The sequence below is a fragment of the Tachypleus tridentatus genome, chromosome 3, assembly GCF_004210375.1.
Source record: "Tachypleus tridentatus isolate NWPU-2018 chromosome 3, ASM421037v1, whole genome shotgun sequence".
NCBI lineage: Eukaryota > Metazoa > Arthropoda > Merostomata > Xiphosura > Limulidae > Tachypleus > Tachypleus tridentatus.
Genome location: NC_134827.1, coordinates 55,243,820 through 55,387,998, shown reverse-complemented (window position 1 = coordinate 55,387,998; position 144,179 = coordinate 55,243,820). Strand labels below are relative to the sequence as shown.

The 144,179-nt window shown below is 34.5% G+C and overlaps 3 protein-coding genes and 1 long non-coding RNA gene across 4 annotated transcripts; 1 reads left to right on the top strand and 3 right to left on the bottom strand.

Annotated features, from left to right (window-relative positions):
* Positions 1–28,039: 28,039 nt before the first annotated feature.
* LOC143246900 (la-related protein 6-like) lies at positions 28,040–29,907 on the bottom strand. Its single transcript, XM_076494160.1, has one exon. It carries the CDS (start codon positions 29,770–29,772, stop codon positions 28,297–28,299), a length of 1,476 nt encoding a protein of 491 aa, XP_076350275.1. The 5' UTR covers positions 29,773–29,907; the 3' UTR covers positions 28,040–28,296.
* Positions 29,908–32,886: 2,979 nt separating this feature from the next.
* Positions 32,887–108,640, top strand: LOC143246904 (uncharacterized). Its single transcript, XR_013026227.1, has 5 exons — positions 32,887–33,395; positions 34,977–35,029; positions 91,255–91,440; positions 107,148–107,241; positions 107,626–108,640. It is a non-coding gene; the product is annotated as an uncharacterized LOC143246904 (long non-coding RNA).
* On the bottom strand, positions 78,071–92,521 carry ERp60 (disulfide-isomerase A3). The gene is made up of 12 exons (XM_076494161.1): positions 91,920–92,521; positions 90,827–90,914; positions 89,540–89,663; positions 88,755–88,862; positions 87,055–87,178; positions 86,072–86,185; positions 84,634–84,734; positions 83,290–83,482; positions 81,777–82,008; positions 79,724–79,803; positions 79,131–79,188; positions 78,071–78,888 (listed from the first exon to the last, which is right to left on the bottom strand). The coding sequence occupies exons 1-12, from the start codon at positions 92,057–92,059 to the stop codon at positions 78,784–78,786; spliced, it is 1,467 nt and encodes a 488-aa protein (XP_076350276.1). The 5' UTR covers positions 92,060–92,521; the 3' UTR covers positions 78,071–78,783.
* LOC143246903 (repulsive guidance molecule B-like) lies at positions 108,634–118,672 on the bottom strand. Its single transcript, XM_076494162.1, has 2 exons — positions 118,121–118,672; positions 108,634–111,980 (listed from the first exon to the last, which is right to left on the bottom strand). Exons 1-2 carry the CDS (start codon positions 118,427–118,429, stop codon positions 111,327–111,329), a joined length of 963 nt encoding a protein of 320 aa, XP_076350277.1. The 5' UTR covers positions 118,430–118,672; the 3' UTR covers positions 108,634–111,326.
* Positions 118,673–144,179: the final 25,507 nt, after the last annotated feature.

Here is a 144,179-nt window from a genome sequence, read left to right as displayed (position 1 = left end):
GCCCATGTTGTTTTTTGTCTTAATTTGATAATGTAACTAGTGTCTCAGACACGCCCATGTCTGTTTTTGTCTTAATTTGATAATGTAACTAGTGTCTCAGACACGCCCATGTCTGTCTTAATTTTTGTCTTAATTTGATAATGTAACTAGTGTCTCAGACACGCCCATGTCTGTTTTTGTCTTAATTTGATAATGTAACTAGTGTCTCAGACACGCCCATGTCTGTTTTTGTCTTAATTTGATATATGTAACTAGTGTCTCAGACACGCCCATGTCTGTTTTTGTCTTAATTTGATAATATGTAACTAGTGTCTCAGACACGCCCATGTCTGTTTTGTCTTAGTTTGATAATATGTAACTAGTGTCTCAGACACGCCCATGTCTGTCTTTTTGTCTTAATTTGATAATGTAACTAGTGTCTCAGACACGCCCATGTCTGTTTTTTTTTGTCTTAATTTGATAATGTAACTAGTGTCTCAGACACGCCCATGTCTGTTTTTGTCTTAATTTGATAATGTAACTAGTGTCTCAGACACGCCCATGTCTGTTTTTGTCTTAATTTGATAATGTAACTAGTGTCTCAGACACGCCCATGTCTGTTTTTGTCTTAATTTGATATATCTCAGACACGCCCATGTCTGTTTTTGTCTTAATTTGATAATGTAACTAGTGTCTCAGACACGCCCATGTCTGTTTTTGTCTTAATTTGATAATGTAACTAGTGTCTCAGACACGCCCATGTCTGTTTTTGTCTTAATTTGATAATGTAACTAGTGTCTCAGACACGCCCATGTCTGTTTTTTTTTCTTAATTTGATAATGTAACTAGTGTCTCAGACACGCCCATGTCTGTTTTTGTCTTAATTTGATAATATGTAACTAGTGTCTCAGACACGCCCATGTCTGTTTTTGTCTTAATTTGATAATGTAACTAGTGTCTCAGACACGCCCATGTCTGTTTTTGTCTTAATTTGATAATGTAACTAGTGTCTCAGACACGCCCATGTCTGTTTTTGTCTTAATTTGATAATGTAACTAGTGTCTCAGACACGCCCATGTCTGTTTTTGTCTTAATTTGATAATGTAACTAGTGTCTCAGACACGCCCATGTCTGTTTTTGTCTTAATTTGATAATGTAACTAGTGTCTCAGACACGCCCATGTCTGTTTTTGTCTTAATTTGATAATGTAACTAGTGTCTCAGACACGCCCATGTCTGTTTTTGTCTTAATTTGATAATGTAACTAGTGTCTCAGACACGCCCATGTCTGTTTTTGTCTTAATTTGATAATGTAACTAGTGTCTCAGACACGCCCATGTCTGTTTTTTGTCTTAATTTGATAATGTAACTAGTGTCTCAGACACGCCCATGTCTGTTTTTGTCTTAATTTGATAATGTAACTAGTGTCTCAGACACGCCCATGTCTGTTTTTGTCTTAATTTGATAATGTAACTAGTGTCTCAGACACGCCCATGTCTGTTTTTGTCTTTTTGTCTTAATTTGATACGCCCATATGTAACTAGTGTCTCAGACACGCCCATGTCTGTTTTTGTCTTAATTTGATAAATGTAACTAGTGTCTCAGACACGCCCATGTCTGTTTTTGTCTTAATTTGATAATATGTAACTAGTGTCTCAGACACGCCCATGTCTGTTTTTTGTCTTAATTTGATAACTATGTAACTAGTGTCTCAGACACGCCCATGTCTGTTTTTGTCTTAATTTGATAATGTAACTAGTGTCTCAGACACGCCCATGTCTGTTTTTGTCTTAATTTGATAATGTAACTAGTGTCTCAGACACGCCCATGTCTGTTTTTGTCTTAATTTGATAATGTAACTAGTGTCTCAGACACGCCCATGTCTGTTTTTGTCTTAATTTGATAATGTAACTAGTGTCTCAGACACGCCCATGTCTGTTTTTTGTCTTAATTTGATAATGTAACTAGTGTCTCAGACACGCCCATGTCTGTTTTTGTCTTAATTTGATAATGTAACTAGTGTCTCAGACACGCCCATGTCTGTTTTTGTCTTAATTTGATAATGTAACTAGTGTCTCAGACACGCCCATGTCTGTTTTTGTCTTAATTTGATAAATGTAACTAGTGTCTCAGACACGCCCATGTCTGTTTTTTTGTCTTTTTGTCTTAATTTGATAATGTAACTAGTGTCTCAGACACGCCCATGTCTGTTTTTGTCTTAATTTGATAATGTAACTAGTGTCTCAGACACGCCCATGTCTGTTTTTGTCTTAATTTGATAATGTAACTAGTGTCTCAGACACGCCCATGTCTGTTTTTGTTTTAATTTGATATATCTCAGACACGCCCATGTCTGTTTTTGTCTTAATTTGATAATCTAACTAGTGTCTCAGACACGCCGATGTCTGTTTTTGTTTTAATTTGATATGTCTCAGACACGCCCATGTCTGTCTTTTTTTGTCTTAATTTGATAATGTAACTAGTGTCTCAGACACGCCCATGTCTGTTTTTGTCTTAATTTGATAATGTAACTAGTGTCTCAGACACGCCCATGTCTGTTTTTGTCTTAATTTGATAATGTAACTAGTGTCTCAGACACGCCCATGTCTGTTTTTGTCTTAATTTGATATATGTAACTAGTGTCTCAGACACGCCCATGTCTGTTTTTTGTCTTAATTTGATATATGTAACTAGTGTCTCAGACACGCCCATGTGTTTTTGTCTTAATTTTTTGTCTAGTGTTAATTTTTTAATGTTGATACGCCCATTTAACTAGTGTCTCAGACACGCCCATGTCTGTTTTTGTCTTAATTTGATAATGTAACTAGTGTCTCAGACACGCCCATGTCTGTTTTTGTCTTAATTTGATAATGTAACTAGTGTCTCAGACACGCCCATGTCTGTTTTTGTCTTAATTTGATAATGTAACTAGTGTCTCAGACACGCCCATGTCTGTTTTTGTCTTAATTTGATAATGTAACTAGTGTCTCAGACACGCCCATGTCTGTTTTTGTCTTAATTTGATAATGTAACTAGTGTCTCAGACACGCCCATGTCTGTTTTTGTCTTAATTTGATAATGTAACTAGTGTCTCAGACACGCCCATGTCTGTTTTTGTTTTAATTTGATATGTCTCAGACACGCCTATGTCTAGTGTCTCAGACACGCCCATGTCTTTTTGTCTTAATTTGATAATGTAACTAGTGTCTCAGACACGCCCATGTCTGTTTTTGTCTTAATTTGATAATGTAACTAGTGTCTCAGACACGCCCATGTCTGTTTTTGTCTTAATTTGATAATGTAACTAGTGTCTCAGACACGCCCATGTCTGTTTTTGTCTTAATTTGATAATATGTAACTAGTGTCTCAGACACGCCCATGTCTGTTTTTGTCTTAATTTGATAATGTAACTAGTGTCTCAGACACGCCCATGTCTGTTTTTGTCTTAATTTGATAATGTAACTAGTGTCTCAGACACGCCCATGTCTGTTTTTGTCTTAATTTGATAATGTAACTAGTGTCTCAGACACGCCCATGTCTTTTTGTCTTAATTTGATAATGTAACTAGTGTCTCAGACACGCCCATGTCTGTTTTTGTCTTAATTTGATAATGTAACTAGTGTCTCAGACACGCCCATGTCTCTTAATTTTTTTGTAGTGTTAATTTGATAATGTAACTAGTGTCTCAGACACGCCCATGTCTGTTTTTGTCTTAATTTTGATAATGTAACTAGTGTCTCAGACACGCCCATGTCTGTTTTTGTCTTAATTTGAATTGTAACTAGTGTCTCAGACACGCCCATGTCTGTTTTTGTCTTAATTTGATAATGTAACTAGTGTCTCAGACACGCCCATGTCTGTTTTTGTCTTAATTTGATAATGTAACTAGTGTCTCAGACACGCCCATGTCTGTTTTTGTCTTAATTTGATAATATGTAACTAGTGTCTCAGACACGCCCATGTCTGTTTTTGTCTTAATTTGATAATATGTAACTAGTGTCTCAGACACGCCCATGTCTGTTTTTGTCTTAATTTGATAATATGTAACTAGTGTCTCAGACACGCCCATGTCTGTTTTTGTCTTAATTTGATAATGTAACTAGTGTCTCAGACACGCCCATGTCTGTTTTTGTCTTAATTTGATAATATGTAACTAGTGTCTCAGACACGCCCATGTCTGTTTTTGTCTTAATTTGATATGTATCTAGTGTCTCAGACACGCCCATGTCTGTCTTTTTGTCTTAATTTGATAATGTAACTAGTGTCTCAGACACGCCCATGTCTGTTTTTGTCTTAATTTGATAATGTAACTAGTGTCTCAGACACGCCCATGTCATGTAACTAGTGTCTCCATGTCTGTTTTTGTCTTAATTTGATAATGTAACTAGTGTCTCAGACACGCCCATGTCTGTTTTTGTCTTAATTTGATAATATGTAACTAGTGTCTCAGACACGCCCATGTCTGTTTTTGTCTTAATTTGATAATGTAACTAGTGTCTCAGACACGCCCATGTCTGTTTTTTTGTCTTAATTTGATAATGTAACTAGTGTCTCAGACACGCCCATGTCTGTTTTTGTCTTAATTTGATAATGTAACTAGTGTCTCAGACACGCCCATGTCTGTTTTTGTCTTAATTTGATAATGTAACTAGTGTCTCAGACACGCCCATGTCTGTTTTTGTCTTAATTTGATAATGTAACTAGTGTCTCAGACACGCCCATGTCCATGTTGTAACTTTTTTGTCTTAATAATGTAACTAGTGTCTCAGACACGCCCATGTCTGTTTTTTTTTGTCTTAATTTGATAATGTAACTAGTGTCTCAGACACGCCCATGTCTGTTTTTTTGTCTTAATTTGATAATATGTAACTAGTGTCTCAGACACGCCCATGTCTGTCTCAGACACGCCCATGTCTGTTTTTTGTCTTAATTTGATAATGTAACTAGTGTCTCAGACACGCCCATGTCTGTTTTTGTCTTAATTTGATAATGTAACTAGTGTCTCAGACACGCCCATGTCTGTTTTTGTCTTAATTTGATAATGTAACTAGTGTCTCAGACACGCCCATGTCTGTTTTTGTCTTAATTTGATAACTATGTAACTAGTGTCTCAGACACGCCCATGTCTGTTTTTGTCTTAATTTGATAAATGTAACTAGTGTCTCAGACACGCCCATGTCTCTGTTTTTGTCTTAATTTGATAATGTAACTAGTGTCTCAGACACGCCCATGTCTGTTTTTGTCTTAATTTGATAATGTAACTAGTGTCTCAGACACGCCCATGTCTGTTTTTGTCTTAATTTGATAAATTAACTAGTGTCTCAGACACGCCCATGTCTGTTTTTGTCTTAATTTGATAATGTAACTAGTGTCTCAGACACGCCCATGTCTGTTTTTTTGTCTTAATTTGTAACTAGTGTCTCAGACACGCCCATGTCTGTTTTTGTCTTAATTTGATAATGTAACTAGTGTCTCAGACACGCCCATGTCTGTTTTTGTCTTAATTTGATAATGTAACTAGTGTCTCAGACACGCCCATGTCTGTTTTTTGTCTTAATTTGATAATGTAACTAGTGTCTCAGACACGCCCATGTCTGTTTTTGTCTTAATTTGATAATGTAACTAGTGTCTCAGACACGCCCATGTCTGTTTTTGTCTTAATTTGATAATATGTAACTAGTGTCTCAGACACGCCCATGTCTGTTTTTGTCTTAATTTGATAATGTAACTAGTGTCTCAGACACGCCCATGTCTGACACGCCCATGTCTTTTTTTGTCTTAATTTGATAATGTAACTAGTGTCTCAGACACGCCCATGTCTGTTTTTGTCTTAATTTGATAATGTAACTAGTGTCTCAGACACGCCCATGTCTGTTTTTGTCTTAATTTGATAACTATGTAACTTAGTGTCTCAGACACGCCCATGTCTGTTTTTGTCTTAATTTGATAATGTAACTAGTGTCTCAGACACGCCCATGTCTGTTTTTGTCTTAATTTGATAATTTAACTAGTGTCTCAGACACGCCCATGTCTGTTTTTGTCTTAATTTGATAATGTAACTAGTGTCTCAGACACGCCCATGTCTGTTTTTGTCTTAATTTGATATGTCTCAGACACGCCCATGTCTGTTTTTGTCTTAATTTGATAATGTAACTAGTGTCTCAGACACGCCCATGTCTGTTTTTTTTGTCTTAATTTGATAATGTAACTAGTGTCTCAGACACGCCCATGTCTGTTTTTGTCTTAATTTGATAATGTAACTAGTGTCTCAGACACGCCCATGTCTGTTTTTGTCTTAATTTGATAATATGTAACTAGTGTCTCAGACACGCCCATGTCTGTGTCTCAGACACGCCCATGTCTTTTTGTCTTAATTTGATAATATGTAACTAGTGTCTCAGACACGCCCATGTCTGTTTTTGTCTTAATTTGATATGTCTCAGACACGCCCATGTCTGTTTTTGTCTTAATTTGATAACTTAACTAGTGTCTCAGACACGCCCATGTCTGTTTTTGTCTTAATTTGATAATATGTAACTAGTGTCTCAGACACGCCCATGTCTGTTTTTGTCTGTTTTTGTCTTAATTTGATAATGTAACTAGTGTCTCAGACACGCCCATGTCTGTTTTTTGTCTTAATTTGATAATGTAACTAGTGTCTCAGACACGCCCATGTCTGTTTTTGTCTTAATTTGATAATGTAACTAGTGTCTCAGACACGCCCATGTCTGTTTTTGTCTTAATTTGATAACTATGTCTAACTAGTGTCTCAGACACGCCCATGTCTGTTTTTTTGTCTTAATTTGATAATGTAACTAGTGTCTCAGACACGCCCATGTCTGTTTTTGTCTTAATTTGATAATGTAACTAGTGTCTCAGACACGCCCATGTCTGTTTTTGTCTTAATTTGATAATGTAACTAGTGTCTCAGACACGCCCATGTCTGTTTTTTGTCTTAATTTGATAATGTAACTAGTGTCTCAGACACGCCCATGTCTCTGTTTTTGTCTTAATTTGATAATGTAACTAGTGTCTCAGACACGCCCATGTCTGTTTTTGTCTTAATTTGATAATGTAACTAGTGTCTCAGACACGCCATGTCTGTTTTTGTCTTAATTTGATAATGTAACTAGTGTCTCAGACACGCCCATGTCTGTTTTTGTCTTAATTTGATAATGTAACTAGTGTCTCAGACACGCCCATGTCTGTTTTTGTCTTAATTTGATAAATGTAACTAGTGTCTCAGACACGCCCATGTCTGTTTTTGTCTTAATTTTTGTCTTAATTTGATAATGTAACTAGTGTCTCAGACACGCCCATGTCTGTTTTTTGTCTTAATTTGATAATGTAACTAGTGTCTCAGACACGCCCATGTCTGTTTTTTGTCTTAATTTGATAATGTAACTAGTGTCTCAGACACGCCCATGTCTGTTTTTGTCTTAATTTGATAAATGTAACTAGTGTCTCAGACACGCCCATGTCTGTTTTTGTCTTAATTTGATAATGTAACTAGTGTCTCAGACACGCCCATGTCTGTTTTTGTCTTAATTTGATAATGTAACTAGTGTCTCAGACACGCCCATGTCTGTTTTTTGTCTTAATTTGATAATGTAACTAGTGTCTCAGACACGCCCATGTCTGTTTTTTGTCTTAATTTGATAATGTAACTAGTGTCTCAGACACGCCCATGTCTGTTTTTGTCTTAATTTGATAAACTATGTCTAACTAGTGTCTCAGACACGCCGATGTCTGTTTTTGTTTTAATTTGATATGTCTCAGACACGCCCATGTCTGTTTTTGTCTTAATTTGATAATGTAACTAGTGTCTCAGACACGCCCATGTCTGTTTTTTGTCTTAATTTGATAATATGTAACTAGTGTCTCAGACACGCCCATGTCTGTTTTTGTCTTAATTTTGTAACTAGTGTCTCAGACACGCCCATGTCTGTTTTTGTCTTAATTTGATAATGTAACTAGTGTCTCAGACACGCCCATGTCTAATTTGATTTTTTGTCTTAATTTGATAATGTAACTAGTGTCTCAGACACGCCCATGTCTGTTTTTGTCTTAATTTGATAATGTAACTAGTGTCTCAGACACGCCCATGTCTGTTTTTGTCTTAATTTGATAATGTAACTAGTGTCTCAGACACGCCCATGTCTGTTTTTGTCTTAATTTGATATGTCTCAGACACGCCCATGTCTCTTTTTGTCTTAATTTGATAATGTAACTAGTGTCTCAGACACGCCCATGTCTGTTTTTTTTTTTGTCTTAATTTGATAATGTAACTAGTGTCTCAGACACGCCCATGTCTGTTTTTGTCTTAATTTGATAATGTAACTAGTGTCTCAGACACGCCCATGTCTGTTTTAACTGTAAGTGTCTCAGACACGCCCATGTCTGTTTTTGTCTTAATTTGATAATGTAACTAGTGTCTCAGACACGCCCATGTCTGTTTTTGTCTTAATTTGATAATGTAACTAGTGTCTCAGACACGCCCATGTCTGTTTTTGTCTTAATTTGATCACTAGTGACAGTGTCCAGACATGCCCATGTCTTTTTGTCTTAATTTGATAATGTAACTAGTGTCTCAGACACGCCCATGTCTGTTTTTTTTTTGTCTTAATTTGATAATGTAACTAGTGTCTCAGACACGCCCATGTCTGTTTTTGTCTTAATTTGATAATGTAACTAGTGTCTCAGACACGCCCATGTCTGTTTTTGTCTTAATTTGATATATCTCAGACACGCCCATGTCTGTTTTTGTCTTAATTTGATAATGTAACTAGTGTCTCAGACACGCCCATGTCTGTTTTTTGTCTTAATTTGATAATGTAACTAGTGTCTCAGACACGCCCATGTCTGTTTTTGTCTTAATTTGATAACTATGTCTCAGACTAGTTTTTGTTTTAATTTGATATATCTCAGACACGCCCATGTCTGTTTTTGTCTTAATTTGATAATGTAACTAGTGTCTCAGACACGCCCATGTCTGTTTTTGTCTTAATTTGATAATGTAACTAGTGTCTCAGACACGCCCATGTCTGTTTTTGTCTTAATTTGATAATGTAACTAGTGTCTCAGACACGCCCATGTCTGTTTATGTAACTAGTGTCTCAGACACGCCCATGTCTGTTTTTTGTCTTAATTTGATAATGTAACTAGTGTCTCAGACACGCCCATGTCTGTTTTTGTCTTAATTTGATAATATGTAACTAGTGTCTCAGACACGCCCATGTCTGTTTTTGTCTTAATTTGATAATGTAACTAGTGTCTCAGACACGCCCATGTCTGTTTTTGTCTTAATTTGATAATGTAACTAGTGTCTCAGACACGCCCATGTCTGTTTTTGTCTTAATTTGATAATGTAACTAGTGTCTCAGACACGCCCATGTCTGTTTTTGTCTTAATTTGATAATGTAACTAGTGTCTCAGACACGCCCATGTCTGTTTTTGTCTTAATTTGATAATGTAACTAGTGTCTCAGACACGCCCATGTCTGTTTTTGTCTTAATTTGATAATATGTAACTAGTGTCTCAGACACGCCCATGTCTGTTTTTGTCTTAATTTGATATGTCTCAGACACGCCCATGTCTGTTTTTGTTTTAATTTGATATGTCTCAGACACGCCCATGTCTGTTTTTGTCTTAATTTGATAATGTAACTAGTGTCTCAGACACGCCCATGTCTGTTTTTGTCTTAATTTTTGTGTTTTGTTTTAATTTGTTTAATTTGATAATGTAACTAGTGTCTCAGACACGCCCATGTCTGTTTTTGTCTTAATTTGATAATGTAACTAGTGTCTCAGACACGCCCATGTCTGTTTTTTTGTCTTAATTTGATAATAACTATGTAACTAGTGTCTCAGACACGCCCATGTCTGTTTTTGTCTTAATTTGATAATGTAACTAGTGTCTCAGACACGCCCATGTCTGTGATTTTGTCTCAGACAATTTGTCTTAATTTGATAATGTAACTAGTGTCTCAGACACGCCCATGTCATTTTGTCTTAATTTGATAATGTAACTAGTGTCTCAGACACGCCCATGTCTGTTTTTGTCTTAATTTGATAATGTAACTAGTGTCTCAGACACGCCCATGTCTGTTTTTGTCTTAATTTGATAATGTAACTAGTGTCTCAGACACGCCCATGTCTGTTTTTTGTCTTAATTTGATAATGTAACTAGTGTCTCAGACACGCCCATGTCTGTTTTTTGTCTTAATTTGATAATGTAACTAGTGTCTCAGACACGCCCATGTCTGTTTTTGTCTTAATTTGATAATATGTAACTAGTGTCTCAGACACGCCCATGTCTGTTTTTTTGTCTTTATTTGATTTGTCTTAATTTGATAATGTAACTAGTGTCTCAGACACGCCCATGTCTGTTTTTGTCTTAATTTGATAATATGTAACTAGTGTCTCAGACACGCCCATGTCTGTTTTTGTCTTAATTTGATAATGTAACTAGTGTCTCAGACACGCCCATGTCTGTTTTTTGTCTTAATTTGATAATGTAACTAGTGTCTCAGACACGCCCATGTCTGTTTTTGTCTTAATTTGATAATGTAACTAGTGTCTCAGACACGCCCATGTCTGTTTTTGTCTTAATTTGATAATGTAACTAGTGTCTCAGACACGCCCATGTCTGTTTTTGTCTTAATTTGATAATGTAACTAGTGTCTCAGACACGCCCATGTCTGTTTTTGTCTTAATTTGATAATGTAACTAGTGTCTCAGACACGCCCATGTTGTTTTTTGTCTTAATTTGATAATGTAACTAGTGTCTCAGACACGCCCATGTCTGTTTTTGTCTTAATTTGATAATGTAACTAGTGTCTCAGACACGCCCATGTCTGTTTTTGTCTTAATTTGATAATGTAACTAGTGTCTCAGACACGCCCATGTCTGTTTTTGTCTTAATTTGATATGTCTCAGACACGCCCATGTCTGTTTTTGTCTTAATTTGATAATGTAACTAGTGTCTCAGACACGCCCATGTCTGTCTTAATTTTTTGTCTTAATTTGATAATGTAACTAGTGTCTCAGACACGCCCATGTCTGTTTTTGTCTTAATTTGATAATATGTAACTAGTGTCTCAGACACGCCCATGTCTGTTTTTGTCTTAATTTGATAATGTAACTAGTGTCTCAGACACGCCCATGTCTGTTTTTTGTCTTAATTTGATAATGTAACTAGTGTCTCAGACACGCCCATGTCTGTTTTTGTCTTAATTTGATAATGTAACTAGTGTCTCAGACACGCCCATGTCTGTTTTTTGTCTTTAATTTGATAATGTAACTAGTGTCTCAGACACGCCCATGTCTGTTTTTGTCTTAATTTGATAATGTAACTAGTGTCTCAGACACGCCCATGTCTGTTTTTGTCTTAATTTGATAATATGTAACTAGTGTCTCAGACACGCCCATGTCTGTTTTTGTCTTAATTTGATAATATGTAACTAGTGTCTCAGACACGCCCATGTCTGTTTTTGTCTTAATTTGATAATGTAACTAGTGTCTCAGACACGCCCATGTCTGTTTTTGTCTTAATTTGATAATGTAACTAGTGTCTCAGACACGCCCATGTCTGTCTTTTTGATCTTACTATGTCTGATATATATCTAGTGTCTCAGACACGCCCATGTCTGTTTTTGTCTTAATTTGATAATGTAACTAGTGTCTCAGACACGCCCATGTCTGTTTTTGTCTTAATTTGATAATGTAACTAGTGTCTCAGACACGCCCATGTCTGTCTTTTTTGTCTTAATTTGATAATGTAACTAGTGTCTCAGACACGCCCATGTCTGTTTTTTTGTCTTAATTTGATAATGTAACTAGTGTCTCAGACACGCCCATGTCTAATTTTTTTGTCTTAATTTGATAATGTAACTAGTGTCTCAGACACGCCCATGTCTGTTTTTTGTCTTAATTTGATAAATGTAACTAGTGTCTCAGACACGCCCATGTCTGTTTTTGTCTTAATTTGATAATGTAACTAGTGTCTCAGACACGCCCATGTCTGTTTTTTGTCTTTTTGTCTTAATTTGATAATATGTAACTAGTGTCTCAGACACGCCCATGTCTGTTTTTGTCTTAATTCTTAATTTAATAATGTAACTAGTGTCTCAGACACGCCCATGTCTAATTTTTTTTTGTTTTTAATGATAATGTACTAGTGTCTCAGACACGCCCATGTCTGTTTTTGTCTTAATTTGATAATGTAACTAGTGTCTCAGACACGCCCATGTCTGTTTTTGTCTTAATTTGATAATATGTAACTAGTGTCTCAGACACGCCCATGTCTGTTTTTTGTCTTAATTTGATAATGTAACTAGTGTCTCAGACACGCCCATGTCTGTTTTTGTCTTAATTTGATAATGTAACTAGTGTCTCAGACACGCCCATGTCTGTTTTTGTCTTAATTTGATAATGTAACTAGTGTCTCAGACACGCCCATGTCTGTTTTTGTCTTAATTTGATAATGTAACTTTTGTCTTAATTTGATAATGTAACTAGTGTCTCAGACACGCCCATGTCTGTTTTTTTGTCTTAATTTGATAATGTAACTAGTGTCTCAGACACGCCCATGTCTGTTTTTTTTTCTTAATTTGACACGCCCATGTCTGTTTTTGTCTTAATTAACTAGTGTCTCAGACACGCCCATGTCTGTTTTTTGTCTTAATTTGATAATGTAACTAGTGTCTCAGACACGCCCATGTCTGTTTTTTGTCTTAATTTGATAATGTAACTAGTGTCTCAGACACGCCCATGTCTGTTTTTGTCTTAATTTGATAATGTAACTAGTGTCTCAGACACGCCCATGTCTGTTTTTGTCTTAATTTGATAATGTAACTAGTGTCTCAGACACGCCCATGTCTGTTTTTGTCTTAATTTGATAATGTAACTAGTGTCTCTATATGTAACTAGTGTCTCAGACACGCCCATGTCTGTTTTTGTCTTAATTTGATAATGTAACTAGTGTCTCAGACACGCCCAGTGTCTGCCCATGTCTTTTTGTCTTAATTTGATAATATGTAACTAGTGTCTCAGACACGCCCATGTCTCTTTTTTTGTTTTAATTTGATATGTCTCAGACACGCCCATGTCTGTTTTTGTCTTAATTTGATAATTTAACTAGTGTCTCAGACACGCCCATGTCTGTTTTTGTCTTAATTTGATATGTCTCAGACACGCCCATGTCTGTTTTTGTCTTAATTTGATAATGTAACTAGTGTCTCAGACACGCCCATGTCTGTTTTTGTCTTAATTTGATAATGTAACTAGTGTCTCAGACACGCCCATGTCTGTTTTTGTCTTAATTTGATAATGTAACTAGTGTCTCAGACACGCCCATGTCTGTTTTTGTCTTAATTTGATAATGTAACTAGTGTCTCAGACACGCCCATGTCTGTTTTTGTCTTAATTTGATAATGTAACTAGTGTCTCAGACACGCCCATGTCTGTTTTTTTGTCTTAATTTGATAATGTAACTAGTGTCTCAGACACGCCCATGTCTGTTTTTGTCTTAATTTGATAATGTAACTAGTGTCTCAGACACGCCCATGTCTGTTTTTGTCTTAATTTGATAATGTAACTAGTGTCTCAGACACGCCCATGTCTGTTTTTGTCTTAATTTGATAATGTAACTAGTGTCTCAGACACGCCCATGTCTGTTTTTGTCTTAATTTGATAATGTAACTAGTGTCTCAGACACGCCCATGTCTGTTTTTGTCTTAATTTGATAATGTAACTAGTGTCTCAGACACGCCCATGTCTGTTTTTTTTTTGTCTTAATTTGATAATGTAACTAGTGTCTCAGACACGCCCATGTCTGTTTTTTTTTGTCTTAATTTGATAATGTAACTAGTGTCTCAGACACGCCCATGTCTGTTTTTGTCTTAATTTGATATGTCTCAGACACGCCCATGTCTGTTTTTGTCTTAATTTGATAATATGTAACTAGTGTCTCAGACACGCCCATGTCTGTTTTTGTCTTAATTTGATAATGTAACTAGTGTCTCAGACACGCCCATGTCTGTTTTTGTCTTAATTTGATAATGTAACTAGTGTCTCAGACACGCCCATGTCTGTTTTTGTCTTAATTTGATAATGTAACTAGTGTCTCAGACACGCCCATGTCTGTTTTTGTCTTAATTTGATAATGTAACTAGTGTCTCAGACACGCCCATGTCTGTTTTTGTCTTAATTTGATAATATGTAACTAGTGTCTCAGACACGCCCATGTCTGTTTTTGTCTTAATTTGATAAAATGTAACTAGTGTCTCAGACTCGCCCATGTCTGTTTTTTGTCTTAATTTGATAATAACTATGTAACTAGTGTCTCAGACACGCCCATGTCTGTTTTTGTCTTAATTTGATAATGTAACTAGTGTCTCAGACACGCCCATGTCTGTTTTTTGTCTTAATTTGATAATATGTAACTAGTGTCTCAGACACGCCCATGTCTGTTTTTGTCTTAATTTGATAATGTAACTAGTGTTTTGTCTTGTTTTTTGTCTTAATTTTAACTAGTGTCTCAGACACGCCCATGTCTGTTTTTGTCTTAATTTTGATAATGTAACTAGTGTCTCAGACACGCCCATGTCTCTTTTTTTGTCTTAATTTGATAATGTAACTAGTGTCTCAGACACGCCCATGTCTGTTTTTGTCTTAATTTGATAATGTAACTAGTGTCTCAGACACGCCCATGTCTGTTTTTGTCTTAATTTGATAATGTAACTAGTGTCTCAGACACGCCCATGTCTGTTTTTGTCTTAATTTGATAATGTAACTAGTGTCTCAGACACGCCCATGTCTGTTTTTTGTCTTAATTTGATAATGTAACTAGTGTCTCAGACACGCCCATGTCTGTTTTTGTCTTAATTTGATAATGTAACTAGTGTCTCAGACACGCCCATGTCTGTTTTTGTCTTAATTTGATAATGTAACTAGTGTCTCAGACACGCCCATGTCTGTTTTTTGTCTTAATTTGATAATATGTAACTAGTGTCTCAGACACGCCCATGTCTGCCCATGTTTTTGTCTTAATTTGATAATGTAACTAGTGTCTCAGACACGCCCATGTCTGTTTTTGTCTTAATTTGATAATGTAACTAGTGTCTCAGACACGCCCCATGTCTGTTTTTGTCTTAATTTGATAATGTAACTAGTGTCTCAGACACGCCCATGTCTGTTTTTGTCTTAATTTGATAATGTAACTAGTGTCTCAGACACGCCCATGTCTGTTTTTGTCTTAATTTGATAATGTAACTAGTGTCTCAGACACGCCCATGTCTGTCTGTTTTTTGTCTTAATTTGATAATGTAACTAGTGTCTCAGACACGCCCATGTCTGTTTTTGTCTTAATTTGATAAATGTAACTAGTGTCTCAGACACGCCCATGTCTGTTTTTGTCTTAATTTGATAATATGTAACTAGTGTCTCAGACACGCCCATGTCTGTTTTTGTCTTAATTTGATAATGTAACTAGTGTCTCAGACACGCCCATGTCTTTTTTTTTGTCTTAATTTGATAATGTAACTAGTGTCTCAGACACGCCCATGTCTGTTTTTGTCTTAATTTGATAATGTAACTAGTGTCTCAGACACGCCCATGTCTGTTTTTGTCTTAATTTGATAATGTAACTAGTGTCTCAGACACGCCCATGTCTGCCCATGTCTGTTTTGTCTTAATTTGATAATGTTTTGTCTTAATTTGATAATATGTTTTTGTCTTAACTAGTGTCTCAGACACGCCCATGTCTGTTTTTGTCTTAATTTGATAATATGTAACTAGTGTCTCAGACACGCCCATGTCTGTTTTTTTTGTCTTAATTTGATAATGTAACTAGTGTCTCAGACACGCCCATGTCTGTTTTTGTCTTAATTTGATAATGTAACTAGTGTCTCAGACACGCCCATGTCTGTTTTTGTCTTAATTTGATAATATGTAACTAGTGTCTCAGACACGCCCATGTCTGTTTTTGTCTTAATTTTAATTTAACTAGTGTCTCAGACATATGTAACTAGTGTCTCAGACACGCCCATGTCTGCCCATGTTTTTTGTCTTAATTTGATAATGTAACTAGTGTCTCAGACACGCCCATGTCTGTTTTTGTCTTAATTTGATAATATGTAACTAGTGTCTCAGACACGCCCATGTCTGTTTTTGTCTTAATTTGATAATGTAACTAGTGTCTCAGACACGCCCATGTCTGTTTTTGTCTTAATTTTTTTTGTCTTAATTTGATAATGTAACTAGTGTCTCAGACACGCCCATGTCTGTTTTTGTCTTAATTTGATAATGTAACTAGTGTCTCAGACACGCCCATGTCTGTTTTTGTCTTAATTTGATAATGTAACTAGTGTCTCAGACACGCCCATGTCTGTTTTTGTCTTAATTTGATAATGTAACTAGTGTCTAGTGTCTCAGACACGCCCATGTCTGTTTTTTGTCTTAATTTGATAATGTAACTAGTGTCTCAGACACGCCCATGTCTGTTTTTGTCTTAATTTGATAATATGTAACTAGTGTCTCAGACACGCCCATGTCTGTTTTTGTCTTAATTTGATAATGTAACTAGTGTCTCAGACACGCCCATGTCTGTTTTTGTTTAATTTGATAATGTAACTAGTGTCTCAGACACGCCCATGTCTGTTTTTGTCTTAATTTGATAATGTAACTAGTGTCTCAGACACGCCCATGTCTGTTTTTTTTTCTTAATTTGATAATGTAACTAGTGTCTCAGACACGCCCATGTCTGTTTTTGTCTTAATTTGATAATGTAACTAGTGTCTCAGACACGCCCATGTTGTTTTTTGTCTTAATTTGATATGTATCTAGTGTCTCAGACACGCCCATGTCTGTTTTGTCTTAATTTGATAATGTAACTAGTGTCTCAGACACGCCCATGTCTGTTTTTGTCTTAATTTGATAATGTAACTAGTGTCTCAGACACGCCCATGTCTGTTTTTGTCTTAATTTGATAATATGTAACTAGTGTCTCAGACACGCCCATGTCTGTTTTTGTCTTAATTTGATAATGTAACTAGTGTCTCAGACACGCCCATGTCTGTTTTTTTTTGTCTTAATTTGATAATGTAACTAGTGTCTCAGACACGCCCATGTCTGTTTTTGTCTTAATTTGATAATGTAACTAGTGTCTCAGACACGCCCATGTCTGTTTTTGTCTTAATTTGATAATGTAACTAGTGTCTCAGACACGCCCATGTCTGTTTTTGTTTTTGTCTTAATTTGATAATGTAACTAGTGTCTCAGACACGCCCATGTCTGTTTTTGTTTTAATTTGATATGTCTCAGACACGCCCATGTCTGTTTTTGTCTTATTTGTGTCTCAGACACGCCCATGTCTGTCTCAGACACGCCCATGTTTTTTGTCTTAATTTGATAATATGTAACTAGTGTCTCAGACACGCCCATGTCTGTTTTTGTCTTAATTTGATAATGTAACTAGTGTCTCAGACACGCCCATGTCTGTTTTTGTCTTAATTTGATATGTATCTAGTGTCTCAGACACGCCCATGTCTGTTTTTGTCTTAATTTGATAATGTAACTAGTGTCTCAGACACGCCCATGTCTGTTTTTGTCTTAATTTGATAATGTAACTAGTGTCTCAGACACGCCCATGTTGTTTTTTGTCTTAATTTGATATGTATCTAGTGTCTCAGATACGCCCATGTCTGATAATTTTTGTCTTAATTTGATAATGTAACTAGTGTCTCAGACACGCCCATGTCTGTTTTTTTGTCTTAATTTGATATATGTAACTAGTGTCTCAGACACGCCCATGTCTGTTTTTGTCTTAATTTGATAATGTAACTAGTGTCTCAGACACGCCCATGTCTGTTTTTTGTCTTAATTTGATAATGTAACTAGTGTCTCAGACACGCCCATGTCTGTTTTTGTCTTAATTTGATAATGTAACTAGTGTCTCAGACACGCCCATGTCTGTTTTTGTCTTAATTTGATAATGTAACTAGTGTCTCAGACACGCCCATGTCTGTTTTTGTCTTAATTTGATAATGTAACTAGTGTCTCAGACACGCCCATGTCTGTTTTTGTCTTAATTTGATAATATGTAACTAGTGTCTCAGACACGCCCATGTCTGTTTTGTCTTAATTTGATAATGTAACTAGTGTCTCAGACACGCCCATGTCTGTTTTTGTCTTAATTTGATAATGTAACTAGTGTCTCAGACACGCCCATGTCTGTTTTTGTCTTAATTTGATAATGTAACTAGTGTCTCAGACACGTTTTTGTCTTAATTTGATAATGTAACTAGTGTCTGCCCATGTCTTTTTGTCTTAATTTGATAATGTAACTAGTGTCTCAGACACGCCCATGTCTGTTTTTGTCTTAATTTGATAATAATGTAACTAGTGTCTCAGACACGCCCATGTCTGTTTTTTGTCTTAATTTGATAAATGTAACTAGTGTCTCAGACACGCCCATGTCTGTCTTAATTTTTGTCTTCTTTTTGATAATGTAACTAGTGTCTCAGACACGCCCATGTCTGTTTTTGTCTTAATTTGATAATGTAACTAGTGTCTCAGACACGCCCATGTCTGTCTTTTTGTCTTAATTTGATAATGTAACTAGTGTCTCAGACACGCCCATGTCTGTTTTTTGTCTTAATTTGATAATATGTAACTAGTGTCTCAGACACGCCCATGTCTGTTTTTTGTCTTAATTTGATAATATGTAACTAGTGTCTCAGACACGCCCATGTCTGTTTTTTTTTGTCTTAATTTGATAATGTAACTAGTGTCTCAGACACGCCCATGTCTGTTTTTGTCTTAATTTGATAATGTAACTAGTGTCTCAGACACGCCCATGTCTGTTTTTGTCTTAATTTGATAATGTAACTAGTGTCTCAGACACGCCCATGTCTGTTTTTGTCTTAATTTGATAATGTAACTAGTGTCTCAGACACGCCCATGTCTGTTTTTGTCTTAATTTGATAATGTAACTAGTGTCTCAGACACGCCCATGTCTTTTTTGTGTTAATTTGATATTGTAACTAGTGTCTCAGACACGCCCATGTCTGTTTTTTGTTTTTGTCTTAATTTGATAATGTAACTAGTGTCTCAGACACGCCCATGTCTGTTTTTGTCTTAATTTGATAATGTAACTAGTGTCTCAGACACGCCCATGTCTGTTTTTGTCTTAATTTGATAATGTAACTAGTGTCTCAGACACGCCCATGTCTGTTTTTTGTCTTAATTTGTCTTACTATTTGACACGCCCATGTCTGTTTTTGTTTTAATTTAGTGTCTCAGACACGCCCATGTCTGTTTTTGTCTTAATTTGATAATATGTAACTAGTGTCTCAGACACGCCCATGTCTGTTTTTTGTCTTAATTTGATAATGTAACTAGTGTCTCAGACACGCCCATGTCTGTTTTTGTCTTAATTTGATAATGTAACTAGTGTCTCAGACACGCCCATGTCTGTTTTTGTCTTAATTTGATAATGTAACTAGTGTCTCAGACACGCCCATGTCTGTTTTTGTCTTATTTGATAATGTAACTAGTGTCTCAGACACGCCCATGTCTGTTTTTGTCTTAATTTGATAATGTAACTAGTGTCTCAGACACGCCCATGTCTTTTTGTCTTAATTTGATAATATGTAACTAGTGTCTCAGACACGCCCATGTCTGTTTTTGTCTTAATTTGATAATATGTAACTAGTGTCTCAGACACGCCCATGTCTGTTTTTGTCTTAATTTGATAATGTAACTAGTGTCTCAGACACGCCCATGTCTGTCTTAATTTTTGTCTTAATTTGATAATATGTAACTAGTGTCTCAGACACGCCCATGTCTGTTTTTGTCTTAATTTGATAACTATGTCTACGCCCATGTCTAGTGTCTCAGACACGCCCATGTCTGTTTTTGTCTTAATTTGATAATATGTAATATGTCTCAGAACTAGTGTCTCAGACACGCCCATGTCTGTTTTTGTCTTTTTGTCTTAATTTGATAAATGTAACTAGTGTCTCAGACACGCCCATGTCTGTTTTTTGTCTTAATTTGATAATGTAACTAGTGTCTCAGACACGCCCATGTCTGTTTTTGTCTTAATTTGATAATGTAACTAGTGTCTCAGACACGCCCATGTCTGTTTTTGTCTTAATTTGATAATGTAACTAGTGTCTCAGACACGCCCATGTCTGTTTTTGTCTTAATTTGATAATGTAACTAGTGTCTCAGACACGCCCATGTCTGTTTTTGTCTTAATTTGATAATATGTAACTAGTGTCTCAGACACGCCCATGTCTGTTTTTTGTCTTAATTTGATAATGTAACTAGTGTCTCAGACACGCCCATGTCTGTTTTTGTCTTAATTTGATAATGTAACTAGTGTCTCAGACACGCCCATGTCTGTTTTTGTCTTAATTTGATAATGTAACTAGTGTCTCAGACACGCCCATGTCTGTTTTTGTCTTAATTTGATAATGTAACTAGTGTCTCAGACACGCCCATGTCTGTTTTTGTCTTAATTTGATAAATGTAACTAGTGTCTCAGACACGCCCATGTCTGTTTTTGTCTTAATTTGATAATGTAACTAGTGTCTCAGACACGCCCATGTCTGTCTTTTTTGTCTTAATTTGATAATGTAACTAGTGTCTCAGACACGCCCATGTCTGTTTTTGTCTTAATTTGATAATGTAACTAGTGTCTCAGACACGCCCATGTCTGTTTTTTGTCTTAATTTGATAATGTAACTAGTGTCTCAGACACGCCCATGTCTGTTTTTGTCCATGTAACTAGTGTCTCAGACACGCCCATGTCTGTCTTTTTGTCTTAATTTGATGATATGTAACTAGTGTCTCAGACACGCCCATGTCTGTTTTTGTCTTAATTTGATAATGTAACTAGTGTCTCAGACACGCCCATGTCTGTTTTTGTCTTAATTTGATAATGTAACTAGTGTCTCAGACACGCCCATGTCTGTTTTTGTCTTAATTTGATAATGTAACTAGTGTCTCAGACACGCCCATGTCTGTTTTTGTTTTAATTTGATGTGTCTCAGACACGCCCATGTCTGTTTTTTGTCTTAATTTGATAATATGTAACTAGTGTCTCAGACACGCCCATGTCTGTTTTTGTCTTAATTTGATAATGTAACTAGTGTCTCAGACACGCCCATGTCTGTTTTTGTCTTAATTTGATAATGTAACTAGTGTCTCAGACACGCCCATGTCTGTTTTTGTCTTAATTTGATAATATGTAACTAGTGTCTCAGACACGCCCATGTCTGTTTTTGTCTTAATTTGATAATGTAACTAGTGTCTCAGACACGCCCATGTCTGTTTTGTTTTAATTTGATATGTCTCAGACACGCCCATGTCTGTTTTTGTCTTAATTTGAATGTAACTAGTGTCTCAGACACGCCCATGTCTGTTTTTGTCTTAATTTGATAATGTAACTAGTGTCTCAGACACGCCCATGTCTGTTTTTGTCTTAATTTGATAATGTAACTAGTGTCTCAGACACGCCCATGTCTGTTTTTGTCTTAATTTGATAATGTAACTAGTGTCTCAGACACGCCCATGTCTGTTTTTGTCTTAATTTGATAATGTAACTAGTGTCTCAGACACGCCCATGTCTGTTTTTGTCTTAATTTGATAATGTAACTAGTGTCTCAGACACGCCCATGTCTGTTTTTGTCTTAATTTGATAATGTAACTAGTGTCTCAGACACGCCCATGTCTGTTTTTGTCTTAATTTGATAATGTAACTAGTGTCTCAGACACGCCCATGTCTGTTTTTTTTGTCTTAATTTGATAATGTAACTAGTGTCTCAGACACGCCCATGTCTGTCTTAATTTTTTGTCTTAATGTCTGTTTTTGTCTTAAGTTGATAACTATGTAACTAGTGTCTCAGACACGCCCATGTCTGTTTTTTGTCTTAATTTGATAATATGTAACTAGTGTCTCAGACACGCCCATGTCTGTTTTTTGTCTTAATTTGATAATGTAACTAGTGTCTCAGACACGCCCATGTCTGTTTTTTGTCTTAATTTGATAATGTAACTAGTGTCTCAGACACGCCCATGTCTGTTTTTGTCTTAATTTGATAATGTAACTAGTGTCTCAGACACACATGTCTGTTTTTGTCTTAATTTGATAATGTAACTAGTGTCTCAGACACGCCCATGTCTGTTTTTGTCTTAATTTGATAATGTAACTAGTGTCTCAGACACGCCCATGTCTGTTTTTTGTCTTAATTTGATAATGTAACTAGTGTCTCAGACACGCCCATGTCTGTTTTTGTCTTAATTTGATAATGTAACTAGTGTCTCAGACACGCCCATGTCTGTTTTTGTCTTAATTTGATAATGTAACTAGTGTCTCAGACACGCCCATGTCTGTTTTTGTCTTAATTTGATAATGTAACTAGTGTCTCAGACACGCCCATGTCTGTTTTTTTTGTCTTAATTTGATAATATGTAACTAGTGTCTCAGACACGCCCATGTCTGTTTTTTGTCTTAATTTGATAACTAGTGTAACTAGTGTCTCAGACACGCCCATGTCTGTTTTTTTGTCTTAATTTGATAATGTAACTAGTGTCTCAGACACGCCCATGTTTTTTGTCTTAATTTGATAATGTAACTAGTGTCTCAGACACGCCCATGTCTGTTTTTGTCTTAATTTGATAATGTAACTAGTGTGTCTGTTTTTGTCTTAATTTGATAAATGTAACTAGTGTCTCAGACACGCCCATGTCTGTTTTTTGTCTTAATTTGATAATATGTAACTAGTGTCTCAGACACGCCCATGTCTGTTTTTGTCTTAATTTGATAATGTAACTAGTGTCTCAGACACGCCCATGTCTGTTTTTGTCTTAATTTGATAATGTAACTAGTGTCTCAGTCTGTTTTTGTCTTAATTTGATATGTGTAACTAGTGTCTCAGACACGCCCATGTCTGTTTTTGTCTTAATTTGATAATGTAACTAGTGTCTCAGACACGCCCATGTCTGTTTTTGTCTTAATTTGATAATGTAACTAGTGTCTCAGACACGCCCATGTCTGTTTTTGTCTTAATTTGATAATGTAACTAGTGTCTCAGACACGCCCATGTCTGTTTTTGTCTTAATTTGATAATGTAACTAGTGTCTCAGACACGCCCATGTCTGTTTTTGTCTTAATTTGATAATGTAACTAGTGTCTCAGACACGCCCATGTCTGTTTTTGTCTTAATTTGATAAATGTAACTAGTGTCTCAGACACGCCCATGTCTGTTTTTGTCTTAATTTGATAATGTAACTAGTGTCTCAGACACGCCCATGTCTGTTTTTGTCTTAATTTGATAATGTAACTAGTGTCTCAGACACGCCCATGTTGTTTTTTGTCTTAATTTGATAAATGTAACTAGTGTCTCAGACACGCCCATGTCTGTCTTTTTTTGTCTTAATTTGATAATGTAACTAGTGTCATTTAACTAGTGTCTCAGACACGCCCATGTCTGTTTTTGTCTTAATTTGATAATATGTAACTAGTGTCTCAGACACGCCCATGTCTGTTTTTGTCTTAATTTGATAATATGTAACTAGTGTCTCAGACACGCCCATGTCTGTTTTTGTCTTAATTTGATAATGTAACTAGTGTCTCAGACACGCCCATGTCTGTTTTTTGTCTTAATTTGATAATGTAACTATGTCTCATGTCTTTTTTGTCTTAATTTGATAATTGTAACTAGTGTCTCAGACACGCCCATGTCTGTTTTTGTCTTAATTTGATAATGTAACTAGTGTCTCAGACACGCCCATGTCTGTTTTTGTCTTAATTTGACACTCATGTAATCTAGTGTCTCAGACACGCCCATGTCTGTTTTTTGTCTTAATTTGATAATGTTACTAGTGTCTCAGACACGCCCATGTCTGTTTTGTCTTAATTTGGTGGGTGGTGATGAATATGTCCCTCTGGTCTTATGCTGCTAGTGTCTCAGACACCCCGCCCATGTCTGTCTGGTTTTGTCTTAATTTGATAATGTAACTAGTGTCTCAGACACGCCCATGTCTGTTTTTGTCTTAATTTGATAATCGTAACTAGTGTCTCAGACACGCTGTCCCATGTCTGTTATTGTCTTAATTTGATAAATGACCGTCTAGAAACAAAATAAAAACAAAATATTTTTTGTTAAATGTCAAATGTTATGATCGAAACACCCAAAGACCACAAGAGATTCACATACGGCATATTGTGAAACAAGTGCAGCTTTAACTTTACATCGATAATGTAACTAGTGTCTCAGACACGCAAAATCACATCTGGGTCTTTGTTTTTAAAGGTCAAGAACGCTCCGGTTGTATTAAATATGTATGAAATAATATGTCTCAGACACGCCCATGTCTGTATTTATATTCATTTTATTTTAAAAGTGTACATTTTACTGTACATTTTACTGCATTTACAGAGTTTGTATGTGTTTTTCTTATAGCAAAGCCACATCGAGCTATCTGCTGTGTCTACCCTAGGGAATTCAACCCATGAATTTAGTGTTGTAAATCCTTACAGTTGCCGCTGTCCCAGTGGGGGAGTGAAGAGTTTGTATTAGCGCAAAACCACACGGTAGATTACCTGCATTCTGTTCACCGAGGAAAATCGAACTTCGGATTTAGGGCTACAAATCCGTAAACTTAGAACGGAGTCACTGAAGGACATGTATAGGAAGAATTTGGTTTACAAATTGGTCGTCATATTTAATTGTTGTGGGTAGAAAGTATGTTAATAGCTGTAGATGAAAGTGGTTGTAATTTGTTTGGTATTTTTATCTTCAAAGATTAAACATCTCACATTGTATAGCTAACTGCATACTTTCCTTATTAAAATTTTCCTAAAGTGTTCCAGGCATGTTTTGGATGGATTCTAGAAGAGGCTGCCTTATGCCTAGTTCTGAATTTATATGGTCCAGCACGAAACTCCAGCAAGCACTTGAATGAGAAGCACTGGTAGAAAGTCGTTAATGAGTTTTAGTCTGGTGGAAAACAGAGCAGTCGAAGCATTATGACACAATCACACTGTTATCCAGTTTGAGGGCGGCGCTGTTCCAGTCTTCCGATCTGCTACAAACTATGGCGCTGATGCATCAAGGATGTTACCTTTGAAGAAAAGAATGGATCATTTGTTTTTCTTCTGAAAGTTTAGGTCTATTTCGAATGAACCATATCCTGTCAAGCAGCATGGTTGAAAAGGCTATGAGTTTCAACCGATGGTGTAAAAAGTGTAGGTGACACAACAGCAACCAATAAACGCTGCTGATATGGCTGTGAAAGAATCAGAACTGGTCACCATGTGGTAGGAGTCCAATGAACAGCTTTCACTGAAAGTGTGGTGATCAGACCAGAGTTCTCAAAGTTGAAGGGTCTTGGCATGTGCCTGTTGAAGTACAAGTTGAGAGATAGAGCTGCTACCAGAATGGCCAGAACTCTGATAGATCTCACACTTTAAACAAAACCATCAATTGGTTCAATTGACATGAACTTCTTTCTGACAAATGGAGGTAAACAGGAAGCAAATAAGGTTGTAATTATCTGAATATCTCAGAAGGTTTTACTTGCGGATTTAAAGTAGCTGTGAGTGACCTAGGTTCTGGTATCAATGGTTGCTGTGGAGCTTATTGGTTTTACTTGCCTTTGTAAATGACAAACTGACGTTTCATGGTAGATGTTCTATTGTCAGCCATATCGAATCCAGGAACAATGGACTGCATGAATGTACGTTGAAGAGTAAGGCACGGTAGTTCCATACTCTGTGGTTTACGAAAGACAATGTCAACCGATTTTATACAGCTCATTCGTGAAGTAGTAACAAGCTAGTTAACTATGTTCATACGTAACTGATAAATCTTTGATAAAGGTGAGAGTACGTAACTGACTGTTAAAGAGGAGGTAATATTGGATCTAGAGGTGAGACATAGATCTGATGGTCCACAGAACCACCAGCGACGACCAACCAACCAATATGATTAGAATTAGACTGGATAAGTAAAAGTTAGAACACTTACTGATTGCAGAGTCCTTGCTTTCTAAGATGCCCACGGATGTATGCCATATATATGGACTATATGGTGTTCTTTTCATTTGACGCCTGGTGTCGCTAGATATAAAACCTAGTGCATTACCAGTTTACACACTGGATAAGATGATGGCTATGAGTTAGATTGTTTGTTTTTAGAATTTCGCGCAAAGCTACTCAAGGGCTATCTGCGCTAGCCGTCCCTAATTTAGCAGTGTAAGACTGGAGAGAAGTCAGCTAGTCACCACAACCCACCGCCAACTCTTGGGCTACTCTTTTACCAACGAAGAGTGGGATTGACCGTCACGTTATAACGCCCCCACGGCTGGGAGGTCGAGCGTGTTTGGTGCGACGGGGATGCGAACCAGCGACCCTCGGATTACGTGTCGAGTGCCACATCAGAGACAGGAATAAAATAAGTAGTCTATACGGTAAATTGTTGTTTTGTTTCTTGTAAGTTTTAACAGAAATAATATTCATTATTGGCCACCAGGTGTATCTATAGTTTGAATGAAATACTATGAGAAATAAAGTGAAGAAGTTTCCCCATTATTTTAACCCCAAACCGAGAGAAATAAAGTGAAGTAGTTTCCCCATTATTTTAACCCCAAACCGAGAGAAATAAAGTGAAGCAGTTTCCCCATTATTTTAACCCCAAACCGAGAGAAATAAAGTGAAGCAGTTTCCCCATTATTTTAACCCCAAACCGTGAGAAATAAAGTGAAGCAGTTTCCCCATTATTTTAACCCCAAACCGAGAGAAATAAAGTGAAGCAGTTTCCCCATTATTTTAACCCCAAACCGTGAGAAATAAAGTGAAGCAGTTTCCCCATTATTTTAACCCCAAACCGAGAGTCGACTTGTCTCTTTTCACGTTGATTTCAACAAAATTTCGTATTTTTATCAAACATCGTTTAAAAACTGTTGAATGTGAACAACTTTACAAATATTCTAAACATGGGTCTGTTGTACTATCCGAATTTGGGTTTAAAGATTAGCACTAATTAGTTAATCATACAAAAACCAGGAATAGAAGGAAGTTCGTCGTTGGAAAAAACTATGTAAGAGAAAAAGACAACCAAAGGAGTGATATAATATTTGCTTGTTGAATTGTATAGCGCAAACCTATACGAGGGCTATCTGTCCTTAATTTAGCAGCTTGAGACTAGAGGGAAGTCAGCTAGTCATCACCACCCACTCTTTTACTGACGAATAGTGGGATTGGCTGTAACTTTATAACGCCCTCACGGTTCAAATGACGAGCATATCTGGTGTAATGGAGATTCTAACCCACCACCATCAGATTACGAGTGGAGCGTCCTAACCACTTGGCCTTATTTGCTGAGCAAGAATATAATTTTTTATTTTAGAACGGTTTTGAGGTCAAACAAGTTTGTAATTAACTATTTATCATAAAATAATCGTATTAGATATGGTAGATATGCGAATGAAATACCATTATAGTCCGCAAAGTGGTTATATTTTTGTTGAAAATATAAATGGTATCCACAAGTAGTCATTTATTAATTAAAATTATGAAATCTTTGTGTACTTTTAGGAACTCCCAGTTTATCCCTCGAGAAGAAAGGTCCACCTTTTGAAAGCGCTCGGGTTATATGGTTTTTATTAATTTCTATTAAGACTTTTTGAGTGTTTCTTATTATTTGTACTTTTAAATATTTTTATAATTATTTTATTCAAGAGATGTCGCCACAGGCTAATAATTCTAAAGCTGAATGTTCGTCGTTGTTGAAAAACTTAGTCTATTGAACAAATTGCAGTTAATAACGCACCAATCAGACATTTTTCTTTAGATCCAATGGAAGTGAGTTGCTAAGGTAACTGTTACTGGAAATTATTATAAACGTATAGAAAAAGTAGATTTCCTAAACTGCAAGTCATCGTCACGTCCTGTTTCACTCTTTCAACAACAACCAAATTCAACCACAGCCCGATGGCTTATAACAGATAACCCATAGTGTAACTTTGCTTTTAACAACAAAATCAATCACAAAACTTGAGATGTGTTTAATAAACAGATTTATACATACAAAGCAAATAATATACATTGTCACATTTTACTAAACATAAACATTTTTTTTAATTTAACTGTATAAAACCTATTTACATATTAAACCAATGAACAATAACATAATTTAAGAAAAAAACAAAAGAATGTGAAGAAACCTTAACGCCCATATGATACATTACACCGAGGGTAACGTCTTTGTTTGTTTTTTTTCAGATATTTATGAAATATCAATCGTAAATTACACTGGAGCAGACTGAGTTCGAAGCTTCAATAGGCTCCAGTTGAAGCCAGTCGTGCCGTCTGGACCCTTAGGAAACCTAATTACACCAGCAGGGATCAGTAGCCGAGAATTATGGGTAGGAATAGAGTATCCCCTTTCTCTGCCTTGCGTCAGTCGCCGTTGGACCCAAGGGTTACTCATGGGTTTTAATGAATCAGAATGGCTGTTGGACGTTGGGCAGTCTAAGGGATTGCTGGTATTTTGAGAAGTTATGGGTCTCTTAGAAACCCTAGGATTTCTAGTAAAACTGTTGCAACAAGAGTTTGGTCCTTGGTTCCATTTTTCGCAAGTTGAAGGAGGCTTTGGGCTTGCAGATAATCTGTTTGATTCTATACGCGATTGTCCTTCGATTGAGCAGCCATTACCTATAGGAGTTCCTCCTTTTCTGAGCTGACCCACATGAGCCTGTCGTTTTCCCTTCTTCCTTTTCTTTAGTTCGTTTTCTTTGTTTTTATTTTCATCTGCTGAAACAAGTGGAATGACCTGCATTGACCTCCAGTCACTACTTTTGGAAAAAAATTCATTTGATGCACGACATGCGCTCTCACGGTTCTCGAACTCGACCAGGGCACAAACACTAGAACCTATTTCTGAATGTTTATAAAGAAATGTCTTTATATCCGACGGTATAGCTTTACTCGGATGAAGAATTCTGATAAGGGTAATAATTCCATATTCAGAAAATAGTTCTGCAATTTTTTCTACTGTTGGCTTTTCAAAAGGGAATTTAAATGCAATTACAGTTCTAGATGGCGGTGTCTCGTCGTAATGTGGTAATGGATCTTTTCGCCGAACTTTGGTGCCTTCTTCGTTTATTTCTAAATCTTTTGAATACCTTAAACTGTGAGCAACGACTCTCCAGTTCTTCGTGAAACTCTTAACTTTTCGAAAAGAGGCAATAAGCTTCAAACTTACATATCCCTGTTTGTTACGTCGGACATGTTTCAACAGAAAGGGATCTTTCAGAAGGTTTGCATTAGAAAAGTAGTACTCTACTTGTCGTATGATGTTTTCCACCACGACTTTGTCGGGTTGGAGGAAATCATCTTCATTCGTTGGACATTCTATTCTAAAATCCAAATTACTCACGTTAGTTGGACATTCTATTGCAGAATCCAAATCATCCACATTTGTTGGACATTCTATTCCAGAGTCCAAATCATCCACATTCGTTGGACATTCTATTCCAGAATCCTTTTCCCAGTCGCTGTCAGTACCCCCTTTGCAACAGTTCGGAGAATTCCTGTTTTGTTCATTACTTGAAGACCTACAGCCATAGCCTTCGACATCTCGGTCGTTGAGCAGGTCTTCGGGTAAAAAATAGCCTTCACTTTCCGAATCTTTTGCTTGGTCACAAACCAGCAGTGTAAAAAAACATTTCTGCGTGGCCGCTGTATTTAACATATTTACACCAGTACGGGCGTTTAAAATCATAATTTAAAGTTTTAACCTTCGGACGCTATCTTCTACCTCTCGTATTCACAGAGGACAAGTAAAAACGTATTCGCTTGCTAGTTTCTGGACGTTATTTATAATCACACACGTCCTATGGAATTTCACGGTGTCGCGTGGTGTTACTGTCTTTGGTGATTGGCCCAAAGTCTTGTGGCATCACGTGTGTGAGAGGCTGGTCTAGGATATGAGCTGTTACCTAAAACGGATGTGGAAATCGACCAAAATATTACTGAAGACGGTAAGCTATGTTCAGCTCGGTATTATCTCTTAATGAATAAAAACAACAACAAACTACATACAGTTTACTGAACAACATTTACTATGAAGATAGGTCACACTGAAGATGCGCCTAATCCAGTTTCTACGTCACAGGAGGAAAAGGGTTGGTGGTATGATTGTCCCGTGACACTAGAGTAATAGGATGAACAAGTGGCGAAAGTTCGATAACAAATAACAGTAAAGGTGGTTATTATAAACAGAACCTTAAACAGACACACGATTAATTATTTTTACATAAATTTACCTATATTTGTATGCTCGAGAAGAAATACTTGTTTGTGTATTAAATTAAACGAACCAACAATAATTTCTGTATTACATTCGTGGCAGTAATATCTGTGTGTTAAACTGAGGGAAAACAACAACTGTTTGTATATTAAACTCAAGGCAGAAACAGCTGTTTGTGTATTAGAAGCTTGATTAGACCTCTGTGACGTGTGGCAACAAATGTGATAATACATTAACATCTGGTTACAAATTTGTTAGTAAATTAACGTTTGTTTGTTTATGTGTTATCCGTCCCTAATTTAGCAGTGTGAAACTAGAGGGAAGGCAGCTAGTTTTCACCACCCACCGCCAACTCTTTTGGGCTACTCTTTTATTAACGAATAGTGGGATTGACTAAACATTATAACGCCACCGCGGCTGAAAGAGTGAGCATGTTTGGTGGAACGAGGATTCGAACCCGCGACCCTCAGATTGCGAATCGAGTGCCACCTGGCTATGCCGCGCCGTAAATTAACGTCTGTTTACAAATGTATTAATATATTAACGTTTGGCTACAGATTGCTAATATATTAACGCCTGGTTATAAATTGTTAATGTATTATCGCCTGGTCACAAATGTGTTAATAAATTACCACTTTTACCAAGAAATCATTTCAAAACGAGATTAAGTGATAGAAATACTCTTTAATGAATGATTTATTCTTTAGTTCAGTTCTCTCTGTGTGTAAATTATATACGTCCATGTTGTGCAGAATTTTTTCTTCGCCGTGTCACGTCACTGATCTCAAAGGAATAATATCTTAAGTATGTGTTGAGAGTGTTTTTCAATCTACTGTTCTATATCACAGCCGGTCCTGATATCTGAATCTACGTTTATTGCATTAGGTACGACGAAAAGTAATGCCTGATTGACGAAATAAACCGACTTGACTTCAGGTAAATGTTTTTGTTTGTTTTGAATTTCGCGCAAAGCTACACGAGGGCTATCTGCGCTAGCCGTCCCTAATTTAGCAGTGTAAGACTGGAGGGAAGGCAGCTAATCATCACCAGCCACTGCTAACTCCTGGGCTACTCTTTTACCAACGAATAGTGGGGTTAACCGTCACATTATAACGCCCTCACGGCTGAAAGGACGACTTCAGGTAAATACTGATAACAGTCGAAACATCCATCAAGTGGAAACACAACAGTAATTCACTGATTACTTAAATTTGGAAAATGAGATAATGACTACAATATATGTAACAAACATCTTTCTGTCACCATCAGAGTGTTGTTAATACAAATACAATTACACATTGATTTATTCTCTACGAACTATGACACTGTCTCCTCCTTTACCTATTCATGCATGAATAATAATACTCATTAACATTTGACAGAAACAAGCAACATTTTGGTAAAAATATAAGAAAAAACGAATTTTGCGCTTCAGATATGTGTATATATCATACTGTAATGAAACTATTACTTATATGATACTAGAAAAAAAAACCTTTTACTATGCGACATGCAACCCCCAACTTTGCGAAATTTTCCTCTGTGTACATGCAGATTTGCAATATGGGTCACGATTTTCCCGTTTCGTCTCCGTTTCCCCTCACAGAGAGCGTTATTTTTCTCCATCCTCAGAGTGCATACATGACGTCAAAAATTCGTCACACGCGGATCTAATGCACTAACGCCTTGATTAGTCAGCCAGTATATTTAAACAACGTTTCGCCTTTGTACCTTTCTCTGGTTTAATATACGCAACTGTTTGGTATAAGAACAGTCGTTAGATAAACGTCATATGAACGCTAAAGAAGTCGCAAAGGCGAAATATTAGTTAAAATAATTTTATATATGTATGTATATCTGGAATGTAAACAAAGTTTTTCTGAACTTTTCTACCAAATTACAAATTAAGTAATTGCAAATTTTTATGGACAACAAAAGAAGCTACCTATACAGATCAGAACTAAAAATTAACCCAGTAATTAATACACTGAAGTCTGTGCTGTAAAACTGCGACCCTTTAGTTGGTGTTGTAGGTACGGTATACGAGTGACGGTCCAATTTGACTATTTTATTAGAGTAGTTCAAGAATTGGCGGAGGGTGCTTATCGAATCCTTCAATGTCAGGGACAGCAAGCCCTCATTTAGTTTTATTTGATTATCCGAAACAAAGAGATCTTATTGTTATTCAAAAGGAATGTTTAAAACAGAATATTATTGAACTGAAGTTCTAGAATGATGTGTTTGTTGTCGTGTTTTCGCCATATTCAACGCACACTTAACCTGTTGCTATTATTGGTAAATATATAGAGTAATCGTTATATGCATGCGACATTTTTGTTCTATTGTGCATAACTGGTGCAGCGTGTAGTTAATTATAACTGACAAGGTTATATTTAATACGTTTATTCTATCTCTGACGCAGAAGGTATTTACAAAAATCATTCTATGTTAACTTTGAATTTACATTTCTCGTTATCACTCGCATGACTGCAGTGTCAAACATAAACAAAAATCACGCCACGTTCGTTTTATCAGCTAGTACCTGTAATTATTTTCACATGAGATCATTCTTCTCAGTGTCTTATCAGGGTGGTATGACCTTTTACAAACCAATCGTATTTCAAATAAGCGAAGAACTTTCATTGTCTCGTACAGTTGAGTTCAAGTGTCATTTATGTCCTTCAGTGATTAAGAATTGTTTTCTGGATAAAATGTGAAACACGAGATCTCCGAGTTAACTTGAAAAGAAATAACTGAACTAAATGTTGGGAGTGCTTGCAAATGAGAACATATGCACCATTCATACGTTCATCTGAGTAAATGTGTCGAGTCAGGCTTCCATTACTGTTTCTGGTGGATAGGACAACTAAGGATGCACATAAACATGTTTCTTAGCATGACAATAGCGTGCGGGTGGTCAGCTTTGGTAGGATAAAAACGTCTTAACGACTACTAGGTTCAAAGAGATCAGCAGGGAAAAATCATTCCTGATTCATGTCCTACACAACCCCTCGCCTCACCCTTAAACTTCCTGATCTGATACGTGTACCACAACAACTGCCGATATTTTCTGCCGTTGGATCAGTAACTATTTGGTAAATCACGAGTTATTTGACAATTTACATGAGAAATTATAACCTTAAAACTACAAACCCCATTGAAACTTGTGAGCACATTTTTATATTCACCATTAATATGAAAATAAAACTTACAGGCTCAAGTGTGTGTGTGTTTGTTTTATAGCCAAGCCACATCGAGCTATCTGCTGAGCCCACAGAGGGGAATCGAACCCCTGATTTTAGCGTTGCAAATCCGTAGACTTACCGATGAACTGGCGGGGGGCACAGCCTGAAGTACAAATATTCTAGCAATCCGTGTCTTGATTAACTTTCAAATGATTCTTGGAAGTACGGCTCATTTCCGTTCTACAGTGTGACAAGAACGGGAAATTTAGATTAAAAAGGAGTTTTAAGATTTCAAGGAAAGCAACGTTCGGTATTGATAAATTAAACATAAGATACGAAGATAGGTCGATTAACAACAACAACAACAAAAAAGTTAAATGGATGGAATTGAAAACTGAAAACACAAAAATCTATTTAGATAATAACCATTAAGAAAGGTTTCGGGTAAAAATATATAATTTAAAACACATATGAGAATATAATATATATTTCTAAAACGAATTAATTTATGGCCTACAATCACTGATTCCAGAATCTAATCTTTCCACAAGATGGAACAGTATTTGAAGTATCAATCAAGTAGACATCTTTCCTTTCATTTGTTAATAAAAGGATTTTAATTTTGTGAGAATCAAAATATTTAATATAACATTAATGCTGTTTGAAGTGTTGGCCAATAAAATGTTTTTAAACGCTAATAGAAAATATGTTATATATATGTACGTTTGTGAGTACCTACCACTACTAAGGAACCAACCTATAGGTGTTGCAGTCGTCGTTTAGACTATTAGGCGTTATTAGTATTTTAAAACTTAGGCCTACGCAGGTAAGATAGTAAAATCAGTCATAAGTTATTCATTGAGATAATTTTAATATCTTTATTCAAACAAAATAAGATTTAAGTTACTGAGCAGCTTAAGTTGCATAGCATGAAGAAGAAAAATAAGTGTATTACAATACGCTGTTTTCTCCAAACCTAACAAACAGAAGCACTGAAAACCCTAAACGCAACAGAGTGATCAAAGTTAAGCCTAATCTAAGTTAGGCTTATATTTTTGTGTGAAAATAGGATCGAAAATGTAAATAAGACTATGTAACAAAAGTAGAAACAAGTACAATATTAGTTGACAAATTAATAAAAATTAACAATAAATAAATGTGATTGTTGCTATCAAATACTAAAACTGCATTTTTAATATAAGCCTATGGTCTATGTATGATATTGCATTCTTAGCTTTAGGCTAACAAATAATGTATAGCGACTATTTTTGACTGAGTGAAACGTTCGACTATTTGAATTAGTTTCACTTTAGTTTAGTAATGATAAGTCGTACCTAAAACCCATGTCGATCATTGGTATGCCTATCTTTAAACCTTATTAATTAAATGTATTTATTGTATACAATAATTCTATTTTTACCCTGTGTTTAACATTGCGTGACATGTAACCTTCTTTGAGTTTTATTGATATAAACTGATTATTGTTTTCAGACTTTGATCCTTCCACGTGGAAAATTGCACAGTTATTACTTCACAGAGTTCAGGTAGGAAAAACATGGAAATATTACAGATATTTTATCTCTGTCTTAAAATTATATATACACACATGTAAGGTTAAATCTAACTAAACATTGACCCAACCGAAAAATATTATTTTTATCTATTAACCTTAGACATAACCTTATATATATGTATATATATGATTAGATTGACACATAGTAGTAAGAATTATATTATGAGAATGTGTTTTAAGTAATGAACTAAAATGGTTTCTGTTTATTTGATGTTTATATATAATATTTAATTTTGGTTACTTTTGAAAGTAATTACCCTTACCAACACGTAGGTCTCTAATTCTTTTGTTCTGTTTACAAAAGTGTTCATGCTACTTTAACAGTATTCTTACTTAGGCCCTGCTATTAAATATTAACGTTTATTCCAACCTTCTGCATTAATTAGCTTAAACGAAGGTTCCTAAATGCACATGGTTATCAATACAGATAGAATGTTTAAACTTACGAACACTCAAGAAGTGGCACGTGCTAGTGTGTCGAGCTGAACAAATTCCGCGCGTTCAGCTGGGAGGTGCTGTAATAGTGAATATTACTCCAAACTTTGGGTTATTTTCACTATCATAAGCACTTTTATGTACATATTATATGACATGGCCTGTCAGACTGGTATAATAAGATACCATTACAATAGAAGCATTATACTGAAATATATTTAGGCGCCTCAAATTACTTGTGTTTAATTTACGTTAGGTTTTACTAGAACCTTGTCTTATTATACTGTTAATTTTTTATTCGTCTTGTAGATATTACAATATAGGAAAAACATTTTTTAAAATGTTGTATCAAGAGGTTTAAGGAAATAGTATTGTGATTACAGCTCAAATTCATCCACAAAATGCATTGTACTAACTTGCTTCTAAATAATACTTCTGAGCGAGTATGTCCTAGACATACATAGAGGACGCTCGCAGCGCGTAACCGAGCTACAATTTTTTTTCTTTTTGAAACGTTTTTTATTCTTGATACACTACTGGCCAAAATCTTAAGGGCAATGAACGTAAAGAAAAAAATTGCATTTTGCGTTGTTAGATTCAACCATTTATTTGAGTGGAGCTTCGAAAGATGAAAATAAGAAAAGGGAAAATAAAAATAAAAAAACGTTTTTAGTATTTAATAGGGAAAATGTGAACACTATGAAATTAGTCTAAATACTAGCTGGTCAAACATTTAAGACCATACCAAACAGAAGTCCTAAACAGGGTAGGAAATGCCCAATAAGAGGTCTCAGTAGTGAGTTGCACGGCCGTCAATGCGAATAGCTGCAAACATTCGTTTTGGCATGGTCGATATAAACGTTTGCAGAAGGCTGGCTGGAATGTTATTCCAAGTGGTGAAGATGGCTTCACGAAGATCATGTACTGTTTGGAATTGACGTCTATTTCAGGGTCTTTAAATAAATCTGCAACAGCAGTTTTACTACGCCCAATCTCCCCAGCGATGGAACGTTGAGAGAGACCTTGCTTTTGCAGCTTGACGATTCTGCCAGATTGAAACTCTGTCAACTTTTAAACCTTTGCCATGTTTTTACCCAATGCAACACAGAAGATGTCAGTGGGAGATGTTGACAACACTAATGCTTGAACACAAATGACTAAATTTCGTTACGTGTTCACCGATTAACGCTTCGTTTCAGTACGGTCTTAAACTTTTGACCAGCTGGTATTTAGACTAATTTCAGTGTTCACATTTTCCCTATTAAATGCTAATAAAGTTTTTTATTTTTATTTTCCCTTTTCTTATTTTTATCTTTCGAAGCTCTACTCAAATAAGTGGTTGAATCTAACAACGCAAAATGCATATTTTTTCTTTATGTTCATTGACCTAAAGATTTTGGCCATCAGTGTGTGTATTTATAATATGATTATGACACTGACCCAACTGTTTAGTCCATTCGTACAAAATAACTTATGTAACTAGGATAAACACATTTAGAGAAATGCAGCGCTTGTATCCATGAATATTAGTTAAGGTTTGGTTTAAAACACTCGGCTATTTCTGACATCATAGTTTTCAACGATCTCATAACTGAAAATAGTAAGGATTGCTAAACAGTTTTATAAAACTCAAGAATTTTTTTTAAATTATGTTCTCTATGAAATTACTTTCCCCATTTACAATATCCTTTTTGACTCTATACATCTTACTAGTCTTCAGTATATATCACTAAAGTTACGAGAGGTACAGAAAAAACAAGCAGGTGTGCAGATATTGTGTGTGGTGATGTGAACCATTCCTCACCACAATGAGTCCGTAAGTTAGGCGTGCGACTCGTAATCCGAGGGTCGTGGGTTCGCATCCCGGTCGCGCCATACATGCTCGCCCTTTCAGCCGTGGGGGCGTTATAATGTGATGGTCAATCACATTATTCGTTGGTAAAAGAGTAGCCCCAGAGTTGGCGGTGGGTGGTGATGACTAGCTGCCTTCCCTCTAGTCTTACACTGCTAAATTAGGGGCGGCTACCACAGATAGCCCTCGAGTAGCTTTGTGCGAAATTCAAAAACAAACCGTAAATCAGTCTACTTTATTGATGACTTGATACTGTGTGTTGAAGCATTATAATAATTAGAAACAGAATTTCCCTGCTGTAAAAGTTTATTTACACTTATTACTCTGAAACAAACAGTTTTCTTTGTAATATTCACTCTAATACCAATTGTAGAGTGAATCTTCTCTCACCATAGTATGTACCTAATAAAAAAACATCTTAGGAATGAAAAAACGACACGGGAAAAATAGGTTCCAGGGTGCGAGTTAAAAATATTAAATCAAATCGGTTGTCAAACTTGTAGCTGGAAATACAGCATTGATAATAATTTGACAGAAAATATCCATTTATTTAGCCAGGAACTCGTATGTTTTTTATTCAACTTGGGGCATAATGGTGGGTAAAACAAGATATGTTGCCTAGTTAATAAAGTAATGAATGAATATTTTCTGTCACATTTTACTGATTCATCTTAAAATGTACTTGCTCTTTATTCACGGAACTCAAGTTTATATATTCCTCAGGTTATGTTAATGTAAACCATTTTAGTGTTACTACCGCTGTAGTAAGTCATGTTTATTTTTAATAAATACAAAAAAGAAACTACCCAATATTTAAACTCAAAATACAAACATAAAATAAAATGTTTTAAATTTTAAGGTCTGTTTACAAGATCATTAAATGCGTACTGTATTAAAAAATCCCGAATTTTTTCGGCTTTCTCTACGATATATCAAAAACCGTTTTAACTGAGATTGATTGTACACTTAAGATTGGCGCGACATCTAGTGAACATTTTGATATCTAACGCATATTTCATTGAAAATATTTAAAAATTAAACAAACCTGATTGTGTTTTCTGAACAAACTTCGAACAGGAAGTAATTAAAATGGTGTTTTATTCCAGCTGAACGTATAATGGGAAAGCACGTATACTTTAACGTTCATCCGAAGTTTTAACTTTTAAATCCTTTTAAAAGTTACATTTCTTCTTTCTGATAAATGTTTTTGGTAATTCTAACTTTATATAGTTTGCAGATTGTGGATTCAGTTTTGCTATATTATTAGTAATTCAATTATACAGAACAATTACATTAACCTTTACTACCAATACCAATTAAAACTTATCACTTCCTGAACAATAGTTCAGTTTACGAGTATTTGCTCTTGGACAGAGATTGTTATATTTTGATGCAGAGTGCCTTTTGTATGTTCATTTTTTTTTTTAATTTTGCGCAGAGCTACATGAGGGTTATCAGAGCTAGCCATCCCTAACTTAACAGTGCAAGACTAGAGGAAAAGCAGTTAGTTATCACCACCCACTCTTGGTCCACTCGTTTTCCAATGAATGATGAGATTGACTGTCACATTATAATGCTTGCACAGCTGAAAGGACAAATGTGTTAGTGTGATGGGGATTTGAACCTGTGACCCTTGGATTACAAATCGAGCATCCTTAACCACCTGGCTGTGTCAGGTCAATTACCTTTTATTTCACATTTTTTGTCAACAAATTGACTTCTACTTTTATTATAGAAATTTTAACAAATGCATTGTATATAACACTAGCATATCTACAAACAATTTTCACTCTTGGAGAAATTAGAAGGTATTCCTCTGCACAATTCCTGATACCTGAGTGTTAATGGTCAATGTTTGATGGAATAATATAAAACAAAGTGTCTTTAATACTGGGAAGTACACAGTTCTTTTCTCATACAGTTACATAAAGCAATTACTGTATGTGGATGAAGATTGTGAAATGCAAGTTTATACTCTCAACAGGGTGAAATCTGCAAAGCAGTTTGTCAGTGTATCCCATGTAATCAGTTTGGTAATAACTTGTTTTTTGTTTCGTAAATATAAAATGAAGTGTTCCAACAATAAGCCCCAAGATGATAGAAATAAAGGTTTGCACTAATATGTACAATTATGCAAGTGTGATTAAAATTTACCCATAAAAATGAAATACATACTTTAACTGCGAAACATCACACCTTAGTTTTTAACAAATCTCTCTTACACTTGTATGTGTGTTCTCATCTTCCACACATCTCCATTAATTTACGTTCAATACTACAATATTTGCCATGGTTCATCCAGTAACAAACGTGGTACTCACCACGAGGTTATTACTCAGTCCTCTTTGATTGAGGAGCCAGAATTTTCTATGCATGGAGGTACAGATGTCTTTCAAGAACTTACACAATGAGGCCATATGTGCACCCAGTTCAACAGAAGTTCCTTGATACATATTGTGTTGTTCATTAAAATTATTCAGTCTTCTTTGATATTTTAGTACTCAACACTTCTTTCACAAAAACTGGATCATATTTCACTGAAATACTGATGCCATTACTTGACTGTTGTACACAATCTAGTTCTTGTTACACTGAAATACTAATACCATTAGTTGACTGTTGTACACAATCTAGTTCTTGTTACAGTGAAATACTAATACCATTATTTGACTGTTGTACACAATCTAGTTCTTGTAACAGTGAAATACTAATACCATTACTTGACTGTTGTACACAATCTAGTTCTTGTTACAGTGAAATACTAATACCATTACTTGACTGTTGTACACAATCTAGTCCTTCTTACAGTGAAATACTAATACCATTACTTGACTGTTGTACACAATCTAGTCCTTGTTACAGTGAAATACTAATACCATTACTTGACTGTTGTACACAATCTAGTCCTTGTTACAGTGAAATACTAATACCATCACTTGACTGTTGTACACAATCTAGTCCTTGTTACAGTGAAATACTAATACCATTACTTGACTGTTGTACACAATCTAGTCCTTGTTACAGTGAAATACTAATACCATTACTTGACTGTTGTACACAATCTAGTCCTTGTTACAGTGAAATACTAATACCATTACTTGACTGTTGTACACAATCTAGTTCTTGTTACAATGAAATACTAATACCATTACTTGACTGTTGTACACAATCTAGTTCTTGTTACAATGAAATACTAATACCATTACTTGACTGTTGTACACAATCTAGTTCTTGTTACAATGAAATACTAATACCATTACTTGACTGTTGTACACAATCTAGTTCTTGTTACAATGAAATACTAATACCATTACTTGACTGTTGTACACAATCTAGTTCTTGTTACAGTGAAATACTAATACCATTACTTGACTGTTGTACACAATCTAGTTCTTGTTACAGTGAAATACTAATACCATTACTTGACTGTTGTACACAATCTAGTTCTTGTTACAGTGAAATACTAATACCATTACTTGACTGTTGTACACAATCTAGTTCTTGTTACAGTGAAATACTAATACCATTACTTGACTGTTGTACACAATCTAGTTCTTGTTACAATGAAATACTAATACCATTACTTGACTGTTGTACACAATCTAGTTCTTGTTACAATGAAATACTAATACCATTACTTGACTGTTGTACACAATCTAGTTCTTGTTACAATGAAATACTAATACCATTACTTGACTGTTGTACACAATCTAGTCCTTGTTACAATGAAATACTAATACCATTACTTGACTGTTGTACACTATCTAGTTCTTGTTACAGTGAAATACTAATACCATTACTTGACTGTTGTACACAATCTAGTTCTTGTTACAATGAAATACTAATACCATTACTTGACTGTTGTACACAATCTAGTTCTTGTTACACTGAAATACTAATACCATTACTTGACTGTTGTACACAATCTAGTTCTTGTTACACTGAAATACTAATACCATTATTTGACTGTTGTACACAATCTAGTTCTTGTAACAGTGAAATACTAATACCATTACTTGACTGTTGTACACAATCTAGTTCTTGTTACAGTGAAATACTAATACCATTACTTGACTGTTGTACACAATCTAGTCCTTGTTACACTGAAATACTAATACCATTATTTGACTGTTGTACACAATCTAGTACTTGTAACAGTGAAATACTAATACCATTACTTGACTGTTGTACACAATCTAGTTCTTGTTACAGTGAAATACTAATACCATTACTTGACTGTTGTACACAATCTAGTTCTTGTTACACTGAAATACTAATACCATTATTTGACTGTTGTACACAATCTAGTTCTTGTAACAGTGAAATACTAATACCATTACTTGACTGTTGTACACAATCTAGTTCTTGTTACAATGAAATACTAATACCATTACTTGACTGTTGTACACAATCTAGTTCTTGTTACAATGAAATACTAATACCATTACTTGACTGTTGTACACAATCTAGTCCTTGTTACAATGAAATACTAATACCATTACTTGACTGTTGTACACAATCTAGTTCTTGTTACAGTGAAATACTAATACCATTACTTGACTGTTGTACACAATCTAGTTCTTGTTACAATGAAATACTAATACCATTACTTGACTGTTGTACACAATCTAGTCCTTGTTACAGTGAAATACTAATACCATTACTTGACTGTTGTACACAATCTAGTCCTTGTTACAGTGAAATACTAATACCATTACTTGACTGTTGTACACAATCTAGTCCTTGTTACAGTGAAATACTAATACCATTACTTGACTGTTGTACACAATCTAGTCCTTGTTACAGTGAAATACTAATACCATTACTTGACTGTTGTACACAATCTAGTCCTTGTTACAGTGAAATACTAATACCATTACTTGACTGTTGTACACAATCTAGTTCTTGTTACAGTGAAATACTAATACCATTACTTGACTGTTGTACACAATCTAGTTCTTGTTACAGTGAAATACTAATACCATTACTTGACTGTTGTACACAATCTAGTTCTTGTTACAGTGAAATACTAATACCATTACTTGACTGTTGTACACAATCTAGTTCTTGTTACAGTGAAATACTATACTAATACCATTACTTGACTGTTGTACACAATCTAGTTCTTGTTACAGTGAAATACTAATACCATTACTTGACTGTTGTACACAATCTAGTTCTTGTTACAGTGAAATACTAATACCATTACTTGACTGTTGTACACAATCTAGTTCTTGTTACAGTGAAATACTAATACCATTACTTGACTGTTGTACACAATCTAGTTCTTGTTACAGTGAAATACTAATACCATTACTTGACTGTTGTACACAATCTAGTTCTTGTTACAGTGAAATACTAATACCATTACTTGACTGTTGTACACAATCTAGTTCTTGTTACAGTGAAATACTAATACCATTACTTGACTGTTGTACACAATCTAGTTCTTGTTACAGTGAAATACTAATACCATTACTTGACTGTTGTACACAATCTAGTCCTTGTTACAGTGAAATACTAATACCATTACTTGACTGTTGTACACAATCTAGTCCTTGTTACAGTGAAATACTAATACCATTACTTGACTGTTGTACACAATCTAGTCCTTGTTACAGTGAAATACTAATACCAACTTGACTGTTGTACACAATCTACTTGTTACAGTGAAATACTAATACCATTACTTGACTGTTGTACACAATCTAGTCCTTGTTACAGTGAAATACTAATACCATTACTTGACTGTTGTACACAATCTAGTCTTGTTACAGTGAAATACTAATACCATTACTTGACTGTTGTACACAATCTAGTTCTTGTTACAATGAAATACTAATACCATTACTTGACTGTTGTACACAATCTAGTTCTTGTTACAGTGAAATACTAATACCATTACTTGACTGTTGTACACAATCTAGTTCTTGTTACAGTGAAATACTAATACCATTACTTGACTGTTGTACACAATCTAGTCCTTGTTACAGTGAAATACTAATACCATTACTTGACTGTTGTACACAATCTAGTTACTTGTTACAGTTCTTGTGAAATACTAATACCATTACTTGACTGTTGTACACAATCTAGTTCTTGTTACAGTGAAATACTAATACCATTACTTGACTGTTGTACACAATCTAGTTCTTGTTACAGTGAAATACTAATACCATTACTTGACTGTTGTACACAATCTAGTTCTTGTTACAGTGAAATACTAATACCATTACTTGACTGTTGTACACAATCTAGTTCTTGTTACAGTGAAATACTAATACCATTACTTGACTGTTGTACACAATCTAGTTCTTGTTACAGTGAAATACTAATACCATTACTTGACTGTTTGAAATACACATTACTAGTGTACACTTGTTACAGTGAAATACTAATACCATTACTTGACTGTTGTACACAATCTAGTTCTTGTTACAGTGAAATACTAATACCATTACTTGACTGTTGTACACAATCTAGTTCTTGTTACAGTGAAATACTAATACCATTACTTGACTGTTGTACACAATCTAGTCCTTGTTACAGTGAAATACTAATACCATTACTTGACTGTTGTACACAATCTAGTCTTGTTAGTGAAATACTAATACCATTACTTGACTGTTCTTGTTACAGTGAAATACTAATACCATTACTTGACTGTTGTACACAATCTAGTTCTTGTTACAGTGAAATACTAATACCATTACTTGACTGTTGTACACAATCTAGTTCTTGTTACAGTGAAATACTAATACCATTACTTGACTGTTGTACACAATCTAGTTCTTGTTACAGTGAAATACTAATACCATTACTTGACTGTTGTACACAATCTAGTTCTTGTTACAGTGAAATACTAATACCATTACTTGACTGTTGTCTTGTTACAGTGAAATACTAATACCATTACTTGACTGTTGTACACAATCTACTTGTTACAGTGAAATACTAATACCATTACTTGACTGTTACATCTAGTTCTTGTTACAATACTAATACCATTACTTGACTGTTGTACACAATCTAGTTCTTGTTACAGTGAAATACTAATACCATTACTTGACTGTTGTACACAATCTAGTCCTTGTTACAGTGAAATACTAATACCATTACTTGACTGTTGTACACAATCTAGTTCTTGTTACAGTGAAATACTAATACCATTACTTGACTGTTGTACACAATCTAGTTCTTGTTACAGTGAAATACTAATACCATTACTTGACTGTTGTACACAATCTAGTTCTTGTTACAGTGAAATACTAATACCATTACTTGACTGTTGTACTGTTGTACACAATCTAGTCCTTGTTACAGTGAAATACTAATACCATTACTTGACTGTTGTACACAATCTAGTCCTTGTTACAGTGAAATACTAATACCATTACTTGACTGTTGTACACAATCTAGTCCTTGTTACAGTGAAATACTAATACCATTACTTGACTGTTGTACACAATCTAGTTCTTGTTACAGTGAAATACTAATACCATTACTTGACTGTTGTACACAATCTAGTCCTTGTTACAGTGAAATACTAATACCATTACTTGACTGTTGTACACAATCTAGTTCTTGTTACAGTGAAATACTAATACCATTACTTGACTGTTGTACACAATCTAGTTCTTGTTACAGTGAAATACTAATACCATTACTTGACTGTTGTACACAATCTAGTTCTTGTTACAGTGAAATACTAATACCATTACTTGACTGTTGTACACAATCTAGTTCTTGTTACAGTGAAATACTAATACCATTACTTGACTGTTGTACACAATCTAGTTCTTGTTACAGTGAAATACTAATACCATTACTTGACTGTTGTACACAATCTAGTCCTTGTTACAGTGAAATACTAATACCATTACTTGACTGTTGTACACAATCTAGTCTTGTTACAGTGAAATACTAATACCATTACTTGACTGTTGTACACAATCTACTGTTGAAATACTAATACCATTCTTGACTGTTGTACACAATCTAGTTCTTGTTACAGTGAAATACTAATACCATTACTTGACTGTTGTACACAATCTAGTTCTTGTTACAGTGAAATACTAATACCATTACTTGACTGTTGTACACATCTATCTAGTTCTTGTTTACAGTTCTTGTGAAATACTAATACCATTACTTGACTGTTGTACACAATCTAGTTCTTGTTACAGTGAAATACTAATACCATTACTTGACTGTTGTACACAATCTAGTTCTTGTTACAGTGAAATACTAATACCATTACTTGACTGTTGTACACAATCTAGTTCTTGTTACAGTGAAATACTAATACCATTACTTGACTGTTGTACACAATCTAGTTCTTGTTACAGTGAAATACTAATACCATTACTTGACTGTTGTACACAATCTAGTTCTTGTTACAGTGAAATACTAATACCATTACTTGACTGTTGTACACAATCTAGTTCTTGTTACAGTGAAATACTAATACCATTAGTTGACTGTTGTACACAATCTACTTGTTACAGTGAAATACTAATACCATTACTTGACTGTTGTACACAATCTAGTTCTTGTTACAGTGAAATACTAATACCATTACTTGACTGTTGTACACAATCTAGTTCTTGTTACAGTGAAATACTAATACCATTACTTGACTGTTGTACACAATCTAGTTCTTGTTACAGTGAAATACTAATACCATTACTTGACTGTTGTACACAATCTAGTTCTTGTTACAGTGAAATACTAATACCATTACTTGACTGTTGTACACAATCTAGTTCTTGTTACAGTGAAATACTAATACCATTACTTGACTGTTGTACACAATCTAGTTCTTGTTACAATGAAATACTAATACCATTACTTGACTGTTGTACACAATCTAGTTCTTGTTACAATGAAATACTAATACCATTACTTGACTGTTGTACACAATCTAGTTCTTGTTACAGTGAAATACTAATACCATTACTTGACTGTTGTACACAATCTAGTTCTTGTTACAGTGAAATACTAATACCATTACTTGACTGTTGTACACAATCTAGTTCTTGTTACAGTGAAATACTAATACCATTACTTGACTGTTGTACACAATCTAGTCCTTGTTACAGTGAAATACTAATACCATTACTTGACTGTTGTACACAATCTAGTTCTTGTTACAGTGAAATACTAATACCATTACTTACTGTTGTACACAATCTAGTTGTTACAGTGAAATACTAATCATTACTTGACTGTTGTACACTCTAGTTACAGTGAAATACTAATACCATTACTTGACTGTTGTACACAATCTAGTTCTTGTTACAGTGAAATACTAATACCATTACTTGACTGTTGTACACAATCTAGTTCTTGTTACAGTGAAATACTAATACCATTACTTGACTGTTGTACACAATCTAGTTCTTGTTACAGTGAAATACTAATACCATTACTTGACTGTTGTACACAATCTAGTTCTTGTTACAGTGAAATACTAATACCATTACTTGACTGTTGTACACAATCTAGTCCTTGTTACAGTGAAATACTAATACCATTACTTGACTGTTGTACACAATCTAGTTCTTGTTACAATGAAATACTAATACCATTACTTGACTGTTGTACACAATCTAGTTCTTGTTACTGAAATACTAATACCATTACTTGACTGTTGTACACAATCTAGTTCTTGTTACAGTGAAATACTAATACCATTCTTACTGTTGTTCTTGTTACAGTGAAATACTAATACCATTACTTGACTGTTGTACACAATCTAGTTCTTGTTACAGTGAAATACTAATACCATTACTTGACTGTTGTACACAATCTAGTCCTTGTTACAGTGAAATACTAATACCATTACTTGACTGTTGTACACAATCTAGTTCTTGTTACAGTGAAATACTAATACCATTACTTGACTGTTGTACACAATCTAGTTCTTGTTACAGTGAAATACTAATACCATTACTTGACTGTTGTACACAATCTAGTTCTTGTTACAGTGAAATACTAATACCATTACTTGACTGTTGTACACAATCTAGTTCTTGTTACAGTGAAATACTAATACCATTACTTGACTGTTGTACACAATCTAGTTCTTGTTACAGTGAAATACTAATACCATTACTTGACTGTTGTACACAATCTAGTTCTTGTTACAGTGAAATACTAATACCATTACTTGACTGTTGTACACAATCTAGTTCTTGTTACAGTGAAATACTAATACCATTACTTGACTGTTGTACACAATCTAGTCCTTGTTACAGTGAAATACTAATACCATTACTTGACTGTTGTACACAATCTTGTTAGAAATACTAATACCATTACTTGACTGTTACACAATCTAGTTCTTGTGAAATACTAATACCATTACTTGACTGTTGTACACAATCTAGTAATACCTTGTTACAGTGAAATACTAATACCATTACTTGACTGTTGTACACAATCTAGTTCTTGTTACAGTGAAATACTAATACCATTACTTGACTGTTGTACACAATCTAGTTCTTGTTACAGTGAAATACTAATACCATTACTTGACTGTTGTACACAATCTAGTTCTTGTTACAGTGAAATACTAATACCATTACTTGACTGTTGTACACAATCTAGTTCTTGTTACAGTGAAATACTAATACCATTACTTGACTGTTGTACACAATCTAGTTCTTGTTACAGTGAAATACTAATACCATTACTTGACTGTTGTACACAATCTAGTTCTTGTTACAGTGAAATACTAATACCATTACTTGACTGTTGTACACAATCTAGTTCTTGTTACAGTGAAATACTAATACCATTACTTGACTGTTGTACACAATCTAGTTCTTGTTACAGTGAAATACTAATACCATTACTTGACTGTTGTACACAATCTAGTTCTTGTTACAGTGAAATACTAATACCATTACTTGACTGTTGTACACAATCTAGTTCTTGTTACAGTGAAATACTAATACCATTACTTGACTGTTGTACACAATCTAGTTCTTGTTACAGTGAAATACTAATACCATTACTTGACTGTTGTACATCTAATCTAGTGAAATACTTACCATTACACTGTTGTGAAATACTAATACCATTACTTGACTGTTGTACACAATCTAGTTCTTGTTACAGTGAAATACTAATACCATTACTTGACTGTTGTACACAATCTAGTTCTTGTTACAGTGAAATACTAATACCATTACTTGACTGTTGTACACAATCTAGTTCTTGTTACAGTGAAATACTAATACCATTACTTGACTGTTGTACACAATCTAGTTCTTGTTACAGTGAAATACTAATACCATTACTTGACTGTTGTACACAATCTATCTTGTTACAGTGAAATACTAATACCATTACTTGACTGTTGTACACAATCTAGTTCTTGTTACAGTGAAATACTAATACCATTACTTGACTGTTGATCTAGTTCTTGTACAGTGAAATACACCATTACTTGACTGTTGTACACAATCTAGTTCTTGTTACAGTGAAATACTAATACCATTACTTGACTGTTGTACACAATCTACTTGTTACAGTGAAATACTAATACCATTACTTGACTGTTGTACACAATCTAGTTCTTGTTACAGTGAAATACTAATACCATTACTTGACTGTTGTACACAATCTAGTTCTTGTTACAGTGAAATACTAATACCATTACTTGACTGTTGTACACAATCTAGTTCTTGTTACAGTGAAATACTAATACCATTACTTGACTGTTGTACACAATCTAGTTCTTGTTACAGTGAAATACTAATACCATTACTTGACTGTTGTACACAATCTAGTTCTTGTTACAGTGAAATACTAATACCATTACTTGACTGTTGTACACAATCTAGTTCTTGTTACAGTGAAATACTAATACCATTACTTGACTGTTGTACACAATCTAGTTCTTGTTACAGTGAAATACTAATACCATTACTTGACTGTTGTACACAATCTAGTTCTTGTTACAGTGAAATACTAATACCATTACTTGACTGTTGTACACAATCTAGTTCTTGTTACAGTGAAATACTAATACCATTACTTGACTGTTGTACACAATCTAGTTCTTGTTACAGTGAAATACTAATACCATTACTTGACTGTTGTACACAATCTAGTTCTTGTTACAGTGAAATACTAATACCATTACTTGACTGTTGTACACAATCTAGTTCTTGTTACAGTGAAATACTAATACCATTACTTGACTGTTGTACACAATCTAGTTCTTGTTACAGTGAAATACTAATACCATTACTTGACTGTTGTACACAATCTAGTTCTTGTTACAGTGAAATACTAATACCATTACTTGACTGTTGTACACAATCTAGTTCTTGTTACAGTGAAATACTAATACCATTACTTGACTGTTGTACACAATCTAGTTCTTGTTACAGTGAAATACTAATACCATTACTTGACTGTTGTACACAATCTAGTTCTTGTTACAGTGAAATACTAATACCATTACTTGACTGTTGTACACAATCTAGTTCTTGTTACAGTGAAATACTAATACCATTACTTGACTGTTGTACACAATCTAGTTCTTGTTACAGTGAAATACTAATACCATTACTTGACTGTTGTACACAATCTAGTTCTTGTTACAGTGAAATACTAATACCATTACTTGACTGTTGTACACAATCTAGTTCTTGTTACAGTGAAATACTAATACCATTACTTGACTGTTGTACACAATCTAGTTCTTGTTACAGTGAAATACTAATACCATTACTTGACTGTTGTACACAATCTAGTTCTTGTTACAGTGAAATACTAATACCATTACTTGACTGTTGTACACAATCTTGTTAGTTCAATCTAGTTACAGTGAAATACTAATACCATTACTTGACTGTTGTACACAATCTAGTTCTTGTTACAGTGAAATACTAATACCATTACTTGACTGTTGTACACAATCTAGTTCTTGTTACAGTGAAATACTAATACCATTACTTGACTGTTGTACACAATCTAGTTCTTGTTACAGTGAAATACTAATACCATTACTTGACTGTTGTACACAATCTAGTTCTTGTTACAGTGAAATACTAATACCATTACTTGACTGTTGTACACAATCTAGTTCTTGTTACAGTGAAATACTAATACCATTACTTGACTGTTGTACACAATCTAGTTCTTGTTACAGTGAAATACTAATACCATTACTTGACTGTTGTACACAATCTAGTTCTTGTTACAGTGAAATACTAATACCATTACTTGACTGTTGTACACAATCTAGTTCTTGTTACAGTGAAATACTAATACCATTACTTGACTGTTGTACACAATCTAGTTCCTTGTTACAGTGAAATACTAATACCATTACTTGACTGTTGTACACAATCTAGTTCTTGTTACAGTGAAATACTAATACCATTACTTGACTGTTGTACACAATCTAGTTCTTGTTACAGTGAAATACTAATACCATTACTTGACTGTTGTACACAATCTAGTTCTTGTTACAGTGAAATACTAATACCATTACTTGACTGTTGTACACAATCTAGTTCTTGTTACAGTGAAATACTAATACCATTACTTGACTGTTGTACACAATCTAGTTCTTGTTACAGTGAAATACTAATACCATTACTTGACTGTTGTACACAATCTAGTTCTTGTTACAGTGAAATACTAATACCATTACTTGACTGTTGTACACAATCTAGTTCTTGTTACAGTGAAATACTAATACCATTACTTGACTGTTGTACACAATCTAGTTCTTGTTACAGTGAAATACTAATACCATTACTTGACTGTTGTACACAATCTAGTTCTTGTTACAGTGAAATACTAATACCATTACTTGACTGTTGTACACAATCTAGTTCTTGTTACAGTGAAATACTAATACCATTACTTGACTGTTGTACACAATCTAGTTCTTGTTACAGTGAAATACTAATACCATTACTTGACTGTTGTACACAATCTAGTCCTTGTTACAGTGAAATACTAATACCATTACTTGACTGTTGTACACAATCTAGTCCTTGTTACAGTGAAATACTAATACCATTACTTGACTGTTGTACACAATCTAGTTCTTGTTACAGTGAAATACTAATACCATTACTTGACTGTTGTACACAATCTAGTTCTTGTTACAGTGAAATACTAATACCATTACTTGACTGTTGTACACAATCTAGTTCTTGTTACAGTGAAATACTAATACCATTACTTGACTGTTGTACACAATCTAGTTCTTGTTACAGTGAAATACTAATACCATTACTTGACTGTTGTACACAATCTAGTTCTTGTTACAGTGAAATACTAATACCATTACTTGACTGTTGTACACAATCTAGTTCTTGTTACAGTGAAATACTAATACCATTACTTGACTGTTGTACACAATCTAGTTCTTGTTACAGTGAAATACTAATACCATTACTTGACTGTTGTACACAATCTAGTTCTTGTTACAGTGAAATACTAATACCATTACTTGACTGTTGTACACAATCTAGTTCTTGTTACAGTGAAATACTAATACCATTACTTGACTGTTGTACACAATCTAGTTCTTGTTACAGTGAAATACTAATACCATTACTTGACTGTTGTACACAATCTAGTTCTTGTTACAGTGAAATACTAATACCATTACTTGACTGTTGTACACAATCTAGTTCTTGTTACAGTGAAATACTAATACCATTACTTGACTGTTGTACACAATCTAGTTCTTGTTACAGTGAAATACTAATACCATTACTTGACTGTTGTACACAATCTAGTTCTTGTTACAGTGAAATACTAATACCATTACTTGACTGTTGTACACAATCTAGTTCTTGTTACAGTGAAATACTAATACCATTACTTGACTGTTGTACACAATCTAGTTCTTGTTACAGTGAAATACTAATACCATTACTTGACTGTTGTACACAATCTAGTTCTTGTTACAGTGAAATACTAATACCATTACTTGACTTGACTGTTGTACACAATCTAGTTCTTGTTACAGTGAAATACTAATACCATTACTTGACTGTTGTACACAATCTAGTTCTTGTTACAGTGAAATACTAATACCATTACTTGACTGTTGTACACAATCTAGTTCTTGTTACAGTGAAATACTAATACCATTACTTGACTGTTGTACACAATCTAGTTCTTGTTACAGTGAAATACTAATACCATTACTTGACTGTTGTACACATCTATCTTGTTACAGTGAAATACTAATACCATTACTTGACTGTTTATCTAGTTCTTGTTACAGTGAAATACTAATACCATTACTTGACTGTTGTACACAATCTAGTTCTTGTTACAGTGAAATACTAATACCATTACTTGACTGTTGTACACAATCTAGTTCTTGTTACAGTGAAATACTAATACCATTACTTGACTGTTGTACACAATCTAGTTCTTGTTACAGTGAAATACTAATACCATTACTTGACTGTTGTACACAATCTAGTTCTTGTTACAGTGAAATACTAATACCATTACTTGACTGTTGTACACAATCTAGTTCTTGTTACAGTGAAATACTAATACCATTACTTGACTGTTGTACACAATCTAGTTCTTGTTACAGTGAAATACTAATACCATTACTTGACTGTTGTACACAATCTAGTTCTTGTTACAGTGAAATACTAATACCATTACTTGACTGTTGTACACAATCTAGTTCTTGTTACAGTGAAATACTAATACCATTACTTGACTGTTGTACACAATCTAGTTCTTGTTACAGTGAAATACTAATACCATTACTTGACTGTTGTACACAATCTAGTTCTTGTTACAGTGAAATACTAATACCATTACTTGACTGTTGTACACAATCTAGTTCTTGTTACAGTGAAATACTAATACCATTACTTGACTGTTGTACACAATCTAGTTACCATTACTTGTTACAGTTCTTGTGAAATACTAATACCATTACTTGACTGTTGTACACAATCTAGTTCTTGTTACAGTGAAATACTAATACCATTACTTGACTGTTGTACACAATCTAGTTCTTGTTACAGTGAAATACTAATACCATTACTTGACTGTTGTACACAATCTAGTTCTTGTTACAGTGAAATACTAATACCATTACTTGACTGTTGTACACTAATAATCTAGTTCTTGTTACAGTGAAATACTAATACCATTACTTGACTGTTGTACACAATCTAGTTCTTGTTACAGTGAAATACTAATACCATTACTTGACTGTTGTACACAATCTAGTAGTCTTGTTACAGTGAAATACTAATACCATTACTTGACTGTTGTACACAATCTAGTTCTTGTTACAGTGAAATACTAATACCATTACTTGACTGTTGTACACAATCTAGTTCTTGTTACAGTGAAATACTAATACCATTACTTGACTGTTGTACACAATCTAGTTCTTGTTACAGTGAAATACTAATACCATTACTTGACTGTTGTACACAATCTAGTTCTTGTTACAGTGAAATACTAATACCATTACTTGACTGTTGTACACAATCTAGTTCTTGTTACAGTGAAATACTAATACCATTACTTGACTGTTGTACACAATCTAGTTCTTGTTACAGTGAAATACTAATACCATTACTTGACTGTTGTACACAATCTAGTTCTTGTTACAGTGAAATACTAATACCATTACTTGACTGTTGTACACAATCTAGTTCTTGTTACAGTGAAATACTAATACCATTACTTGACTGTTGTACACAATCTAGTTCTTGTTACTGAAATACTAATACCATTACTTGACTGTTGTACACAATCTAGTTCTTGTTACAGTGAAATACTAATACCATTACTTGACTGTTGTACACAATCTAGTTCTTGTTACAGTGAAATACTAATACCATTACTTGACTGTTGTACACAATCTAGTTCTTGTTACAGTGAAATACTAATACCATTACTTGACTGTTGTACACAATCTAGTTCTTGTTACAGTGAAATACTAATACCATTACTTGACTGTTGTACACAATCTAGTTCTTGTTACAGTGAAATACTAATACCATTACTTGACTGTTGTACACAATCTAGTTCTTGTTACAGTGAAATACTAATACCATTACTTGACTGTTGTACACAATCTAGTTCTTGTTACAGTGAAATACTAATACCATTACTTGACTGTTGTACACAATCTAGTTCTTGTTACAGTGAAATACTAATACCATTACTTGACTGTTGTACACAATCTAGTTCTTGTTACAGTGAAATACTAATACCATTACTTGACTGTTGTACACAATCTAGTTCTTGTTACAGTGAAATACTAATACCATTACTTGACTGTTGTACACAATCTAGTTCTTGTTACAGTGAAATACTAATACCATTACTTGACTGTTGTACACAATCTAGTTCTTGTTACAGTGAAATACTAATACCATTACTTGACTGTTGTACACAATCTAGTTCTTGTTACAGTGAAATACTAATACCATTACTTGACTGTTGTACACAATCTAGTTCTTGTTACAGTGAAATACTAATACCATTACTTGACTGTTGTACACAATCTAGTTCTTGTTACAGTGAAATACTAATACCATTACTTGACTGTTGTACACAATCTAGTTCTTGTTACAGTGAAATACTAATACCATTACTTGACTGTTGTACACAATCTAGTTCTTGTTACAGTGAAATACTAATACCATTACTTGACTGTTGTACACAATCTAGTTCTTGTTACAGTGAAATACTAATACCATTACTTGACTGTTGTACACAATCTAGTTCTTGTTACAGTGAAATACTAATACCATTACTTGACTGTTGTACACAATCTAGTTCTTGTTACAGTGAAATACTAATACCATTACTTGACTGTTGTACACATCTATCTACAATGAAATACTAATACCATTACTTGACTGTTGTTATCTAGTTCTTGTGAAATACTAATACCATTACTTGACTGTTGTACACAATCTAGTTCTTGTTACAGTGAAATACTAATACCATTACTTGACTGTTGTACACAATCTAGTTCTTGTTACAGTGAAATACTAATACCATTACTTGACTGTTGTACACAATCTAGTTCTTGTTACAGTGAAATACTAATACCATTACTTGACTGTTGTACACAATCTAGTTCTTGTTACAGTGAAATACTAATACCATTACTTGACTGTTGTACACAATCTAGTTCTTGTTACAGTGAAATACTAATACCATTACTTGACTGTTGTACACAATCTAGTTCTTGTTACAGTGAAATACTAATACCATTACTTGACTGTTGTACACAATCTAGTTCTTGTTACAGTGAAATACTAATACCATTACTTGACTGTTGTACACAATCTAGTTCTTGTTACAGTGAAATACTAATACCATTACTTGACTGTTGTACACAATCTAGTTCTTGTTACAGTGAAATACTAATACCATTACTTGACTGTTGTACACAATCTAGTTCTTGTTACAGTGAAATACTAATACCATTACTTGACTGTTGTACACAATTCTAGTTGTACACAATCTAGTTCTTGTTACAGTGAAATACTAATACCATTACTTGACTGTTGTACACAATCTAGTTCTTGTTACAGTGAAATACTAATACCATTACTTGACTGTTGTACACAATCTAGTTCTTGTTACAGTGAAATACTAATACCATTACTTGACTGTTGTACACAATCTAGTTCTTGTTACAGTGAAATACTAATACCATTACTTGACTGTTGTACACAATCTAGTTCTTGTTACAGTGAAATACTAATACCATTACTTGACTGTTGTACACAATCTAGTTCTTGTTACAGTGAAATACTAATACCATTACTTGACTGTTGTACACAATCTAGTCTTGTTACAGTGAAATACTAATACCATTACTTGACTGTTGTACACAATCTAGTTCTTGTTACAGTGAAATACTAATACCATTACTTGACTGTTGTACACAATCTAGTTCTTGTTACAGTGAAATACTAATACCATTACTTGACTGTTGTACACAATCTAGTTACTTGTTACAGTGAAATACTAATACCATTACTTGACTGTTGTACACATCTATCTTGTTACAGTGAAATACTAATACCATTACTTGACTGTTGTACACAATCAGTGAAATACTAATACCATTACTTGACTGTTGTACACAATCTAGTTCTTGTTACAGTGAAATACTAATACCATTACTTGACTGTTGTACACAATCTAGTTCTTGTTACAGTGAAATACTAATACCATTACTTGACTGTTGTACACAATCTAGTTCTTGTTACAGTGAAATACTAATACCATTACTTGACTGTTGTACACAATCTAGTTCTTGTTACAGTGAAATACTAATACCATTACTTGACTGTTGTACACAATCTAGTCCTTGTTACAGTGAAATACTAATACCATTACTTGACTGTTGTACACAATCTAGTCCTTGTTACAGTGAAATACTAATACCATTACTTGACTGTTGTACACAATCTAGTTCCTTGTTACAGTGAAATACTAATACCATTACTTGACTGTTGTACACAATCTAGTTCTTGTTACAGTGAAATACTAATACCATTACTTGACTGTTGTACACAATCTAGTTCTTGTTACAGTGAAATACTAATACCATTACTTGACTGTTGTACACAATCTAGTTCTTGTTACAGTGAAATACTAATACCATTACTTGACTGTTGTACACAATCTAGTTCTTGTTACAGTGAAATACTAATACCATTACTTGACTGTTGTACACAATCTAGTTCTTGTTACAGTGAAATACTAATACCATTACTTGACTGTTGTACACAATCTAGTTCTTGTTACAGTGAAATACTAATACCATTACTTGACTGTTGTACACAATCTAGTTCTTGTTACAGTGAAATACTAATACCATTACTTGACTGTTGTACACATCTATCTTGTTACAGTGAAATACTAATACCATTACTTGACTGTTGTACACAATCTAGTTCTTGTTGAAATACTAATACCATTACTTGACTGTTGTACACAATCTAGTTCTTGTTACAGTGAAATACTAATACCATTACTTGACTGTTGTACACAATCTAGTTCTTGTTACAGTGAAATACTAATACCATTACTTGACTGTTGTACACAATCTAGTTCTTGTTACAGTGAAATACTAATACCATTACTTGACTGTTGTACACAATCTAGTTCTTGTTACAGTGAAATACTAATACCATTACTTGACTGTTGTACACAATCTAGTTCTTGTTACAGTGAAATACTAATACCATTACTTGACTGTTGTACACAATCTAGTTCTTGTTACAGTGAAATACTAATACCATTACTTGACTGTTGTACACAATCTAGTTACTTGTTACAATCTAGTTCTTGTGAAATACTAATACCATTACTTGACTGTTGTACACAATCTAGTTCTTGTTACAGTGAAATACTAATACCATTACTTGACTGTTGTACACAATCTAGTTCTTGTTACAGTGAAATACTAATACCATTACTTGACTGTTGTACACAATCTAGTTCTTGTTACAGTGAAATACTAATACCATTACTTGACTGTTGTACACAATCTAGTCCTTGTTACAGTTGAAATACTAATACCATTACTTGACTGTTGTACACAATCTAGTTCTTGTTACAGTGAAATACTAATACCATTACTTGACTGTTGTACACAATCTAGTTCTTGTTACAGTGAAATACTAATACCATTACTTGACTGTTGTTGTACAATGAAATACTAATACCATTACTTGACTGTTGTACACAATCTAGTTCTTGTTACAGTGAAATACTAATACCATTACTTGACTGTTGTACACAATCTAGTTCTTGTTACAGTGAAATACTAATACCATTACTTGACTGTTGTACACAATCTAGTTCTTGTTACAGTGAAATACTAATACCATTACTTGACTGTTGTACACAATCTAGTTCTTGTTACAGTGAAATACTAATACCATTACTTGACTGTTGTACACAATCTAGTTCTTGTTACAGTGAAATACTAATACCATTACTTGACTGTTGTACACAATCTAGTAGTCTTGTTACAGTGAAATACTAATACCATTACTTGACTGTTGTACACAATCTAGTTCTTGTTACAGTGAAATACTAATACCATTACTTGACTGTTGTACACAATCTAGTTCTTGTTACAGTGAAATACTAATACCATTACTTGACTGTTGTACACAATCTAGTTCTTGTGAAATACTAATACCATTACTTGACTGTTGTACACAATCTAGTTCTTGTTACTGAAATACTAATACCATTACTTGACTGTTGTACACAATCTAGTTCTTGTTACAGTGAAATACTAATACCATTACTTGACTGTTGTACACAATCTAGTTCTTGTTACAGTGAAATACTAATACCATTACTTGACTGTTGTACACAATCTAGTTCTTGTTACAGTGAAATACTAATACCATTACTTGACTGTTGTACACAATCTAGTTCTTGTTACAGTGAAATACTAATACCATTACTTGACTGTTGTACACAATCTAGTTCTTGTTACAGTGAAATACTAATACCATTACTTGACTGTTGTACACAATCTAGTTCTTGTTACAGTGAAATACTAATACCATTACTTGACTGTTGTACACAATCTAGTTCTTGTTACAGTGAAATACTAATACCATTACTTGACTGTTGTACACAATCTAGTTCTTGTTACAGTGAAATACTAATACCATTACTTGACTGTTGTACACAATCTAGTTCTTGTTACAGTGAAATACTAATACCATTACTTGACTGTTGTACACAATCTAGTCCTTGTTACAGTGAAATACTAATACCATTACTTGACTGTTGTACACAATCTAGTTCTTGTTACAGTGAAATACTAATACCATTACTTGACTGTTGTACACAATCTAGTTCTTGTTACAGTGAAATACTAATACCATTACTTGACTGTTGTACACAATCTAGTCCTTGTTACAGTGAAATACTAATACCATTACTTGACTGTTGTACACAATCTAGTCTTGTTACAGTGAAATACTAATACCATTACTTGACTGTTGTACACAATCTAGTTCTTGTTACAGTGAAATACTAATACCATTACTTGACTGTTGTACACAATCTAGTTCTTGTTACAGTGAAATACTAATACCATTACTTGACTGTTGTACACAATCTAGTTCTTGTTACAGTGAAATACTAATACCATTACTTGACTGTTGTACACAATCTAGTTCTTGTTACAGTGAAATACTAATACCATTACTTGACTGTTGTACACAATCTAGTTCTTGTTACAGTGAAATACTAATACCATTACTTGACTGTTGTACACAATCTAGTTCTTGTTACAGTGAAATACTAATACCATTACTTGACTGTTGTACACAATCTAGTTCTTGTTACAGTGAAATACTAATACCATTACTTGACTGTTGTACACAATCTAGTTCTTGTTACAGTGAAATACTAATACCATTACTTGACTGTTGTACACAATCTAGTTCTTGTTACAGTGAAATACTAATACCATTACTTGACTGTTGTACACAATCTAGTTCTTGTTACAGTGAAATACTAATACCATTACTTGACTGTTGTACACAATCTAGTTCTTGTTACAGTGAAATACTAATACCATTACTTGACTGTTGTACACAATCTAGTTCTTGTTACAGTGAAATACTAATACCATTACTTGACTGTTGTACACAATCTAGTTCTTGTTACAGTGAAATACTAATACCATTACTTGACTGTTGTACACAATCTAGTTCTTGTTACAGTGAAATACTAATACCATTACTTGACTGTTGTACACAATCTAGTTCTTGTTACAGTGAAATACTAATACCATTACTTGACTGTTGTACACAATCTAGTTCTTGTTACAGTGAAATACTAATACCATTACTTGACTGTTGTACACAATCTAGTTCTTGTTACAGTGAAATACTAATACCATTACTTGACTGTTGTACACAATCTAGTTCTTGTTACAGTGAAATACTAATACCATTACTTGACTGTTGTACACAATCTAGTTCTTGTTACAGTGAAATACTAATACCATTACTTGACTGTTGTACACAATCTAGTTCTTGTTACAGTGAAATACTAATACCATTACTTGACTGTTGTACACAATCTAGTTCTTGTTACAGTGAAATACTAATACCATTACTTGACTGTTGTACACAATCTAGTTCTTGTTACAGTGAAATACTAATACCATTACTTGACTGTTGTACACAATCTAGTTCTTGTTACAGTGAAATACTAATACCATTACTTGACTGTTGTACACAATCTAGTTCTTGTTACAGTGAAATACTAATACCATTACTTGACTGTTGTACACAATCTAGTTCTTGTTACAATCTGAAATACTAATACCATTACTTGACTGTTGTACACAATCTAGTTCTTGTTACAGTGAAATACTAATACCATTACTTGACTGTTGTACACAATCTAGTTCTTGTTACAGTGAAATACTAATACCATTACTTGACTGTTGTACACAATCTAGTTCTTGTTACAGTGAAATACTAATACCATTACTTGACTGTTGTACACAATCTAGTTCTTGTTACAGTGAAATACTAATACCATTACTTGACTGTTGTACACAATCTAGTCCTTGTTACAGTGAAATACTAATACCATTACTTGACTGTTGTACACAATCTAGTCCTTGTTACAGTGAAATACTAATACCATTACTTGACTGTTGTACACAATCTAGTTCTTGTTACAGTGAAATACTAATACCATTACTTGACTGTTGTACACAATCTAGTTCTTGTTACAGTGAAATACTAATACCATTACTTGACTGTTGTACACAATCTAGTTCTTGTTACAGTGAAATACTAATACCATTACTTGACTGTTGTACACAATCTAGTTCTTGTTACAGTGAAATACTAATACCATTACTTGACTGTTGTACACAATCTAGTTCTTGTTACAGTGAAATACTAATACCATTACTTGACTGTTGTACACAATCTAGTTCTTGTTACAGTGAAATACTAATACCATTACTTGACTGTTGTACACAATCTAGTTCTTGTTACAGTGAAATACTAATACCATTACTTGACTGTTGTACACAATCTAGTTCTTGTTACAGTGAAATACTAATACCATTACTTGACTGTTGTACACAATCTAGAAATACTAATACCATTACTTGTTACAGTGAAATACTAATACCATTACTTGACTGTTGTACACAATCTAGTTCTTGTTACAGTGAAATACTAATACCATTACTTGACTGTTGTACACAATCTAGTTCTTGTTACAGTGAAATACTAATACCATTACTTGACTGTTGTACACAATCTAGTCCTTGTTACAGTGAAATACTAATACCATTACTTGACTGTTGTACACAATCTAGTTCTTGTTACAGTGAAATACTAATACCATTACTTGACTGTTGTACACAATCTAGTTCTTGTTACAATGAAATACTAATACCATTACTTGACTGTTGTACACAATCTAGTTCTTGTTACAGTGAAATACTAATACCATTACTTGACTGTTGTACACAATCTAGTTCTTGTTACAGTGAAATACTAATACCATTACTTGACTGTTGTACACAATCTAGTTCTTGTTACAGTGAAATACTAATACCATTACTTGACTGTTGTACACAATCTAGTTCTTGTTACAGTGAAATACTAATACCATTACTTGACTGTTGTACACAATCTAGTTCTTGTTACAGTGAAATACTAATACCATTACTTGACTGTTGTACACAATCTAGTTCTTGTTACAGTGAAATACTAATACCATTACTTGACTGTTGTACACAATCTAGTTCTTGTTACAGTGAAATACTAATACCATTACTTGACTGTTGTACACAATCTAGTTCTTGTTACAGTGAAATACTAATACCATTACTTGACTGTTGTACACAATCTAGTTCTTGTTACAGTGAAATACTAATACCATTACTTGACTGTTGTACACAATCTAGTTCTTGTTACAGTGAAATACTAATACCATTACTTGACTGTTGTACACAATCTAGTCCTTGTTACAGTGAAATACTAATACCATTACTTGACTGTTGTACACAATCTAGTTCTTGTTACAGTGAAATACTAATACCATTACTTGACTGTTGTACACAATCTAGTTCTTGTTACAGTGAAATACTAATACCATTACTTGACTGTTGTACACAATCTAGTTCTTGTTACAGTGAAATACTAATACCATTACTTGACTGTTGTACACAATCTAGTTCTTGTTACAGTGAAATACTAATACCATTACTTGACTGTTGTACACAATCTAGTTCTTGTTACAGTGAAATACTAATACCATTACTTGACTGTTGTACACAATCTAGTTCTTGTTACAGTGAAATACTAATACCATTACTTGACTGTTGTACACAATCTATCTTGTTACAGTGAAATACTAATACCATTACTTGACTGTTTACACAATCTAGTTCTTGTTACAGTGAAATACTAATACCATTACTTGACTGTTGTACACAATCTAGTTCTTGTTACAGTGAAATACTAATACCATTACTTGACTGTTGTACACAATCTAGTTCTTGTTACAGTGAAATACTAATACCATTACTTGACTGTTGTACACAATCTAGTGTCTTGTTACAGTGAAATACTAATACCATTACTTGACTGTTGTACACATCTATCTAGAAATACTAATACCATTACTTGACTGTTGTTACAGTGAAATACTAATACCATTACTTGACTGTTGTACACAATCTAGTCCTTGTTACAGTGAAATACTAATACCATTACTTGACTGTTGTACACAATCTAGACTTGTTTGAAATACTAATACCATTACTTGACTGTTGTTATCTAGTTCTTGTGAAATACTAATACCATTACTTGACTGTTGTACACAATCTAGTTCTTGTTACAGTGAAATACTAATACCATTACTTGACTGTTGTACACAATCTAGTTCTTGTTACAGTGAAATACTAATACCATTACTTGACTGTTGTACACAATCTAGTTCTTGTTACAGTGAAATACTAATACCATTACTTGACTGTTGTACACAATCTAGTTCTTGTTACAGTGAAATACTAATACCATTACTTGACTGTTGTACACAATCTAGTTCTTGTTACAGTGAAATACTAATACCATTACTTGACTGTTGTACACAATCTAGTTCTTGTTACAATGAAATACTAATACCATTACTTGACTGTTGTACACAATCTAGTTCTTGTTACAGTGAAATACTAATACCATTACTTGACTGTTGTACACAATCTAGTTCTTGTTACAGTGAAATACTAATACCATTACTTGACTGTTGTACACAATCTAGTTCTTGTTACAGTGAAATACTAATACCATTACTTGACTGTTGTACACAATCTAGTTCTTGTTACAATGAAATACTAATACCATTACTTGACTGTTGTACACAATCTAGTCCTTGTTACAGTGAAATACTAATACCATTACTTGACTGTTGTACACAATCTAGTTCTTGTTACAGTGAAATACTAATACCATTACTTGACTGTTGTACACAATCTAGTTCTTGTTACAGTGAAATACTAATACCATTACTTGACTGTTGTACACAATCTAGTTCTTGTTACAGTGAAATACTAATACCATTACTTGACTGTTGTACACAATCTAGTTCTTGTTACAGTGAAATACTAATACCATTACTTGACTGTTGTACACAATCTAGTTCTTGTTACAGTGAAATACTAATACCATTACTTGACTGTTGTACACAATCTAGTTCTTGTTACAGTGAAATACTAATACCATTACTTGACTGTTGTACACAATCTAGTTCTTGTTACAGTGAAATACTAATACCATTACTTGACTGTTGTACACAATCTAGTTCTTGTTACAGTGAAATACTAATACCATTACTTGACTGTTGTACACAATCTAGTCCTTGTTACAGTGAAATACTAATACCATTACTTGACTGTTGTACACAATCTAGTTCTTGTTACAGTGAAATACTAATACCATTACTTGACTGTTGTACACAATCTAGTTCTTGTTACAGTGAAATACTAATACCATTACTTGACTGTTGTACACAATCTAGTTCTTGTTACAGTGAAATACTAATACCACTTGACTTGTACACAATCTACTTGTTTGAAATACTAATACCATTACTTGACTGTTGTACAATCTAGTTCTTGTTACAGTGAAATACTAATACCATTACTTGACTGTTGTACACAATCTAGTTCTTGTTACAGTGAAATACTAATACCATTACTTGACTGTTGTACACAATCTAGTTCTTGTTACAGTGAAATACTAATACCATTACTTGACTGTTGTACACAATCTAGTTCTTGTTACAGTGAAATACTAATACCATTACTTGACTGTTGTACACAATCTAGTTCTTGTTACAGTGAAATACTAATACCATTACTTGACTGTTGTACACAATCTAGTTCTTGTTACATGAAATACTAATACCATTACTTGACTGTTGTACACAATCTAGTTCTTGTTACAGTGAAATACTAATACCATTACTTGACTGTTGTACACAATCTAGTTCTTGTTACAGTGAAATACTAATACCATTACTTGACTGTTGTACACAATCTAGTTCTTGTTACAGTGAAATACTAATACCATTACTTGACTGTTGTACACAATCTAGTTCTTGTTACAGTGAAATACTAATACCATTACTTGACTGTTGTACACAATCTATCTTGTTAGAAATACTAATACCATTACTTGACTGTTGTACACAATCTAGTTCTTGTGAAATACTAATACCATTACTTGACTGTTGTACACAATCTAGTTCTTGTTACAGTGAAATACTAATACCATTACTTGACTGTTGTACACATCTATCTTGTAGTGAAATACTAATACCATTACTTGACTGTTGTACACAATCTAGTTCTTGTTACAGTGAAATACTAATACCATTACTTGACTGTTGTACACAATCTAGTTCTTGTTACAGTGAAATACTAATACCATTACTTGACTGTTGTACACAATCTAGTTCTTGTTACAGTGAAATACTAATACCATTACTTGACTGTTGTACACAATCTAGTTCTTGTTACAGTGAAATACTAATACCATTACTTGACTGTTGTACACAATCTAGTTCTTGTTACAGTGAAATACTAATACCATTACTTGACTGTTGTACACAATCTAGTTCTTGTTACAGTGAAATACTAATACCATTACTTGACTGTTGTACACAATCTAGTTCTTGTTACAGTGAAATACTAATACCATTACTTGACTGTTACACAATCTAGTTCTTGTTACAGTGAAATACTAATACCATTACTTGACTGTTGTACACAATCTAGTTACCTTGTTACAGTGAAATACTAATACCATTACTTGACTGTTGTACACAATCTAGTTCTTGTTACAGTGAAATACTAATACCATTACTTGACTGTTGTACACAATCTAGTTCTTGTTACAGTGAAATACTAATACCATTACTTGACTGTTGTACACAATCTAGTTCTTGTTACAATGAAATACTAATACCATTACTTGACTGTTGTACACAATCTAGTTCTTGTTACAGTGAAATACTAATACCATTACTTGACTGTTGTACACAATCTAGTTCTTGTTACAGTGAAATACTAATACCATTACTTGACTGTTGTACACAATCTAGTCTAGTTCTTGTTACAGTGAAATACTAATACCATTACTTGACTGTTGTACACAATCTAGTTCTTGTTACAGTGAAATACTAATACCATTACTTGACTGTTGTACACAATCTAGTTCTTGTTACAGTGAAATACTAATACCATTACTTGACTGTTGTACACAATCTAGTTCTTGTTACAGTGAAATACTAATACCATTACTTGACTGTTGTACACAATCTAGTCCTTGTTACAGTGAAATACTAATACCATTACTTGACTGTTGTACACAATCTAGTTACAGTGAAATACTAATACCATTACTTGACTGTTGTACACAATCCTTGTTACAGTGAAATACTAATACCATTACTTGACTGTTGTACACAATCTAGTTCTTGTTACAGTGAAATACTAATACCATTACTTGACTGTTGTACACAATTCTAGTCTAGTTCTTGTTACAGTGAAATACTAATACCATTACTTGACTGTTGTACACAATCTAGTTCTTGTTACAGTGAAATACTAATACCATTACTTGACTGTTGTACACAATCTAGTTCTTGTTACAGTGAAATACTAATACCATTACTTGACTGTTGTACACAATCTAGTTCTTGTTACAGTGAAATACTAATACCATTACTTGACTGTTGTACACAATCTAGTTCTTGTTACAGTGAAATACTAATACCATTACTTGACTGTTGTACACAATCTAGTTCTTGTTACATTACTTGACTGTTGAAATACTAATACCATTACTTGACTGTTGTACACAATCTAGTTCTTGTTACAGTGAAATACTAATACCATTACTTGACTGTTGTACACAATCTAGTTCTTGTTACAGTGAAATACTAATACCATTACTTGACTGTTGTACACAATCTAGTTCTTGTTACAGTGAAATACTAATACCATTATTGACTGTTGTACACAATCTAGTTCTTGTTACAGTGAAATACTAATATTACTTGACTGTTGTACAATCTAGACCTTGTGTACAGTGAAATACTAATACCATTAGTTGACTGTTGTTACAGTGAAATACTAATACCATTACTTGACTGTTGTACACAATCTAGTTCTTGTTACAGTGAAATACTAATACCATTACTTGACTGTTGTACACAATCTAGTTCTTGTTACAGTGAAATACTAATACCATTACTTGACTGTTGTACACAATCTAGTTCTTGTTACAGTGAAATACTAATACCATTACTTGACTGTTGTACACAATCTAGTTCTTGTTACAGTGAAATACTAATACCATTACTTGACTGTTGTACACAATCTAGTTCTTGTTACAGTGAAATACTAATACCATTACTTGACTGTTGTACACAATCTAGTTCTTGTTACAGTGAAATACTAATACCATTACTTGACTGTTGTACACAATCTAGTTCTTGTTACAGTGAAATACTAATACCATTACTTGACTGTTGTACACAATCTAGTTCTTGTTACAGTGAAATACTAATACCATTACTTGACTGTTGTACACAATCTAGTTCTTGTTACAGTGAAATACTAATACCATTACTTGACTGTTGTACACAATCTAGTTCTTGTTACAGTGAAATACTAATACCATTACTTGACTGTTGTACACAATCTAGTTCTTGTTACAGTGAAATACTAATACCATTACTTGACTGTTGTACACAATCTAGTCCTTGTTACAGTGAAATACTAATACCATTACTTGACTGTTGTACACAATCTAGTTCTTGTTACAGTGAAATACTAATACCATTACTTGACTGTTGTACACAATCTAGTCCTTGTTACAGTGAAATACTAATACCATTACTTGACTGTTGTACACAATCTAGTCCTTGTTACAGTGAAATACTAATACCATTACTTGACTGTTGTACACAATCTAGTTCTTGTTACAGTGAAATACTAATACCATTACTTGACTGTTGTACACAATCTAGTTCTTGTTACAGTGAAATACTAATACCATTACTTGACTGTTGTACACAATCTAGTCCTTGTTACAGTGAAATACTAATACCATTACTTGACTGTTGTACACAATCTAGTTCTTGTTACAGTGAAATACTAATACCATTACTTGACTGTTGTACACAATCTAGTTCTTGTTACAGTGAAATACTAATACCATTACTTGACTGTTGTACACAATCTAGTTACTTGTTACAGTTCTTGAAATACTAATACCATTACTTGACTGTTGTTACAATGAAATACAATCTAGTACACAATCTAGTCCTTGTTACAGTGAAATACTAATACCATTACTTGACTGTTGTACACAATCTAGTTCTTGTTACAGTGAAATACTAATACCATTACTTGACTGTTGTACACAATCTAGTTCTTGTTACAGTGAAATACTAATACCATTACTTGACTGTTGTACACAATCTAGTCCTTGTTACAGTGAAATACTAATACCATTACTTGACTGTTGTACACAATCTAGTTACTTGTTACAGTTCTTGTTACAGTGAAATACTAATACCATTACTTGACTGTTGTACACAATCTAGTTCTTGTTACAGTGAAATACTAATACCATTACTTGACTGTTGTACACAATCTAGTTCTTGTTACAGTGAAATACTAATACCATTACTTGACTGTTGTACACAATCTAGTTGTTACAATGAAATACTAATACCATCTGACTGTTGTACACAATCTAGTCCTTGTTACAGTGAAATACTAATACCATTACTTGACTGTTGTACACAATCTAGTCCTTGTTACAGTGAAATACTAATACCATTACTTGACTGTTGTACACATCTATCTAGTTACTTGTTACTAGTTCTTGTGAAATACTAATACCATTACTTGACTGTTGTACACAATCTAGTTCTTGTTACAGTGAAATACTAATACCATTACTTGACTGTTGTACACAATCTAGTTCTTGTTACAATGAAATACTAATACCATTACTTGACTGTTGTACACAATCTAGTTCTTGTTACAGTGAAATACTAATACCATTACTTGACTGTTGTACACAATCTAGTCCTTGTTACAGTGAAATACTAATACCATTACTTGACTGTTGTACACAATCTAGTCCTTGTTACAGTGAAATACTAATACCATTACTTGACTGTTGTACACAATCTACTGTTGTACACAATTCTTGTTACAGTGAAATACTAATACCATTACTTGACTGTTGTACACAATCTAGTTCTTGTTACAGTGAAATACTAATACCATTACTTGACTGTTGTACACAATCTAGAAATACTAATACCATTACTTGTTACAATCTAGTTCTTGTGAAATACTAATACCATTACTTGACTGTTGTACACAATCTAGTTCTTGTTACAGTGAAATACTAATACCATTACTTGACTGTTGTACACAATCTAGTTCTTGTTACAGTGAAATACTAATACCATTACTTGACTGTTGTACACAATCTAGTTCTTGTTACAGTGAAATACTAATACCATTACTTGACTGTTGTACACAATCTAGTTCTTGTTACAGTGAAATACTAATACCATTACTTGACTGTTGTACACAATCTAGTTCTTGTTACAGTGAAATACTAATACCATTACTTGACTGTTGTACACAATCTAGTTCTTGTTACAGTGAAATACTAATACCATTACTTGACTGTTGTACACAATCTAGTTCTTGTTACAGTGAAATACTAATACCATTACTTGACTGTTGTACACAATCTAGTTCTTGTTACAGTGAAATACTAATACCATTACTTGACTGTTGTACACAATCTAGTTCTTGTTACAGTGAAATACTAATACCATTACTTGACTGTTGTACACAATCTAGTTCTTGTTACAGTGAAATACTAATACCATTACTTGACTGTTGTACACAATCTAGTTCTTGTTACAATGAAATACTAATACCATTACTTGACTGTTGTACACAATCTAGTCCTTGTTACAGTGAAATACTAATACCATTACTTGACTGTTGTACACAATCTACTTTGAAATACTAATACCATTACTTGTTGTACACAATCTAGTTCTTGTTACAGTGAAATACTAATACCATTACTTGACTGTTGTACACAATCTAGTTCTTGTTACAGTGAAATACTAATACCATTACTTGACTGTTGTACACAATCTAGTTCTTGTTACAGTGAAATACTAATACCATTACTTGACTGTTGTACACAATCTAGTTCTTGTTACAGTGAAATACTAATACCATTACTTGACTGTTGTACACAATCTAGTCCTTGTTACAGTGAAATACTAATACCATTACTTGACTGTTGTACACAATCTAGTTCTTGTTACAGTGAAATACTAATACCATTACTTGACTGTTGTACACAATCTAGTTCTTGTTACAGTGAAATACTAATACCATTACTTGACTGTTGTACACAATCTAGTTACTTGTTACAGTGAAATACTAATACCATTACTTGACTGTTGTACACAATCTAGTTCTTGTTACAGTGAAATACTAATACCATTACTTGACTGTTGTACACAATCTAGTTCTTGTTACAGTGAAATACTAATACCATTACTTGACTGTTGTACACAATCTAGTTACTTGTTACAATCTAGTTCTTGTGAAATACTAATACCATTACTTGACTGTTGTACACAATCTAGTTCTTGTTACAGTGAAATACTAATACCATTACTTGACTGTTGTACACAATCTAGTTCTTGTTACAGTGAAATACTAATACCATTACTTGACTGTTGTACACAATCTAGTTCTTGTTACAGTGAAATACTAATACCATTACTTGACTGTTGTACACAATCTAGTTCTTGTTACAGTGAAATACTAATACCATTACTTGACTGTTGTACACAATCTAGTTCTTGTTACAGTGAAATACTAATACCATTACTTGACTGTTGTACACAATCTAGTTCTTGTTACAGTGAAATACTAATACCATTACTTGACTGTTGTACACAATCTAGTTCTTGTTACAATGAAATACTAATACCATTACTTGACTGTTGTACACAATCTAGTTCTTGTTACAGTGAAATACTAATACCATTACTTGACTGTTGTACACAATCTAGTTCTTGTTACAGTGAAATACTAATACCATTACTTGACTGTTGTACACAATCTAGTTCTTGTTACAGTGAAATACTAATACCATTACTTGACTGTTGTACACAATCTAGTCCTTGTTACAGTGAAATACTAATACCATTACTTGACTGTTGTACACAATCTAGTTCTTGTTACAGTGAAATACTAATACCATTACTTGACTGTTGTACACAATCTAGTTCTTGTTACAGTGAAATACTAATACCATTACTTGACTGTTGTACACAATCTAGTTCTTGTTACAGTGAAATACTAATACCATTACTTGACTGTTGTACACAATCTAGTTCTTGTTACAGTGAAATACTAATACCATTACTTGACTGTTGTACACAATCTAGTTCTTGTTACAGTGAAATACTAATACCATTACTTGACTGTTGTACACAATCTAGTTCTTGTTACAGTGAAATACTAATACCATTACTGTTGACTGTTGAAATACTAATACCATTACTTGACACAATCTAGTTCTTGTTACAGTGAAATACTAATACCATTACTTGACTGTTGTACACAATCTAGTTCTTGTTACAGTGAAATACTAATACCATTACTTGACTGTTGTACACAATCTAGTTCTTGTTACAGTGAAATACTAATACCATTACTTGACTGTTGTACACAATCTAGTTCTTGTTACAGTGAAATACTAATACCATTACTTGACTGTTGTACACAATCTAGTTCTTGTTACAGTGAAATACTAATACCATTACTTGACTGTTGTACACAATCTAGTTCTTGTTACAGTGAAATACTAATACCATTACTTGACTGTTGTACACAATCTAGTTCTTGTTACAGTGAAATACTAATACCATTACTTGACTGTTGTACACAATCTAGTTCTTGTTACAGTGAAATACTAATACCATTACTTGACTGTTGTACACAATCTAGTTCTTGTTACAGTGAAATACTAATACCATTACTTGACTGTTGTACACAATCTAGTTCTTGTTACAGTGAAATACTAATACCATTACTTGACTGTTACTAGTTCTTGTTTGAAATACTAATACCATTACTTGACTGTTGTACACTTGTTACAGTGAAATACTAATACCATTACTTGACTGTTGTACACAATCTAGTTCTTGTTACAGTGAAATACTAATACCATTACTTGACTGTTGTACACAATCTAGTTCTTGTTACAATGAAATACTAATACCATTACTTGACTGTTGTACACAATCTAGTTCTTGTTACAGTGAAATACTAATACCATTACTTGACTGTTGTACACAATCTAGTTCTTGTTACAGTGAAATACTAATACCATTACTTGACTGTTGTACACAATCTAGTTCTTGTTACAATGAAATACTAATACCATTACTTGACTGTTGTACACAATCTAGTTCTTGTGAAATACTAATACCATTACTTGACTGTTGTACACAATCTAGTCTTGTTAGTTACTTGACTGTTGTACACAATCTAGTCCTTGTGAAATACTAATACCATTACTTGACTGTTGTACACAATCTAGTTCTTGTTACAGTGAAATACTAATACCATTACTTGACTGTTGTACACAATCTAGTTCTTGTTACAGTGAAATACTAATACCATTATTGACTTGACTGTTGTACAGTGAAATACTAATCATTACTTAGTGTACACAATCTAGTTCTTGTTACAGTGAAATACTAATACCATTACTTGACTGTTGTACACAATCTAGTTCTTGTTACAGTGAAATACTAATACCATTACTTGACTGTTGTACACAATCTAGTCCTTGTTACAGTGAAATACTAATACCATTACTTGACTGTTGTACACAATCTAGTTCTTGTTACAGTGAAATACTAATACCATTACTTGACTGTTGTACACAATCTAGTTCTTGTTACAGTGAAATACTAATACCATTACAATCTAGTTCTGTGAAATACTAATACCATTACACTGTTGTACAATCTAGTTCTTGTTACAGTGAAATACTAATACCATTACTTGACTGTTGTACACAATCTAGTTCTTGTTACAGTGAAATACTAATACCATTACTTGACTGTTGTACACAATCTAGTTCTTGTTACAGTGAAATACTAATACCATTACTTGACTGTTGTACACAATCTAGTTCTTGTTACAGTGAAATACTAATACCATTACTTGACTGTTGTACACAATCTAGTTCTTGTTACAGTGAAATACTAATACCATTACTTGACTGTTGTACACAATCTAGTACTTGTTACAGTGAAATACTAATACCATTACTTGACTGTTGTACACAATCTAGTTCTTGTTACACTGAAATACTAATACCATTACTTGACTGTTGTACACAATCTAGTTCTTGTTACAGTGAAATACTAATACCATTACTTGACTGTTGTACACAATCTAGTTCTTGTTACAGTGAAATACTAATACCATTACTTGACTGTTGTACACAATCTAGTTCTTGTTACAGTGAAATACTAATACCATTACTTGACTGTTGTACACAATCTAGTTCTTGTTACAGTGAAATACTAATACCATTACTTGACTGTTGTACACAATCTAGTTCTTGTTACAGTGAAATACTAATACCATTACTTGACTGTTGTACACAATCTAGTTCTTGTTACAGTGAAATACTAATACCATTACTTGACTGTTGTACACAATCTAGTTCTTGTTACAATGAAATACTAATACCATTACTTGACTGTTGTACACAATCTAGTTCTTGTTACAATGAAATACTAATACCATTACTTGACTGTTGTACACAATCTAGTTCTTGTTACAGTGAAATACTAATACCATTACTTGACTGTTGTACACAATCTAGTTCTTGTTACAGTGAAATACTAATACCATTACTTGACTGTTGTACACAATCTAGTTCTTGTTACAGTGAAATACTAATACCATTACTTGACTGTTGTACACAATCTAGTTCTTGTTACAGTGAAATACTAATACCATTACTTGACTGTTGTACACAATCTAGTTCTTGTTACAGTGAAATACTAATACCATTACTTGACTGTTGTACACAATCTAGTTCTTGTTACAGTGAAATACTAATACCATTACTTGACTGTTGTACACAATCTAGTTCTTGTTACAATGAAATACTAATACCATTACTTGACTGTTGTACACAATCTAGTCCTTGTTACAGTGAAATACTAATACCATTACTTGACTGTTGTACACAATCTAGTCCTTGTTACAGTGAAATACTAATACCATTACTTGACTGTTGTACACAATCTAGTTCTTGTTACAGTGAAATACTAATACCATTACTTGACTGTTGTACACAATCTAGTTCTTGTTACAGTGAAATACTAATACCATTACTTGACTGTTGTACACAATCTAGTTCTTGTTACAATGAAATACTAATACCATTACTTGACTGTTGTACACAATCTAGTTCTTGTTACAGTGAAATACTAATACCATTACTTGACTGTTGTACACAATCTAGTCCTTGTTACAGTGAAATACTAATACCATTACTTGACTGTTGTACACAATCTAGTTCTTGTTACAGTGAAATACTAATACCATTACTTGACTGTTGTACACAATCTAGTTCTTGTTACAGTGAAATACTAATACCATTACTTGACTGTTGTACACAATCTAGTTCTTGTTACAGTGAAATACTAATACCATTACTTGACTGTTGTACACAATCTAGTCCTTGTTACAGTGAAATACTAATACCATTACTTGACTGTTGTACACAATCTAGTTCTTGTTACAGTGAAATACTAATACCATTACTTGACTGTTGTACACAATCTAGTCCTTGTTACAATGAAATACTAATACCATTACTTGACTGTTGTACACAATCTAGTTCTTGTTACAGTGAAATACTAATACCATTACTTGACTGTTGTACACAATCTAGTCCTTGTTACAGTGAAATACTAATACCATTACTTGACTGTTGTACACAATCTAGTCCTTGTTACAGTGAAATACTAATACCATTACTTGACTGTTGTACACAATCTAGTCCTTGTTACAGTGAAATACTAATACCATTACTTGACTTGTACACTAGTTCTTGTTACAGTGAAATACTAATACCATTACTTGACTGTTGTACACAATCTAGTCCTTGTTACAGTGAAATACTAATACCATTACTTGACTGTTGTACACAATCTAGTCCTTGTTACAGTGAAATACTAATACCATTACTTGACTGTTGTACACAATCTAGTTCTTGTTACAGTGAAATACTAATACCATTACTTGACTGTTGTACACAATCTAGTCCTTGTTACAGTGAAATACTAATACCATTACTTGACTGTTGTACACAATCTAGTCCTTGTTACAGTGAAATACTAATACCATTACTTGACTGTTGTACACAATCTAGTCCTTGTTACAGTGAAATACTAATACCATTACTTGACTGTTGAAATACTAATACCATTACTTACTGTTGTACAACAATCTAGTCCTTGTTACAGTGAAATACTAATACCATTACTTGACTGTTGTACACAATCTAGTCCTTGTTACAGTGAAATACTAATACCATTACTTGACTGTTGTACACAATCTAGTCCTTGTTACAGTGAAATACTAATACCATTACTTGACTGTTGTACACAATCTAGTCCTTGTTACAGTGAAATACTAATACCATTACTTGACTGTTGTACACAATCTAGTCCTTGTTACAGTGAAATACTAATACCATTACTTGACTGTTGTACACAATCTAGTCCTTGTTACAGTGAAATACTAATACCATTACTTGACTGTTGTACACAATCTAGTCCTTGTTACAGTGAAATACTAATACCATTACTTGACTGTTGTACACAATCTAGTCCTTGTTACAGTGAAATACTAATACCATTACTTGACTGTTGTACACAATCTAGTCCTTGTTACAGTGAAATACTAATACCATTACTTGACTGTTGTACACAATCTAGTCCTTGTTACAATGAAATACTAATACCATTACTTGACTGTTGTACACAATCTAGTTCTTGTTACAGTGAAATACTAATACCATTACTTGACTGTTGTACACAATCTAGTCCTTGTTACAGTGAAATACTAATACCATTACTTGACTGTTGTACACAATCTAGTTCTTGTTACAATGAAATACTAATACCATTACTTGACTGTTGTACACAATCTAGTCCTTGTTACAGTGAAATACTAATACCATTACTTGACTGTTGTACACAATCTAGTACCATTACTTGTTACATCTAGTTCTTGAAATACTAATACCATTACTTGACTGTTGTACACAATCTAGTCCTTGTTACAATGAAATACTAATACCATTACTTGACTGTTGTACACAATCTAGTCCTTGTTACAATGAAATACTAATACCATTACTTGACTGTTGTACACAATCTAGTCCTTGTTACAATGAAATACTAATACCATTACTTGACTGTTGTACACAATCTAGTCCTTGTTACAGTGAAATACTAATACCATTACTTGACTGTTGTACACAATCTAGTCCTTGTTACAGTGAAATACTAATACCATTACTTGACTGTTGTACACAATCTAGTCCTTGTTACAGTGAAATACTAATACCATTACTTGACTGTTGTACACAATCTAGTCCTTGTTACAGTGAAATACTAATACCATTACTTGACTGTTGTACACAATCTAGTCCTTGTTACAGTGAAATACTAATACCATTACTTGACTGTTGTACACAATCTAGTCCTTGTTACAGTGAAATACTAATACCATTACTTGACTGTTGTACACAATCTAGTTCTTGTTACAGTGAAATACTAATACCATTACTTGACTGTTGTACACAATCTAGTCCTTGTTACAGTGAAATACTAATACCATTACTTGACTGTTGTACACAATCTAGTTCTTGTTACAGTGAAATACTAATACCATTACTTGACTGTTGTACACAATCTAGTCCTTGTTACAGTGAAATACTAATACCATTACTTGACTGTTGTACACAATCTAGTTCTTGTTACAGTGAAATACTAATACCATTACTTGACTGTTGTACACAATCTAGTCCTTGTTACAATGAAATACTAATACCATTACTTGACTGTTGTACACAATCTAGTCCTTGTTACAATGAAATACTAATACCATTACTTGACTGTTGTACACAAATCTTGTTACAGTGTCCTTGTTACACAATCTAGTGAAATACTAATACCATTACTTGACTGTTGTACACAATCTAGTCCTTGTTACAGTGAAATACTAATACCATTACTTGACTGTTGTACACAATCTAGTCCTTGTTACAGTGAAATACTAATACCATTACTTGACTGTTGTACACAATCTAGTCCTTGTTACAGTGAAATACTAATACCATTACTTGACTGTTGTACACAATCTAGTACCTTGCTTGTTACAGTGAAATACTAATACCATTACTTGACTAATACAGTGAAATACATACCATTACTTGACTGTTGTACACAATATAGACCTTGTTACAATGAAATACTAATACCATTACAGAAATGAATTCTTAGAATGTGCAGTGTAAAAATATAATAGGACTGAGTTTTTCACACTTCGTGACAATGTTTTTCTTTTTTTTACTGGAATCATCTGTTTAGTGCTAAATATTTAGAAAATTTCAACAAGTATGTCACTGTTTGTCAATGTGTTGTTAAGAATTTATTGTATTTTGAAATTATTTAATCATGAATGAGTTTATTTATAAAAGTTGTCTAAAATGGAACATTATTTTTTTTGCCAGACACTGAAATACTCAGGTACACACACAATAGAGCTATGTTGTAGAGTTTAATACATTGATTTCACTTAGTATAAATTGTCTTTCCATGTGTTTACTATTAACTTTTTAATTTGAATTGAAATAAATTGTGATGAAATATGGATATATTTTTTTTATAGACTTATTATGATTGAACTATAGCACATGAGATATTAAAACCAGAACAGTTTGAAGTGGGTAAAACAAAATAAAAAAAACGTTATTCAACATTGAATCATTGAGATTTATTGACAGTAAAATAAAGTTGAAAACATTCTAGAAAACGAAAACTGTGGAATGCGTGTGGAAATATTTGATGTAACTCATCTAAAGAACATAAAGAACTGTGTACAAGAAATACTTTAATAACCAAAGATAAAATGAACTGTGGTACGTGTGGTAGTACAGAATACGTCATTAACTCTACAGAACAAGTTCAAGCGACCATGCAGATGAGGCATGCACACGTAACATAATTCTTGACATCCATCTTGTATCACGTAACTTTTGAAGTCTAGTTTTGTTTTTATACATTTTAATGTTTGTAGAGAGAACGTTTTGTAAAGTACCTTTTTGGTACAATAGTAATTATACAAGTCATGTTAGATCATAAAACACAGTGAGCTTAAGTTATTGTCATTTTCACATTATTTAAAGCATAATATCTTCATTCTCAATGTGTTAATTGACAACAAAGATTTAGTACATACACATACAATTGAGATTTTTTTTATTTTTGAAATACACTTTAAAATCAAGCACTTAACTGGCCCCCCCAAATCAGAACGTCTGAATAAACACAAGTACATCACTGCAGCCAGTATTATTCACCAAAACATGAAAGAAAAAAAATGATGCGTGTTCACCAAGGAATGAAGATGGAACCCACTATATAGAACAATGATTTCTTGTTCAAACAGCTCACTGAACAAAGGTTTAAAGTTCAGTTTTTCTCTTGTTCCCCTTTCTGTCCCATCCTTTGAGCTCATCAGTAGCATGTTTAGAAATGTATTTAATGAAGTCCTCCAATTCACGGCCACCCTGTGAGACAAAACATTACTCATAATTTAAGAACATCTTTTAGTGGATCATGATATCAACTTCACTTGTTAAGCTCTAATTTTTGAGATCTTGGGAACAAAAGTTTTAGATTTTCTTCAGATTTGTTAATCAGTATTACAATAATCAGAATGAAAGAAGTAGAGTGCTGTTACATTTGTAAATCTTATGGTTTAAAATCACAGTTATTCACTATGAATTATTTAAATCAGAGACAAAATTACCTCATATTTTCTAGGCTTGTCCTTTTGATTTTTTGGCACCCAGTATAGTGTTGGAAATCTGTATAATTAAGAAGTTTGAAATGTCTTAGCTAAATTTATTACATCTGGCAAAGGTTAAAAAGTATTTATTACAATTGTGTTCTTCAGAATGCGCTTATTGTGTACGTATTGGCTATTGTGATTCATAACCTTTTGTTATTTATAAAAACCTTATACAGCTAGTGCATTAATTAAACAAATGAAATAGACAGAACAGCCTAGTTAAGGGTGGAAATTATATATATAAAAAAAAGTTTAGATAATTAATCTATAAACATAGCTCAAGTGGATAAGAAAACATCCCAACCTTCATGGTTTCACATCCATTCTTCTCCAGACACTTCTAGATTAATCCTACAAGACTTTCACTCACAACAACACAGTTACTGCACCATTTTACCTCTATCATGAATACTGTCACTAAATTAAAGTACATCAGTTTTTTTAGCATCTTTGGAGTCTGACTTATAGGAAATTTTGGTCTTAATAGAAACTGGTGGGACTAAGACTTGACTGTAGGATGTGGAAGTCATAAAAAACCAAAATTAACTTACCCTTGTACTTCAAAACTTGGAGGGACATCATTGGCCGTAGCATCCATTTTTACAATTTCCACCCCATCTTCATTTTGTAACTGTTAAATAAAAAAAGTTTAATATTGTCATAGAATAGTTTTACCAAAGCAACAAATAACTTTGTTTCAATTTTTAATTTGATTTTAGTGTTCTAAAAGCACTAATATAGCCTCACTTAATTTGCTAGAACTTACTTATCTGTAGTTTCACTGCATTCTAAATTAGTGCAAAGTCAAATAGCTATTGTTGATGTCATCTGTGTTTTAAAGCTTCACCACAAGTGATGCTTAATCTGAACTACTATACACACTTTACAAACAAGACTTGGTACAGTTCATAAGTTTGTTATTAAAATGTCATCTTTACTGAGACTGGAAAAGACAGGTAAACAGCCGTATTTCCTACAAAAATCTACACAAAGTTATAGGAACGTTTTAGGTGACACAAACGATTTATAAAATATAGAATATCTTAAGTCAGAATTCAGGAAATATATATATAAACAATCAAATATATATAAAACCTCATTTGTGAACAGAAATGATTTGTTTTTCAAAATTTACCAGTAAAAACTATTAAACTTAGAATTGGTAACAAATCCATATGGCTCCATCAATTTTGAAACCTTTTTTGCAAAGTATCAGTATGAACTTGTTTCAACATCTATGATTTTATTAGCTATGCACAAGACTTTTTCTGAAGTATATGTTTGGGAACCTATGAATGTTATCTGTGTAGTTCCTAATGACATAGAAGTCTTACAATAATATAAATACATTGCAATTAATCCCATAAATTAACATGAAGGTTTTTTATATATTTTGTTCTGAAAATTCACTTCACCGAATTTTTTTTAGTCTGTTTACTTACAGTTGTAACAGGTAATTACGTAATGTCATGAAACATATACAGTTTTATTCACGATGTGCTAAAAACACGTACGTTCAAGAAGTTTTCATAAAACTGAAATAGAAACCCTTATAACCCGAGCACTTTCGGAAGGTGGACCTTTCTTCAAGAGCAATCTAGGTGTACAGCACTTTATATTATCATTGACAGCACAGGTTGATAATATATCTAGTTCTATTAATTTACTATTACACAGTTATTACAAAGATAGTTTTGCTTTTTTTTAGCTTGGTATATGGATTTATCGCTAACATAAATATCCCAGGCTGGCCAAACCTTGCAATATATTAGGTTTATAGCTGAAAATAACAAGTGATTAAATACATTAATCTTTATAAGCATACAGTAAGAAGAGCATACATCATAACTTGTATTGACTGACAGTTTTGTTTTTATCTAGACAACTAACTATATTACTCTGATTCACAAAGCAACTTCAGGATTCGTGCAGTAGTACAGTGTTGTAGTCTGAAGTCAGAACTTGTTCGTAATCAAGGGTTTGAACCTTTTCTTGTTCTGAAACATGTTAATTGCTATAATATCTATAGAATTACAAAACAGTACACAGAGCTGTCAAAGTAGTGAGGCGACAGTTTTGGTTGGTGAGCGTGATTGGTTAGGCAAGTGACCACTAACTCTAAACGCCTGGTTGGAGGATTACTGACAACTAAAAGTTACAACATTTAGACCACTTAACAAAAGTCTTAGTAGTCAATCTACTAAGCACACCAAAGATAAAATTAAGCCAGTTATCCACATTTACAAATTAAAGTTACCATTTTGTCTTGAAAAGCATTTCTCACCATTTATTGTTCTGTCGTAAACAACGTAATACCTTTCCATTAAATGACTTAACTTCTCTGAAACACAAAATTACCACTTTTATTGAAGCTCAAATTGACTTGCACTTCTAACGGTGTGGTAAAAAATGAACAAAGCAGCTACAACAAAGTTGTTTGTAGATTAGAATTATATTTATGCAAGTTGAAGGGGGAAAATTAATGCTCATGAGCTATCACCACACCCCCAGCTAAACACTCAAGAGCTCTGACCACATACACCCAACTAAACAACTGAGAACTTTAGCTATGTCTTCAACTGAACAATCAACTATTTGCTGTACCTCTTTTCCTAGCTCTTCGTATGTGGGAGCTAATTTTTTGCAGTGTCCACACCATGGTGCATAAAACTCAACTAGCACATCCTTTTCATTTTCTACCACCAACTCATTGAAGTTTTCTCCCACAGCAACCTTTACAGGCCCATCATTAGATTCTGGAATTGGTTCGGACTTTGTGTGAGGTTTCAGGTTTCCATCAATTAGGTTTTGTAGAAACTTTTCAAGGTTTTCTGGGCTGCACAAAAAAAGTTAATTTAGAAAATATTTCACATTATTGGTTGGCCCCCCAACCATACCATATATAAAACACAAATATTTAATTAAAAACATTCTGTACTACTCTGCTTGAGAGTCATGTTGAACACTAATGATCCCAGAAATGTTCTTTACAGCATTGACATATTTAATGAAATTATCTAGTTTCCAAAACAAACACAGACATACACATTTAATATTTATAAAACACATGTGAACCCCAAATCACGTGTTGAAGTTAACCAATAAAATTGAAGACATCAGAACATAAAATAATCTATCATACAAATAGGTTTTAAAAATATGCCATTATTCAGTTGAAAAAAAGTGCAACTCAGAGATGCGAACTATTTCAAATGACTGAGTGTACTGTTTGTAGACAGAGTCCTTTCACAGTTTTAGTCCTTTTAGATTTGCCAGAAACAAGACAATCTGGTGAACGAGGCCTCTTTTTTTCTATCTTGTGAATGATCGCATCTGTGTTTCAATGCCGTTTAGAAAATGGGAAATATCCATATACACAAGCGCTGATTGGTTGATAAGCACTGCACTCAAACTATTGGTAGACGTCGGAGATACAAATATTTTTTATTATTTCAAGCACAAACATGATTGTCGCAAGTAGCCATTTGGACTATGTGTTTTATTTATTATCAAAATTTATTTGTATCTCACTGGAAATTTTCTTTTCACTCCTTTCAAGCCCTGGGGGAACAATTTATCACTTTATTGTATAGGCCTATATAATATATAATAATTTGGGAGTTGCAACAAGTCGTAATATTTGTCTGTATGAGGGTATAGTTGTAACGTATACACCAAAATTGTAATGGTTGGCATCTCTGCTAACCTAAAACAATCTTCTAACCATGAATATTTATTAGGTTGTGCTGTAAAAATACACACTGATATTTTACATATTTGATTTTGAGGTTAAAATTAAATTCACAATATTGTTGTACTGTTTTGTTAATGGTGACTAATTTCATATAATAGTTAAGTTATTTTGCAACAGAAATGAGTTATTTTTTTTTTTGTTATCATTCAGTAAAAGTTCATGCCAAAAACAATACTTTTTAAGCATTAGAAACTCATCAGCATATATTATATCCTGGAAATTTACATCTCTAATAACAAAAAATTAAAACATACAACATCCGAGATGTTAAAGATACAACAATTTGATTGGCTAGCAAAGACATAGATTGACATCTTCCCAAACTAAGTTTCTCACTTCAGAAAATTTCTGTTTCAAAGTTACCTGTACTCATCTTCCATACGGAATTTTTGCCCCTTCTCATCTCTCACTCCAAACACTGGCTTATCATCCTTAGCAGTGAGATCAAATTCACTCATCTCACCTGCAAACTCATTCTTGCTGCTCACAGCAAAGTTTAACTTATTCTTAAACTTCTCAGCAACCTTCATAATCCTGTTACGCCAGTAATTTGTACCTAAAGTGGTTCAAATAGTGTGTTTAATTTCTAAATAAATCAACATTCACATTTTGTAATAAGCTCAAAATACAATTTTTAAAGATTAAACCTTTAATATTTACATTTATAAAGTTCTAATAATATAGGTGTCAACAAATAATTGGTATTAAATACTCTTCTATTTTAAATGTTTGTATCATCTCAGTTTTTAAACTTATGTTTCTTGTGACAAGCTACACTTTCATCATTTAACTTTTTGCAGGTTTTTTTTTCTAATACATCAATGTTTTTACAAAGGCACGTGATGAAGGTTTCAAAAATTAACATCTCCATAGTAAGATTAATATTTTGAAATACTCAGTTCTTGAATTTTGTTTCAATATAAATTGCAAACGTTTTCGTGGATAGAATAGAAAGGAAATCCAAACTGCTAACCACAAAATACTGTTTACAGTTTCCACCTCTGTGAGCAAAAACTTATGACAACAGCAGTTTTGTTTATTGGTCATTCTCTGGTGATTTTTCATTGAAAGTATAAAATTTATTATTGTTATTTTTTTTACAAATTCCAGACAGCTAAAAACCATAATTACATCCTCAATAATTGTTTTTCTCACATCTATTTGTTGTAAGTCCTACTTTCTTCCTACCACTGCAGCATTACCACCCGGAACTTTCCTACCTCAATGACGAGCCTTCAAACAATTGCATTTCACCATGGTTTTGTTTGTGTGTTAGGTAAAAGTAACACTCATTCCACACTGTTTATTTTGACGACGTAATTACTTTGGCAATTGCGTCTTGTTGAATGCTAATTACAGTGGAACCCTTCTAAAGCAGCCACATTCTGGACTGAGACAAACTGGCCTGATTAGAGGGGTTTCACTGTACATAATTAGGGATTATGTAAACAGAAAACAGCCTGTGATTGAATGACCTCTTTCAAGGAGTGACTGAATCTGAGGGGTTCCACTGTATTTATTATTTGTAGTGATAACAATTTCTAACCACCAGCTAACACTAAAACACCTTACTTAAAATTTATTTCACTAAAGATAAGCAAGGAGCAAGTTTAATTTACTTTCATGAGATGTGAATGAAAATACACATGTAACATCCAGAAAAAAGAACATTTACTTTTCTCTTAAAGTAGTTTAATGAAAACAAACCTTTTGTATTCTTTTCATAATCAACATTGAAATAAGCCACAACCAGAGGTGATTTAAACTGCATAAAGTTTTCTTGTGTCCTATGACCAGCAAGACCGTGACTAAAGATGCACAAGAGAAAAAATAAAAATTATTTAGAGAATACTTACAATAGTAATGTAACAAATTCTAACCACTCAAATTACGTGAAAACATAAATCAGTCATTTTATTCATCACCAATGATCATTACTCTTGTTATTCTGACCCTAATGATGTTTTTGTTTTTTTTATTTTTGTGCAAAGCTGCACAATGGCTATCTGCACTAGCTGTCCCAAACTTTGCAGTGCAAGACTAGAGGGAAGGCAACTAGTCATCACCACCCACCACCAACTCTTGGGTTACTCTTTTACCAATGAATAGTGGGATTCATCGTCACATTATTATGCCCCCACAGCTGAAAGGGCGAGCATATTTGGTGCAAAGGGGATTCGAACCTGTGATCATTGGATTACGAGTCAAGTGCCTTAACTACCTGGCCATGCCGAGCACATGTCTATGATTCTCTTAACTTCAACAAGAGGCATTTAAAGTCATTTTCAATATTAAAGCAACTATTAAGGCAAACAGCATGAAGATATAACCAGGTTTACAAAACTTGAAAGGCCAGAAAAATGTCTAATGCTTTTAAAACAAAATCATAAAATATCCAATTTCACATTAAACGCTCTCATTTTTTTTTACAAGCAGCCAATCAAAACATGGATTAATATACTTCTAAGTTCCATGTTTGGTTAACACTTAGTTATTTTAAGTATCAAAACACATTGGAATTAGGTGCATTTCTAAAAACACTTTGTTTTTACAAACCAAGAATATTTCTGTACTCTTTGAAACAGAAACCACCGAAATGAGTAACAAATTCACTGAGATACACAAAATTTAGGTTTTGTTTTGAACCATACATTCAAATATTTAAGTAGAAGTAAATATTCTAACTGTGGCTAACAAGTATTGTTTAATTTCCAGTGACATGTTCACTTTGTGGTACCATGACACATACAGACTAAACGTAGACTTCACTGGACCAGGTGCTCGTGGACCCAGGTTTTTTGTCCAAATTGAACATTCTTTAACATGAATTAAAACACCGATACATATACTTAAAATGAATATTAACATACACAATGTGCACATTTAATATATGAATTACAACCCAGCTACAGTTAACTTTTTAAAAGAAAAATATTGTTACTGATAGCAGTTTGAAACCTGATTGGTAACCACCTGCTATTGCCTTTAAAAGTTAAGTTTAAGGCTGCTTGATTAACTATGCCATAAGTTTCTGTGGTTGAAATTACGATCCTTCAAGGCTTAGCTTTCCTACTCTCACAAAGTTAATTGCAAACACTGTCATAAATGTATATACTTTAAATTTATCTCTAAAACATATACTTACTAATTATCCTTGATGAAAGTTTCCAGTTTAAAACTGTCAGCAGAACCCTCATACTTGAGTTCCTTTTCTTCAAACTTGCTGTGAAATTTCTTTGGACGGAATAGAATTATCTCACTGGAAAGGACATTTTCAAACAGAAATTCATTATACCTGAAACATTCTGTGCCAATATGGCTGTATGTTGCCCTTAATACAATGTGAAATGAAACAAAAATTTATGAAATACCCTACTTCTGTAATCATACAAATTGTATCAAACATTTAATATATTTTCACTGAAATACTAATATCCTGGCTTGAAAGATATCCTACATGTGATACATGTAACACATATCCTGGCTTGGCATTTTATCTTCATACAATACATATAAAACTGTTCCTTTTGTCCTTTCAGTTTATAATACAGATTTCAATCTACTGTTTAATTCATACAAATCATTTCTATTGTGTTATTTCTTGCAAAGCTACTCAAATCCTACTTGCCATAACCTACCTTAACCTGTTCAGTGCCGTAGACAAGATAACTCGTCCAAGCCGATCGGTAACGTGACGCCACGGATGATTTAATTTCTTCTCAATAATACCTAACTTCAACGCCAGATGTCAGCACCATACATGGATTTGACCTACTTACAAATTGTTTCACTTTCGATCCAAAATGGCACCACGAAAAAAAGTTACATAATGAAGAAGCATTAGAGTTGTATTGTAGCAGCTGAAATACTTGGCAGTCAACAGGTTAAGTTTGAAGTAACAGATTCAAGGGAAGGCAGCTAGTCAGCACCCTTTCTGCTATCTTTCGGACTACTCTTATCAACAAACAATAGGATGTAATCACAAATATAATGAAAATGTGGATCTGAATCTAACGAATGGGTAGTTTTTGTTTTGTTTTTCAACTTTGGCAGGCCACTAATCACAGAATTACAGTTTGGCATGCTACTAAGGTGCCACATTCATCTGTTAATTTAAGCTTAACTTACTCTTTGTATCCATATTTGTCCAGTACTTCCTGACTAGAAGTGTGACAGAATGAGTAATCTTCTCGTTGCTTGTCTGCCAATTTTTGGAAAACATCCTTCAATTTGCTGTCATCTTTGAAAAATCCTATTAGAGACAAACTGGATTAGGAATTACATCAAATATATTAAAGGGATTAACATGTAGGTAGAGTTTTTCTTTGTATCCTCTACGTAACACTAATCTCCACATAAAATTAATAATATTAACTAGGGGGGGGGGGTAAAGTCTGCTCAAAACCTGATACGATCTTCCATCACTATCGTTTACATGAAGCAAAATATATATACAAGGGTTAAGTTACTTTATTATAAATTATAGAACTTCAAAGGCTTATTTCCAGCAAGTTAAACTTAATACCCTTGTTATCTGGATGGTATATCACAGGATATTATTTAAACAATTTAGATATGTATTTTGAGATAAGCATCCTATTGGTATTTGAATTTCCTAGGAGGCTCAGAAGGTCTGAAGTAGTATTATTCAGATAGAAACAACACATGCTGGAAGTGTATTTCTATAAATGAAAAATAATGCATGCTTTCTCTTGACTCACAAGAAAAAATCCTCAAAAGTTAGCCATCCCTAATTTAGCAGTGTAAGACTAGAGGGAAGGCATCTAGTCATCACCACCCACCTCCAACTCTTGGGCTACTCTTACCAACGAATAGTGAGATTGACCAAACATTATAATGCCCCCACAGCTAAAAGGGCGAGCATTTTTGGCACGACGGGGATGCAAACTCGTGACCCTCAGATTACAAATCGCACATCTTAACCCACCTGGCTATGCTGGGCCGTAAAAACTAATGTAATGGAAGTGCTTCTAATGCTTTGACTCAGAAAAAAATATAACAAACAGCCTACAGCAAGACATAACTTAATACTGAGGTGACTTACATAATTCATTAAATATGTAATAAGTGACAATACCAAAGCAACAAGGTGCAAATATATACACAAAAAATGGGTCTATTACTGTTACAAAATTCCTCTTACCTGGCTAAACTTAGTAGCAAGTTTATATAGTTTTACACTTATTGTCAAAATATACTTGTATCTAAACTGTTTTAACAAAATATTATATTTACAAGTACTAATGAACTGGGAGACAATAAAATATTCAAGCAATGAAAAATGTGTAAAAGAACAACAGAACTGTCTATCAATATTTACCGTGGACCATGAGCTAAGTGATTTGTGGAATTGGTTAATTCTTGGGCTAAAGAATTATTCTCACTTGATACAAGCACTGAGAATAACTGAAAACATTAGCAATTTGAAACAGTAATTTTTGTTTATATATTTTTGTAAGTTGTGTAACTAATTGATTAAATATACAGTATAGAATTATCTTAAAACAATGAAGTCATAATTACAGCATGCTGATTATTTAACTAGTTGTATTAAACAACTATGTTCATTGATTTTTTCATTAGTAATAGTAATTGTGGTTAGCAGGTTTGAAGTGGCATTAATAAAGGTTATTGATACTTGGAACCAGCTGATTAATCAAGCTACCAGACCAACTCTAGTAGCTAATTCAAAATGTGTTTCTTACTTAAAAAGAAAGTATATTGTTTTTATCAGTTATGTACTGGTAACAACATTCCCAGTATTTTTCATACAGTTATTTAACAGAGTTCATAAATAGTTATCTTACCAAATATTATCACTTCATCCTTTTGTAGAACGTTTTCAGCATCAGCGACCGTGTTAACCTCTTTTGAACTTGGACCAACTTGGGCTTTCATGTATTTTACAATCCCATCTAAAACAAACATTCAGTACATGAATACTTCCTGTTATTTTGAAAGGTAAACTGGGAACCCTAGTTTGTTCCTGAATAAGAATGGCCCACTTTTGGTTTTAAAGACTTCAGGTTATACGGTTTTTATCACGAGATCTTAGGTGGTTTTCAGATGTCACATTTCATGAAAGCTAATTTCAGCAAAACTAAACAGTAGACCAGTGTTGTAATGTTTTATTTCAGTATTTGCCTTCAAGACAACTTTACTGTTTAATATTAAACATATTATACTGAATGCCAAGTCAAAGACCTCTCAGGTTCGGACACAGCCATTCGTAATTTTAGATACTGTCTCAAAGAAGTCGTAAACAATCAGTAATACAACTGCAGTGTGTCAGTAGCATAATGTGGACACAAAACTGATCCATATTCATAAATTTTAGTCACTAAGCCATGTTTGACCCTTGTTATCTAACATTATCATCATATTAAAACAGTTCAGCTAAACTATTATAAATTATACCATTAGCAGCCAAGAAACAACATCAATAGTTATATATTATAATTTTACACTAAACTTCACCACATCTCTGAAAATTCAGTCACAAAATTCAAATTTGGTCAAAATTCTTACAATACCTACATGACATTAGTTTTAAATGTGAATCGGTTACAACAGACAAAGTATTTGTAAGTACCTGCTTGTCGTGGACCTGAATACTCAGCAGAGAATTCTCCCTCTTTGAATATTTTCAGTGTGGGGTAACCACTGACCCCATACTTACTACAGGTTTCTTTTCCATCATCTGAAGTACAGTCAACCTATACAAGAGCAAATCACAAACTATTACAACTGACAAAAACTTGCAGAGAACACTAAACAAATTACCACATTCTGCTCCGTTTTATGTTGTTCGCTGGTCTTCAGATACGGCTCCGAGTCCACTGCACAAAACTGTGATAGTATAAATCACAAAATGCTATCCACTTTCCTATTACACTTGGAAAAAAGTCCACCCCATCACACTTACACTCAGGGCACAAAACATTGGTATTAATATGTAGAATGATAGGAGAACTATCTCTCATGATTTAATTCACAGAAATACATGTTCAAAAACATAGAAAATTCATCAAACTGTAGTTAATGACCCATTCAGAGTTTAGGGACAGCATTTCTGTTTGCTACAGCTATACTTAAAAATACAAGAATGGACAACTTTGAACACGTTCGTCTACTGTCCGAAAGGTGTGAAATATTACCGAAGTGACCTTTCTTTTGGTTTTAATCTTATAGAAACTTACGTTATTCTAATAAACTTATCTACAGCCAAAGAGGGAACAGAAACAACACATTACCATTTAAATTTTTGACGTCCCATCTCAATGGACCTCTGTAAAGGTACCTCAATATTAAGGCTAAAGTTTACCATATTTAATACTATCAATAAAATACTTTTATGTTTCAAGTTAGACCTCTTTGAAACTTTGAGAAGCTAAAGTATATTTACATCTGGATTTTGTTTATGCCACTCGAAATGAAGTGCACACGTGTGAACTTACATAACAGTGTGCTCATACATTTTCAGGACAAAGTGAGAAATATGGGTAAGTTTTCAGTTAAAAATACAAGTTCTTCAAATTTGTTTTTACAAAAATCTTTTATGGTTGTTTCTCTTTCATGTATGTCATTTCCAAAAAAATTACAAGAGACCCGTTTCCTTCTGTAACTGTACGATTAAGGATCTCGGTTTTGATGTTCAACTTTGGTCTTTAAAACATACATCCCACTGCCTGAAAACTCTGTCATTATTGTAATATTTCTGCTGTATTCGCGAGAAAACTCTCGTATAACCATCTGCTCATCCTACAGAAGTAACGCTGTCTTAACTGGAGTTGTCCATATCCCACACTTGTGTCTCCTATTACTGTCCACTGTTATTTCTAAATATTGCATTGCTACCAATAAAACAATGTGTTCTTACCTTAGCAAGTGGTACAGGAGGGTCATTGTCCTTTAAACTTGTTGCAGCTTTCTCGTACTCTGGAGCAAGTCTCTTACAGTGTCCACACCTAAAGCAAATAGCCAATTAAGTCATGTGCAACATACCCTAGTTTAATCTGTTACAGATGCATAATTTACTTTTGTAAAATTAACTTATCTAATAACATTACATGCTTACAATAAATATATGATTAAGAAAACTTGACTTCAAAGTTTCTTTTCAACATAAACATAATTATTCTTTTAAGTTAAATCTAATAGCTACATCACCACTTACTGGGAAAGTCAAATAACTTACGTACAGTAATAATACTGGTACCTGATAAACTAAACAAGGTTTAATATTTTAAACTACGTGTTTTAGAAGAAATCTCCTAAACATTAATAACGTAAAATAAACCATTACAGGTGCGGAGTTGTGTTGGAAGCCAGACATGACTGTAGTTGCCAAAGACAAGCTCATTTGACTTTGGTACCAACTTGAATCTTCGTAATTATTGCCTAGTGTTAAATTCAAGGACTAATGGCTGTATATCTAAGAAGTTGTGTGGGAACTTAGTTCAGTGGAATAGTCCAGTTATTTCGAGTCCTGTGGTAAGCCTAATTCAGTATCACAACTTCTGTTTTTGTTACAACTGTATTAATTTTATAAGCACATTTTAACCAAGTTCTTAAAATTGTAATTGAATATAGTACATGCTTAAGCCTAAGAATATTTAGATATAGGGATAAATGTGGTTTTATAGAATGCGAGTGTAAATCGAAAAATGTTAATACAATGTTAAAAATATTAAACTGAAAACATTAACAGTTAGTACCCGTAATTTAATACAAACGATCTTTTAAAGTTCTTCATTTAGTAATTTACTATTAACAACAGTACCGTATTATCTTTATATTATCTATATATATTTATTATTATTACTCCCAGTAGTAGCACATTAACTTTCAAGTAACGGTGACAGTGCACAGTTATTACCTTACCTTAGTTACTGAACAACTGTGCAATTAATATTAACCAATAAGTCTTAACAGTTCACTGATAGTTAGTGTTAAAAACAATAAAAAATTACCAAGGTGCAAAAAATTCTACAAGCATTGTGCCATGTTCTTTGACTCTGTCTTCAAAATCTGGCCCTGACAAATCTAAGACATCACTTGCAACAGCAGAAGCTACGAAATAAACTGTTAGAAAAATGAGTTTCATTCTCATAAAATATCCGACAACTTTGTAGAAGAAAGAAGATAAATATATAAACTTCTAGTTGGCTTGAAAATGACAAAGTAGATTTCAACTACCGGTGTCCTACACTTTTTCCACCGGTCAACGTGGCTTAACCTAACCCACTATAATTCTTTCCTTGTACTGTGTGCTGTCGAATGCTGATTGGTCCTTTTGTAGCCCAGCTGCGTGCTCGATTACCTCACCCAGGATACTTCGAGTCGTTTCGGTGAATGGTATACTTTCGTAATAACAAGCTGTTGTTAGCGTTGTGGCGATATGTGATTGAAGACACGAAGTTTCAGGTATTAATAATGTTCCTTTGCCCTGTTCGTAAAGTAAGAGTGTAAGTAATTCGCAAAAGCTTAGCATTTAATTATAGATCCAGTAATAATTAGATAACAACACAAAGACCGCAGTTTTTCCGTTCATCATTTGGATAACTTTCTAACCTTCTGGTTAACATTAATTCGGTCGTCTAAACAGAAGGTTGTAATGATCAGCCCTCTTTAAAATAAAATTTAAGGCCAATTGAAGTATTACGTCGTGAAGTGAAATTCCCGGTTTTATTCATGTGTATATATTTGCTATCACAGTTTGTTCTGGTCTTTTGGCCACACCATCAGATTGATAATGAAGAAGTGTATGACCTCACCATTCAAAAAGGTCAACTCTGTAAACAGCTGTCTGTTGATGGTAATTACTTCATTCAGGCGCGTGAAACACATCTGCAGAGTACAGTTCTAATACGTCAGCCAGTGGATAAAGCTTCAAACAGCTTTATGAAATAATCGATAACACATACAAAGTACATCTGTCAGTTTTGAACAGACGGTCAGCAGTGTTAAGAGGATAACCTCACACTCTCATTCTGTGTTTTTCCTGATGTGTACAGTGTTTACATAATCACTAAATGCCTTTACTTAAATATAGCGAAACAAAAAACAAACACCTCTGCAGTCTGCACATTGGTAACAGTTCGCAACACTCTCTGGTGTCCTCTGTTATACGTTCGTAACTCAAATAATTTTCTGTCTTATAGCTCTGGAAACTGTTAGCTGGGTCAATGGTTGGGGATCACATCCGTAAATTGACTGTAGAAATGCTAGGTCTTTCACGCTTTACATTTAACAATTTGTGATGGGCACGTGCCGTCCAGCTGAATGGTAAGTAGTGCTCAGGCTTGGTCTGAGTTATTCATTCGTTCATATGAAGTAACTGATTAATATTTCAAGATGTCCACACAAATTCAGAATTGTCACTTTTTGACGTCACTATGTCCATGATCTGAACTATCGATAAACAGAGACGATCTCATTGGTTGATGAAATACCGTATTTTTCGGCGTATAAAACGATATATATATATATATATTTTTTTTACATTTTGCTGGAGACTTGACTCATACATCACATCGACTTATCTCAGGACTAGTCATAAAATTTCTCAATGTTTCATTTTCTTCAGTTGTGGAGATCGTCAAAGTAACCTGCTTAACCAACAAGCCCATGCCCTCTTGACCTGTTTCAGACTTCGTTACGAGCATACAAAAAAAAACATGGCTCATCTCACAAGTCGAGTAAGTCCTGTACAGCAGTATATTAGCTGGAAGTCGTGAAATTTAGAGAGATAAACGGTTTCTCTGATGTTATGTAACTATTTATGTAGATGGTGATTAAAACTGTTTATTAATGGTCTAATTATTACTGGTGATAATATGGCTATACAGTTTCACATTTGTTAGAAGTTTGATTCTGTCTTTCGCGAGTTTATACTCGCTATATTTTTACTTCACGTGCTCTGTTTTTTTGGCGAACTTTCGCTCTCTTCAAAATTCTGCATATTTTCCATCGTGTTGGAATACAGCGCGCAACACAATGATGTTGTAGTTCATCATCGACATGTGAGGAACATCAACATTCCCGTGACGTTCTCCTGGTCAGTGTTGTACCACAAGGTTGTACTTTTGTGGTATGATTCTAGAACACGTGATCATACTGTCATCAACCATTACAATGATGCATGGTCCATTTAAGCGGTGAACTTTCTATCATACAAGGCGTGGTATTGATGTTACAGATATCACTTCTACAAGCAGTTCTGTCATTCACGAGATGTTATATAGTATGCTCTGCTCTGTCATGTACTTGTGGCTTAGGTTTTGTTTTCTCACAGACTTTGTGGTCATAATGTTTTGAATTAATCACAAAGCTACACAATGGGCTAGCTGTGCTCTGACCACCACGGGTATCGAAACCCGGTTTTTAGCGTTATAAGTCCGCAGACGTACAGCTGAGCCACTGAGGGGTATCATAATGCAAGTAGTCAACAATGACCGAACTTTCCTACATAGAGGGATTCTTATTTGCGCAAAATTTTTGGAACATAAGGAATACTGGAGAGAACGTGGAAGATGGTAGGCAATAGAAAAACGTTTTAACAAACAAACAGACTACCAGAAGATTGAAAAATACAAGTGGAATTAGACAGTTCGTATCTTTGAAAGAATCATTTCACTGGTCGAGTTACGTCTCTCTTGGATGTTTTTACTCAATGTTACGTCCATTTTTTTTTGTCATGAAGTAAATTTAACACAGTGCACGCTGCACGTGTAACCTATGATATTCTTAACACGCGACATTCTTTTGTGAGTGCTGAGGAAACTTATACACCCAGCTTTTTTATACCTGAACTACCCTCTGGTGGCAAAACGATAGACTGTTTCTTTTAAATACATTCTCTGTGTAATCCTCCTCTAAGGAACCTCCAGTTCTTGCAATGTTTTGCGAATTATGAATCGCTATATATATGCATTTGTTTCTAGACTGATATACACTTTCACGCGGATTTACCGTACTGTTTTGCATTTAAAGTTGGGTAAATACTCTTAAATACAGAGTCCATCCATCCTGAATGCTTCGTAATTTTCGCGCAAACTTAAACAAGAAAACTACTTTCCCATAGTCTTCCCTAATTTTGAACGGATAGACTAGAGGAAAGGCAGCTAGTCAACACCACCTGCCGCCAACGTTTAGGTTATTACTGCTTGAATGAGTAGCGGAATTTCATAGTTACCCTTATAGGTCGTCCAACTCCCTGAAATGGAGCATTTTTATAGTAACATATCACACAATCATGAATCTTGAGTTAAAAGTCCAAGTAACCATTAAGCTACGATTTGGCCTAATTCTGAAGGCATGGCGATAAATATATTCTACGTTAAGATTTATTACTTTAAATATACATATATTGATATGTATATATATACATATACAAAAGAACGTTTAAAGATTTTGTGAACTTAACGTACTTGACTGGTAAAGCGACTGCTTTAATATATACTCAGATTATATTTTTACTATCGCCATCTATGTAGAGAGTTATTAAACTTGATCGTACTGACTTAATTATTAGTATATGTACATATATATACTGATTCTCGTGCTGTTGTCCCCTAGTGGCATATCGGTATGACTGTGAACTCACACCTCTAGAAATCGGGTCTCCAGGCATTCTACTGTGTAGCTTTGTGCTTGCTTTTAAACAGAGAAACTAAGATCGTGATATAAAATGTTCAATAAGCATTACACACTACTGGTTTAAACTGAACTTCAAGAAAGTAGCTCATATTTAATATAGAGGGTGGAAAATACTAAAATATAATGTTCGATCACAGTGGGACAGAGTACACTGAATAGCTTTTAGTTTAAACAAAAACCATTTAATATGGTATTGTGGTGTCATCTGTTGACAACATTTCACACCTAGAAAATTTTAATTTTATCTTCGCGTTTGTAGAAACAACATAAAATTTAATAATATATACTTGGAAGCATATCGTATGGTTGGTGCTGGTGAACCATTAAAATAATTTATAAAGCCTTAACTTACTAATACATCTCACAAGTCCATGTATTATCACTGACCATGTATTATTTTGTTGTATCTCGCAGTCATGTGCATGCTGTTTATCTATTCGCATTTGTATGACTCATAAGTTTATTTATATGATGTATAAATGAAACCACATTTTGTTCTTGTGATGCATGACACCAGGCAGCTAATTTACATTAACTGATAAAGTTTAGGAAACACTGCATATTATAGTTTGTGGATTGTTGCACACGTACGAAACTTTGAATGGATATTAGTTTTTAACCTATTGGATTTAAATACAAAATGACTGGTATCTTTGTTAAGTTTATAAGATATAACTTATTCCACATTTATACTTATTGGTGTTAAAGCTTGCGGATTGTAATCTTTATTACATTTATGTTTAGAATTATTTAGAACTGACCTAACCCTTTTTAACCGGTGAAATCTTTTGTGATGTCATGAGGGTGGTCAGGTGATTAGGGCGCTCGATTCCTAATCTGAGGGTCGCATGATCGAATATCCGTGACACCAAACATACCGTTTCAGCATTGGGGCGCTATAATGTTACGGTCAATCCCACTATTCGTAAGTACAAGAGAAGCCCAAAAGTTGGTGATGACAAGCTGCCTTTCCTCTAGAGTGAAGATAGACCTTGTGTAGCTTTGTGGAATTCAAACATAACCAGAAATATAAATAACTAATAAGGTGAAGCAATGTAATTGTTTGTTGATCTGTGAACTTGTAGACCTCTCTGTATTTGTTGTTTCTAGTTAAGCACAGAGCTACACACTGGGCTTCTTCTGCTGTGCCTACCATGTTATCGAAACCTGATTTCTGGCAATATAAGTCTGCTGTTTGTTTATTTGTTTTTTGAATTTTGCGCAAAGCTATTCGAGGGCTATCTGCGCTAGCTGTCCCTAATTTAGCAGTGCAAGGCTAGAGGGAAGGCAACTAGTCATCACCACCCACCGCCAACTCTTGGGCTACTCTTTTTACCAACGAATAGTGGGATTGACCGTAACATTATAACGTCCCCACGGCTGAAAGGGCGAGCATGTTTTGTGCGACCGGGATTCAAACCCGTAACCCTCGGATTACGAGTCGAACGCCTTAACGTGCTTGGCTATGCCGGGCCCTTTAAATCTACAGCCATATCCCTAACGAGGATATTCATTAATATATTTTCAGTTATTTTAGTTCTGATCTATATAGCTGTCTATGGTCAACTGTTTTTAATAATGAATATTAAATATTCATTTTTCGATGTAATTCGTAATTTAATTACTGAATGAAACAAAGTGTAACAATTAAACTCTCTGCTGATCTGGAATACAGTGATTTATCCTCGAACTCACTGACTTCAGAAACTAAATCATTAATAAGAACTCCTAGAGCATTTGAAGTATTTTAATTTTCTGTCGGAATATATTCGAAATAGAGTTTTTCGTGTTGTTAAAAATATTCCATCTCAGAAGTGCTGCCGTCTAGTGGCTGTCTGCGTAAGAATATCAAGGGTTAAAGGGACAGGTATTGACAGCTGGTGTCAGTGGTATTTAGATGTATGAAAAACGTGATGTAAACATTTACAGGAAAACTCACATATTTGTATAGTACTGTAAAATTATGTCGAGGTAAAGAATAATTTACTTGATCGAAAAGTTAAAATCATAGATAAAGTTTTCATTTATTAATTATTTTTATATTTATGTAGCTATTAGAAAATGTATAATGCGAAAATATTTTAATTTTACGCACTTATGCATTAAATATTTTAGTACAGCTATAATACGCAGAACACCCAGATAGCTTTACGTACACTTCAACAAATACGTAAACAATTTATATTTTACGAAGGGCAGAAAGGTTTACATCGTTGACTTAAGCACAAAATACCATTTTGTTTTCCCTCTTCTGTTTTCGCTGTTATATTTTACTTCTCATTGTTAATTAAAAATGAGTGGTTACGTTTTAAATTCTAGGACTCAAGCAATAACTTCAAAACGTGATTACATGATATATATCAGTAGTTGGTTTTTTATAACATTGAAGGGGAACTTATCGTGACATGAACCTATGTTTAAGATTCTGTGATAACCGTCTAATACTTCATTCTGGACAGCGGGTTCAGTTTTTAAATAATGAATAAACAAAACACGAAACACAGATAATTAAAAATACTTTATTTCATAACAATACTTTCGTTTGAACTCGATTATTACAATAAATTATTCATTTTTAAACTTCATAAAACTACGAAAACCACGCCCATCATCGTGAAAGCTGACGTTGAAACGATTGAAGGGCACATGCTGTAGATAGAGTGGTTGGTGTGGCTTTACTAGTTTCACGTGCTGGCGTGATTTCAAGCCCTTTCCTTCAATTCAGGTGTGCAAAATTAGGAATGCGAATTTAAGAGAACAACGTGTCGTGTTTTTTCTTGTTTTCTTTTTTATCAGCCTGTTCTGTTGTCTTACCCTGAGGAAACGGAGCTGTTAGTGTCTTCAACAAATACATATTGAGAAACATAGGCCTTTTAATAAACCGTAACAAATTTACAATGTAGCAAGGTGGAAACTATTCGGTGTAAATCATTTACACGAACTGAATGTGTTTTTTTTTTACAGTATATAATTCCAAGTTCATGAGAGATGTTAAATTGTCTTCCACTTTATAGGCTAAAAACCGGTTTTCGATATCCGTGGTGGGCGCAGCGCAGATAGCCCATTGTGACGTTTTGTAAAACAAGTTATTAGGCACATCACATTTGTTTCCAACATGCGAAAGACACCCGAGAAATATCTTCTACGTTGTTATAGGACAGAGGTTTCATTCTACAGCATTAAGGTGACGAAGGCCAATGAGTTATCTAATCTCCTATGTATGTTTATTCAACCACTATTACCCAATTGGTGAAACCGGAAATGAAACGTGACAACGGCAAAAATAGCACGAACTTTCTGTTATGGTATTTTAAAAAAATAAAGTTGTAGTTAGTTTATTTCCCAAAAGATGGCGTATGTGTGATAGTGTTTTTTTTCCCCCCTCTACATATTGATTGTATATAATGATTTAACGATTTTAAAATAACAGGGCCTTATCTGTAACCTTACCACGGTTCTTATCTTACTTCACAACGGACTTCAAACGTGATAAACAATCAACGGTACAGACATATGTATAACTTGGTCCATGTTTGTGACGTACGATAACATCACAAATCATAAACTGAAAAAGGTGTATATATATATATATATATATATATATTTCCTCAGTTTCTTGTACACCTGCTTACCAATAACTTTATATATTTTTCATTATAACCGAGACGTCTAGGTTATAGACTACTCCATAATCGCTTTCAGTGAACCCCTGGTGGTAGTCTGTGTAAAATGATAAAAACGTTTATGTTGTAACAGGATAGTACAGTAAATATAGTAAATCAGAGAGAGAAAAACCAAACATAAAGTTTAACTACAAGGCTCGATCCGTATGGTAGGCATAGCATAGATATTCAGGTTATACCGTTAACAGTCAGTACTCGTGGTGGGCATAACACAGATAACCCACTGTGTAGCTTGGTGTATAACAGCAAATAAATAAACCATTATACAGCTTTGCGCTTAAACTAAATCAAACATTTTTTTCTCCAAATCTCATTGTTTTGGAGTACGCTCAACACAAATTAGTGTTGCAACTTTTACTGTTTCTGACCTTAGAATAATTAGTATACAATAACAAATTGTTCAACTCACAAATTGTTGGTTTCTATCTCACTTAAACATTATTGACTGAATTATGATTCTGTACGTGCAACGTATTAAAATCGAGCTGCTGAGTTCGTGGTATAACTACAAGTGTGGAACATTTGTCAACACATTATGTTAATATATTGTGTCTGATATGAAACAAGGTTGGATACTTAGTGTTATATCTGAGGTCTGTAAAGTCCTCTAATAGATTTCAAGTATCACGGTAAAGTAAAAAAAATTAGTTTTTGTGGTTATTTGTAAGAATAATATTAAGTAATATACAGAACAGGATACACGTGCTAACTTATGTTAATTTGTGTGAAATCTTTTTCAACGTATTTTAAACATCATGGTCACGTGAGTTAGGCGAGTGTTGTGTTTGAAACTCGAACCTTGGATCCTCTGATTCACAGAACTGGAAGCTAACCACTATACACGCTTACCTTAACAATTAAAATGAATCATTTGTTTTAATCTCAGAAAGTTAAGCCTTTTATTTCATGAGGTCATTTGTTTTTCAATATGACCTATGGAAACAATTAAAAGACCTTCCTGGAACATATGTGCAGGAAGTTGGTACAGAGATTAGAGTTAAACGTGTGTTGGGCTGATGTAATCTCATATTTTATATGTATAATAAACCAAGATTAATCTCAAAAGACCGGAAATCCACGTATTATTTAGTGCTTCTAACGACGGAAGTGATTTTTATCATTTTTACGATTTCATTCAAGTTTATTATTTCAGTTTAAGGTAAGTTATTATTCGTACGTTCTTAGACAACACTTTTAGTCATATTTTTTTAAATTATATATATGAAGATACATACAATTTAAGCTGTTGTAAATTTATTATCTTTGTCAGCCATGCAACTTGCTGTCACCTATCCTAGTTTTTACATTAATGTGATTATGTACACCTGTCAGCTCTTATAAATCTACTACTATCATTAGCTATGTCTAAACTGACTTAATAGTTGTGTACTGAAAAGTGGATATTTATGTATGTTGAAGCATATTAAGCCTGTATCAGTTTTTCGTCAATAAAACATTAAAATCGGTCTGTCTTTTTGTCCCTTACTTAACTATGTCTACATTACATGGCCAATATCAACCAAACTTTGTGAGATGATAGTTTGGAACAAGGGGCATGTTAGTGGATGTTCACAACCTCTCTATTCCCAATTATTGCTGTTACTGAGCATTTATTTATTTTTTGACGTAAATTAACGTTAACTAGGTTCATAGATGGCGCCACATCTTTATACGGGAAAAACTATTAAAATATCCATGTGCTAGTAATCTCAATGGAGGATTGCAATGAAACAAATGACCTCCTCCACTATATTAATACATGAACTCAGCTAAAATTTCTATTCTAAAAGTCACCATGAAGTTGATATGAAGGACTGTTCTTTTTTTCTTCGGTTATACCAACACTCCTATTTTGATCTGAGAGATTTAACCTTCGGCCCATAAGACGCTTCTGCGACCAGTAACTGCCTATTAATTAATCATGTGAATTACTGTGGAATGACATTATCTGGTTGTTACTTCTTTTTTACAAAGTCACACTAATCATCTCATGGTGTATTTCATGTTTTAAGTATTTATATAGAGTGATTTCTTGAAACTTAACACTTTTAGTGATATGATAATGAATACTGTAATAATATGTTATAACATAAATAAATTGGGGATATTTATAACAGCATCCACCTAGACATTTTTTTTAAAATTCATAACCCGCACAGAGGACCGGTTTGGTTTCTTTTGAATTTCGCGCAAAGCTACTCGAGGTCTATCTGCGCTAGCCGTCCCTAATTTAGCAGTGTAAGACTAGAGGGAAGGCAGCTAGTCATCACCACCCACCGCCAACTCTTGGGATACTCTTTTACCAACGAATAATGGGATTTACCATCACATTATAACGCCCCCACGGCTGAAAGGGCGAGCATGTTTGGTGCGATGGGGATACGAACCAGCGACCCTCAGATTACGAGTTGCACGCCTAAACTCACCTGGCCATGCCGGGCCTATATACACGAGAATAGAAAAAAACAACAACGTACGTTTGTATAACACTCGTGTTCCAAAAGAATTATTGTTGGTTCGACACCTTTCTTTTCAGCACTGCTGTGCTTGACTTGTGTAAGATTGTTTATCTGTCTGCGAGTTTTCTTTAAATAAAATATGGACTACGACAAGGGGGGGGGTGAGAGAGCAGGAAAAATCCTACCAGAAAATTCGGATTCATATGATCCTCATTATAGTTGCTCACTGGTACGTTTCACACCTTAAGAATATTTCTAAAAGGAAGATGGTGTTTGGATAAACAGTGTCACATGCACAACAAAACCTGACCATACGGTACTGGTGTACTGTCTTCGACAGTGGACGTCGGTAGTTTTTTCCTGAGCATGTTAGGAACGGCCTCTCTTTGAAGACGTTATTATTTTAAGACGAATGATTGGACCTGGAGTCACGTAGAAGACAGGATCGCCGTCGGCATTTGTATAACAAAATTACCGTAATTAGAGGCCATAGCTACTCGAACAACGTGAGAACCGTTTTACTCTCGGTTTGCAAGTGAAGCGATTATTTTCATTGTCATTCGGGCAATTCAGTATCGTTTACTGATTATGTTCAGCTGATAATTTAGTATTTTTAGGTGTGCTCCCTCCATCCTGGAGAACGGTCCTGTTGACATGGAGAGAATAGGAGACACTTGTAATATCATTCTTTACAACAAATGATTATGTATAGTAAAGTTTTGTTGGAAGCTATTACAATAAATGATTATGTATAGTAAAGTTTTGTTGGAAACCATTACAACAAATGATTGTGTATAGTAAAGTTTTGTTGGAAACCATTACAACAAATGATTATGTATAGTAAAGTTTTGTTGGAAACCATTACAACAAATGATAATGTATAGTAAAGTTTTGTTGGAAACCATTACAACAAATGATAATGTATAGTAAAGTTTTGTTGGAAACCATTACAACAAATGATTGTGTATAGTAAAGTTTTGTTGGAAACCATTACAACAAATGATAATGTATAGTAAAGTTTTGTTGGAAGTTCTTACAACAAATGATAATGTATAGTAAAGTTTTGTTGGAAGCTCTTACAACAAATGATAATGTATAGTAAAGTTTTGTTGGAATTCCTTACAACAAATGATAATGTATAGTAAAGTTTTGTTGGAATCCCTTACAACAAATGATAATGTATAGTAAAGTTTTGTTGGAATCCCTTACAACAAATGATAATGTATAGTAAAGTTTTGTTGGAATCCCTTACAACAAATGATATATAGTATAGTAAAGTTTTGTTGGAATCCCTTACAACAAATGATAATGTATAGTAAAGTTTTGTTGGAATCCCTTACAACAAATGATAATGTATAGTAAAGTTTTGTTGGAATCCCTTACAACAAATGATAATGTATAGTAAAGTTTTGTTGGTGAAGAAAGACACAGAAACTAGAATCGAATACCTGTCATTCTAACCTAAACTTCAGAACGTCTGAAGAATGTAGTCTGAATGTTAATGTTCAGAAAATGAAACTAACAAGAAATGTCATACTGATAATATATTCTGGTTTTACACTACAATGAATTAATATTTTTTTTAAGTTTATGAACTCGTGTATTTTGAACGTATGTGCTTAATCACTTGTTCCGTTGTTTAGCACAAAGCTGCACAGTAGTCTCTCTGCGCTGTTGCCCATCGTAAGTTACTAAAATTAATTTTTTTTTTAGCTTTATAAATCCAAAGACTTACGCTGGGCCATTTCGTAAGGAGGCTACATACTTAATATGAATCTCTTTGTGAGTTAATTTTTAGACAAAGACTTTAATTAATTTTTATATAGGTCTTATTTATGATTTATACAGCGCCCTCTATCATGTTACGATATTAAAACATTTTACATTACTTGTTAACAATCTATTTTAATTGTTAATGATGTTGGCTAATGGGGTGGGCGAGTTTTGTAATGTCTGATTGGTTAAATAGTAGATGTGTCTAACAAACTAACCCCGAGATAATATTGTTGGATAAGTTTGTTTTTTTTAATTTCGCACAAAGTTACACAAGGGCTATCTGCGCTAGCCGTCCCTGATTTAGAGGAAAGGCTTGGGCTACTCTTTTAGAAATTAATACTAGGATTGAACGTCACATTATAACGCCCCCACGTCTTAAAGGGCGAGCATGTTTGGTGCGACAGGGATTCGAACCCGCGGCCCTCAGATTACGAGTCAAACGCCTTAACCGACCTGGCCATGCCGGCCGGGCCTGTTCGAAAGCTGCTGAGGAACCAGGATTTAAAGATCGCCAGCTGTTTCTGATGTCCACTTTGGGTTATAGGGTTTTATATGTTTGTCTTCAGTTTATTTTTTTAAACCTGCGTGCTTTCTTAATATCGTGAGTGACCCATGGGAAGAACATTATAAGGATGTTTTTGTAGGTGTGTGTGAGTGAGGGGGCATGGCAGTTGACAACTAGACCAAAAGCCATCTCAGATACAAACATGAAAGCTTCAGTTATTACTGTAGCAGAAACTGTGGGTAAGTACTGAGGTATTGTTTGATAAACTGACCACAATTTCGGTGTGTTGCCTTTGACCACACATATGAAGTAAAGATATGGTTAGCCAGAGGTGGAAGAAGATAATATACCTTGAACCCCCCTCCCCTCATACAAAAAAAACAAAACTTATTACTCTCGCTCTTAACTGAATAACTTTTGGGAAGTTATCCCCCCGGGATGTACCTGCTCATGATGAACAATGTGTCATGACAGTAACTCACTACGATCACCAGATCTGTTTCAGCGTCTATAATCCACATAATCGTATGCAAGAAAAGCACAACCATATTTATTGGTGAACGAGCTACAACAATGCCCATAGGAGGTGAAGAAAATTTACGGAGATTTTAAACCCACAGATGATATAACCTCGTTCAGATACCCTTACTAATCTGCTGTGTAACCTTTCGTATCTTCTATACCAAGTTTGAAGGTTACTGACGCTAATAAAACAGGTTTTGTATAAACTGGACTTACGATAGACACTTGTTTCGTTTTATGTTACTAACGAGATAAAACAGGTTTTGTATAAACTGGACTGTACGATAGACACTTGTTTCTTTTTATGTTACTAACGGTAATAAAACAGGTTTTGTATAAACTGGACTGTACGATAGACACTTGTTTCTTTTTATGTTACTAACGAGATAAAACAGGATTTGTATAAACTGGACTGTACGATGGACACTTGTTTCTTTTTATGTTACTAACGAGATAAAACAGGTTTTGTATAAACTGGACTGTACGATAGACACTTGTTTCTTTTTATGTTACTAACGGTAATAAAACAGGATTTGTATAAACTGGACTGTACGATAGACACTTGTTTCTTTTTATGTTACTAACGGTAATAAAACAGGTTTTGTATAAACTGGACTGTACGATAGACACTTGTTTCTTTTTATGTTACTAACGAGATAAAACAGAATTTGTATAAACTGGACTGTACGGTAGACACTTGTTTCTTTTTATGTTACTAACGAGATAAAACAGGTTTTGTATAAACTGGACTGTACGATAAACACTTGTTTCTTTCTATGTTCCTAACGAGAGAAGCCAATAGCAGTTTTTAAGACTGTTCATTGAACAGCGTCCCCCGCTAGTGTATGGATTTACAACGTTAAAATCAGGGGTTCATACTTCGAGGTGATAGATAACATTTTAGCCCAAAGTCCTAATAGACACAAGTGTCGTTTATGTTTGTTTTTTGAATTTCGCACAAAGCTACTCGAGGGCTATCTGCGCTAGCTGTCCCTAAATTAGCAGTGTAAGACTAGAGGAAATGCAGCTTGTCATCACCACCCACCGCCAACGTTTGGGCTACTCTTTTACCGACGAATAGTGGGATTAACCGTCACATTATAACGCCCCCACGGCTGAAAGGGCGAGCATTACGACTCAGATTACGAGTCGCACGCCTTAACACGCTTGGCCGTGTCGGGCCGACAGTCGTTCATGATAACTACGACAGAAGTTCAAACTTAAATACACTGAATTACCCGAAATTCATTTGAAACCAAAAGGCTGGTATGCATTACAAACACGGTACGTAATTGTAAAAATAATCAAAAATGTTGTGGTACATTTTGTTGTTGTAGCAGACCCTACCACACATCATATATTACTGATTGGCTCATGAATACAGTAACGTCCATGCCGACTCGCTCCTCTGTTGTTGGGGAGGGGGATTGATTGAAAGGGGGCATTTATCAATTCTTCCCCCGGGCAGTCATGGCTACAATCGAACAAAACACATTCCAGCGTTCTGTTTTCTGAATAGACGGGGAGTCTAAGCCGATATAAGTTGGCCTATTGTATCCATCAGTTGAGTCGTTATTCTATTTATAAATGTATAAAGAAAATAGAGATAAATAGAAGAAGGGAGACAGAGAATAGGTTTCACAATGAGGAAGGTATTCTTTTCGTTGGGAAAAGGTAACGTTGACTTCAGTTAAATATTGGTACAACATAAACTGGGTTAGTAACTCTGAGTAATCCGAAATTTGTGAAGCTACACGAGGGCTATCTGCGCTAGCCGTCCCTAATTTAACAGTGCAAGACTAGAGGAAAAGCAGCTTGTCATTACCATCCACTCTTGGTAACTCTTTTACCAAGAAATAGTGGGATTGACTGTAACTTTATGACGCCCCCACGACTGAAAGGGAGGGCATGTTTGGTGCGATGGGGATTTCAACCCGCGACTCACAGATTACGAGTCGAACGCCTTAACCCACCTGGCCATGCCGGGGCCCAATTTGTGAAGTGCGGTGAAACACAAGTACTCTGATATACATACGTAAAAACTTCTTTATCAACTGAATATTATACACCTTTAATATCGTGTTACATTTACGTGTTTCACGTAGCAATGGTTATTCATTTCTTTTCCTTCACGTAGTTTGTTTTGGCGAATACTTAGGTAGTAAAATTAGAGGTGGGTATGTTTATGTGCAGTGTGTGTTTCACAATTCTTTCTTGTTTGACGATAATGTGTCATTTCCACACGTACAAACAAACTATAGATTATGACGTATAAAGGTAATATACTAACTAAATATAACTATTAACCACTTCCTAGTCAGATTGTTAGGGCGCTTGACTCTGAGGATCGCGGATTCGAATCCCTGTCACATCAAACATGCTCGCCCTTTCAGCCGTGGGGACGTTATAATGGTACGGCCAATCCAACTATTCGTTGGTAAAAGAATAGCCCAAGAGTTGGCGGTGGGTGGTGATGACAAGCTGCCTTTCCTCTAGTCTTACCCTACTAAATTGGGGACGGCTAGCGCAGATAGCTCTCGTGTAACTGTGAGCGAAATTCAAAACAAACAAACCAGTTTCTATTTTTATTTTCAGCTACTAGTTATAAGTTCACGCCCCATATTTGGGACCTGCTGTAAAGGATGTCCGATGCCATGAGCCAGAATTCGATCCCAGGTCATCTTTTCAGGTATGCTATCTAAACGTCATGATTCTCATTACTGTAACTGAGATATAGGTAACCATGACGGCCAATGTCCAGTTGTTACTTTAGTAGGTACATAATACAATTTTTGTTCACTTGTTAAATCTGTGTTTGTATAATTGTTTGTAACCCATAAAATGCCCGACTAAAAATAAATTTTTTGCTGTATACTTGAATTTTAAATGACTGACATTTCAAACCCGAGTAGAAGACATAAAAAGCCGCAGAGATATCCAGCTGGGTTTATAGAAGGTACCCGGTCTGGATTTCTCTAGACATGAACTTTCAGTCACAGGGCGAAATTACTGTGCGTCTTCTTAGTTCTGACGAGAGGAATGTGTGTGTGTGTTGTTGTTTTTTTTCTTATAGTAAAGCCACATCGGACTATCTACTGATACCACCGAGAGGGATGAATGAAAGATTACAATCCATATGCTCTGCAATAAACTTACTATAAGGATTTAGTGAAAATGACCCATAATTCTCTTAGCAACTATACCGGAGACATTTTCTACACGATACAGTGGAGGAGGTTCCATCATGATTTGGGGTGCTTTCTCCTTCCATGGAACAATGAATCTTCAGGTTATACAGGGGCATCAAACAGCAGCTAGCTACATTGGCATATTGGAGACAGCATCCTTATTGACTGAAGGCCCTCGAGTGTGTGGAAATTACTGGATCTTTCAGCAGGACAACGCTGCAATCCACAGTGCCTGCAGGACTTTTTATGGCGAAACACGTGATTCTTTTGGACCATTCAGCCTGTTCGCCCGAACTGAACCCCATTGAAAATGTTTGAGGGTGGATGGCAAAGAAAGTCTATAGAAATGGACGTTAATTCCAAACAGTGCATGATCTTCGTGAAGCCATCTTCATCACTTGGAATAACATTCCAGCCAGCCTTCTGCAAACTCTTATATCGCCCATGCCAAAGCGAATGTTTGCAGCTATTTGCAATGACGGTCGTGCAACTCAGTACTGAGACCTCTTATTGGGCATTTCCTATCCTGTTTAGGACTTCTTTTTGGTATGGTCTTAAATGTTTGACCAGCTAGTATTTAGACTAATTTCATAGTGTTCACATTTTCCCTATTAAATACTAAAAACGTTTTTTATTTTTATTTTCCCTTTTCTTATTTTCATCTTTCGAAGCTCCACTCAAATAAATGGTTGAATCTAACAACGCAAAATGCAATTTTTTTTCTTTACGTTCATTGGCCTTAAGATTTTGGCCAGCAGTGTATGTGTCATATTTAAGTAGGTCTACAAACCTGTTAAAACGGCGATTATGTTTATATTTGACATATAACTATATAGACAAATGGTTCTTTGTTTATTAGCTCTAATTGTAAAACAGTGTGAAACTGAAAGCCATTTCTTTATACTCTGGTTTTATTTCGATAAAATTTTTGAATATCTGTATAATTACATCCATTGTTACATCTAAATAATTTATAAATATACACATAAAATGTACAGTATGGCTAAATGAAATCCACGATCAACAAAATAACCTGGAGCATTTACAACATTAACCGATGGTGGAAAATGTTACAAAATTCATGCAAAACGCATCTTCTAAAGATCTGAACGTTTAGAAGTGTTAATGACCATGATACTCTCAGAAACAAAACTTATCTCTACAAGTTTCTACATCTATTTAAATCTTGACAGGAGTTTTCTTTCGTTCTTTTTTTTTTTTTATTTGTTGACGCACCTATATGAGAAACAAAAAAATAAACGTTTCACATAATTCCAATATGTTTTTCAGTTTACTATGAGTCTCAAACCACGTGCAAACCTTGTTTGTTCATGACGCATCACAACACTACAGTGTACTTCTCCGTTATCTCTGGTGTGGTTCGATTTTTTGAAAGTATCTCTCATCACTGTCCAATTATGATGGGAGCAAGGGGGAAACGCTGAGATATCGAGACATCTCGTGTTAAAAATTAACCACGGTTATTTCCTCCTGATATTTGTGTTTGCTTAGCACGTGACTTGTAACACAACACACTCAGTTCGTAAAATTGTAACGGCGATTTTTGTGAATCTATAACTTTCTTTCATCAGCCTTCAAGGCTGACTAAAATTAAACAGAAGAACCATGTTAACAGCGAATGTATGGTGGTATTTTAACGGGGCGCGATCCTCGCGAGCCGTGAATCACGCGCCGCAGTTCGATCTCCACTACCCATTTAGAGAATGGACTTCAGCTGCTCTACTACATGCTTGGGGCAGGCCCATTTCGAAAAGAGGTGGATCAGTGCGTTACCAGAAGCAGGCCGTCTACAAAACGAACAACGACAAATCGATATACCTGGGTAGCTAGGTTTACTGCATGTCTACATCACTTAATACGATATTTGGGAAGGAACAGATGTAAATCGCCAACCTGCGTCTACACAGGAACAACAACAAAAAACTAACTGAATGTTAGGTGTGGGGTTTTAGAAGCTAGAATTTAAAGAAGGTATTTGCCAGTACATACATAACAATTCGATGTGTCTCACTATAAAGACAAGTTAACAGTTACTTGAAGGACCTATAATATATACACGTCACATGACACTTGTGGGAATATATTAATGTACGTTGTGTCAATTTAGCTTGTTAAAACGGGTTTTGGAACATTCGCTGATGTGATAGTCAGTGTAGCTTGTTAAAACGGGTTTTGCAACGTTCGCTGATGTGATAGTCAGTGTAGCTTGTTAAAACGGGTTTTGCAACGTTCGCTGATGTGATTAGTCAATGTAGCTTGTTAAAACGGGTTTTGCAACGTTCGCTGATGTGATAGTCAATGTAGCTTGTTAAAACGGGTTTTGCAACGTTCGTTGATGTGATAGTCAATGTTGCTTGTTAAAACGGGTTTTGCAACGTTCGCTGATGTGATAGTCAGTGTAGCTTGTTAAAACGGGTTTTGGAACTTTCGCTGATGTGATAGTCAGTGTAGCTTGTTAAAACTGGTTTTGGAACTTTCACTGATGTGATAGTCAGTGTAGTTTGTTAAAACTGGTTTTGGAACGTTCGCTGATGTGATAGTCAGTGTAGCTTGTTAAAACTGGTTTTGGAACTTTCGCTGATGTGATAGTCAGTGTAGCTTGTTAAAACGGGTTTTGCAACGTTCGCTGATGTGATAGTCAGTGTAGCTTGTTAAAACTGGTTTTGGAACAACGTTCGTTCTCTTTCTTTTTGGTATTCTTAATTGGAACAAGCACGTGGTTACAGTTTCTAGTTCTTGATTGTTAAGAAAGTTAGTGAAACTGTTGTTGTCCAGAGCTCTGATAAAACATCTACAGACCCATACGTATATCCTGACGGTCGGTATCCAAGTGCTAACCTAACTAAGAACATTGTTAATTTTACACGTGTCAAGTCATCACAAGTATATTTAACAAATAACTGTAATCACACGCACACAAACTGTGTTTTCTATTTAACAGTATAACGTCGATGGCACATTAACCTGGTGAAATAACAATTAATTATTACAGTAGATACAAATTACGTCAACATAAAAAAAACAAAGTAAAATATAAACTTTTACCCTTAAATTAATACTGTCTGTTAACTTTCTGTCTTGAATAACGGATTATGAGGTCACAACCTTGACATCTGTTATTCCTATCAGAACTATGTTTTTGTCAGCTGTATACAGTAAAAAAAAGGTTATTCACTAGGTTTACCTCGCTTCATTAGGCGGTGGGATATTGTACATAAAATAAACAAAGGTACAACTAATCAAAATATTGTAGTTCTTTCTAATAGTTCATTAAAGTGAATAATTGTTTTAATACTCGTAATATTCCGACTACTGAGACTGTATTAACGTGGGTCTACACTACTGATCCTGACAACACATATACACTGTTTTACAGCTCTTCACAATGCACACCTTACAACAGTAGTTTACATATATTGACTGTTATCGGGCTTTTCGTGCTGTGACATAGGAGACTCATTTCTTTGTCCACATCTATTTCATTTTCGCTGCCATTTTCTCTCTCTGTGATAATATATTTACCTGTATCATAGCAATTGCTGTTCACTCAACTACGACAAAAACTTCACTTACACGAATTTTCACAAAATGTCTTCAATAAACATATTATTAGAGTGAATAGAACTAATGGCCGCCCGGGGGCGCTGTTCTCTGGCGTCCCGCTGTTAGAGTCACCTATAGTTTCTGGTAACAAGTACGTTCGATTTTCGCCTGCAGCAGAGGAGGGACTCAAATAGTAAACGTCCCTCCTCGCTTCCCCAGCCGCTCGACTAAAACTTCGGTCCCCTGTAGTTAATAAATCGAAAACGCAGGCATCAAAATAAAAGTCTGTAACATTCCAGTTTTTGCACACGCTTACCGCTTCCTGCACGGGCATAGCTTCGCTATTCAGTTGGCCATAGTTTATACGTTCACGTCGGGGGCAACCCTTTAAGCACAACTGTAGGGCTTCACTTCGCTCGCCTAGTTTTGCTATTTCTTCAGGTATTTTTATAGCAAAAGTCAGGTATTGTCCGACCTGTCTGATGATGATGTGGGTGAGGATGTGGCGAGCGTGTATCTCAACGTGACGGGCTGGTTCTTTCTCTACTATGAAAACTGTATCACCCGTCCTGGTTCCCCGCGTACCGTCGACGAACGCACCAGGCAAACTGTCAGTCTGAGCCTCGAACGTTTTTTCCGAAGTACAAGGTCTGTGATCTCGTAGTAACACGGTCACCTAAAGGGAGAAACGTAGAAGTACATTAAGGAGTACTGTCCAGATGTGGAACAAGTTATCACACTGGGCATGACACGATTCGTTAAACAAAACAACACGGAATATACAATAAAAAGTCCTTCCGATAAATCAATTAGGAAAAAATAAATAACAAATTAGGTTTCGGTGTTCTGCTTCATAACTTCTTTGCCGAAATTAAAGGATGTTACTAAAAAGATGGTCATGTATCTATTTCAACTTAAGAGTGAACAACTGTGGTATCAAGTTTCTCGTGGTTCATGTGGTGCTACAGAGAACGTTCCGTTATCAAAACGTCAGGATTAACATTCTAAAACATGTGTTACTTGAGAATACCATTCAACAACGCGATATACCAAACATACATAAATTGCATGATGTTCTCTAAAATAAACCTTTGCCCCTTTAAAACAAAGAAATATAAAAATAATGATTATAATACAAAGCTCCCATAAGCTTTCTATAAAATTCGGACAGACAACCATTTCGATTTTCATGTGTTTAGAAGAAATCCCAAAGTCCGGGTTTGATAGATGTACTCAACCTATTACGATAAGATTCTTGTGCGAAACAACACTAGAAGAATACAACACGCGAGACATTCTCTAAGAGGATCATTACGTACTGAACTTTGCTCTATGACCTTACACATGGATTACATTCACTGACGTTCTTACAAACAGTCGGTCGTCACGATTACAAGCATATGCAGGACATTTTAAACATGCAATTTTATGGTGAAAGAGATTTAGTTGTGTTTACAAGTGTAAGAAATACATGGAAGACCCTCACATGAGTTTTAAAGTACATCACATTATTATAGTATTTGAAGCGCACAAGTCAGGTTGACGTTGCTTCCTGCTTCATTTGGGTTTAAGAGAACCTTTCGGGCTCCACGTTGACTCCTTCACTGGGCCCGAAACGTTGTCCTAAAACTCAAGAAGTAAAGAAGCCAGGGACGTCTAGGAGGTAACAAGGGTAAATACACTGCTCAATTGCTTCTCTTGAAAAAATTGTTGTTGTGAGATTTTTAAATGTGAAATTAATGTATAGCATTGAAAAGCACGCATGTTACAGCAGAGGTTGACAGTCACTTGTGTTTTACAGTGGACTTGCCTGGATAAGGTCTGACCTCGAAAAGTACCACATCTGTTAAGACACGTTATCTGTCACAGGAAACATGGGAAGTAAACACAGGTACAGTTATAGAGGAACCTTTGTTAATAATAGCTCACTTTCGAACCATTACATTTGAAAGAAAACTCGCTTTCTTTACATGTAAGATAGTAAGTACATACTGTAAAGGGCTTTATGAGGAAAGGAGTGAAGCTTTGGAAACTGCTACTATGAAGACCAACTGTATTCTTACTGTATGTACAAACACTGTTGGGTTTATATTCTTATTCACCGAAACCCAAAATAAAAACCATGTTGGCACAATAAACAAACTCAAATTTTCTTTCTTAGCCAAAATGGTAGACAAACAGGGGAGGGGCTGCACTGAATAACATTGACAGGTGTAGTTTTAAGTATTTACCCATCTGTGAATGGATATACAGACTGAGAATCACTGACAGTTTACTAAGTTTACAGTGCAACTGCAGCGTTGTTATTTTTCAACAAGTAATCGAAAACAAAATTTATTTACCTTGTAAAAAAAAATTATGATGAAACTGTTCCAGTTAAAATCACCAGTTTACGAAACACGAATAACGATAAAAGTTGAAACATGTTTAGAATTTGTCAAAATAAGTCAGAACTTTTACAGACCCCTTCTTTTACATAAGGTTATAAAAACATTGAAGTCTTACAAGAAATTACACAAAATAAAAATGACTATAAATTTGACCGAACTTACAATCAGTAATTTATTAAAAATTGAGAAATATAAACAGTAGTAGCATAAACTGCTTCAGTAAATCACTTTCTATGTCCCAACAAATTGAAACTTAATCACAGTAAATATTGAACAGTGAAACAAGACATGTTTAGGATCATTTAAAGTTGGTGGTGTTCCATTTCTATACACGATTACTTCAATTATAATAATTGTGCCATACGCTGCGTCTCCAGTTCCTTCCATTAACTAATTATCTCTAGTGGTTATGATATTCAGATACTATTAACTCAACCAGGAAGTCAACGGTTGTCATAATTCAAAGGGAATATAAAGTACTCATTGATGTCCATAAGGGATTTTATCATCGCAATACATACACCTCTTACATAAAACTACTGTGGACAGCTTCTTTGCTGTAGAAAAACAGTACCTTGGTTCTCCACCAGGTGTACATCTAACGAAAAACAACTTAGGTGTGAAGAAAGGTATGGCCAAGAAAAGGATCGAGTGTCAGACCTAGAGGAATGAAATCCAAACTAGCAGCAACATTTGTTTCATTGATAAGAAGTGTACAGAAAATACTCAATCGTTAGTTAGCTAGGTCACGTGTTTTGTTTTACCCACCATCATACTCCACGTTGAACTAAACACGTGGCCTAGCTAACTAATGATTGAATACTTACTGTGAAATTCTTATCAATGCTGAACCAGTTTGATCACACCTGTGGTATTTTTGATGAGATTCCTAACATTTTTGTCAATACACACCAACAAATCACAGCAAGTAAGAAACTGGCACGAGGTAGTAACTCTGTTATTCGAGACAGATCTTTACTTTACAGAACCAACCGGGTTCTTTAAAATATACGGTAGTCTTTCCTCTCTAAAACAGTGTTAATAGCATATTTTATATTAACGCTATGGAATTTGGATTAACAGTTTCTTGTCATCGCCCACATATCCATATTCAATATCATTACTTGTGCTAATTGCTTAACGCTCTTTAATTAAGATAATTGCATAAAATTTGTGCTTGAAAGCTGGCACTGAATAATCAATAATGATCGTACATTGGTATAAATCTTTTGAAAACTTGAGTTAGAAACTGGTAATCTACTTTGCTTGGCCACTATATACGTATCTGCTTGTTTTGAATTTCGCGCAAAGCTAATGGAGGGCTATCTGCGCTAGCTGTCCCTAATTTAGCAGTCTAAGACTAGAGGGAAGACAGCTAGTCATCACCATCCACCCCAACTATTGGGCTACTCTTTTACCAACGAATAGTGGGATTGACCATAATATTATGACGCCCCCACGGCTGAAAGGGCGAGCATATTTGGTGCGGACGGGATTCGAACCCGCGACCCTCAGATTACGAATCGCACGCTTTAACACGCTTGGCCATGCCGGACTATACGTATCTATACGTCCTTCCACCTTATGGTCTTGCTACTTTAAATCAAACGAAATAACAAGACACCTACAAACGGTCTTCTGTTACTATTAGGTGAAGCTGTGGAAAAAATGGTAAACAGTTCGCCTGAACTTTTTGGGTAGACGTGTGCAAAAAAAAATTGAACGATTCTATTTTTTAAATAACGTTACACACGTGGCTTTACATAAAATGAGATGTCCAACAATGCACCAAATTTGTAAAGAAATCCGTAAAAATGAAGCATGTTTTTCTATCAAATAAAGATTTTGTACTTTTGGTACAAAATCAAAATTCGAGATATTTCTGGTAGTTATTAATGGATCGTCTTGAAATTAGGTAATTGAAGTAAGAATTTACTAGATTACATCCGCTGAATATATGTTTATTGGTTATCACAGTCCGAGATACAGGAGGTGGATAAACTATCATTTTTGTTCATAATACACAACGTGTCCAGCTGGTTGTTTTGGCTGTACCACACACCATCACGTGTCTTGATTTTTAACCAGAAGGATCTCTTTAAGAGAGATAAGTGTCTGAAACGTTAACACAATTACCTTCTCCCACAAGATCCATTTTGAAATGTCAGCAGAGCCTCAGTCTGTTTTCCTCAGCAATGGTCCTTATTCTTTGGTGGTGGTTGTAATGATGATGGATAACTATAATATGCCAAATGACTGTCATCCTGTATATTCTTATTTCCAGGTACTGTGATAATTGAGTGACGTGTTTTATGTTCATGTATTGTGATTACTGAACGATACAGTTTTATGTTCATGTATTTTGACTATCAGTGACATGTTTTATGTTCATGTATTATGATTACTGAATGACACAGTTTTCTGTTCATGTATTTTGACTATCAGTGACATGTTTTATGTTCATGTATTATGATTACTGAACGACAATTTTCTGTTCATGTATTTTGACTATCAGTGACATGTTTTATGTTCATGTATTATGACTATCAGTGACATGTTTTATGTTCATGTACTATGATTACTGAACGACAATTTTCTGTTCATGTATTTTGACTATCAGTGACATGTTTTATGTTCATGTAGAATGATTACTGAATGACACAGTTTTCTGTTTATGTATTTTGACTATCAGTGACATGTTTTATGTTCATGTGTTATGATTACTGAATGACAGTTTTCTGTTCATGTATTTTGACTATCAGTGACATGTTTTATGTTCATGTATTATGATTACTGAACGACAATTTTCTGTTCATGTATTTTGACTATCAGTGACATGTTTTATGTTCATGTATTATGACTATCAGTGACATGTTTTATGTTCATGTACTATGATTACTGAACGACAATTTTCTGTTCATGTATTTTGACTATCAGTGACATGTTTTATGTTCATGTAGAATGATTACTGAATGACACAGTTTTCTGTTTATGTATTTTGACTATCAGTGACATGTTTTATATTCATGTATTTTGACTATCAGTGACATGTTTTATGTTCATGTATTATGATTACTGAATGACACAGTTTTCTGTTCATGTATTTTGACTATCAGTGACATGTTTTATGTTCATGTATTATGATTACTGAACGACAATTTTCTGTTCATGTATTTTGACTATCAGTGACATGTTTTATGTTCATGTATTATGACTATCAGTGACATGTTTTATGTTCATGTACTATGATTACTGAACGACAATTTTCTGTTCATGTATTTTGACTATCAGTGACATGTTTTATGTTCATGTGTTATGATTACTGAATGACACAGTTTTCTGTTCATGTATTTTGACTATCAGTGACATGTTTTATGTTCATGTATTATGATTACTGAACGACAATTTTCTGTTCATGTATTTTGACTATCAGTGACATGTTTTATGTTCATGTATTATGACTATCAGTGACATGTTTTATGTTCATGTACTATGATTACTGAACGACAATTTTCTGTTCATGTATTTTGACTATCAGTGACATGTTTTATGTTCATGTAGAATGATTACTGAATGACACAGTTTTCTGTTTATGTATTTTGACTATCAGTGACATGTTTTATATTCATGTATTTTGACTATCAGTGACATGTTTTATGTTCATGTATTATGATTACTGAATGACACAGTTTTCTGTTCATGTACTTTGACTATCAGTGACATGTTTTATGTTCATGTATTATGATTACTGAATGACACAGTTTTCTGTTTATGTATTTTGACTATTAGTGACATGTTTTATGTTCATGTATTATGACTATCAGTGACATGTTTTATGTTCATGTATTATGATTACTGAACGACAATTTTCTGTTCATGTATTTTGACTATCAGTGACATGTTTTATGTTCATGTAGAATGATTACTGAATGACACAGTTTTCTGTTTATGTATTTTGACTATCAGTGACATGTTTTATGTTCATGTATTATGATTACTGAACGACAATTTTCTGTTCATGTATTTTGACTATCAGTGACATGTTTTATGTTCATGTATTATGATTACTGAACGACAATTTTCTGTTCATGTATTTTGACTATCAGTGACATGTTTTATGTTCATGTAGAATGATTACTGAATGACACAGTTTTCTGTTTATGTATTTTGACTATCAGTGACATGTTTTATGTTCATGTATTATGATTACTGAATGACACAGTTTTATGTTCATGTACTTTGACTATCAGTGGCATGTATTAGGTTTAATGGAACAAAATTAAAATATTTTTATCCACAAACATTCCATGTTTTGTTCCTCAGATCAAGAGTATAAATAACAAACAAAGTTTAAGAATCAAATTCGTTTGGACATTTTAAAAATTTCATAACAAACAAATTCAAAGGTGAAATATTCCCTGTGTACCTTTGTAGTTCCTGTTGCTTGTGACCCCTTGAAAACCTGTTCATTAGTGACTTGAACTGCCAAATATGGATTGTCGATCAAGGGCCAAGCTCCTAAAGTTCTGCATGTTTGAAACTCATCATAAAACGTTCGAAGATGTGGATCTCCAAACAGTCCACAGTGACTGAACTTCACTGGTTGAGACTGGCTTCCTCGGAATGTACACTCTGTAGGCACAAACTGCTTCGGTTTTGGAGGTTGTTTTCGACCGTACTCTGGTCTTCCTTTGGCAATGATGTGAGTACAGTTTTTGTTCTCTAACCATTTCATAACAAATGTTGCTATGGTGTGATAACTCAAGTCTCCACGACAACTTCGAGCTGTAGCCCTTATGCAGTCGGCGTAATTACGTAGCACGGTGCAGTAATGATAGCGTGAATAACTTGGATCTGTTGCAGTCAGTTCTGTTTCAGACTGGCTTTCCCTTCTGTACTGGATGGAACACAACTCCACTCGACAGGAGGAAGCAGCTACAAATAAGGAAACATTTTACAAAATCTACAGTTTAAACAGTTAAATCAATGTGCAGCAGCTTAGATGCCCTGTTGAGCAACATATCTCTAATCTACAGGACATGAGTAACTGAAAGTCGACTTAATGTTTTCAAACATATACAAAAAAAATAGTACACCTGATGAATCGTGCACTGTAAATTTGATAAAGTTGAGAGATATGTGATAAAACATTTATCAGAAACGTCCTAACATGTACCATTGAAACTTTATCACACATCTATCCTAACAACAAACCAAAACTAATTTCTGGTACCTTTACAAAGGTTCATGTTTCATAATAATCAATACAGACACCTTTCAAAAATACCTAATACACTGTTACAGTGGGATAAGCTAAACAATGCCTTACACCATTTACTTTAATGTAACCTGTTATACATCTAACATTTATCTTCTGCTACTTTGGAGAGTTGATCCCTGATAATGTTGTCCATAGTCCAGTTTCTAGGAATGTGACTCATTATTAATAAAACTGGATTAAATAAGAATGATTTCATTGTTTGCTGACTGTATCTAATATACAACAAAGTAAGGCATGATGCAGATAGTAATGTTTCATTCAACTTGTGAAAAATGGTACTAGAAAAATATCACAGTAACATTACAAAGTCTTCTTTCATATCAATATTGCGATAACTCAAACAACCAGTAGGAACTGTCATGGAAACTTAATAAATACATGAAACTTCAATCTTAAAACAGGTGTTTTATGTTTGACACAAGTCATTCACAGTTAAGACAGATGTTGAGTGTTTGACACTAGTCATTCACAGTTAAGACAGATGTTGAGTGTTGGACACTAGTCATTCACAGTTAAGACTGATGTTGAGTGTTTGACACTAGCCATTCACAGTTGAGACATATGTTTAATAATTGACACTAGTCATTCACAGTTGAGACAGATGTTTAATGTCTGACACTAGTCATTCACAGTTGATACTGATGTTGAGTGTTTGACACTAGTCATTCTCAGTTAAGACAGATGTTGAATGTTTGACACTAGCCATTCACAGTTGAGACAGATGTTGAGTGTTTGAAACTAGTCATTCACAGTTAAGACAGATGTTGAGTGTTTGACACTAGTCATTCACAGTTAAGACTGATGTTGAGTGTATGACACTAGTCATTCACAGTTAAGACAGATGTTGAATGTTTGACACTAGTCATTCACAGTTAAGACTGATGTTGAATGTTTGACACTACTCATTCACAGTTAAGACAGATGTTGAATGTTTGACACTAGTCATTCACAGTTGAGACAGATGTTGAGTGTTTGACACTGGTCATTCATAGTTAAGACAGATGTTGAATGTTGGACACTAGTCATTCACAGTTAAGACAGATGTTGAGTGTTTGACACTAGTCATTCATAGTTAAGACAGATGTTGAATGTTTGACAGTAGTCATTCAGAGTTAAGACAGATGTTGAATGTTTGATACTAGTCATTCACAGTTAAGACTGATGTTGAATGTTTGACACTACTCATTCACAGTTAAGACAGATGTTGAATGTTTGACACTAGTCATTCACAGTTGAGACAGATGTTGAGTGTTTGACACTGGTCATTCATAGTTAAGACAGATGTTGAATGTTGGACACTAGTCATTCACAGTTAAGACAGATGTTGAGTGTTTGACACTAGTCATTCATAGTTAAGACAGATGTTGAATGTTTGACAGTAGTCATTCAGAGTTAAGACAGATGTTGAATGTTTGATACTAGTCATTCACAGTTAAGACAGATGTTCAGCGTTTGACACCAGTCATTCACAGTTAAGACTGATGTTGAGTGTTTCACACTAGTCATTCATAGTTAAGACAGATGTTGAATGTTGGACACTAGTCATTCACAGTTAAGACAGATGTTGAGTGTTTGACACTAGTCATTCATAGTTAAGACAGATGTTGAGTGTTTGACACTAGTCATTCATAGTTAAGACAGATGTTGAATGTTTGACAGTAGTCATTCACAGTTAAGACAGATATTGAATGTTTGATACTAGTCATTCACAGTTAAGACAGATGTTTAGCGTTTGACACTAGTCATTCACAGTTTAGACAGATGTTGAATGTTTGACACCAGTCATTCATAGTTAAGACTGATGTTGAGTGTTTGACACCAGTCATTCACAGTTAAGACTGATGTTGAGTGTTTGACACAAGTCATTCACAGTTAAGACATGTTGAGTGTCTGACACTAGTCATTCACAGTTTACACAGATGTTGAGTGTTTGACACTAGTCATTCACAGTTAAGACTGATGTTGAGTGTTTGACATTAGCCATTCACAGTTAAGACAGATGTTGAATGTTTGACACTAGTCATTCACAGTTAAGACAGATGTTGAATGTTTCACACTAGTCATTCACAGTTAAGACAGATGTTGAGTGTTTGACACTAGTCATTCACAGTTAAGACAGATGTTGAGTGTTTGACACTAGTCATTCACAGTTAAGACAGATGTTGAATGTTTGACACTAGTCATTCACAGTTGAGACAGATGTTGAGTGTTTGACACTAGTCATTCATAGTTAAGACAGATGTTGAATGTTGGACACTAGCCATTCACAGTTAAGACAGATGTTGAGTGTTTGACACTAGTCATTCATAGTTCAGACAGATGTTGAATGTTTGACAGTAGTCATTCACAGTTAAGACAGATGTTGAATGTTTGATACTAGTCATTCACAGTTAAGACAGATGTTGAATGTTTGATACTAGTCATTCACAGTTAAGACAGATGTTCAGCGTTTGACACTAGTCATTCACAGTTTAGACAGATGTTGAATGTTTGACACCAGTCATTCACAGTTAAGACTGATGTTGAGTGTTTGACACTAGTCATTCACAGTTAAGACAGATGTTGAGTGTTTGACACTAGTCATTCACAGTTAAGACAGATGTTGAATGTTTGACACAAGTCATTCACAGTTAAGACAGATGTTGAGCGTTTGACACTAGCCATTCACAGTTGAGACATATGTTTAATAATTGACACTAGTCATTCACAGTTGAGACAGATGTTTAATGTTTAACACTAGTCATTCACAGTTAAGACAGATGTTGAATGTTGGACACTAGTCATTCACAGTTAAGACTGATGTTGAGTGTATGACACTAGTCATTCACAGTTGAGACATATGTTTAATAATTGACACTAGTCATTCACAGTTAAGACAGATGTTGAATGTTTGACACTAGTCATTCAAGTTAAGACTGATGTTGAATGTTTGACACTAGTCATTCACAGTTAAGACTGATGTTGAGTGTTTGATACAAGTCATTTACAGTTAAGATAGATGTTGAGCATTTGACACTAGTCATTCACAGTTAAGACAGATGTTGAATGTTTGACAGTAGTCATTCACAGTTAAGACAGATGTTGAATGTTTGATACTAGTCATTCACAGTTAAGACAGATGTTGAATATTTGATACTAGTCATTCACAGTTAAGACAGATGTTCAGCGTTTGACACCAGTCATTCACAGTTAAGACTGATGTTGAGTGTTTGACACTAGTCATTCATAGTTAAGAGAGATGTTGAATGTTGGACACTAGTCATTCACAGTTAAGACAGATGTTGAGTGTTTGACACTGGTCATTCATAGTTAAGACAGATGTTGAGTGTTTGACACTAGTCATTCATAGTTAAGACAGATGTTGAATGTTTGACAGTAGTCATTCACAGTTAAGACAGATGTTGAATGTTTGATACTAGTCATTCACAGTTAAGACAGATGTTGAGTGTTTGACACTAGTCATTCACAGTTAAGACAGATGTTGAATGTTTGACACTAGTCATTCACAGTTAAGACAGATGTTGAGCGTTTGACACTAGCCATTCACAGTTGAGACATATGTTTAATAATTGACACTAGTCATTCACAGTTGAGACAGATGTTTAATGTTTCACACTAGTCATTCACAGTTAAGACAGATGTTGAATGTTGGACACTAGTCATTCACAGTTAAGACTGATGTTGAGTGTATGACACTAGTCATTCACAGTTAAGACAGATGTTGAATGTTTGACACTAGTCATTCACAGTTGAGACAGATGTTGAGTGTTTGACACTAGTCATTCATAGTTAAGACAGATGTTGAATGTTTGACACTAGTCATTCACAGTTAAGACAGATGTTGAGTGTTTGACACTAGTCATTCACAGTTAAGACAGATGTTGAATGTTTGACACTAGTCATTCACAGTTAAGACAGATGTTGAATGTTTGACACTAGTCATTCACAGTTAAGACAGATGTTGAGTGTTTGACACTAGTCATTCACAGTTAAGACAGATGTTGAGTGTTTGACACTAGTCATTCACAGTTAAGACAGATGTTGAGTGTTTGACACTAGTCATTCACAGTTGAGACTGATGTTGAGTGTTTGACACTAGTCATTCACAGTTAAGACAGATGTTGAATGTTTGACACTAGTCATTCACAGTTGAGACAGATGTTGAGTGTTTGACACTAGTCATTCACAGTTAAGACAGATGTTGAGTGTTTGACACTAGTCATTCACAGTTAAGACAGATGTTGAGTGTTTGACACTAGTCATTCACAGTTAAGACAGATGTTGAATGTTTGACACTAGTCATTCACAGTTAAGACAGATGTTGAATGTTTGACACTAGTCATTCACAGTTAAGACAGATGTTGAATGTTTGACACTAGTCATTCACAGTTGAGACAGATGTTGAGTGTTTGACACTAGTCATTCATAGTTAAGACAGATGTTGAATGTTTGACACTAGTCATTCACAGTTAAGACAGATGTTGAGTGTTTGACACTAGTCATTCATAGTTAAGACAGATGTTGAATGTTTGACAGTAGTCATTCAGAGTTAAGACAGATGTTGAATGTTTGACACTAGTCATTCACAGTTAAGACAGATGTTGAATGTTTGACACTAGTCATTCACAGTTAAGACAGATGTTGAATGTTTGACACTAGTCATTCACAGTTGAGACAGATGTTGAGTGTTTGACACTAGTCATTCATAGTTAAGACAGATGTTGAATGTTTGACACTAGTCATTCACAGTTAAGACAGATGTTGAGTGTTTGACACTAGTCATTCATAGTTAAGACAGATGTTGAATGTTTGACAGTAGTCATTCAGAGTTAAGACAGATGTTGAATGTTTGATACTAGTCATTCACAGTTAAGACAGATGTTCAGCGTTTGACACCAGTCATTCACAGTTAAGACTGATGTTGAGTGTTTCACACTAGTCATTCATAGTTAAGACAGATGTTGAATGTTTGACACTAGTCATTCACAGTTAAGACATGTTGAGTGTCTGACACTAGTCATTCACAGTTTACACAGATGTTGAGTGTTTGACACTAGTCATTCACAGTTAAGACTGATGTTGAGTGTTTGACATTAGCCATTCACAGTTAAGACAGATGTTGAATGTTTGACACTAGTCATTCACAGTTAAGACAGATGTTGAATGTTTCACACTAGTCATTCACAGTTAAGACAGATGTTGAGTGTTTGACACTAGTCATTCACAGTTAAGACAGATGTTGAGTGTTTGACACTAGTCATTCACAGTTAAGACAGATGTTGAATGTTTGACACTAGTCATTCACAGTTGAGACAGATGTTGAGTGTTTGACACTAGTCATTCATAGTTAAGACAGATGTTGAATGTTGGACACTAGCCATTCACAGTTAAGACAGATGTTGAGTGTTTGACACTAGTCATTCATAGTTCAGACAGATGTTGAATGTTTGACAGTAGTCATTCACAGTTAAGACAGATGTTGAATGTTTGATACTAGTCATTCACAGTTAAGACAGATGTTGAATGTTTGACACTAGTCATTCACAGTTAAGACAGATGTTGAGTGTTTGACACCAGTCATTCACAGTTAAGACTGATGTTGAGTGTTTGACACTAGTCATTCATAGTTAAGAGAGATGTTGAATGTTGGACACTAGTCATTCACAGTTAAGACAGATGTTGAGTGTTTGACACTAGTCATTCATAGTTAAGACAGATGTTGAGTGTTTGACACTAGTCATTCATAGTTAAGACAGATGTTGAATGTTTGACAGTAGTCATTCACAGTTAAGACAGATGTTGAATGTTTGACACTAGTCATTCACAGTTAAGACAGATGTTCAGTGTTTGACACTAGTCATTCACAGTTAAGACAGATGTTTAATGTTTCACACTAGTCATACACAGTTAAGACAGATGTTGAGTGTTTGACACTAGTCATTCACAGTTAAGACAGATGTTGAGTGTTTGACACTAGTCATTCACAGTTAAGACAGATGTTGAATGTTTGACACTAGTCATTCACAGTTAAGACAGATGTTGAGTGTTTGACACTAGTCATTCACAGTTGAGACATATGTTTTAATTTGACACTAGTCATTCACAGTTGAGACAGATGTTGAATGTTTGACACTAGTCATTCACAGTTGAGACAGATGTTGAATGTTGGACACTAGTCATTCACAGTTAAGACTGATGTTGAGTGTTTGACACTAGCCATTCACAGTTGAGACAGATGTTTAATGTTTGACACTAGTCATTCACAGTTAAGACAGATGTTGAATGTTTGACACTAGTCATTCATAGTTAAGACTGATGTTGAATGTTTGACACTAGTCATTCACAGTTAAGACAGATGTTGAGTGTTTGACACTAGTCATTCACAGTTAAGACAGATGTTGAATGTTTGACACTAGTCATTCACAGTTAAGACAGATGTTGAATGTTTGACACTAGTCATTCACAGTTAAGACAGATGTTGAATGTTTGACACTAGTCATTCACAGTTAAGACAGATGTTGAATGTTTGACACTAGTCATTCACAGTTAAGACAGATGTTGAGTGTTTGACACTAGTCATTCACAGTTAAGACAGATGTTGAGTGTTTGACACTAGTCATTCACAGTTAAGACAGATGTTGAATGTTTGACACTAGTCATTCACAGTTAAGACAGATGTTGAGTGTTTGACACTAGTCATTCATAGTTAAGACAGATGTTGAGTGTTTGACACTAGTCATTCACAGTTAAGACAGATGTTGAATGTTTGACACTAGTCATTCACAGTTAAGACAGATGTTGAATGTTTGACACTAGTCATTCACAGTTAAGACAGATGTTGAGTGTTTGACACTAGTCATTCACAGTTAAGACAGATGTTGAATGTTTGACACTAGTCATTCACAGTTAAGACAGATGTTGAATGTTTGACACTAGTCATTCACAGTTGAGACAGATGTTTAATAATTGACACTATTCATTCACAGTTGAGACAGATGTTGAATGTTGGACACTAGTCATTCACAGTTAAGACTGATGTTGAGTGTTTGACACTAGTCATTCACAGTTGAGACAGATGTTGAGTGTTTGACACTAGTCATTCACAGTTAAGACAGATGTTGAATGTTTGACACTAGTCATTCACAGTTAAGACAGATGTTGAATGTTTGACACTAGTCATTCACAGTTAAGACTGATGTTGAATGTTTGACACTAGTCATTCACAGTTAAGACAGATGTTGAGTGTTTGACACTAGTCATTCACAGTTAAGACAGATGTTGAATGTTTGACACTAGTCATTCACAGTTAAGACAGATGTTGAATGTTTGACACTAGTCATTCACAGTTAAGACAGATGTTGAGTGTTTGACACTAGTCATTCACAGTTAAGACAGATGTTGAATGTTTGACACTAGTCATTCACAGTTAAGACAGATGTTGAGTGTTTGACACTAGTCATTCACAGTTAAGACAGATGTTGAATGTTTGACACTAGTCATTCACAGTTCAGACAGATGTTGAATGTTTGACACTAGTCATTCACAGTTGAGACAGATGTTGAGTGTTTGACACCAGTCATTCACAGTTAAGACTGATGTTGAGTGTTTGACACTAGTCATTCACAGTTAAGACAGATGTTGAATGTTTGACACTAGTCATTCACAGTTAAGACAGATGTTGAGTGTTTGACACTAGTCATTCATAGTTAAGACAGATGTTGAGTGTTTGACACTAGTCATTCACAGTTAAGACAGATGTTGAATGTTTGACACTAGTCATTCACAGTTAAGACAGATGTTGAATGTTTGACACTAGTCATTCACAGTTAAGACAGATGTTGAGTGTTTGACACTAGTCATTCACAGTTAAGACAGATGTTGAATGTTTGACACTAGTCATTCACAGTTAAGACAGATGTTGAGTGTTTGACACTAGTCATTCACAGTTAAGACAGATGTTGAGTGTTTGACACTAGTCATTCACAGTTAAGACAGATGTTGAATGTTTGACACTAGTCATTCACAGTTAAGACATGTTGAGTGTCTGACACTAGTCATTCACAGTTTAGACAGATGTTGAGTGTTTGACACTAGTCATTCACAGTTAAGACAGATGTTGAGTGTTTGACACTAGTCATTCACAGTTAAGACAGATGTTGAGTGTTTGACACTAGTCATTCACAGTTAAGACAGATGTTGAGTGTTTGACACTAGTCATTCATAGTTAAGACAGATGTTGAATGTTTCACACTAGTCATTCACAGTTAAGACAGATGTTGAGTGTTTGACACTAGTCATTCACAGTTAAGACAGATGTTGAATGTTTGACAGACTAGTCATTCACAGTTAAGACAGATGTTGAATGTTTGACACTAGTCATTCACAGTTAAGACAGATGTTGAATGTTTGACACTAGTCATTCACAGTTAAGACAGATGTTGAATGTTTGACACTAGTCATTCACAGTTAAGACAGATGTTGAGTGTTTGACACTAGTCATTCACAGTTAAGACAGATGTTGAATGTTTGACACTAGTCATTCACAGTTAAGACAGATGTTGAATGTTTGACACTAGTCATTCACAGTTAAGACAGATGTTGAATGTTTGACACTAGTCATTCACAGTTAAGACTGATGTTGAGTGTTTGACACTAGTCATTCACAGTTAAGACAGATGTTGAATGTTTGACACTAGTCATTCACAGTTAAGACAGATGTTGAATGTTTGACACTAGTCATTCACAGTTAAGACAGATGTTGAGTGTTTGACACTAGTCATTCACAGTTAAGACAGATGTTGAATGTTTGACACTAGTCATTCACAGTTAAGACTGATGTTGAGTGTTTGACACTAGTCATTCACAGTTAAGACTGATGTTGAATGTTTGACACTAGTCATTCACAGTTAAGACAGATGTTGAGTGTTTGACACTAGTCATTCACAGTTAAGACAGATGTTGAGTGTTTGACACTAGTCATTCACAGTTAAGACTGATGTTGAGTGTTTGACACTAGTCATTCACAGTTAAGACAGATGTTGAATGTTTGACACTAGTCATTCACAGTTAAGACAGATGTTGAGTGTTTGACACTAGTCATTCACAGTTAAGACTGATGTTGAGTGTTTGACACTAGTCATTCACAGTTAAGACAGATGTTGAATGTTTGACACTAGTCATTCACAGTTAAGACAGATGTTGAGTGTTTGACACTAGTCATTCACAGTTAAGACAGATGTTGAGTGTTTGACACTAGTCATTCATAGTTAAGACAGATGTTGAATGTTTGACACTAGTCATTCACAGTTAAGACAGATGTTGAATGTTTGACACTAGTCATTCACAGTTAAGACAGATGTTGAGTGTTTGACACTAGTCATTCACAGTTAAGACAGATGTTGAGTGTTTGACACTAGTCATTCACAGTTAAGACAGATGTTGAGTGTTTGACACTAGTCATTCACAGTTAAGACAGATGTTGAGTGTTTGACACTAGTCATTCACAGTTAAGACAGATGTTGAGATGTTTGACACTAGTCATTCACAGTTAAGACAGATGTTGAGTGTTTGACACTAGTCATTCACAGTTAAGACAGATGTTGAATGTTTGACACTAGTCATTCACAGTTAAGACAGATGTTGAATGTTTGACACTAGTCATTCACAGTTAAGACAGTTAAGATGTTGAGTGTTTGACACTAGTCATTCACAGTTAAGACAGATGTTGAGTGTTTGACACTAGTCATTCACAGTTAAGACAGATGTTGAGTGTTTGACACTAGTCATTCACAGTTAAGACAGATGTTGAGTGTTTGACACTAGTCATTCATAGTTAAGACAGATGTTGAGTGTTTGACACTAGTCATTCACAGTTAAGACAGATGTTGAGTGTTTGACACTAGTCATTCACAGTTAAGACAGATGTTGAATGTTTGACACTAGTCATTCACAGTTAAGACAGATGTTGAGTGTTTGACACTAGTCATTCACAGTTAAGACAGATGTTGAGTGTTTGACACTAGTCATTCACAGTTAAGACAGATGTTGAATGTTTGACACTAGTCATTCACAGTTAAGACAGATGTTGAGTGTTTGACACTAGTCATTCACAGTTAAGACAGATGTTGAATGTTTGACACTAGTCATTCACAGTTAAGACAGATGTTGAATGTTTGACACTAGTCATTCACAGTTAAGACAGATGTTGAGTGTTTGACACTAGTCATTCACAGTTGAGACAGATGTTGAATGTTTGACACTAGTCATTCACAGTTAAGACAGATGTTGAATGTTTGACACTAGTCATTCACAGTTAAGACAGATGTTGAATGTTTGACACTAGTCATTCACAGTTAAGACAGATGTTGAGTGTTTGACACTAGTCATTCACAGTTGAGACAGATGTTTAGTGTTTGACACTAGTCATTCACAGTTGAGACAGATGTTGAGTGTTTGACACTAGTCATTCACAGTTAAGACAGATGTTGAGTGTTTGACACTAGTCATTCACAGTTAAGACAGATGTTGAGTGTTTGACACTAGTCATTCACAGTTAAGACAGATGTTGAATGTTTGACACTAGTCATTCACAGTTAAGACAGATGTTGAGTGTTTGACACTAGTCATTCACAGTTTAGACAGATGTTGAGTGTTTGACACTAGTCATTCACAGTTGAGACAGATGTTGAGTGTTTGACACTAGTGATTCATAGTTAAGACTGATGTTGAATGTTTGACACTAGTCATTCACAATTAAGACAGATGTTGAGTGTTTGACACTAGTCATTCACAGTTAAGACATATGTTGAGTGTTTGACACTAGTCATTCATAGTTAAGACAGATGTTGAATGTTTGACACTAGTCATTCACAGTTAAGACAGATGTTGAATGTTTGACACTAGTCATTCACAATTAAGACAGATGTTGAGTGTTTGACACTAGTCATTCACTGTTAAGACAGATGTTGAGTGTTTGACACTAGTCATTCACAGTTAAGACAGATGTTGAATGTTTGACAGAAGCTATTGAAAGTTAAGACAGTTGAAGAGTCAGATGTTGAGTGTTTGACACTAGTCATTCACAGTTAAGACAGATGTTGAGTGTTTGACACTAGTCATTCACAGTTGAGACAGATGTTGAGTGTTTGACACTAGTCATTCACAGTTAAGACTGATGTTGAGTGTTTGACACTAGTCATTCACAGTTAAGACAGATGTTGAGTGTTTGACACTAGTCATTCACAGTTAAGACAGATGTTGAGTGTTTGACACTAGTCATTCACAGTTAAGACAGATGTTGAGTGTTTGACACTAGTCATTCACAGTTAAGACAGATGTTGAGTGTTTGACACTAGTCATTCACAGTTAAGACAGATGTTGAGTGTTTGACACTAGTCATTCACAGTTAAGACAGATGTTGAGTGTTTGACACTAGTCATTCACAGTTAAGACAGATGTTGAATGTTTGACACTAGTCATTCACAGTTAAGACAGATGTTGAATGTTTGACACTAGTCATTCACAGTTAAGACAGATGTTGAATGTTTGACACTAGTCATTCACAGTTAAGACAGATGTTGAATGTTTGACACTAGTCATTCACAGTTAAGACAGATGTTGAATGTTTGACACTAGTCATTCACAGTTAAGACAGATGTTGAATGTTTGACACTAGTCATTCACAGTTAAGACAGATGTTGAGTGTTTGACACATTCACAGTTATGTTTAATTAGTCATTCACAGTTAAGACAGATGTTGAATGTTTGACACTAGTCATTCACAGTTAAGACAGATGTTGAGTGTTTGTTTGACACTAGTCATTCACAGTTAAGACAGATGTTGAGTGTTTGACACTAGTCATTCACAGTTAAGACAGATGTTGAGTGTTTGACACTAGTCATTCACAGTTAAGACAGATGTTGAGTGTTTGACACTAGTCATTCACAGTTAAGACAGATGTTGAATGTTTGACACTAGTCATTCACAGTTAAGACAGATGTTGAATGTTTGACACTAGTCATTCACAGTTAAGACAGATGTTGAATGTTTGACACTAGTCATTCACAGTTAAGACAGATGTTGAATGTTTGACACTAGTCATTCACAGTTAAGACAGATGTTGAGTGTTTGACACTAGTCATTCACAGTTAAGACAGATGTTGAATGTTTGACACTAGTCATTCACAGTTAAGACAGATGTTGAATGTTTGACACTAGTCATTCACAGTTAAGACAGATGTTGAGTGTTTGACACTAGTCATTCACAGTTAAGACAGATGTTGAATGTTTGACACTAGTCATTCACAGTTAAGACAGATGTTGAATGTTTGACACTAGTCATTCACAGTTAAGACAGATGTTGAGTGTTTGACACTAGTCATTCACAGTTAAGACAGATGTTGAATGTTTGACACTAGTCATTCACAGTTAAGACAGATGTTGAATGTTTGACACTAGTCATTCACAGTTAAGACAGATGTTGAGTGTTTGACACTAGTCATTCACAGTTAAGACAGATGTTGAGTGTTTGACACTAGTCATTCACAGTTAAGACAGATGTTGAGTGTTTGACACTAGTCATTCACAGTTAAGACAGATGTTGAATGTTTGACACTAGTCATTCACAGTTAAGACAGATGTTGAATGTTTGACACTAGTCATTCACAGTTAAGACAGATGTTGAATGTTTGACACTAGTCATTCACAGTTAAGACAGATGTTGAGTGTTTGACACTAGTCATTCACAGTTAAGACAGATGTTGAGTGTTTGACACTAGTCATTCACAGTTAAGACAGATGTTGAGTGTTTGACACTAGTCATTCACAGTTAAGACAGATGTTGAGTGTTTGACACTAGTCATTCACAGTTAAGACAGATGTTGAGTGTTTGACACTAGTCATTCACAGTTAAGACAGATGTTGACAGATGTTTGACACTAGTCATTCACAGTTAAGACAGATGTTGAGTGTTTGACACTAGTCATTCACAGTTAAGACTGATGTTGAGTGTTTTGTCATTCACAGTTAAGACAGATGTTGAATGTTTGACACTAGTCATTCACAGTTAAGACAGATGTTGAATGTTTGACACTAGTCATTCACAGTTAAGACAGATGTTGAATGTTTGACACTAGTCATTCACAGTTAAGACAGATGTTGAATGTTTGACACTAGTCATTCAGTTAAGACAGATGTTGAGTGTTTTAGTCATTCACAGTTAAGACAGATGTTCAGTGTTTGACAGTAGCTATTCACAGTTAAGACAGATGTTTAATGTTTGACACTAGTCATACACAATTAAGACAGATGTTGAGTGTTTGACACTAGTCATTCACAGTTAAGACTGATGTTGAGTGTTTGACACTAGTCATTCACAGTTAAGACAGATGTTGAATGTTTGACACTAGTCATTCACAGTTAAGACAGATGTTGAATGTTTGACACTAGTCATTCACAGTTAAGACAGATGTTGAATGTTTGACACTAGTCATTCACAGTTAAGACAGATGTTGAATGTTTGACACTAGTCATTCACAGTTAAGACAGATGTTGAATGTTTGACACTAGTCATTCACAGTTAAGACAGATGTTGAGTGTTTGACACTAGTCATTCACAGTTAAGACAGATGTTGAGTGTTTGACACTAGTCATTCACAGTTAAGACAGATGTTGAGTGTTTGACACTAGTCATTCACAGTTAAGACAGATGTTGAGTGTTTGACACTAGTCATTCACAGTTAAGACAGATGTTGAATGTTTGACACTAGTCATTCACAGTTAAGACAGATGTTGAATGTTTGACACTAGTCATTCACAGTTAAGACAGATGTTGAGTGTTTGACACTAGTCATTCACAGTTAAGACAGATGTTGAGTGTTTGACACTAGTCATTCACAGTTAAGACAGATGTTGAATGTTTGACACTAGTCATTCACAGTTAAGACAGATGTTGAGTGTTTGACACTAGTCATTCACAGTTAAGACAGATGTTGAGTGTTTGACACTAGTCATTCACAGTTAAGACAGATGTTGAGTGTTTGACACTAGTCATTCACAGTTAAGACAGATGTTGAGTGTTTGACACTAGTCATTCACAGTTAAGACAGATGTTGAGTGTTTGACACTAGTCATTCACAGTTAAGACAGATGTTGAATGTTTGACACTAGTCATTCACAGTTAAGACAGATGTTGAGTGTTTGACACTAGTCATTCACAGTTAAGACAGATGTTGAGTGTTTGACACTAGTCATTCACAGTTAAGACAGATGTTGAGTGTTTGACACTAGTCATTCACAGTTAAGACAGATGTTGAATGTTTGACACTAGTCATTCACAGTTAAGACAGATGTTGAGTGTTTGACACTAGTCATTCACAGTTAAGACAGATGTTGAGTGTTTGACACTAGTCATTCACAGTTAAGACAGATGTTGAGTGTTTGACACTAGTCATTCACAGTTAAGACAGATGTTGAGTGTTTGACACTAGTCATTCACAGTTAAGACAGATGTTGAGTGTTTGACACTAGTCATTCACAGTTAAGACAGATGTTGAATGTTTGACACTAGTCATTCACAGTTAAGACAGATGTTGAGTGTTTGACACTAGTCATTCACAGTTAAGACAGATGTTGAGTGTTTGACACTAGTCATTCACAGTTAAGACAGATGTTGAGTGTTTGACACTAGTCATTCACAGTTAAGACAGATGTTGAGTGTTTGACACTAGTCATTCACAGTTAAGACAGATGTTGAGTGTTTGACACTAGTCATTCACAGTTAAGACAGATGTTGAATGTTTGACACTAGTCATTCACAGTTAAGACAGATGTTGAGTGTTTGACACTAGTCATTCACAGTTAAGACAGATGTTGAGTGTTTGACACTAGTCATTCACAGTTAAGACAGATGTTGAATGTTTGACACTAGTCATTCACAGTTAAGACAGATGTTGAGTGTTTGACACTAGTCATTCACAGTTAAGACAGATGTTGAGTGTTTGACACTAGTCATTCACAGTTAAGACAGATGTTGAATGTTTGACACTAGTCATTCACAGTTAAGACAGATGTTGAGTGTTTGACACTAGTCATTCACAGTTAAGACAGATGTTGAATGTTTGACACTAGTCATTCACAGTTAAGACAGATGTTGAGTGTTTGACACTAGTCATTCACAGTTAAGACAGATGTTGAATGTTTGACACTAGTCATTCACAGTTAAGACAGATGTTGAATGTTTGACACTAGTCATTCACAGTTAAGACAGATGTTGAGTGTTTGACACTAGTCATTCACAGTTAAGACAGATGTTGAATGTTTGACACTAGTCATTCACAGTTAAGACAGATGTTGAGTGTTTGACACTAGTCATTCACAGTTAAGACAGATGTTGAGTGTTTGACACTAGTCATTCACAGTTAAGACAGATGTTGAATGTTTGACACTAGTCATTCACAGTTAAGACAGATGTTGAGTGTTTGACACTAGTCATTCACAGTTAAGACAGATGTTGAGTGTTTGACACTAGTCATTCACAGTTAAGACAGATGTTGAATGTTTGACACTAGTCATTCACAGTTAAGACAGATGTTGAGTGTTTGACACTAGTCATTCACAGTTAAGACAGATGTTGAGTGTTTGACACTAGTCATTCACAGTTAAGACAGATGTTGAATGTTTGACACTAGTCATTCACAGTTAAGACAGATGTTGAATGTTTGACACTAGTCATTCACAGTTAAGACAGATGTTGAGTGTTTGACACTAGTCATTCACAGTTAAGACAGATGTTGAATGTTTGACACTAGTCATTCACAGTTAAGACAGATGTTGAATGTTTGACACTAGTCATTCACAGTTAAGACAGATGTTGAATGTTTGACACTAGTCATTCACAGTTAAGACAGATGTTGAATGTTTGACACTAGTCATTCACAGTTAAGACAGATGTTGAATGTTTGACACTAGTCATTCACAGTTAAGACAGATGTTGAGTGTTTGACACTAGTCATTCACAGTTAAGACAGATGTTGAGTGTTTGACACTAGTCATTCACAGTTAAGACAGATGTTGAATGTTTGACACTAGTCATTCACAGTTAAGACAGATGTTGAGTGTTTGACACTAGTCATTCACAGTTAAGACAGATGTTGAATGTTTGACACTAGTCATTCACAGTTAAGACAGATGTTGAGTGTTTGACACTAGTCATTCACAGTTAAGACAGATGTTGAATGTTTGACACTAGTCATTCACAGTTAAGACAGATGTTGAATGTTTGACACTAGTCATTCACAGTTAAGACAGATGTTGAGTGTTTGACACTAGTCATTCACAGTTAAGACAGATGTTGAATGTTTGACACTAGTCATTCACAGTTAAGACAGATGTTGAATGTTTGACACTAGTCATTCACAGTTAAGACAGATGTTGAATGTTTGACACTAGTCATTCACAGTTAAGACAGATGTTGAGTGTTTGACACTAGTCATTCACAGTTAAGACAGATGTTGAATGTTTGACACTAGTCATTCACAGTTAAGACAGATGTTGAATGTTTGACACTAGTCATTCACAGTTAAGACAGATGTTGAATGTTTGACACTAGTCATTCACAGTTAAGACAGATGTTGAATGTTTGACACTAGTCATTCACAGTTAAGACAGATGTTGAGTGTTTGACACTAGTCATTCACAGTTAAGACAGATGTTGAGTGTTTGACACTAGTCATTCACAGTTAAGACAGATGTTGAGTGTTTGACACTAGTCATTCACAGTTAAGACAGATGTTGAATGTTTGACACTAGTCATTCACAGTTAAGACAGATGTTGAATGTTTGACACTAGTCATTCACAGTTAAGACAGATGTTGAGTGTTTGACACTAGTCATTCACAGTTAAGACAGATGTTGAGTGTTTGACACTAGTCATTCACAGTTAAGACAGATGTTGAATGTTTGACACTAGTCATTCACAGTTAAGACAGATGTTGAGTGTTTGACACTAGTCATTCACAGTTAAGACAGATGTTGAATGTTTGACACTAGTCATTCACAGTTAAGACAGATGTTGAGTGTTTGACACTAGTCATTCACAGTTAAGACAGATGTTGAGTGTTTGACACTAGTCATTCACAGTTAAGACAGATGTTGAGTGTTTGACACTAGTCATTCACAGTTAAGACAGATGTTGAATGTTTGACACTAGTCATTCACAGTTAAGACAGATGTTGAGTGTTTGACACTAGTCATTCACAGTTAAGACAGATGTTGAGTGTTTGACACTAGTCATTCACAGTTAAGACAGATGTTGAGTGTTTGACACTAGTCATTCACAGTTAAGACAGATGTTGAGTGTTTGACACTAGTCATTCACAGTTAAGACAGATGTTGAGTGTTTGACACTAGTCATTCACAGTTAAGACAGATGTTGAGTGTTTGACACTAGTCATTCACAGTTAAGACAGATGTTGAATGTTTGACACTAGTCATTCACAGTTAAGACAGATGTTGAATGTTTGACACTAGTCATTCACAGTTAAGACAGATGTTGAGTGTTTGACACTAGTCATTCACAGTTAAGACAGATGTTGAATGTTTGACACTAGTCATTCACAGTTAAGACAGATGTTGAGTGTTTGACACTAGTCATTCACAGTTAAGACAGATGTTGAATGTTTGACACTAGTCATTCACAGTTAAGACAGATGTTGAGTGTTTGACACTAGTCATTCACAGTTAAGACAGATGTTGAGTGTTTGACACTAGTCATTCACAGTTAAGACAGATGTTGAATGTTTGACACTAGTCATTCACAGTTAAGACAGATGTTGAGTGTTTGACACTAGTCATTCACAGTTAAGACAGATGTTGAGTGTTTGACACTAGTCATTCACAGTTAAGACAGATGTTGAGTGTTTGACACTAGTCATTCACAGTTAAGACAGATGTTGAATGTTTGACACTAGTCATTCACAGTTAAGACAGATGTTGAGTGTTTGACACTAGTCATTCACAGTTAAGACAGATGTTGAGTGTTTGACACTAGTCATTCACAGTTAAGACAGATGTTGAGTGTTTGACACTAGTCATTCACAGTTAAGACAGATGTTGAGTGTTTGACACTAGTCATTCACAGTTAAGACAGATGTTGAGTGTTTGACACTAGTCATTCACAGTTAAGACAGATGTTGAATGTTTGACACTAGTCATTCACAGTTAAGACAGATGTTGAGTGTTTGACACTAGTCATTCACAGTTAAGACAGATGTTGAGTGTTTGACACTAGTCATTCACAGTTAAGACAGATGTTGAGTGTTTGACACTAGTCATTCACAGTTAAGACAGATGTTGAGTGTTTGACACTAGTCATTCACAGTTAAGACAGATGTTGAATGTTTGACACTAGTCATTCACAGTTAAGACAGATGTTGAGTGTTTGACACTAGTCATTCACAGTTAAGACAGATGTTGAGTGTTTGACACTAGTCATTCACAGTTAAGACAGATGTTGAATGTTTGACACTAGTCATTCACAGTTAAGACAGATGTTGAGTGTTTGACACTAGTCATTCACAGTTAAGACAGATGTTGAAGTGTTTGACACTAGTCATTCACAGTTAAGACAGATGTTGAATGTTTGACACTAGTCATTCACAGTTAAGACAGATGTTGAGTGTTTGACACTAGTCATTCACAGTTAAGACAGATGTTGAGTGTTTGACACTAGTCATTCACAGTTAAGACAGATGTTGAGTGTTTGACACTAGTCATTCACAGTTAAGACAGATGTTGAGTGTTTGACACTAGTCATTCACAGTTAAGACAGATGTTGAGTGTTTGACACTAGTCATTCACAGTTAAGACAGATGTTGAGTGTTTGACACTAGTCATTCACAGTTAAGACAGATGTTGAGTGTTTGACACTAGTCATTCACAGTTAAGACAGATGTTGAATGTTTGACACTAGTCATTCACAGTTAAGACAGATGTTGAGTGTTTGACACTAGTCATTCACAGTTAAGACAGATGTTGAATGTTTGACACTAGTCATTCACAGTTAAGACAGATGTTGAATGTTTGACACTAGTCATTCACAGTTAAGACAGATGTTGAGTGTTTGACACTAGTCATTCACAGTTAAGACAGATGTTGAATGTTTGACACTAGTCATTCACAGTTAAGACAGATGTTGAGTGTTTGACACTAGTCATTCACAGTTAAGACAGATGTTGAGTGTTTGACACTAGTCATTCACAGTTAAGACAGATGTTGAGTGTTTGACACTAGTCATTCACAGTTAAGACAGATGTTGAATGTTTGACACTAGTCATTCACAGTTAAGACAGATGTTGAATGTTTGACACTAGTCATTCACAGTTAAGACAGATGTTGAGTGTTTGACACTAGTCATTCACAGTTAAGACAGATGTTGAATGTTTGACACTAGTCATTCACAGTTAAGACAGATGTTGAGTGTTTGACACTAGTCATTCACAGTTAAGACAGATGTTGAGTGTTTGACACTAGTCATTCACAGTTAAGACAGATGTTGAGTGTTTGACACTAGTCATTCACAGTTAAGACAGATGTTGAGTGTTTGACACTAGTCATTCACAGTTAAGACAGATGTTGAATGTTTGACACTAGTCATTCACAGTTAAGACAGATGTTGAGTGTTTGACACTAGTCATTCACAGTTAAGACAGATGTTGAGTGTTTGACACTAGTCATTCACAGTTAAGACAGATGTTGAGTGTTTGACACTAGTCATTCACAGTTAAGACAGATGTTGAGTGTTTGACACTAGTCATTCACAGTTAAGACAGATGTTGAGTGTTTGACACTAGTCATTCACAGTTAAGACAGATGTTGAAGTGTTTGACACTAGTCATTCACAGTTAAGACAGATGTTGAGTGTTTGACACTAGTCATTCACAGTTAAGACAGATGTTGAGTGTTTGACACTAGTCATTCACAGTTAAGACAGATGTTGAATGTTTGACACTAGTCATTCACAGTTAAGACAGATGTTGAGTGTTTGACACTAGTCATTCACAGTTAAGACAGATGTTGAGTGTTTGACACTAGTCATTCACAGTTAAGACAGATGTTGAGTGTTTGACACTAGTCATTCACAGTTAAGACAGATGTTGAGTGTTTGACACTAGTCATTCACAGTTAAGACAGATGTTGAGTGTTTGACACTAGTCATTCACAGTTAAGACAGATGTTGAATGTTTGACACTAGTCATTCACAGTTAAGACAGATGTTGAGTGTTTGACACTAGTCATTCACAGTTAAGACAGATGTTGAATGTTTGACACTAGTCATTCACAGTTAAGACAGATGTTGAGTGTTTGACACTAGTCATTCACAGTTAAGACAGATGTTGAGTGTTTGACACTAGTCATTCACAGTTAAGACAGATGTTGAGTGTTTGACACTAGTCATTCACAGTTAAGACAGATGTTGAATGTTTGACACTAGTCATTCACAGTTAAGACAGATGTTGAATGTTTGACACTAGTCATTCACAGTTAAGACAGATGTTGAATGTTTGACACTAGTCATTCACAGTTAAGACAGATGTTGAATGTTTGACACTAGTCATTCACAGTTAAGACAGATGTTGAATGTTTGACACTAGTCATTCACAGTTAAGACAGATGTTGAGTGTTTGACACTAGTCATTCACAGTTAAGACAGATGTTGAATGTTTGACACTAGTCATTCACAGTTAAGACAGATGTTGAATGTTTGACACTAGTCATTCACAGTTAAGACAGATGTTGAGTGTTTGACACTAGTCATTCACAGTTAAGACAGATGTTGAATGTTTGACACTAGTCATTCACAGTTAAGACAGATGTTGAATGTTTGACACTAGTCATTCACAGTTAAGACAGATGTTGAGTGTTTGACACTAGTCATTCACAGTTAAGACAGATGTTGAATGTTTGACACTAGTCATTCACAGTTAAGACAGATGTTGAGTGTTTGACACTAGTCATTCACAGTTAAGACAGATGTTGAGTGTTTGACACTAGTCATTCACAGTTAAGACAGATGTTGAGTGTTTGACACTAGTCATTCACAGTTAAGACAGATGTTGAGTGTTTGACACTAGTCATTCACAGTTAAGACAGATGTTGAGTGTTTGACACTAGTCATTCACAGTTAAGACAGATGTTGAATGTTTGACACTAGTCATTCACAGTTAAGACAGATGTTGAATGTTTGACACTAGTCATTCACAGTTAAGACAGATGTTGAGTGTTTGACACTAGTCATTCACAGTTAAGACAGATGTTGAATGTTTGACACTAGTCATTCACAGTTAAGACAGATGTTGAGTGTTTGACACTAGTCATTCACAGTTAAGACAGATGTTGAATGTTTGACACTAGTCATTCACAGTTAAGACAGATGTTGAGTGTTTGACACTAGTCATTCACAGTTAAGACAGATGTTGAGTGTTTGACACTAGTCATTCACAGTTAAGACAGATGTTGAATGTTTGACACTAGTCATTCACAGTTAAGACAGATGTTGAATGTTTGACACTAGTCATTCACAGTTAAGACAGATGTTGAATGTTTGACACTAGTCATTCACAGTTAAGACAGATGTTGAGTGTTTGACACTAGTCATTCACAGTTAAGACAGATGTTGAGTGTTTGACACTAGTCATTCACAGTTAAGACAGATGTTGAGTGTTTGACACTAGTCATTCACAGTTAAGACAGATGTTGAGTGTTTGACACTAGTCATTCACAGTTAAGACAGATGTTGAATGTTTGACACTAGTCATTCACAGTTAAGACAGATGTTGAATGTTTGACACTAGTCATTCACAGTTAAGACAGATGTTGAATGTTTGACACTAGTCATTCACAGTTAAGACAGATGTTGAGTGTTTGACACTAGTCATTCACAGTTAAGACAGATGTTGAGTGTTTGACACTAGTCATTCACAGTTAAGACAGATGTTGAATGTTTGACACTAGTCATTCACAGTTAAGACAGATGTTGAATGTTTGACACTAGTCATTCACAGTTAAGACAGATGTTGAGTGTTTGACACTAGTCATTCACAGTTAAGACAGATGTTGAGTGTTTGACACTAGTCATTCACAGTTAAGACAGATGTTGAGTGTTTGACACTAGTCATTCACAGTTAAGACAGATGTTGAGTGTTTGACACTAGTCATTCACAGTTAAGACAGATGTTGAATGTTTGACACTAGTCATTCACAGTTAAGACAGATGTTGAGTGTTTGACACTAGTCATTCACAGTTAAGACAGATGTTGAATGTTTGACACTAGTCATTCACAGTTAAGACAGATGTTGAGTGTTTGACACTAGTCATTCACAGTTAAGACAGATGTTGAATGTTTGACACTAGTCATTCACAGTTAAGACTGATGTTGAGTGTTTGACATGTTAGTCATTCACAGTTAAGACAGATGTTGAATGTTTGACACTAGTCATTCACAGTTAAGACAGATGTTGAGTGTTTGACACTAGTCATTCACAGTTAAGACAGATGTTGAGTGTTTGACACTCACAGTTAAGACATTCACAGTTGAGACAGATGTTGAGTGTTTGACACTAGTCATTCACAGTTAAGACAGATGTTGAGTGTTTGACACTAGTCATTCACAGTTAAGACAGATGTTGAATGTTTGACACTAGTCATTCACAGTTAAGACAGATGTTGAGTGTTTGACACTAGTCATTCACAGTTAAGACAGATGTTGAGTGTTTGACACTAGTCATTCACAGTTAAGACAGATGTTGAGTGTTTGACACTAGTCATTCACAGTTAAGACAGATGTTGAATGTTTGACACTAGTCATTCACAGTTAAGACAGATGTTGAGTGTTTGACACTAGTCATTCACAGTTAAGACAGATGTTGAATGTTTGACACTAGTCATTCACAGTTAAGACAGATGTTGAATGTTTGACACTAGTCATTCACAGTTAAGACAGATGTTGAGTGTTTGACACTAGTCATTCACAGTTAAGACAGATGTTGAGTGTTTGACACTAGTCATTCACAGTTAAGACAGATGTTGAGTGTTTGACACTAGTCATTCACAGTTAAGACAGATGTTGAGTGTTTGACACTAGTCATTCACAGTTAAGACAGATGTTGAGTGTTTGACACTAGTCATTCACAGTTAAGACAGATGTTGAGTGTTTGACACTAGTCATTCACAGTTAAGACAGATGTTGAGTGTTTGACACTAGTCATTCACAGTTAAGACAGATGTTGAGTGTTTGACACTAGTCATTCACAGTTAAGACAGATGTTGAGTGTTTGACACTAGTCATTCACAGTTAAGACAGATGTTGTTGAATGTTTGACACTAGTCATTCACAGTTAAGACAGATGTTGAGTGTTTGACACTAGTCATTCACAGTTAAGACAGATGTTGAGTGTTTGACACTAGTCATTCACAGTTAAGACAGATGTTGAGTGTTTGACACTAGTCATTCACAGTTAAGACAGATGTTGAGTGTTTGACACTAGTCATTCACAGTTAAGACAGATGTTGAGTGTTTGACACTAGTCATTCACAGTTAAGACAGATGTTGAGTGTTTGACACTAGTCATTCACAGTTAAGACAGATGTTGAGTGTTTGACACTAGTCATTCACAGTTAAGACAGATGTTGAGTGTTTGACACTAGTCATTCACAGTTAAGACAGATGTTGAATGTTTGACACTAGTCATTCACAGTTAAGACAGATGTTGAGTGTTTGACACTAGTCATTCACAATTAAGACAGATGTTGAATGTTTGACACTAGTCATTCACAGTTAAGACAGATGTTGAGTGTTTGACACTAGTCATTCACAGTTAAGACAGATGTTGAGTGTTTGACACTAGTCATTCACAGTTAAGACAGATGTTGAATGTTTGACACTAGTCATTCACAGTTGAGACAGATGTTGAATGTTTGACACTAGTCATTCACAGTTAAGACAGATGTTGAATGTTTGACACTAGTCATTCACAGTTGAGTGTTTGAGACAGATGTTGAGTGTTTGACACTAGTCATTCACAGTTAAGACAGATGTTGAGTGTTTGACACTAGTCATTCACAGTTAAGACAGATGTTGAGTGTTTGACACTAGTCATTCACAGTTAAGACAGATGTTGAGTGTTTGACACTAGTCATTCACAGTTAAGACAGAGTTGAAGACAGATGTTAAGACAGAGAGTGTTTGACACTAGTCATTCACAGTTAAGACAGATGTTGAGTGTTTGACACTAGTCATTCACAGTTAAGACAGATGTTGAGTGTTTGACACTAGTCATTCACAGTTAAGACAGATGTTGAGTGTTTGACACTAGTCATTCACAGTTAAGACAGATGTTGAGTGTTTGACACTAGTCATTCACAGTTAAGACAGATGTTGAATGTTTGACACTAGTCATTCACAGTTAAGACAGATGTTGAGTGTTTGACACTAGTCATTCACAGTTAAGACAGATGTTGAATGTTTGACACTAGTCATTCACAGTTAAGACAGATGTTGAGTGTTTGACACTAGTCATTCACAGTTAAGACAGATGTTGAGTGTTTGACACTAGTCATTCACAGTTAAGACAGATGTTGAGTGTTTGACACTAGTCATTCACAGTTAAGACAGATGTTGAATGTTTGACACTAGTCATTCACAGTTAAGACAGATGTTGAGTGTTTGACACTAGTCATTCACAGTTAAGACAGATGTTGAGTGTTTGACACTAGTCATTCACAGTTAAGACAGATGTTGAATGTTTGACACTAGTCATTCACAGTTAAGACAGATGTTGAGTGTTTGACACTAGTCATTCACAGTTAAGACAGATGTTGAAGTGTTTGACACTAGTCATTCACAGTTAAGACAGATGTTGAGTGTTTGACACTAGTCATTCACAGTTAAGACAGATGTTGAATGTTTGACACTAGTCATTCACAGTTAAGACAGATGTTGAGTGTTTGACACTAGTCATTCACAGTTAAGACAGATGTTGAGTGTTTGACACTAGTCATTCACAGTTAAGACAGATGTTGAGTGTTTGACACTAGTCATTCACAGTTAAGACAGATGTTGAGTGTTTGACACTAGTCATTCACAGTTAAGACAGATGTTGAATGTTTGACACTAGTCATTCACAGTTAAGACAGATGTTGAATGTTTG

Coding starts and splice junctions, on each gene's coding strand:
- LOC143246900 (XM_076494160.1), bottom strand. CDS start 29,772: ATGATTTTAAACGCCCGTACTGGTGTAAATATGTTAAATACAGCGGCC.
- LOC143246903 (XM_076494162.1), bottom strand. CDS start 118,429: ATGAAATGGTTAGAGAACAAAAACTGTACTCACATCATTGCCAAAGGA. Junction 111,981..118,120: donor AAGCAACAGGAACTACAAAG/GTACACAGGGAA, acceptor TTCTCCCTTTAG/GTGACCGTGTTACTACGAGA.
- ERp60 (XM_076494161.1), bottom strand. CDS start 92,059: ATGAGAATGAAACTCATTTTTCTAACAGTTTATTTCGTAGCTTCTGCT. Junction 82,009..83,289: donor CGTATGGAAGATGAGTACAG/GTAACTTTGAAA, acceptor TTTTTTGTGCAG/CCCAGAAAACCTTGAAAAGT. Junction 79,804..81,776: donor ACGAAGAGCTAGGAAAAGAG/GTACAGCAAATA, acceptor TTTATTTAACAG/TTACAAAATGAAGATGGGGT.